This window comes from Diabrotica virgifera, chromosome 3 (assembly GCF_917563875.1).
Source record: "Diabrotica virgifera virgifera chromosome 3, PGI_DIABVI_V3a".
In the NCBI taxonomy this organism is placed as follows: domain Eukaryota; kingdom Metazoa; phylum Arthropoda; class Insecta; order Coleoptera; family Chrysomelidae; genus Diabrotica; species Diabrotica virgifera.
Window position 1 is genome coordinate 232634820 of NC_065445.1, and position 144179 is coordinate 232778998.

The following is a 144179-nucleotide window of genomic DNA, read 5'->3' on the forward strand; positions in this document are numbered from 1 at the left end:
TGATCGTCATATTCGGTTAAGATGTAAACCGTTTCTCCGGTGCAAATATTTTAATATTTGCACTTTTTCTTCGTTTCGTTATGGTCCAATTCAGTCTACTTGCAAAGCCTCTTTGACAAGGAATAGATTCCGAAACATCAGGTGTCAGAGGATGGCAAGAGACTCGAATTGAATCAAAACGAAACGATTATTTTCTTTTTTGATATTTTCTAGTTACATATACAATATGCATTTGGGTTTGTTTAATTTAGAATGAGCCATAAAAAATCAATTACCACCCAACAAATCAAGTCAGCGTGACGTTACTTGTGAACTGACGTATGTTTTTATTGAACTTTATTTTATTACGTTATTGTAAAAGTACAAAAATAACCTGGCTCCGCAAAGACATTCAAAGGGATGTAAGAAAATGTGAAAAAATTGACTACAAATTTGTTGAAATATTTCAGTCTTAAATGGTGATAAAATCAAATTGAAGACATACCCTGTAAAGGTACTTTACTTTTTTATGAAGTTATTGCCGGTTTTTTCTTTTAGAAGTAGGTTTATTGGTTGTCTGGCTTGTCTACGGTGACGTATACGGGTTTGTACAACACCAAGGGATCCCTAAAAAATAGAACAATTTAACAGAAATTAGTTAACAGGTATTATTCTTCTTTAAGGTTATATTATCATAACAGCTACCTTCAACTTTTATAAAGTTGTTCTATTCAGCCCAACACAGTTAAAATAATAATTGTAGTAAACTTATTTAACCACTGTCTCAAATTTAGCCAGGATATACTTCGTCGGCCTATACTCTGCCCAGTGTCTTTCACTGTATAATGGATCTACACTACAGCAACACATACAGGGTGTTTGGTAAAGAATGGGCCATACCTTAACCCTAGATTCCTGAGGTTAAAATAGGTCGATTTAGGCAAACTTACCTTAGTACAAAAGTTGATAATAACCGAAATACAGGGTGTCAAAGCTAAACTTTTAATATATTTATTTTTGAATATTTCCTGACAAGCATGGGACAACAACACGAAATTTGGTAAGTGGTGCTGGCATTGTACAATCTACTAAATTATGTTAAACAAACGTTTCTGGCTACTACCAGAGGCGTACGACGTGAATGGTTGACCGTTCCCAAATTAGTGCAATTTTTTTATTCTCCAATACTTACAATACTCTATGAAAATAATATACTCTTTATTTGTAACGATAAAGCCATTAGTTCTCGAGATATCTGAAGCTAAAAACGAAGGAGCATAATACATTAATCAAAATAAGTGTGCCTTTTTATTCTTACCTTCAAATATCTCGAAAACTAATGATTTTATCGTTACGAAAGAAGCCTATATTATTTGCATAGAAAGTATTGGAGAATCTAAAAATTATGCTAAAATAGCAGTTTCATCAGTGGCGTAGAATTTGGGAAGGATCAGCCATTCACTTTCCCCTATCGTACGCCTCTGGTAGTAGCCAGAAACGATTATTTAACATAATTTAGTAGGGTGTACAGTACCTGCACTTTCTGCTAAGTATCACACGGATATCTCAAATTATTTGAAAGTATTATTTTTTTTTAATAATTTATTCTTTATTTAAAACTTTAAGAAATATGTGCGTACGGTACTATAAAACTATTTGACATATCCTTATGGTACTTGGCAGAAAGTGTAGGTACTGTACACCCTACTAAATTATGTTAAATAATCGTTTGTGGTTAATACCAGAGGCGTACGACAGGGGAAAGTGAATGGTTGACCCTTCCCAAATTCTACGCCACTGATGAAACTGCTATTTTAGCATAATTTTTAGATTCTCCAATACTTTCCGTGCAAATAATAGACTCTTTATTTGTAACGATAAAGTCATTAGTTTTCGAGATATTTGAAGTTAAAAATAAAAAGGCACACTTATTTTGATTAATGTATTATGTTCCTTTGTTTTTAGCTTCACATATCTCGAAAACTAATGGCTTTATCGTTACAAATGAAGAGCATGGTTTTTACATAGAAAGTATTGGAGAATCAAAGAAATGCACAAAAATAACAATTGCGCCAGTGGCGTAGAATTTGGGAAGGGTCAACCATTCACGTTCCCCGTCATACGCCTCTGGTAGTAGCTAGAAACGTTTGTTTAACATAATTTAGTAGGATGTACTTACAGTACCAGCACCACATACCAAATTTCGTGTTATTGTCCCATCATCATCATCACGTAGCGCTACAACCCTGGGTGGGTCCTGGCTGACTGAACAACTTTCTTCCAATTTCTTCGGTCTTCCATCAACCTAGGGTCAAATGGAATGTTCATTTTCCGGAGATCTGCTTGGATGTTATCTCTCCATCGCATTCTGGGACGTCCAAGTGATCTTTTGCCTGTAGGAATCTCCTCCCATACCAGTTTTACAAGTCTTTCGTTATGAAGTCTGTGCACGTGGCCTGCCCATCTTAGTCGCTGTGATTTAATTTCTTGGACAACATCGGTGTCATTGTAGAGTGCTTTTAATTCGATGTTGGTTCTGATCCTATACTGGTTTGTGTTAATGTCGTGGTGAGGTCCGAAAATTTTTCTAAGTATTTTTCGATTAAAACGTCTGAGCTTTTCTTCGTTTGATTTGGTCATGGTCCACGTTTCGCATCCATATGTTAGTACTGGTCTGACGATGGATTTATAAATTTTGATTATTGTTGTTGTCCCATGCCTGTCAGGAAATATTTAAAAATAAATAAAATAAAAGTTTAACTTTGACACCCTGTATTTCGGTTATTGTCAACTTTTTTACTAAGGTAAGTTAGCTTAAATCAACATATTTTAACGTCAGAAATCTAAGGTTAAGCTATGGCCCACTCTTTATCAAACACCCTGTATATCTCTCACATCTCATGAAATAACGAAATTTTCTTATTTCAATTGTATTTAACCCTTAAGTACTAACACACCGTCTCTCAGACGGCATTTCTTGTCGAAAGTGGGATATTTCCCTTCCTAGAAAATTTTGAAGGTCACCCGTTTATGACTTTTCAAGTTGGGTTGCTCTTTAGTAGTATTGAAGTCGACAATGTGCGGCAGGTCGTTATTTGAAAGATATTTAGGCTCAAAGTGTGATTTCCGTCTAATAGACGGGGTGTAAGTGTTTGTGCCCAGTTAGTAATTACTAGGGAGCGGATTTATATGCGATTAATTTTGACGAAATATGCGCATATATATGCGGTAAAAAATTACGAAATATGCGCAAGATATGCACAAAAATTGAAAAAATGCGCATTTCGAGAAACCACAAATTTTCTGTTCTATTCTATTCTAGGGGGTTCTTTTATAGGGGGCATCAATCTTATTTATTATCTTTCAAATAAAATTATTTTTATACATTTATATGCAATTTATTCACATTTTTTACAAAAACTGCTACCAATAGTTACCAATTTAAAATAAAACAACAATGTCACTATAAATATATCTTCGATTATAAATTATAATTCACTACATTGTGTTTTTCCAAATTCTTTACGAGGAAACATACATATTCTTTGATCAGATAAAATATTTTTATAACTTGAAAAACTCCTTTCAACATCAATAGAAGTATGTAATTGGGGCGTATTTAAAATAACTTGTTAATTTTCGTTGGAAAATCGTAAATCTATGGTTAAAGATGTAAATTCTCTTAACAATAGAGTATTTAAAAGAATCACCAGAATTATAGGTATGGTTTGTTCAACAGTAAATGGTTGAGTTCAATTAGTGCGGTCGTAAATATTATTAAATTTTTCTGACCTGGCCCATTGTTAAGACCCACCCGGAGCGATAAGCAAACGAGGTAGACAGAGTTGGTCTTTTGACAATTAACACTGACTAGACGGTACTCCCATAATAAAGCCTGAAATAAATTTTACCTGAAACCGGGCCTTTTATACTATTATCGGTTACTCCAGGATGTTTATAGTGGTAACTAATTGAACTCAACCATTTACTGTTAAACATACCATACCTACTAAATAATATATTACAATAAAAGTAAATAAAATTCGGATTTCCGGGTAAACCGTCCTTCATCACTTTAACATCCTACAATCATTTTATAACGGCGTACTATAAGCACTATAAGTACTTTGTGTAAAGATCGGGTATTTTTTAAGAAAAAATGAAAGGCAGTGAATGAGCCGTCTCTCTTCAGGTAGTTCTCGTATTAATAGATACGACAGCCTGTGCGGGGAAATATTTTGTGTCGAATTAAAAAATTAAAAAATTTTTTGGACTTAAATGTTTTTAAATAGGCACAAAATATTCATGTTTCTTTAAAAATATGCAAAATTTAGTAAAGTTCTCAAATATGCGAAATATGCACGCAATATGCATTTAGCATAAAATCCGCTCCCTAGTAATTACACATAATGTATCCCAGCTCGTCAAAAAACATCAAATAAGGGAATACAGACCATGGGGAAACTCTTTTGAAATGGTTTGATGAGGTAGAAGACGACATAAGCGAAGTGGAATCAATTTGTGATGAAAATGTTGCCACTGACTACCATTGCTACACTGTACTAACTATAGTACCTGTCAGTTTTTTTTGTTTTAACATTTTTTAAAAACCTTTCTATTTTCATTTTTCTTACTCTTTGTTTAACTCGATTATAAATTTTTGTTAAGATTCTTTAATTTGTTTAATTTTTATCACACTTTTTCGCAGGAGTAAAAAGGTACACAAACAATCCTTCCATTCTTGTTATAATGTTTTTTATTTTAATAAGTACATAAAAACTAGATTAATTACTGTGTTTTTTAGATAATCAATACTTTCAGTAAGTCATTGAGATATTTTTTTGCATTAAAAGATTTAACAAAAACAAAAATTACCACTAAAATGTTAAACCCGTCTGTCAGGCGGTTAGTTATTGTTTACGTCATTGATTTAAGATATTAGTACTTAAGGGTTAATGTCTATAACCTAACTTTTTTTCTTTAGCTGCCGGGTGCCGTGTCCGTATTCAGACGTTGGCCGTCATCATGTTTACAAGTTCCTAAAACCTTTCCCTATCGGCTGCTGTGCGAAATAATTCTTCTACCTGGAACCACACCATTGTCTAATATTACGCAACCATGAAAGTTTCTTTCGACCAATCGGACCAATCCATCTCTTTCACTCCACTTTTCCTTGTATTATAAGGCGAAGTAGATGGTATTTAAGTCCTCTGATTATATAGTCGAATAATTCTCCTTTTTTCCTTTTTATGTTTATCAGCAGACGTTCTGAATTCATCATTTGGAAAACATCTTTATTGGAAGTGCGCATATCCTACGATATCTGTAGGATTCGTCGATAGCACTACATTTAGAATACTTCTAATTTATTTAGCATTGTGGTTTTTAACGTCCATGTCTCACAAACATACAATAATATAGACCACACATAACATTTCAGGACCTTCTTGCGAATATTCATCGACAGGCTTCAGGCATCGGTTACATAAAACTGGTTTTCAGGTCATAAAAGCCTTACGTGATATTTCGATCCTGTTTATTACCTCTTCATCACAATCTCAATTTACATTTAACCAACTGCCAAGGTATTTAAAATGGTTTATCCGTTCTATCTCCTCTCCGTCAAGAGAAAGCACACCTTGATCTACATTAATCTTTCCAACTGCCATCCACTTTGTCTCTGAAATAACGATTTTTAGGCCTCTACGGTAACTTTCCTCACTGACTAGATTTACTAACGTCTGGAGATCTTGTAAATTTTCTGCAAGAATGGCTATCTCGTCAGCGTATTTGATATTGTTGATTACTTCTCCGCCCAGTCCTACTCCCTCTTGTCTGTCGTTCAAAGCATCCATATAAAGTTCTTCAGAGTTCAGAATAAAAAGACTGGGTGATAAAACACAACCCTGTCGTACTCCACGTTTGATGGGTAGTTTTTCAGTACGACTATCTCTAACTTGAATACAGGCTACTTGATTGTAATGTAAGTATTTTAGCAGTCTTATATCGTAGTGGTTAAGTCCTGCTGCCGGCAGGTAATTGAAAAGTGTATCATGTTGTACTCGGACGAATGCCTTCTCGAAATCGATGAAACAAACATAAACGTTCTTCAGGAACTCACAACTTTTAACTCTAGTTCCTAGACCATCTCTAAATCCAAATTGTTTGTTACCCATTCTAGTTTCACACAGAAGGAATACTAGGTTTTGTATAATTCGTAAAAGTAACTTAAGTGCGTGACTCATCAAACTTATTAGTCTAAAATCGCTGCATTAGGGGGGCCTGCTTTTCTTTGGTAATGTTATACACAAATACTTCAACCAATTATCTGGTAGTTTTCCTTGGTTGTAAATTTTGTTAAACAAAGTGGTTAAGTAGGTATTGTTTCCTCATCCAAAAGTTTAAGGAGCTCAGCAGGGATTTGATCTGGTTTACGTGCTTTATAATTAAATATTTTTAACCTAACAGGTATTAGTAAATTATTATTAGAAAAGAACACCAATTTCAGATAGCCCGTCCAAAAACAAGTTCATAGTTTATTTGTTCACTGCATCTTTATTATTTCCTTTTCTCTTGCCCATATTTTTGCCTGCCAATTTCTTTTCTTTCTCCTTTATGCTTTTTTTTCTATTTTTTTTATAAAAATGTATTGTTCTTATGTATTTAAATTTATATTTATATATTTTAGTGCCATTTAATTGAAACATTTGTGTAATTTAATTCAGCATCAAATTAGTGAGTTAAGTGTAAAAGGGGTGATACACACGCGAGTAAGTACGCGAAGTTATGGCTCGACGACCTTTTTCGCGAGTGTATCACAGCAAGTACGCGTACTTTAAGTCCGCCGATTAAGTACGCCGTCGATCCAACAAGTTTGAAATCTTACTCGTAACCCGTACGTGTATCACTGCCACGAGCCGCGAGCCTCGAGCCGTCATGTTATTGCGTTTAAAGTTACACTTATATTTTCACTAATTAAGCAAATTGCCTAGAAATAATTCAATCTTTTATTGTTGAAAGGAGACAAGTTACATTTTATAAGTTTTGAGAAAACCGTAAAACACTATTTTAAGCTATACTAAATTATTTTTGATTATTTGTTTTTGAGTAAACCTAATTATTTATAGGCTGTTTTATCCTCCTGATGAAAATATTACCCTTTTATCTATGATTTTTTGTTTGTTACCCACACTTTTCGATTTCGTCTTTTTTTATTAGTATATATTAAAAATATATAACACGATAGGATACGATATGAAGTATATAATACGATAAAATTCCTAAATAGCACAAACCACCGACGGCGACCGCGATCTTTAAAACCGCGTACTTTTAGTCTGCGTGTATCACCGACGGCGAGCCGAGTAAGTCCGCGATCTTTAAACCCGCGTACTTAAAGTTTGCGTGTGTATCACGCGCTTAAGAGTAGTCTAGGCTAAACTTCGCTCATTATTTTGTATGTATATTATTATTTTTGTTTCTAATAAAGACCTTTATCCAGATTTAGCCATACGGCTCACACTCCTTCTAAGGGGAAAATTGACTTATCCCAGATACATACGGTATCAAAAGGATTGAACTCTGGTGGGACTCTTTCCGTGTTATCGACCCCTCTAGGTGACTTAGTATGCAGGTGTATCTCCCAAAAATTTTCGTACACATCTGGCCGTTGCCAGACCTTTATCTCCTGTGGGAGTTTTGATATTATCTCCCCCAGACCTTTATTATTATTATTATTATTCTTATTATATACCATTCACACCTACAGATTTTCCATTTTTTAGCCTGTTCATACCATCGTGGGGTTCTTTTAACGTAATTGGAGTTCATACGTGATTTGTCTCCTAATTCAGTCTTTTTCTAGTGTTTGGGTCTTTAAATCGGTTCTTTGTTCTTCCATTTACAAGGAGTTAAGCAGCGACTTGGTTTGCTATAACCTTGAAAGGTGGTTTATGTTCAATCATGATCACGGATTAAGTTTTTTAACAAGGTTCCATGCTATTTTGCTTCTATATTCCATGTTCATTTTTCCAGGGTTCGATTTACTTTTCCTTTCTAGCTTGACTCAGCTATTGAAGTAGGACTGCTCCACAGTCAACGGTTTCTTGGTGAAAAGGGTCAGCTACACAGAGGGTTTCATATGTTCTCATTAGTTCTTTGGACTCGCTGGTCATCCTGGGAACATATTGTTGTATACATCCGCTGAAGATAACTTTTCTGGACACATTTTTTATTAATTCTACAAATTCTTCGTAGTTTTCTGGTTTTTGTTGAAGATGTAGCAGCTTAAAATCTAGCATTTCTGCATAGTTTTCCCAGTTTGCCTTTTGAAGTTAAATCTCGTTCTGAATGGGATAGCTTGTGATCTGACAATTGGAAAGATATTTATACCAATTGGTCTATGCTGTCTTTCTTATGGGGTTATATATATACTACTTTAATACATCGATCTTAGAGGTTAGTACTTAAAAAACAAATATCCAGGTTATACCTTTTTTCCAAACTCTGCTCTGAGGAGAAGGTGGAAGTTTAGGATCATGAATTAATGTGAGACCACTCGATTCAGCTCATGTTTCTATTGCGTCTCTATTTGCGTCAGAATATGCGAAGCCCGAAAGTGAACTTTGACTGTTAAAGCCTCCCAATATAAGCTGATTGGATTGTGATTGAAAATTAGTTGGGAGATAAAAAATGAAGAGCTGATATAGGGGTTTATATACCGAGGTTAAAATTAAAAAGATGTAAATTAAACAGTGATTTTACTCACTTCAGATGATGTTCATTCCCATCATACACTTGCCCCAATAAAAATTCTGGTGCCAAGTACATACCACCTTCCACAACCGGACAAGCATTTTCTGAAAAACAAATATCATTAGCATCTTAAGTATGGTAATAACTAATAAGTAAACTTTTTCTTACCGTATTTAATGACCTGTGTTTTATTTGAGTTAGGAATTCTAAATGGCACTGTACCTATCGTTATTGGGCAGCTAACTTGTAGTATGTTGTAGTCCTTGTCTGTGTCAAGATATACCTGAAAAAAATAGACAATTTAAAACGTTGGTAATGCTGTATGACTGCAGATAGATGATGAAGATCACTTTCTACAATGTGTTACATCTATATGGTATATGTATCTTCATGTGATAGTTAATGTTTTTCATTGTTAGATGATTATCATATCTTTCATATAACAATGAAACACTGAAAACTTTTGCTTTTAATACTTTTACAAAAATTATTAAAATTAATGTCACTAGAGCTGTTTCGACAGAGTGCCTTTCTGAATTGATGAATTCTACTGTGTGTCTTCACTTTATAGTATTTAACTTAATATGTTGAGGAGTGCAGAGGTGTTTGTCTCAATGAAGATAGCTTTATGCCTTTATTTTGAATGCGGAATATTTGAAAGTGGTTATTAAAGAAAGAATATGATCTAGAAGGTGAAGTGAGTACATAGAATCTGTTTGTCTAATATTGAAAACCCCTTGGTGTTCTGCTATGCGTTTGTTAAAGGTTCTACCAGTTTGACCGATGTATAAATATCTTTTATGTAATACTTCAATCTACTTTCATCGACAACCGATTTTTAAATAAATTTTTGTGATTTATGGTATAATATACCGACTAGAGGACAATAATTATAGCCGACTACATAAAATTTCTTTGTGGATTTTATAGATAAAATAATGTTCATAAAAAGTAGGTACGTATACTTACAGTTAGTAAATAGTAGATTTGCACCAATCGACATATGTGTACAAGAGTAGTAGGCAATGGTGGTATAACTAAATAGTTAGAGCTGTCCCATTTACTTTTGGCGTGCGGTTTTACATGACACCCCCTGAAATAATACAATACAATACAATACAGTAAAATACAATAGAATACAATAATAACATAAACAAGATGTGAGCGCTTTATTAAATTTTCATGATTACGTGTTTAATTCAATTAGTTTTTCGTACTTCCGGGCCTAAAGTGACAACTTCACTCCCTTGTGACAGGTACTAAAGTGTCACATTTAATCCCTCCGGGATTAAATATTGACGAAACTCCCGGAACGATTAAATCACAAACAAACGAATTTAAGGGATATTTTATTGAAAAATATAATTAATTAGAATGGTAATTAACGTTAATATTCAAATTAATATTGTGACAGTTCGTCATATTGACCAGTCTTTCCTGGGTTAATGCAGCAGGTAACTGACGAGTAACAGATAGGTCCTTTTCATATTGAACTGGTGTTTGTTTCGAAGATCCTGCGGAAACAGGAAGCGAGAATGAGGACTGTGGCATAACTATAGTGGACGAATCGGCGACTTGACCAAATATTTTATCTGAAATTTTTTGTTTATTTTTAATAGACGATTCAATATATCCCTCGGCCACGTTGGAGGATTTCCATCCTCCATGTCTCTTCAGCACGTCTATTGTTGCTCCCGAATCAGCTAACAAAGACGCAGATGTGCGTCTAAAACAATGTCCCGTATAAGACGTCGCATTTTCTAATTTCAAGAAAGCTGCTATTTGCCGTGGAATTGTACCAAACATGTTTTTTCCTACTACTCGCGTAGTACATTCTTTGTTGATGTATTGAACAAAAAATTTTGAATGAGTTGTCCCTGTCTTTCGCAATGCCACATATTTCCGAAATATCGCCACAAAACTGATGGCACTGTTTTCTGAATTTTTGATCACAAAATTTCGGTCAATTTTATTTTTGGTGTTTCTAATCGCAATTAGGAAGGAATCGCCCAAATCTCTCACATCGTCGATTTCTAAATCAACCAACTCTTTTCCACGACAAGCTCCCGCAACGCCCAAAATAAGTGCAACCTACAAAAAAATTGATTTCTTAAAATTTCTGAATATAAACAAATTTCCAAATTTACCTTAAGCATTAAATATTTATCATCCGGAGCCTCCCGTAAGAACTGATCTACCTGCTCAGACGTGAGAATTCTTGACTTCTTTGGCTTAAATCCCTCATTTCTTCTCTTCAAAAAAGCTAATAATTTTGGAAATTTACTTATATCAATATCTTCTCTAATGTTAATAACCGATTTCAGCATTGAGTAATGTGCCCAGAGAGTTGAGGCACAAACCGCTTTTGATTTATCATCGAAGTAGACTAACAGCGCATTTTCAGTAGGTTGTCTCACATTTTTTAAGCGGCACCACTTTTTAAAAGCATCGTACTGCTGCTCGTATAGTTTTCTAGATTTCGGTGGTAACAATTCTTCACCTACTTCGGCTGCTCTTTTATCAATATCAGATACACCTTCTTCACTCATGATACCAATAATTATCAATAACAATGTTTCTTTACAATGACACTAGTAATGACAATGTTTCTAAATTATAACTGTCACAACGCAATGTTACTATGGTAACTTATTTTAAAGACAGTTTATTAAATGAGTTGAAGAGAGAAAAAACTGATTGAAATTATTGAAATAATTAATAAAATCATACCGGAAGTACGAAAAGTATCGTATATACCTTGCGACTGAAGTACATTTAATCCTTCAGGTAAATTATGGCCCTCCCTGCGGTCGGGCCATAAACTTTACCTTCAGGATTAAATGTACTACTTCAGTCCCGCGGTATATAATGTACTATTATAGTACTGAACCAAATGTATGTAATATATTATTACCCTTAGTATAATTATTTCCCTTATGATTTTACATCTTACAATTTTACACCTAAATTCTGAATAATTTTATCATTGTTATTAATTGTATATTAATCTTATAAAAAAACACAAAAAATTAGTAAAGACGACATTGAACTGTACATGTTGTTGATATAGTTTCTTGTGTATAAATACAGACTTAGGTGCAAAGACATTATTATTCGTATTTATTATTATTAGTAGACGCAAATATTTCGAAATAGTGTATTAGCCGTGTTATGAGGAATGAACAGAGTTATTTGTTCTGGGTAAGGTATTTGAAAAGAGAGGACCCGGGAGAATAAGAATATTTTGGCTTCAAAACCTGAGAAAGTGGTTCAATACATCGACAACCGGATTATTCCGAATAGCAGCAAACAAAGTTAGGATAGCCATGCTGATCGCCAACATCCGGAACGATAGGGACCGTAAGAAAAAGAAGAAATGTTAGATTAGTATTGTCATTGTTGACAGTTGTGGCTCGCCATCCTATGTAATGTGTAAATATAATGTTATTAGAACTGAAATAATTAGTCCAGGAACCAAAGCTTTTTACCTCGCAATTTTTACAGAATTGATCGATTTGCCTGAAAATTTGAGAATAAGTAGTGGATAGTCCACGAATCAAAATCTATATGGTGCCGACAGGCGCTTTTACTATGGGGGTGGTTGCCATCCCATCTCGGAGGTGGAAATTTTTTATTATATTTTGAGCGCAAAAGTTAATAAAAAGATTCATTCTAAGCCAGAAATATTCTATACATTTTTTGATAAAATTAATAGTTTTTGATTTATCCGCTATCGAAAGTGTTAGTTTTATATCTAAAAAATCAATGTTTTTCGATAGTATACTCATTTACAATTCACTCAATTTTTACCGTAGAACAAATTGTATCAAACCAAATTCTTGGGAATTAAATTACCTACAATTTCATATTTAAACATTTTTTCGTATCTCTGATGTTAATCTTTCTATTCTGAAGAAAATGGCAATTTTTACCAAATTGCAAACATTCGTTATTCGTTTTAAACTTCAGTTTTTTAAAAACTAATCATTCTAAGCCAGTCAAATTTCTAGAATCTATTAATAATACCTAAATAAAGAAGAATAAATAAAGCCAATGACTAAAAACACCGCTAACTTACATTATTATGCTTCCAATTATATTTCTCCTTTTTTTTTTCAAAACAATATATTGATTTTTTTACCGTAACTTTTTATTTTTTATCTTCGTTCGTTAAAAAAGAATTCTGTAGGTTTTTACAAGATCTATAAGGCTAGTAATATTAAATCTTTTTAAAATTCTCAGTCATAAAAGGAGGGGGCATTGAAAGAGTTGGTAAAGGTGGTTTTTGCAAGATATTACAAGTTTTAATTGTCAATATAGCTCACTCAATTTTTGCCGTAAAACAATTATTTGCAAACCAAGTTCTTGGGAATTAAATAAGCTACAATTTCATATTTAAATATTTTTTCGAATCTCTGATTCTAATCTTTTTATTCTGAAGAAAAGGCATTTTTTACCAAACTACAAAAACTCGTTATTCGCTTTTATCTCCATTTTTTTAAAAACTAATCATTCTAAGCCGATCAAACTTCTAGAACCTATTAACAATACACAAAAATACACAAATCAAGAAAACCAAATCAGGCCAATGACAAATTTTAATTAGGGTGGTGATTAGGGGGTTGTTTATGATCACACTTTTGCTGAAAAAAATGGGGACTGACAATTTTTTCATTATATGTCACTTAATTTTTTTAGCTAGAGATTTTTTTTATTCCTGGATATATATATTTTTAAATACTTTAAATTAGTTTCAACAAGTTATCCTCGAAAAATGCAAAGTTTTCCCGTCCTTTGACTTTGAAACTACAATATTTAACATTTGACGAAGAATAGCCAACATATAATAAAGTATAGCTCGATTACTATTGGTCTTAAAGAAAATAAAAAAAAAGGTTTTGTTTATTTTTTCAAAAGGTACATTTTTGTTAAGTAAAGTTGTTTTATAAAACGAAATTTTTTTAAAGTTATTAGCAGAAAACTGATTAAAAACATTGATTTTTTTTCGATATAAAACTAACATTTTCGATAGCGAATAAATCGAAAATTATTAATTTTATCAAAAAAATGTATAGAACGTTTTTTGCTTATAATGAATGTTTTTACCAACTCTTGCGGTCAAAATATAATAAAAATTTCTACACGCGAGATGGGGTGGCAACCACCCTCATGGTAAAAGCGCCTTTTGGCATGATATAGATTTTGATCCTTGGACTATCCACTACTTATTCTCAAATTTACAAGCAAATCAATCTATTCTGTAAAAATTGCGAGGTTTTGTCCTATTTTAAGCTTCATTACTTGGACTAAAAGTTTTACTTAATACGGACCAAAGAAGCAGATTAAATACCTACCCTCGTCTTTCATCAGCTCACGTATACTGGGTGGAAAAATCCATGCAATTTTATACTTTCTTTCTTTTCTTTCTACCCTATAAGGGTGTCGGATTTGGGATCGCTATTTTAATTTACATTCACCCATCTCTTCCATTCTTTTCTGTTTTCCACCATTATTTTTAATTCCTCGAGTGATTTTTCTTTAACTTTTCCCGCCTCTACTATTTGCTGTATCCATTTTTTTCTTGGTCTGCCTCTTTTCTCTTTGCAATGTTCCTTGCTTCGTTGATTCTTCTCGTAATTCTGTTGGGTTGCATCCTCATCAAATGCCCATACCAATTCATTTGTCTCTTTTTTAATTTATTCATTATTGGTTCTTGGTTGGCCATTCTCCTAATAGTCTCGTTGCTTAATCTATCCCATTTTGTCTTTCCAACTATCCTTCTTAAATGTCTCATCTCCATTGCATTTATTCTGCTCTTATGTTTTTCCAGAATTGTGCAGTTTTCACTTGCGTAGAGCACAGTCGGTATCACTATTGTGTTATATATGTTTATTTTTGTCTCTCTTGCAAGTTCTCTTTTCCCCAGTATTGGGGCTAAGGCATAGTATAACTTGCTTGATTTCTTGTTGCTCTATTTGTTATTTCCCAGTCTATTTTTCCGTCTTTAGTAATGATACTTCCCAGGTATTCGTAAGTTGTAACTATTCCAGTTCTGAGTTTTTGCATTTTATCTTTATTTCATTATCTTCTTTGCCGTTGATTATCATTATCTTACTTTTTCCCTCATTTATTTCCATTTTTAGCTCTTCTATTTTCTCTACCTATATGTCCATTAGTTTCTGCATTTTGTTCTCGGAATCTGCTATTAGTACTATGTCGTCCGCATACATTAAGTTATTGTTACCGGTTGTAATCTATGGTATCCTATTATTGTCTGTAGTTGGTTGGTTCTTGCTCTAGTTTCTCTTATTAATTCATTCATTACGATTATGAATAGCAAAGGGCTGAGACTATCTCCTTGTTTAATACCTCTATTTCAATTAAATTCTCCTGATCGTTCCCCTGCTATTTGTACTCTTCCTTTTACCTCTTTGTAAGTACTTTCTATAATTTTTATCAATCTGTTTGGTACATTTATTTTCCTCAAGCATTCCCCTATAATTTGTCTTTCTATCGTGTCAAATGCTGCTCTTAGGTCTATGAATGCTAATACCAGTTCCCCCCCGTGTCTAAGCATCTTTCGATTAGGTTCCTGATGGTAAATATGTTGTTATTTGTTTGTCTTCCTGGTCTAAAGGCCGCTTGTTCATCTCCCAATTTCATTTCTACTTCTTGCCTTGGTCTTTTCTCTATTATTTTCGTATACACTTTAAAGCATACCGATGACAGACATATAGCTCTGTAGTTTTCGCAGTTTATATGTTCTCCTTTTTTGTATATTGGTACAATTATGTTATTCTGGCAGTCTCTAGGGATTGCTTGTTTTTCCCATGCCTCTTTATATATTGTCCATAGCCAGTTTATTCCCTCTTCTCCCATGTATTTTACCATTTTCGGTTCAATTTTATCATCTCCTCCTGCCTTGTCTATTTTTATGTTTGATATTCCTTCTATTACTTCTTCTCTACTTATTTGGTCTATCTCTGTGTTTTCTTGGCCTTCATTTATTACATTGTCAACCTGTGTTACTTCGGTATCAAATTTTTCCTCATAATATTCTTTCCATACCCTAGCTATTTGTTCCGGGTTTATTTGAATTTGCATTGATCTATCTCTTACTGCATTTATCTCCTTTCGTTTTCCCCCCTTCATGTGTCGTATTGTCGTCCAAAAGTTTCTGTTGTTTGTTATATATCCTTCTTGTAGTTTTTCTCCAAATTCTTTCCATGATTTTGCTTTTGCTTGTGTGACTGTCTTTTTTACCAATCGTCTCTGCTTGTAATATTCACCTTTATCTTCTTCTAATCCTGTTTCGATGTATTTTTTCCATGCCATTTTCTTCTTTTTTATTTCTGTTTTCACTTCTTTATTCCACCATCTTGTCCTTTTCAATTGATTATTACATTTTTTGATTCCACATATTTCAGCTGCTGTTTTCTTAAATACTTCCCTGTAAGTTTTCCATCTTTCTTCCATTGTCCATGTTTCTTTTTGATACTCTATCTGCCTCAATATTTTATTGGTTTCCTTCTTGTAAAGTTCTCGCACACGTTCTATCTTTAATTTGTTTACTTTTACTTTCTTGTACTCTTTTCTTTCCACCTCCTCTATTTTTTCATCCTTCAGTTTTGCAGTGACAAGCCTGTGTTATGTGGACAGCTCCGGCTCTTTTTCCGTTAAGATATTTTGTATTTTTTGTTCCAAATTTCTCGTATATACTATATAGTCGATTAAGCTCTTTGCATTTCTCTCTTCGGCCACAAATGTATATTTGTATTCAATGGTTTGTTCACTGAATGTATTTCCTATTATGAGGTCATTCGTTTGGCAGAATTCTAGCATTTTAATTCCATTTCTATTTAATGTTTCTTCCCCATATTGTCCAATACATCCTTATCCCCTATTAACGTCCTTACCTACTCTAGAATTCCAATCTCCTAAAATTATTATTTTTTCTCATGTCTCTCTTAACTTATCTAATGTATATTGGAGTTCGGAGTTCGTTGTAGAATTCTATAATAGCCTCGTCTTCACTACCTTCTGTTGGTCCGTATATTTGAATTATCCCTATCTTATCTTTTAGTTCTATTTGGGCTGTAATTATTCTAGATGATACTGCTTCGTAATTTGTTATCCTTGATTCTATTCTTTTATTCACTATTATACCAACTCCTTCTTTTGTCTTTGTCCCTGCAGTACTCCGGAATAATATAGGCTATATTTCTCGTTGATATTTATAATATATGTCCTCTGCCTATCTTTTTTGTTTCGCTTATTCCCAATATTTGTACATCCATTTTTTCCATTTCTTCTGTAGCTTCTATTCCCTTGCCTGTCAGAGATGTCACATTCCATGTCGCTATTCCTATATGATTTGTCTCGTTATGATGTATTTCCTCATTACCGTTTTCTTACCGTTATAAACTGCTCGTCAAAAGTTAGGGATATAGAAAATTATGCTCATTTTCATATTTGATTTCTTCGTGAACAGTTTTCCTTTAGTATTTAGACAGTTGTGCAAAGGTTTACTCAAACTTGAGTGGTACTCAAACTCACTGAAGAAAAAAAGTGTTCTTCATATGTTAAGTTTGAGACAACCTGTAGAGAGAACGAGGTATAAATGTGAGTATACATCAGAACCATATTGTAGTCTTATGTTTTGTGAATATTTCGGCTTTTAAATGTCCCTGATATCTTTAGAAACAAAGAAGATATGTGGCTTTACTTTTTAACATGTTTTTTAAATAAAACAAAACTAAATCAACAATAAAAAATAACAGTTAACAAAACTTTAAAAACAGAAAGGCACATAAGGTAAACAGTTCTCATCGACACCTATAAGAGTTATTTGTTGACCAGGTAAGCGGTATACACAGCGCAATATAAGAGAGACGAGATTATTTAATGGAGGCTCTGTGATATTTTGGGGTGGAATTTTTTTGAGAATAAGTACGGTTTCTACGTGGAGGCTCTATAAATAACGAGATGTACATTACAAAAATTTATTTTCTTTAAACACTCTGTTCCGGTGGCACTATATTGTAGGAAATAATTTATCTTAGTGGGATGATAAGACATGGTCTCTTCACGTATCATGTCGTAAGTTAAAACACATATTAAAGAATTAAACCGTCTAGTTTCTTTGTTATTAAAGATATCAGAGAAATTAAAAAAATAAAATATTCGCAAAGTATGAGACTATCACATAATATCGATGTATATCCACATTTATGCCTCTTCCTCCCTACAAGGTGTCTCAAACTATTGTTTTGGTTAAAACACGTGTTACACTACGAAACCGTTGACTCTGTGTTTTTAAAGATATAAGGGACATTCAAGAAAACAAAATGTTCACAAAATATAAGACTACAATATGATTCTGATGTATACTTGCATTTATACCTCGTCCTCCCTACAGGGTGTCTCAAACTTAACAGAAGAATAACATATATTTTCTTCCACCCGGTATAAGTAAAAAAAAAGTTTAAGTAAACCTTTGCAAAAAATATGTAAATGCTAAATAAAAATATAAAATATTAAAAAATAGCGAAATCCGTTAATACGCCAGTCAAAATTCTATCCTAACGCCATCCTAATTCAAAGTCTACCATATGCCGATGTGTGCTTTTATCTTGGGGGTGGTTCTCACCCCTTCTCGGGGTTAGAAAATTTCTTGGTTAAAATAACCACGGAAGTGGCTAGAGAACTTAAGTTTAAGCAAAAACTGTTCTATAATTTTTTTTTGAAAACTCAATAGTTTTTGAGTTATTCGTGGTTGAAAATTGGCCATTTTCATTGAAACATAACATCTTTTCGAACGGTTTTTTGCAAATATCATAAAAACTATGCATCTAACTAAAAAAACTACATAAAACATTTTTGTAGCTTATAAAAAACCAAAGAGACTAATAGTTCCTTCATAAATCTTCTAGTTATAATATAAAAAGAGATATGGTAGGTGAAAATAGTTTGTTTTTTGGTGCATACTCAAATCGTTGTATTCAACTTGAAATAACAGACAAACGGTCAATTTTAGGTGTATATTGTTACCAACACCTTTTGTAGTGCTTAAACAGATATTTAAAATGAGCAATATTAAGGGTACCTATCTTGCATTCAAACTAAGGCAGATATGCTGCAAAAAATTGATGATTAATGTATTTTAAGACAAAATGAGAAGTATATTTAACCTCTCATCCACCAGAATTTTAATGCTTCATTTTACTTCTACAATACCTTTTATTACGGTATTATGGACGGCTTCAAAAAGTTGGACGGGTATAATATGAATGGTTTTTGAAAAAAACAATAAGATCAATTTATAGAGCGCATTTTTAGATTTCCTTAAAAATCTTCTTTTTCTACATGTAACTTGAAAATGATAAGAAATACAATAATGAAACATAAAACAAAATTTTTACTTAACAAAATCCTACATTTTTGTGTGCTACCTTTTTTACGCATATCTTATCATTTTCGAGTTACATGGAGAAAAAGGAAGATCCTTAAGAAAATTTAAAAATGCGCTCTATAATTTGATCTTATTTTTTTTTCAAAAATTATCCATTTTAAACCCGTCCAACTTTTTGAACATAGAAATAACTTATAATAAAAAGTATTGCAGAAGGAAAACGATGCATTTAAATTCTGATGGATGAGGGATTAAATGTACTTCACATTTTTTTTTTAATTCCATTAGTCGTCAATTTTTTTGCAGCATATCTCGCTTACTTTGAATGTAATCGACATTTAAGGTGGCTCATTCTAAAGGTCTTTTCAATCACTACAAAAGGTATTGGTAGCATAATACAACCAAAAACGACCGTTTCTCTTTTATTTCAAGTTGAATACACAGATTTCAGGATGCACAAAAAAAAAAAACAAACTCTTCTCACCTACCATATCTCTTTTTGTAATATAACTAGAAGATATATGAAGCAACGAATCTCTTTGTTTTTTTATAAGCTACAAAATGTTTTGTATAGTTTTTTTCGTAAGATGCATAGATTGTAAGGTATTCGCAAAAAACCGCCCGAAAATGGTAGTAGGATGGAATTCGGAGCCAAATAACCTCATTGACTGCCCTATAATCTGTTCACGAAAAAATCAACTATGAAAATGAGCATAATTTTCTATATCCCTAACTTTTCAGGAGAAGTTTATATAAATGCTTCAAGTAAACGTTTAACCATTGATTGCTAAATATAGGGGAGATCAGTATAATTATCAATCAACGGTTTAACTATACTTTAGCAAATCTTTCAAGAATTTTGAAGAATACTGACAAAAAACACACTAAATTATTGTCTTATCGCTAACACTATTTTTTTGATGTTGTTTAAAGCACATAGAAGCCTGGTACAAACTGATACACTTACCCATATTCAAATATTAAGTGTTTCAAATCCTTGCTGGCCCCCAAAACGCCCTTATTTATAAAAAATTCACAGACTTGTTCTAATTTCACTCTAAGTTTAACTTCGTCATCACTTTGATTGTCAATTGACACTTTGAGCTTAACACTTTCTTTACAAACGTAGGCAGTTCGTGCTATGACGCACCTCAAGCTGATGGTGCCCTTTTTACAGCACCAACAACATGTGGATTTTCTGTTTTCTAATGCGACTGGTTTCTAAAACACAAAAAATAAAATACGACATTAAAATTTTATCTAATAAAACCCTTTAAGGGTGATTTTTGCAAGACACTGGAAGCTTTTCAACTACACATAATATCAACCCCTGCATAGAATAACGTTGTAACTGACATTTCTTGCGTTTTTGAGTTACAATGTTCTTCTTGTTCAATTTTTGATTCTCTACCTGCCAAAATGATCGGCTGTAACTGTATTTATAAGAAAGATTCCGAATGGAATAATACCGTAAATACAAAAATATGTGAACTATTTGTAGAATAACAGCGTATCTACAGTAGTTACAATTTTATTCGCCGCACTGACTCAGTGGCGTGCTCCCATACTCATTTTACCTTTTATTATCAGGATATTTTATTCGGTATTTAAAAAAACAAAAAAAAAACAAAAGTATAAATTATTTTTGAATAACCATAAAACTTTGAATTCAATGATTTCTTTCCTAATTTGCTACATTTTTTCATTTAAGAATAATAAATCTTACAAATAATAATAATTGACATGTATGACAATATTGTATGCAGTAAGGCAGAAACCAGAAGACGATGGAAATTGAATGAACAGTTTAGCAACAATTGAATTGTTAATTAAAAATTTAAGGTCACTATAATTACCACAATAATTATGATACATAAGAATAACTATGATTTTTGTACAAAAAGATACTGTACCTATCTAACGTAGTTTACAGAATTGAAATTGGACTATTTAAGCGGCCTCAGGAACATTTTAAAATTATAAACAATTTTTTGGCTTAAAAACAAATAGAATATCTCGAGAAATATTAAATTAAAAATAAATCATGAAAACGGTATTAGAAAAAAAGCGGCAGTACGCATTTTGTAAAAGAAAAAACGTTTAATTGTAATAAGTGGTTCCTGAGATACAACCGGTCAAATTTGACCGGCATTTACGGTAAAGATATAAACAATAGGATCACAATTTATGAACCATCACTTTCTATTTTTGTCCCCTTTCTCAAAACCAATTTTCATATCTTTAAAATACTCATAACATATATTATTCTAATAAAAACTATCGATATTACGAGTGAAAATTGCCAAAAATAGCAAAATTCCTACCAAAAATTAGGTTAGAGAAAATGTAATCTTAAAGTTCAAAATCGATATGCGTTAAAAAAATGCATTTTCTCGGCTTCCCACACAGCAATTTTCTTCATTCTTTTTTTGTTCCCAAGTAACTCGAGTAGAGCCATCTAACTAACTCATTATTAAATATCAAACTGGCTTTTGTCTTGTTATAATAACCCTGGTTTGGGTTTTAAACCCAAACCAGAGATTAAAACATTATACAGGGTGTTTCATTAATAATTGTCCATATAGTAACTGGAGAAACCTTAGCACAAAATATGAAGATTTAACCTAAAACACTTAAATAAAATGTGATCCCTTACTGAGTTACAGGGTGTTTTATCTAAAAATTTAAAAATTATTTTTGCTCATATTTTAAAACTATTTGACGTATCCTTTTCATGCTTGACAGAAATTGCGACTACTATTCACTCTACTAAATTATCATAAACAAACGTTTCTAGCTACTACCAGAGGCGTGCGACAGGGGATAGTGAATGGTTGACCCTTCTCAAATTCTACGCCACTGAAGGAATTACTATTTTAGTGCCATTTTTAGATTCTCCAATACCTTCTACGTAAATAATATACTCTTTATTGGTAACGATAAAGTCATTAGTTTTCGAGATATTTGAAGTTAAATATGAAACGGCACAGTTATTTTGATTAATTTATTATATGATTCATATGATTAAAATTTAAAAATTATTTGTACCCAGTACTTTAAAACCATCTGGCGTATCCTTATCATACTCGACAAAAAGTGTAGGTATTGTACACCATACTAAATTAAGATAAATAAACGTCTCTAGCTACTACCAGAGGCGTACGACAGGGGATAGTGGCTGGTTGACCCTTCCCAAATTCTACGCTACTGACAAAATTACTATTTTAGTGTAATTTTTTGATTTTCCAATACTTTTTATGTAAATATTCTCTTCAGTCGTAACGATAAAATGATTAGGTTTCGAGGTATTTGAAATTAAAAATGAAGCGACACAATATATTAATCAAAATAACCGTGTCGTTTCATTTTTAACTTCAAAGATCTAGAAAACTAATGACTTTATCGTTACGAATAAAGAGTATATTATTTTCATGGAAAGTATTGGAGAATCCAAAAATTTAACTAAAATAGCAATTCCGCCAGTGGCGTAGAATTTGGAAAGGGTCAAACATTCACTTTCCCCCGTCGTACGCCTCTGGTACTAGCCAGAAACGTTTGTTTAACATAGTTAAGTAGTTTGTACAGCACCTATACTTCCTGCCAAGTATGAAAAGGATACATCGAATAGTTTTAAAATGCCAAGCAAAAATATTTTTTAAATTTTTATATAAAACACCATGTAACTCAGGAAAGAACCACATTTTATTTAAGTGTTTTAGGTTAAATCTTCATATTTTGTGCTAAGGTTTCTCCAGTTACTATATGGACAATTATTAATGAAACACCCTGTATACAGGATAACTTAAATACCGTTAGACAGACAAATAAAATAAAAGTGGTGGTTTTACATATAGAATCAGTAAGGAATGAGAGATTATTCACACAATCAAAGGGCACATATCTTGACATATTCTTCAGGATATATTATTCAGAGTAAGGTGTTTGAAAAAAGACGACAAGGAAGAAGAAGAATATCTTGACTTTAAAACTTGAGAAAGTGGTTCGATACATCTACAACCAGACTATTCCGAATAGCTGTCAGCAAAATTGCGATAACCATGTTAATTGCTTTTTTTGCAAATAAGTTGTCGAATAATTTAAAAATAACAGGAAGCATAACCACTAATTATGACAGTAACCATAACATAACCGCCAATTCACAAGAAGACGTCTTCAAAACTACAAATTGGTCAACCTAACCTATGTCATTAATCTCATTCTTGGAACTGCAAATTATGATGGAGGAACTCCCAGGCAGTTCCGAATACGTCGACCTAAAAATGAATATGAGAAACCCCAAAATAATGACAAACACAGATGACTCCAAACGTATAACTATAAATGGCAGTGAGATAGAAAAAGTCCAGGAATATATCTACCTAGGCCAAATCCTGAAACTTGACAGAGAGAACCAAAGAGCGGAAATTACTAGGAGGGCAAGACTAACATGGGCAGGATTTGGAAAACTTAGTTGGATACTTAAGAATCGCCAAATACCCCAATACTTGAGAAGCAAAGTGTTCAATCAGTGCATCCTTCGTATCATGACACATGGATGTCAAACCTGGACCCTAACCAAGTCAAATATGAATAAACTAGCCACAACAGAAAGAGCAATGGAAAGAGAAATGTTAGGTATACGACTATCAGCTAAAATGAGGAACGACTGGGTAGGATCAAAAACTAAAGTCAAGGACATAACAATAAAAGTTGCCAAACTTAAGTGGAGCTTCGCAGGTCACACTGCTAGACAAAAAGACCAACGTTGAAACGCAAGAATACAACACTGGAGACCTTACGAAAGTAAACGACCGAGAGGAAGACCACAGATGAGGTGGGTTGATGATATTAAAAAAGTAGCCGAAACAAATTGGAAATATGTTGCTAAGGATAGAGACCGATGGAAGGAGTTGGGAGAGGAGGCCAATGTCCGGATATTGACGATAGAAGGCTATGAAGAAGAAGAAGAACCGCCAATTCGGTAAGCAGGTAGTATAACAGGAAACAGTGAGATTGGTCTGTAGGAGATGACTTCACGAAGTGATTTGAGTGTTATTACTATTTATGTAATTTTTCATAACATAGAAATGAATTTTAAACGAAAAGCAGCTTTTATTATTTATAGTAAATTTACTAGTATTTTAGTAAATTTATTTTTAGCCTGGTTACGCAGTCTCTTTCAAATTTTTCCTGTTATAAAGTCCATAAGAAACATGTAGGAGTTAATTAAAAGCTCTGTAAGAGTCAAATTCCTCGTAACCATTTCGAGTTCATAAATGCTGTTAGTACTTACTTTACTTTATCGTGTCCGGACATGTCATTTATAAAATTTCGGCCCAGTATCGAGCTACGTCGGTTCCATGTTCGTTGGAGAGCCACAAATCTTCGAGGGTACACCGATAAGGACAGTTTCTGCATGTAAGAAGATGTTTCATATTCTGTGTTTCTCCACAGTCACAGTTCACATCATCTTGGTCTATTTTCCCCCATTTTACCATGTTTGATTTCACTGAAGCGACCCCTGTTCTTATCCTATTAATAGTTTTCCAAGTTTTAAAGTCTAAAGACTGGCCGGTCCATTGAACCTGCGGAAGAGGAAAATACTCAGGCGGTTCATCCTGCACTGTTCCAAGGAAGCTTTTCCTGGATTTTAGTCGCTTTCGTGGTGTTCGAGCTTTGTATAGGGCATGCCATTCGTCCGCAATCTGTTTGATTTTCTCTATATGCTCTGCAACGCCTCTGCGTGTGGAGGGTTTTGCAAAACCCGCTGATTTATATAAGCTTGAGAGTGGTGTTGGTTTCATGCACCCCGTTACTATCCTGCATGTTTTATTTAGCGCAGTATTGACTTTTTAGCGTGGGTAGATCTGCCCCAAACTGGGCACACATATTCAGCAGTTGAGAAACACAGTGGCTGTGCCGTTGTTCTTAAGACGCCAGGACATGCACCCCATTTACTTTCTGTTAGCTTTCTGAGTATGCTGTTCCTAGTTGTTACTTTCCCTCTCATTTTTATGCAATGTAATGCTGTTAGTACGAAAGAGGCTCTGTTCTCAGACAAGTGTTATTCCAAAATGCAGATGTCAATTCTATGTCTAACTGATTACAAGATACCATCTGATCAAGTAATCGAGCATGTCAAGATGATGCAAATACTAACAGAATATATTATATTAAAAATAAAGATCTGAGATCTGGAAACATCTACTGTAAATCACAAAATTCAAGGCCATCACACCGATGCGTCGAGTGAGGCAAACCTGTATTTTGTTTCTCTAATCTTCGTTTCCTATCCTGAAAAAATATTAAGCAAAGTTTTGCACGAAATAGAAAAAGGCCACCTACTAAACGGGCATCGGTTGAACAATATCAGATAAGATAACGCCATGTTTTTTGCGAACAATCTAGAAGATCTTTAAGTCTATATGAACAAAATCACGTAGGTACCACAGTCAACCATATATACTCTTCTTCTTCTTCACGTGCCATCTCCGCGACGGAGGTTGGCAATCATCATGGCTATTCTGATCTTAGATGCTGCTGCTCTGAATAGTTCGGTTGATGTGCATCCGTACCATTCCCTCAAGTTACGCAACCACGAGATTCGTCTCCTTCCTATACCTCTCTCATATAGACTCAATAAAATGTAAAACAGATAAACCTCATGATAACTTGCAAGAAATAGATAACAAAAAGTCAACTCTACGCGAGCCAGTATAAAAGGAATTAAGCACTACAACTACATTGGCACAATTCAATTGAGTGTCTTCTTCAAAAGCCACAATCTCTCTCTTGTATAAAAGTAAGAATGCTGGGATGCTACATCTCTGTTCTGGTTGATATTTGAATCGTCGACCTTAAACGAAGAAATGTGCAAGAGATTGCACTGTCCTCTCAAGTGTACTTGAGAGAGTGCAAGGTTTGAGATGTGGCTGTATCGGAGAACACACAAGATACCATGGACTGACTAAATGAGAAATAAAGAGAATATTTTCATCTTTATTTATTTTTATTCAGGTTCTTCTTTATTTAGAAGAATAAATAAGAACTGAGAGTCATGATACCAATATTCGTCACGGATAGGCACATAAAAAAATGAAGTCAATAGGAACTTTCCAAGTTTATCTATATAAGAAATCTAGTTTAGTGCTATCTCTTTCTTAAGTTCCTTTTATCTGTAAGTAATCTCTAATTTCCTCGGGATGATCACTAGTGGAATTTCCAGGGAATCTTGATGAATATTCCTGTAAATATTTATAGCTCTTTTTCTACATTATGAAGAAGAAAGGCCTGGAAAACTTGAGGACCTGGAAAATTCCTGTAAATCGTTTTTCTCTGGAAAATCACTGTAGCGCCCCATGTAGTTTGTTTTGAGGTTATTATGAATGCAAAATCTAGCTCTTTCATGATGATAATATGTAACTTACGAATTAAAACTTCTGTTTTACTTACCAGATATTGTTCTTCCATACAGTCTATATGTGGACCAACAACAGTAAAATATTGGATACATTGCGGAGGACTGGCGTATGGAATATCGACAGTTACTTTGAAAAAATATCGAATGTAGCAAAATCTACTTTCAAAGGAACACGGTAAACTACTTTCTGGTAAGGAAAATCTATAAAAAAAATAGTTTACAACTATTAAAATTATGTTATTGTATATATGTATAGACTGTTGAGTATCTGATTATATATACCCAAATGAAGGAGGCGCTAAAATCGCCAACATTGCTTATGAAAATGAGTTGCATTGCCACCCTAGAATGACGAATGAATGAAAGAATTGGCGCAACATTTGGTGGGTAGCGGGGAAGCAGTGTTGTCATTTATAGTGCCTATATCTAATTGAAAACTAAACAGTCTGTATTTTAAATAAGTTAAGTCTTACTTGAAAGGAAACCGGTGCACGCCTCTGGGAAGAATAGGTACTGTTGTGTCTAAGTTATTTTCACCCCAGATTGTGTGCCGCTCATCAACAAACACTTGATCGTCTTTTACCTGAAACAATGATTAATTTTTTGTATTAAGTCATGTTTAACAATTTAAGGAAAAAGCTTGAGATTTAAGGGAGGAAAATCTTGAGAAAAATTTTTGGTGGTATCAAGGAGACTAACGGAGAATGGCACAGAAGAACAAACCAGGAGCTAATGCAGATGTATAAGAGACCTAGAATACAGAGGCGTAACAGAGGCCCCGCAGCATGAACCTTGCCGGGGGATCCCAATATGTCAGCGTCCACCTTGTCATCTAATTTATGTAAAAATATTTTCCACCTACCTCTACCGAAAGTATACTTTTCCGGACCTGGTTGTAGGGAGCAAAGTTGTACTTTTCCTCCCTAGGGAGGAAAATATTTTTCCTCCCTAGGGAGGAAAAGTAAAAGTGACGTCATTCATGAAATATAACTTATTGACGCCCTGTATAATATCTATTTTCTATTACGTAAGTATCTATACATTTTAACGTTTATTTATAAAGCACCCAGTATTTTGCAGAATGGTAAAAAACAGTAAATTGTTATTTTGATTTAACAATGTTTACATTAATAATTTGACTTATATTTGACAGTTGACAGTTATATTGTACCTACTAGTTAGTTTTAGTTTTAATAAATTTTGGTGGTTAGTTACATAAATAAATTAAGTAAAAATGAAAAATGACTTGTTATTAATTTGAGGAAGGTGGAAAAACCATATGTATAACATGGGAGTAAAGTGCCTTTTCCTCCCTTGAATGATTACTGCCCTCCGCTACGCGTCCGGCAGTAAACTTCATTCTCGGGAGGAAAAGTAGCACTTTCCTCCCTTGTTATACAAATAGCTATTTATTGTGATATTACTTTAGCCATAGTCTAAGAGCTGGGAGCGGATTTTGTGCGTGATAAGTAATATGGAAAAACTATATGGGGATATGTTGAATTAGTTGTGTACATGACTTTCACCAACGGCAGAAAACCAGAGTGGGGGCCGAGGGTAGTTATAAGGGGTCAAAGACGCGGTTTTTATTATTTTTTTTATGACGCTCATAATCGAGATAGTGCACCAAAATTTGGAAATAAGTAGGTCATGACGTACCTAAGTAAAGTCTCTAGGGGCGCAACGCTGCGTGGCCGACAAAGGGGTGGGGGTAGGAGTGAATATAAAAAATATAAAGGGTTTTTTGCGACGTTCGTAATTGAGATAGTGCACCAAAATTTGGGTATAAGTAGACCATGACATAAATAAGTAAAATCCCCAGAGCCGGAAACCAGAGTGGGGGAGGAAGGTAGTTATAAGGGGTCAAAATCGCGGTTTTTATTATTTATTTTTATGACGCTCATTATCGAGATAGTGCACCAAAATTTGGGAATAAATAGGTCATGACGTAACTAAGTAAAATCTCCAGGAGTGGAACGCTGCGTGGCCGACAAAGGGGTGGGGCAGGGGTGAATATAGAAAAACGTAAGGGGTCTTTTGAGACGTTCGTGATTGAGATAGTGCACCAAAATTTAGGAATAAGTAGAGCAAGACATAACTAAGTAATATTCCCAGAGGCGGAAACCAGAGTGGCGGACGAGGGTAGTTATAAGGGGTAAAAGTCGCGGTTTTGATTATTTTTTTTGTGGCGCTCATGATGGAGATAGTTCACCAAAATTTGGGAGTAAGTAGGTCATGAGGTAACTAAGTAAAATCTCCAGGGGCGGAACGCTGTTTGGTGTACAAAGGGGTGGTAGGCAGGGGTGAGTATAAAAATATATGGGGATTTTTTTGCCGTTTATGATTGAGATAGTGCACCAAAATTTAAGAATAAGTAGATCATGACATTAATAAGTAAAATCTCCAGGCGCGGAATGCTGCGTCGGGGACAAATGTTGTAACGGGTCACAAAAAAATAATACACACTGCGACTTTGACCCCTTAAAACTACCCTCGTCCCCGACCTCGGGTTTCCGGCTCTGAGGATTTTACTTAGCTAAGTCATGGTCTACTTATTCCCAAATTTTGGTGCACTATCTCAATCTAGAACGTCGCAAAAAAAATAATAAAAACGGCGACTTAGACCCTTATAACTACCTTCGTCCCCCACTCTGGTTTCCGGCTCTGGGGATTTTACTTAGTAATGTTATGGTCTACTTATTCCCAAATTTTGGTCCACTATCTCAATCACAAACGTCGCAAAAAACCCTTTATATTTTTTATATTCACCCCTACCCCCACCCCTTTGTTGGCCACGCAGCGTTCCGCCCCTAGAGATTTTACTTAGTTACGTCATGAACTACTTTTTCCCAAATTTTGGTGCACTATCTCAATCATGAGCATTACAAAAAAAAAATAATAAAAACTGCGACTTTGACCCCTTATAACTACCCTCGGCCCCCACTCTGGTTTCCGGCCGTTGGTGAAAGTCATGTACACAACTAATTCAACATATCCCCGTATAGTTTTTCCATATTACTTATGAAGTCTATCGACACACTAAAAGCAAAGTTGTAGCCCATGAAAAATTGTTCTTATTCGTCCAATTCCAAATCGAATATTTCAACATGAAATAACCAAAAAATTTACCACTTTTCGGAGATACTCATTACAGCTTTTTTTAAAATGTTTAAAAAAGCATTACTTTTATTTTTTTTCATAAAAGTTTCTAGCAACAAAACTAAGCGAGTGACGCTCAAAATAAGGTTAGCCGCTTTTTTGGTAAAAAAATCGTGAAAATCTCCACTTATTTAGCACCCCAAATAAAATTAATTGTTAGCGATTTACCATTACTTTATATATGTACAGTATGTCCCTCTAAGTTGGAACCATATTTATGGAAAAATATTGTTTATATGATCCGTAAGTTTGACCGGGTCAAAGTTCTTATTTTTGAAAACAATTGATTTATAGTAAAAAAGTTTTGTATTTTTTAAGAATGCTCTTTTTTGAAAATAATTTAAAAAGCATTAGGGGAGCGTTCAAGTATTACGTAACGCGATTTTTGAAGATTTTTACCCCCCCCCCCACGCAACGCACTGTAATGGGCGTTTAACTATTACGTAACGCAATTTTTGAAGATTTTTGACCCCCCCCCCACCTGCGTTACGTAATACTTGAACGTTGCCTAGGTAGTGATACGAAAAATCTCAAAGAGTAAAGAAATGTACGTTTTGCTTCTATAAATATTTTGATTTTATTTTGTTTTTTTGTCAGACAAAAATTGGTTAAGATATAGCTGTTCAAAATTTGCAAACACTCGTGATTATTGACTCGCTCAAGTCCTTTCGATTATAACCCTTTCAAAAATAAACACTGAAGAAGTAAAACTTACTGGTCATATAGACAAATTATGGGGAGATTTTCAGAATTTTTTTAGCAAGAAAGGGGTTAAATTTATTATGAGCGTAACTCGCTTAGTTTTGATGTTAGAAACTTTTGTAAAAAATAAAAAAAAGCTTTCCCTGAAAAGTGCTTCAATTTTTGGTTCTTTCACGTTGAAATATTCGATTTGGAATTTGACGAATACGAAAAAATTTTAATGAGCTACAAATTTGCTTTTACTGGGTCGACATATATCTTTTTTTAATTTTTAATATTTCTTTCGATCAAATACTCACTTTTTGAGTTATTTGCGAAAAACCGCATGAAAACGTTTTTTTTTTGTTGGAAAATAAACATTTTCTCTGGCAAATAACTCGAAAATATTGACTTCGGTGGCGACACTAAAAATTACACCGTATCGTCGGATTACACGGTCATTTACTGGGCTATAACATACAAAGTTTTTGTAGCACAAGTCGTATAGTGCAGTCACTGAAGGTTTCACCTCCGATTTCGTTGAACCTCCATCGATTTTCATGAAAATTGGTGAGTAATTAGAGGATACATCAAGGAACAAAGGTGACATGATGCCAACTTGCGCTTTTACCCTGGGGGTGGATGCCACCCCTTCTCGGGGGTGAAAATTATTTTATTAAACATAATACCATAAGTCGATACAGGGACAAATTATAAGCAAAATTTGTTTTATAAAGTTATTAAAATGAATCAACACTTTTTGAGTTATTACAGACCAAAGATTTTATTATTTCGTAAAAAAATGCATGTTTTAAATTGATTTTTCACGTATAAGTCAAAAACTATAAGCTTTTACAAAAAAGTTATTATTACTGAAATTGAAGATAATAAAAAATTGAATACATTCCTCACATAAATAACTAAACTGACGTTAGTTCAAAGTGAGTTATTGGCAATTGAATGTGTATTTTTTCGACGAGAACTCAAAACTAAGTATGCAAGCTTAAATAACGGGAAAACGATGCAATGTATAAAATATTCCTGCTAAACATTTGCCAAAGTACTTCGGAATACCTATCAAATGAGCTTCAGAACAAGGCAATAGCGTCAAAATTAAGCAAGTTATAATGAAAATAAAAGAACTGTTTCGAATTTTTTAGGAAAAAGTGAAAAATAAAACTTTGCCATTTCCACAAAAATTAAAATTTATAGTAATCCTTACAAAACTTCCTTATATTAGCATAAGTAATGTTTTTGATAATTTTGACCGGTTTATAATGCATATTTTTGAAAAAAATATATAATTTTAAAAAATCATAATTTTTAAAATTATTGTAATTCTCATATCCTTTTGATAATAACTCCAAAAATACTTAATATACGTAAAAAACCCAATTTTAGTTTTTTCTGTGCCAAATGTTTTAACTCTTTTACTATTTCTATAGGGTAAAAAAATAACCAAGATAGAAACGTTTAAATCTTATATTTTGCTGTGGGAACCATGCAACCGGGGTCACTTAACCTTTTATTTTTAAAAAAGTAAGGGGTTTAAAATATTAGGTTCAACATGCTTAAATCACTTGGAATTAACTTTCGAACAGTTTTTAGACGAACCTGATATCGTAAACACGAACGGAGTTATTAAAAAAAAACAATAACATTTTTTGAAAATTTTTTAAAAGATTAGTTTTGAAAAAATTTTGGAGCGTAAATTTTAACGCTATCAACATTTTCAAGGGTTCATTCAATAAATATTTTTAAGTACTTTGACAAATGTTTAATAAGTTTATGTTATAAAATGCATCAGTTTCCCGTTATTTCAGCTTGAATACTTAGAGTTTTTTACTCGGCGAAAAAAATATACATTCAGTTACCTGTAACTCACTTTTAGTTAACATTAAAAGGTTTTTCTAGTAAGGGGTTTATTTCATTTTTTATTTGTTTCAATTTTGATAATAATAACTTTTTTGTAAAAACTTACACTTTTTGAGTTATTGATGAAAAATTGGTTCAAAACATGCATTTTTCTCAAGAACAATTAAAATCTTTGATCTTTAATAACTCAAAAAGTTTTGATTTATTTTAATAACTTTATATAACAAATTTTGCTTGAAATTTGTCCCTCTATCGAATTATGGGGTTATTTTTAATAAAATAATTTTCACCCCCGAGAAGGGGTGGCATCCACCCCCCAGGGTAAAAGCGCAAGTTGGCATTATGTCACCTTTGTTCCTTGAGATATCCTCTAACCACTCACCAATTTTCATGCAAATCGTTGGAGGTTCAACGAAATCGGAGTAATAGCTCATATCCACCTTCAGTGACTCCACTAGTATTATTTAGTAATTTTTTAAAGGGGCCCTTATTTCCAATTCTACGGGGGAACCTCGACCAAGTTTGTTAGGCCACTGCTAGAATAACACAGAAATTCAGGATGCAGAGAGTTAGATGGTTGAGATATGTTTTAGGAATGCCAAAAGAAGGAAATGTCCTAAGAGTTTTGCAAGCTATGGAACAAGGAAAGAAAAGAAAAGGGGGGTACATGAAGGAAGTGGTTTGATGCCGTCCGGACTGACAGAAGAAATGGGTGTAAGGTGCGGGAGAGAACAAGTGAAGGCCGAAAAAGTAGAAGAATCTAGTCAAGACCATCGAATCCAAGGTCCTCTAAGGCATGTAGTGAATCGTTAAAAAACATTAGCTGTACGTCTTTACAGAATTGTCTTTAACTATCCAACAAATACATTTTAAAACCTTCAATTAACTGTATAAGATTTTTTCATGTTTTTTACCTATTGATTGCCATAAATGTATGACATTTTAATCTTAAAATAACTTCCTAATTTATGTCGATATTAAAAGTTCGGCACTAGCACAACTACAAGAACATCTAATCGATTTGTCTGATCTTTGTGCAGTCTTTAGTCTTCAAACTGATTGAACCTATTAAGTTTCAAACAGCTCGTAGGTACTTTTCCACCTATTTACCGATAGCAATAGAAATCGTCGCGTATTATGCATAATTGTTGTGGCTGAACGACAATAGCAGCGTGACCCAGAAACTTCAATGAGGCATCGGACGTTATCGACATGTCTTTGTTGTAAACAAGGAATGATGTGTAAAGAAAAGAGAGAACACTGGTTTGATGAGAACTGCACAAAATCCTAGAACAGAGGTAAAACGTAAAATTGAAACATATTAGAAACAACACAGAAAAAAGTAAAGAGCATTATAAAACCAAAATATATACACCGTTCTTAGGCGTCAACGTCCTTCGGTGTATCATCACCGAATCCGGGATCTATGGAGGAGTATCACCAAACCGCAAGCCCTTATCCCTTGCCGTACCGCTCCTCCATAGGCCGATCAGACGCCAGTTATTCCAGACCAAGTCGTAGATTCTATTGAATTTTCTACTACGGTGTTGGCTTTTATTAATTTCATGACCTGGCTAAGGCTCGAACCGTCGATCGCAAATCCACTAAACTTGTCGATCGACTGCGCCTCTGCCATCTGGACTGTCTAGACCAGGGGTGGGCAAACTTTTTGTGGTAAGGGCCACAAAAAGTTTTTGCTCTATTACTGAGGGCCGCAAAATTTGTTACCTACGGTAAAATTTTCAAATGTTATACTTTTTTTACTATTAAAATCTAATTTTGTTTAAATGATGTTCGCAGTGATTTAGGCATGCTATCTCCCCCCCCCCTTCAAGAATATATATTTTTCGTTCACATTGCTATTAGTTACTTATATATTTAAAAGGAAATTCCGTGCTTATATAGATGCAAACGTCATATAGTGTGTCGCATTTAAGATGAAGACACCCCTATATTACAGCTATCATACAGATTTTTAATGTTGATGGTTTACATTTTTTAAGATAGTCAACTGAAATTTAAATTTTAAACGCGGCCTACTGCGAATCCACAGGGTGAATTTTCGATATTTTGCTTCGCGTCAGAGATGTCGGAAAAAGTTATTTGGAAAAGATGTTCCAAATATTATAACCCCACATACCCAATTTCATGACCAAATTCGCACTTTTAGTTTTTTCAGTATTTGTAGTCCAGATCCTAACGCTGGCCCGAGATGTATCTCGGGACAGCCAATTGTAGGTTTTAGGATCCCAACTACAAATACTGACAAAACTAAAAGGGATTTTACCATGAAATTTGTAGGTCTGGATCCCGCGTACCAAAGAAAAATTGATTAATAGCAAGCTGAAAATTTGTTAATAGCTTAAGGGTGTCTAGTCGGACAAACTTTGATATATTGGAACACTGGAACAGGGGAAGTTTTAATTGTGGAACAGGTTAAAAATTTGGAACATCAGACTACGAAAACGTCAGATGTATTTTGTCCGACAGAACTTCCAATTGACTTGTTACCCTTTCATTAAACTCTCATGCAAAAATCAGACTGCTATTACTAACCAACATGATTTCTGTCATTTGACATGTTCTTCGTGTTCCACTCATTAAAATGCCCAGTTGGTAATACACACCAGTCTGATTTTTGCATGAGAGTTTAATGAAAGGGCAACAAATCAATTGGAAGTTCAGTCCCAATTTTTAACCTGTTCCACCATTAAAACTTCCCCTGTTCCAGTGTTCCCATATATCAAAGTTTGTCCGACTAGACACCGTTAAGTTATTAACAAATTTTCAGCCTGTTATCAATCAACTTCTTTTTCTTATGCGGGATCCAGACCTATTGGTATGTGGGGTTACAATAATATTTGGAGCAACTTTTCCAAATAACTTTTTCTGATATCACTAACGCTAAGCAAACTATCGAAAATTTACCCTGTTTGTGGATTCGCAGTAGGCCGCGTTTAAAATTTAAATTTCAGTTGACTATCTTAAAAATTGTGAAACATCAACCTATATGACTGCAAAATTTCAAATCTGTATTTATTTTGATAGCTGAAATATAGGGGTGTCTTCATTTTAAATGCGACACACTGTATACATAAAAATAAACAACGATATAGGCTTGAAAAAGTCTTAGATCCCCTTCGTTGTTTTTGCTCTCTTTGAAAGAATTAGAGAATAAACAAATATTTATGAAACATATTATTTATTATTTACAAACTTTCAATAATAATTATTAAATTTTGCAAATGTTGTTCTACATAAAGATCTGTAAAATGCTAAAATATCTTCTTTTTTACATATGTGTCTTCCTTGTCAACTGGCACGGAATCAATTTGAACTGAAAAATGATTTTTGACAAGTGATAAGTAAAATGATATACCTATTTATCCTAAAATCTTTGAAATGATTTTCAAATTCCTTGAGGACCGTGGCAAATTACAAGTTCTTCTTTGTAAACTTTTAACTTATTTTCTGGTACTTACATTATTTAATGATTGAAAATAAAGTATTTTTTTTTCCACTCTTGATTAATGAATAGTAGTTTGAGTTTCATTTTAAATAGTATATTGTACAACAAGAGAGAAAAAGACATATTTCTTACGAGCGCAGAAGTTTGTTAGCATGAGCCGAGGTAAGAGGCCAGTGCCGCAAATCAAGCGAGGGAGAAATATGTCGTTTTCTCACGTGTTGTACACTGTTCTTTTTCTATGGATGCGTTTTTGTCAAGAGTTCAATCTTAAAAATTAAATAATTTAGGTGCTATTATATAGATTATATGCCAAAATTGAAATAAAATACATATTATACACATATATAGGTATTTAATATTCTTAATATTTATATACTCTTATTTATTTAAAATTATAGTTACCAGTTATATTTGAACAGTTTTGAAAGGTAATTCCTCGTAAGTTTTGATTTGACACATTTTATTTGGCAAAAATATTTGTGTTTGTATTGTGCATATTACCATGGAAACCGCGATTCTACGTATGGAACCCGTGAGAAAAAATATTTCTCACTGCAGTGGCCGACTTTTCTCACACCCTGAGAAATTGTTCCTTTTCAATGTATGTAAGTAATGAGAGAAGTTGCACATTGTATAGCATCCATAGAAAAAGAATTTATCTGTTATCATATTGTGTGCATATCAATTTTTGCCCTGCAATGTAATGCTTAAAATATTTAAATGTCCAGTGTAAACGCAAAATCACATGGATATTCAAAACATAGTAAATTTAGAAAATTAAAAAATATGATTGTGAATATGATTGTGATAGAATACATCAGTAGTTTTGGTTCTAACTCTCCCAAAAATGCTACGAATTCACGATGATTTAATTCTCGTGAACGAATAAAATTGAAAAAAAAAATTAACAATATTAGTTACAATTGAAATGACGTTGTCTACTTGCAAAATATTTGTGCACAATACCCGCTGATGACGCAGTGAAATAGCTATTTGTATAACAAGGGAGGAAAGTGCTACTTTTCCTCCCGAGAATGAAGTTTACTGCCCGACGCGTAGCGGAGGGCAGTAATCATTCAAGGGAGGAAAAGGCACTTTACTCCCATGTTATACATAATATGGTTTTTCCATCTTCCTCAAATAACAAGTAATTTTTTCATTTTTACTTAATCTATTTATGTAACTAACCAACAAAATTTATTAGAACTAAAACTAACAACCATAGAGGTATATATTAACATAGAGGGAGCATACCTTCCGCGCTTCCTGACGACAAGATCTCATGGACTGGTTTGCGGCATCTCTTTCTAACACATTTGTATCGAAAATCTATGATGACATTCAGTGTGAATATAGGCACGGAAGAGGAGGACAACTGTAGCAGCTTTACTATGCGTAAGAGTGAAACAGCACTAATCCAAATAAAAAAGATGGTGTCGTCACTTTGCTCTGAATGATACTCTCTCTATGCTAATATATAACTCTATGCTAACAACAAGTAGGTACAATATAACTGTCAACTGTCAAATATAAGTCAAATTATTAATGTAAACATTGTTAAATCAAAATATCAATTTACTGTTTTTTACCATTCTGCGAAATACAGTATTATAAATAAACGTTAAAATGTATAGATGCTTACGTAATAGAAAATAGATATTGTACAGGGCGTCAATAAGTTATATTTCATGAATGAAATACCATGACGTCAGTTTTACTTTTCCTCCCTAGGGAGGAAAAGTACAACTTTGCTCCCTACAATCAGGTCCGGAAAAGTATACTTTCGGTAGAGGTAGGTGGAAAAATAATAAATCATGTTCTGAAAATTGTTAATGAACATAACATTTAAGTTTTCTCGTACTAGTTGGTTAAAGAGTAATTTATAATTTTCCAAATATTTTCTGACTACTTCAAATATATCCTTTTCAGTTGTTAGAGATTTCATGGATTGATTCCATTGATAATGGATCTTCATAAATAATATTAAAATCGGTATTAGTTGCTCGAATAAAATTAGTAAGTGAGCTGTGTCGGTTCTATCAACACTTTCATCCAATGCAATTGAATACCACATCAATTTACCTTCTAAAATGGATTTAGTTGTTTTTGTACATTATTATTCATCACTTCAAGTCTTCAGAACGATAGTTCTTCGTGATCAAATTCGTGATCTTCTTTTGGACATAGAATTGCTTCAACTTGCTTCCACTTGCTTCAACAAACGATCTTTTATAAATTTGCCATCTGAGAACGGTTTGTTCACTTTAATTAATTTTTGGGTAATTATAAAATTTGCTTTTGCAGTATCTTCGAATTCTTTATTTCGTTTTAAGAAAACATTTTATTCAAGTGACAAATTTTTTAATAATGTTTCAAAACTCTGTATCGGAAACCCAAATAATTGACCGCGATAGGTTGAACATTTGTGGAACAATCATTCTTTAAATGAAAATAATTCACTTTTTTCCAAAGGCCACAAAAAATGTCCAAAGGGCCGCATGCGGCCCGCGGGCCGCACTTTGCCCACCCCTGGTCTAGACCGACAGAAGAAAGAAATTTTTACAAGGAGTAACAAACACACAAAATAAATGCATAATGTTTTGTAGAAATAAAGATGGTATGTTACTGGGAGGCAAAAAATAAAAGTTAAACAGATGGCCAGAGTATTTCGAACAATCATTATGAAACAATAGTGAGGACAACAGTGTTGTAGGCATATGGAACTTGAACAATGAATCGGAAAGAAGAAAAAAGCTTCAGATTTAGGAGAAGAAAATCTTGAGAAATGTTTTTGGTGGTATAAAGGAGACTAATGGGGAATGGAACAGAAGAACAAATCAGGAGCTAATGAAGATAAATAAGAGACCTAAAATAACACAAAAAATCAGGGTGCAGAGAGTTAGTTGGTTATGATAATATGTTTCAGTAATGCCACAAGCAAGAAACGTCGTAAGAGTTTTGCAAGCAGGGGAACAAGGGAAGAAAAGAAGATGGAGTCCATGCAGCAAGTGGTTTGATGCCGTCCGGACTGATAGAAGAAATGAGTATAAAAAGCTGGAGAGAAGACCAGAAAAAGTGGAAGAATCTAGTCAAGACTATTGAAGCCAAGGGCCTCTAAGGCATGTAGTGGATTGTTAAAAAAAAATAGAAAGCAAAATTAGCTGTACGTCTTCACATAATTGTCTTTCTATTTTTTTCATGTTTTTCCCCACTCATTGCCGAAAATGTATATACGTTGAAATAAATCTTAAAATGTATGTATGTATGTATCGGTTTTAGAACGTCTTTCGACGTTGTCCGATGCCTAACTTCCACGTCCTTCTATCATCCCATTGGCCTTCTCTAAGATCCCTTGTACTCATTGCTTTGGTTACCCCTTCTTTCCATGTCTTTTTGGGCCCTCCTCGTTTTTTTGCGGTTTGGTGGTACCCACTGCATGATCTTTTTGGGCAATCTTGTGTCTTCCATTCTTTGAACATGACCATACCAAATCAACTGTTTCCTCTCAATATCTGTTGTTAAGAAACCATTTATTCCAATTCGTCGTCTTACTTCCTCATTTCGAACTCTTTCCCTACGGAATATACCTAACGATCTTCTAAACACATCCATTTCTACAGCTTCTAATTTTTTCCTGTTGTTCTCGGTTATTCTTCAAGTTTCTGCTCTGTAAAGTAGGCTGCTTTTAATAAGTGTTTCATAGATATTGTATTTTCGCTGTATTCCTATTTCGGAGCTCCAAAGTATTCCATTTAGGCAGCCAATTTTTCTTCTAGATTGTGTTACCCTTTTCTTTATTTCCTCATCTTATTTTCCCGTTCTATCGAAGATCACTCCCAGGTAAGTGTATTCACTACAGGATGTGATTTGTTCATTATCCTCTAGTTCGATATTGGATAGCTCAGCTCCTATGAGTAGGTATTTAGTTTTTTCCACATTAATTTCCAAGCCCCACTGTTCATATTCCTCCTTTAGTTTTCTTGCCATATACTGTAGGTGGTCTTTATCATTAGCTATGATGACTTGGTCATCAGCAAATTGTAAGGTATATAAACAAACCTTTCCGAGGTCTATACCCATACCGTGGCATTTACGTTTCCACTGGTTTAGTGCTTTTGCAACATATAGCTTGAACAAAGTTGGTGAAATACAGCAGCCCTGGCGCAGACCCTTGTTAACTATGAACTTTTTAGATAGTGTGTTGCCAATTTTTAATTGTGATGTAGAATTTTCATATAGATTTTTTAAGACTTTGACTAGAGTGTAGCTGATGTTAGTTTCTTGTAGTGATTTCCACAATTTAGTCACAGGAACGCTGTCGTTCAATTAATTGTTTTAGGCAGAATACATTATCTGTGCAAGTCCTTCCAGCGCGGAAACCAGCCTGTTCTTCTTCTTCTTGTTCCCTATACTCCATCTCAATGAGATTTCTAAGAATGCTCCCATACATCCGGCTTAGTGTACTAGTTACCGATATTCCTCTGTAATTTGAGCAATCCAACTTATTTCCTTTTTTATGAATGGAAGAAATATAAGCTACTTTCCATAAACAGGGTGGTGTGACACCGTTTATATATTTGTTCATACACCAAGTAAGTGCTTGAAAGAGTTTATCTGTGCCACATTTTATTAATTCAGCAGGAATATTTTCTGGCCCTGGAGCTCTACCATTTTTTAGTTCATTTACAGCTTTCTTCACCATATCAACTCCCACTACTATCTCCTCGCCTTCAACGAATACTTCTGTTGGTGATTGTGTGGTATATTCGGCTCTACTTTCTGTTAGCAAACTCTCGTAGTATTCTTTCCATTTTTCTGTTGATATTAACTGAATAGAAGTAGTATTTCCTTCTGTGTTCTTTATTTTGTTTAAAAATTTCCATGTCTCTGAACACTTCCTTCCGCCTATGTAACTGTTGATCTCTTGGCATTTCCTATCCCACATTTCTTTTTTTGCTGCTGTTACTGCTCTTCTTGTTGTTCTTCGTAGGTCTAAATATTTGTCTTTGTCTACTTGATGTTTAGTGCTTAGCCACCGTGCGTACGCTTTCTTTTTCTCCATTATTAGGTTTTGTATGTCTTAAATATATAAATCTTCTCATCTTCCCATCTCTATGTCTACAAATCTTAAAATAACTTCACAATTTAAGTCGACTTATTAAAAGTTAGAGAATAGCACAACAAAAAGAACATCTAATCCAATTGTTTATGGAAAAATATTTCAAGCATATCAAAAATTTTATATTTTTCTTTACATCAAGAACTTCCTCCGCCACCTGAATACATATTTAAGTATAACCTGCCAAAGCAAGATATTTCTACTATCGTCAGATTAAAAACTCGACACGGAAAATATGAGGCACATCTGCACAAATTAGGAATAGTTAATTCATCAGTCTGTTTTTGTGATAATGTTTCGATTAGAGATTTGAACCATATTTTCTTTGAATGCAAAATTAACGAGAGATATATAAATCAATTATATTACAATTTACGACAAACAAGTTCATTTTCCAATTAGTATAGAATATCTAATAACTTGTAATAAAATGGAAATATTTAAATTACTCATAAACTACTTGAAAGAAACAAATATAGTCATTTAAGTGAAATAGGTATAAATATAATAAAACTAATAAATTGAGGTAAAAACCAAATAAAAATCTGTGGCTAACGGACCCGCATCCAAGCCGTTTTTCTCTCACACACACATAATCCAATTGTTTCATTTTTGTGCACAGATATGTCTTCAAACTGATTGCAACTTATGTCGAAACAAATCTATTAAGTTTCAAACAATTCGTAGGTACATCTCCACCTATTTACCAATACCAATAGAAACCCTCACATAATATATGCATATTTGTTGTGGCTGAATGACAACAGCAGCATGACCCAGAAACTTCAATGAGGCATCGGATGTTATCGACGTGTCTTTGTAGTAAACAAGGCATGACGTGTAAGAACTGTCGAGAGATAAGTGGAAGAGATACGAGAACCCTTGCAATTATTGAGGAGCATCTCAAAACCTGCTGAAAATGTTCACGGTATTATATTTTTGAATATAATATACAAGGGCTGGATTAAAACAAGCATTTCTTGTCTAGGTAAAAGTACTAAAAAAGCGGGAAATATTGCATCAACAAAAGACATAATTAAATTAAATAACCAAAAATTCTCAGTAGTAATTACACCAGAGCTCTAAAATTATCGCTTTGTATCTCGAGTGACACTTAGACAGTTTTAATTTTATAATAGAAATTATGTCAAAGTGTCACGAGGTCAAAACAAATCGGTAATTTTTAAGAGCTCGAGCGTAATTCGGTAAGATTATTTCATGAATAAAACTGTCTATTTAAATCATTTTAACTAATATTTTATTGATATCTTCGCCTGAATATTTGCTAAACCTGTTCATAGTGTTCTCTTTGACAAGTTGTAAAACATTAATTGTCATTAATGTCACTGAATGTTCATTTTTGCGTAGCAATTAAGGGCATCTGACGTAATACTTGACGACGGGAAATTATCGAAAAAAATTACCAATATTAATATCACTAGAGAATGAGAATAAATTGACAATAATTTGAAAATAAATGCAGTGGAATGGGCATCCAAATCGACGACAACACCTGTCTATACACCCTTCAGTTTGCAGACGATCAGATAATATGTGCAAACGATAAAGAAGATTTGGAATATATGATTCGCAAATTGAAGGAAGAATACGAAAAATGAGGACTCCGGACGAATGTAGAAAAAACACAATATTTATGCCTAGGTGAGGATTCAACTGATATGATATTGGAGAATAATCAGAAAATAACTACATAGCTGTGATAAATATAAGTATTTGGGAATTAATTTCAACAAGGAAGGTACGGACGATGCAGAAATTAAGAGTAGAATTAATAAACTAAGAACGATAATTAAATCATTGACCGGAGTTTTGTGGAGTACCAAGATAGGGAAACAAAGAAAAATGAGAATATACAACACCATGATTAAGTAAGCCACAATTTTACTAAAAAAATGATTTTATTAACGTTTCGACGCCCAAATCGTGTGTCACTGTCAAAGTACAAAAAAAGACTTTAAAAATATTGCCAATATTTAGTTGCGTTCCTGGGACCACTTTATTGAAAGATAGTTTATTCGATTACATGAAATGAACTCCAACTTAAAAATATGGAATATATGGAATATAACCTCAGGAAAAAATCTCGTGATACTATCCCGACATCTTAAGTATTAGGTCTTACTTTAGTTTACTCTCACAACTAATACCAAATTCTGACCTTAATATGTAGATATATTATTTTAAATTATAAATAATATTAATAATACATAGATATATAAACAATACTAAAATATAAAATATGTACTAAATCGATATTTATTTTTGACTTACTAATCCTGGTATTTTTTTTCTTATGACTTCCTCTTTTAGTATGGGTAACCACATCCTACTGCATTCTACCGAGGAATTTGCGACACAATTGGTTTCATTTAGCGTAATTAAAGCCGCTTCTTTGATTTTTCTCTTTTTATAAAAATAAAAGTTACCCATACTAAAAGAGGAAGTCAATCCAAGTCTTCCAAGTTGTCGGCTATTATGACTGTATCGTCGGCATACCTAATGTTATTAATTAAACTTCCATTCACTTTTATGCCGACTGTCTCGTTTACCAAAGCTTCTTGTATGATTTCTTCAGAAGAAGCATTAAACAATAACGGCGACAGTATGCAACCTTGCCTGACCCCTCTCTTTATCTCCATTTCTTCTGAAACTTCTCTTCCAATTTTCACATTTGATCGTTGGCTGTAGTATAAATTTGATATCAATGTTACATCCCTCTTATCCAGGTTCTTGTTTTTGAGTACTTCTATAAGTCGGTCTTGTTTTACCTTATCGAATGCTTTGTTGTAGTCTATAAAGCATACATAAAGATCTCGGTTAACATCCGAGCATCTTTGGGTCAGCACATTAAAAAAAAATAGTGCTCCTCTTGTGCCCACTAGTGGTGTTGAAAAAGTAACTATTCGTTACAAAGTACTCGATACTTACGAATACCGAAAGTAACGATTACTTTACAGAGAGGTAAATTCAGGAGCTTTTAGGAGTAAGGGCGAACTGCAAAAATGATGTTTTGGGAAAACTTAGTTAAAGTTTACAAACATGTTAGAATAGTAAGGGCGAACAAGTGATGCTACTAGATTATGCGGTTTATCGTCGCATTTCTACTATAGCGTGCGGTCTACCGAGGGATACGGTGTATACTCTGTATTATTACAATGCCGACAAAATATCTTTACAAAGTGAATAAAACGTGTAAATCTTAGGAATTATGATTTTAATTTTACGGCTTGTTCCCAACTAAAATAGTAAATTGATATAATAAAGTATTAACTTGTAAAATTACTATAATAATCCTTCTTATTTATGCCTTATATTCAGTTTGTAAAGATGGTTTTGTCGGTGTCACGTTCTATCGGTACATCGGCTCATCACTACAATATTTTCTCAGAAGCGTTGAACAGAATCATGAAAGGCACCTTTGTAAGCAGAAAGTTTATCGTCAAGTACTAATAAAAATTACAATATACAATAAACTTTATGCAAATTTAGCTTCTCTACTATTATGCAAATTACACCCTAATCTTTTCCTACGGTATGGAAATCCTTCAGGTAGATCTTAAGAACTTTTGCAAAATTTTTATGAAATAAAAATAAAGGTTTAATACTTTTTGTTCTATAACAACTTGGTGATGATTACGACATTAAAATTGGAAAATTAGCTAATCCTAAAATTAAAATAATTAATGTATCCTCCGACGATCTAGTTGACTCTAACATTTTTATTAATAAATTTACATCTCAGAATTTACCTAAAGATTTTATTAGTTCTGAAGCTAAAATAATTCATAAATTTAAATCTACAAAAAGTACCAATGATTGTATGAATGTAATTGTTGAATTGTCCTCTACTGAATTTCACTACTTAATTTCGAACAAAGATCGAGTTCATATTGGTTGGAACAGCTACAAATTTTTTGAATTTGTAAGTGTTATGAGATGTTTCCGGTGCTGGAAATTTGGACATTTTCTGGATAAATGTCAAGCTAAACAGGATACATGTCCTTTATGTGCAGGTAAACATAAAAAAAATCAGTGCAACAGTAGTAATTATTCTTGTTCTAACTGTAATTATGCGAAGGATGTAATGAAAATAGATGGTGTTGATCCAGGCCATCATGTATTTGATACAAACTGTCCTAGCTATCTCCGACAAATTAATAAGAGCAAAGATAAGATTAATTATCAAAAATAGCAATCAAAAAGTAGTGTAAGTGGTCTGAATGGTGGTAGAACTATACTAAATGTGTATTTTCAAAATGTGGGTGGTTTAAGAACAAAGCTTAAGGATTTAAGCCAGGCTGTATCATGCTCCGATTACACTGTGATTATTTTAGTCGAAACTTGGTTAAATTTTGAATTCCATGATGCTGAATTGGGGTTAGATGACTTCAATATTTTTAGAAGTGATAGAAATGACAATACTAGTGTTAAACAACGTGGTGGGGGAGTATTACTAGCAATTGCTAAACATTTGGAAGTGTGTGAAGTTTTTGTTCCTCAAAATAGTGTTGAGCAAAAGTTTGTTTCACTTAAGTGCCAAGGCCAAATTGTCGTATTTGGTGGTGTTTATTTACCTCCTGCATCTGGCAGGAATGTATATATGGATCACTGTGACAGCATTGAATATATATATAATAAAATTCCGGGTTGTAAATTAATAATTTGTGGGGATTATAATTTTCCTGATGTAATTTGGGGTAACAGTCTTTATGGTACCACGGTACAGGCTAATCAAAACTCCCCAGCTAACGACTTATGTAATACCATTAATCTTTGTGACTTATACCAGGTTAATACGATATCTAACCGGCGAAATGTTTTTCTTGATTTAATTTTTTCTAGCATTCCTGATATATTTGTTTCTGTACCTCTGGATCCGTTGTTTGAGGAGGGATTTCATCATACACCTGTCAATTTTGACGTAATTGTTGATTTAAATGAATCTGTTCTTAATTATGAAGAATACTTTTTTGACTTTAAAAATGGGGATTATGTTGCTTTAAATTATTATTTAGCAGAAGTTGACTGGAATTTATTATTTCTTAACAGAAGCATTAATAACATGGTTAAAGATTTTTATGATATTTTATTTTATTTAATCAAGTTGTTTATACCACGAAAACAATTTAAAACATCCACTTATCCCAAATGGTTTACATCACAGTTAAAACATTTAATATATGAGAAGAAAAAAGCACATAAAAAATTTAAGCTGACTGGCGATGATGAGAGCTATCTTCTTTTTTCCGGTCTCAGGGAACAGTGTAAAGAGCTTAGCAAGTATTTACAAAGGCGTTATGTAATAGAAATTGAGGCTAACATTTTTCAAAATTCTTGTTCTTTCTGGAAATACATCAATAATAAACGCAACTCTCATGTTCTACCATCGAGTATGTGCTATGGTAATGAAACTAGTGAAAATGGTTTAGATAGTGTTAATTTATTTGCAGGGTTCTTTTCGACTGTCTATAACAAAGAAAAAATAAATCAGGTTCCTGATTTTAAGTACGAAAATAATGTTGATGTTAATACTTATTTAATTAGTGTTAAGGATATTATTGATAAGATACAGAATAATCCGTGGAAACAGACAGCGGGTCCGGATGGCATACCAATGTATTTTATTAAAAAATGTTTATTCACTCTTGCAAAACCTATTCAGTTATTATTCAATATGTCATTAACTTCTTCTACATTTCCTGATTTTTGGAAAGTAAGTTTTTTAAGGCCCATTTTTAAATCTGGTAAAAATAATAATGTTGAAAATTACAGGGCGGTTTGTTTGCAGTCTGAACTACCAAAGTTGCTTGATTTTTTTGTTAATCAGATGTTAACCTACGACTGTAAAAATTTGATTGTCGGTCAACAACATGGTTTCAGTCAGAAAAAGTCTACTTGTACAAATCTTATTTTGTATTCAAACTTTATCGTTGATTCTTTGGAATCGGGTAACCAAGTTGACTCCATATATGCTGATTTTGCCAAAGCATTTGACAGGGTGAATTATGAAATATTAATTGCTAAACTTCGTGGATATGGAATTGGAGATGATTTATTGGGTTGGATCAGGAGTTATTTAACAGATCGTTCACAAATAGTGAAATATGGTGATTTTGTTTCTGAAGCCATTAGTGTTACCTCGGGTGTTCCTCAAGGTTCTCACTTAGGCCCACTTCTATTTAATCTTTTTGTGAATGATGTATCATCAGTAATTAATAATAGTGAATTTCTGTTGTTTGCTGATGATATAAAAATCTTTAAAGCGATTAAAAATACCTCGGATATGGATGCTCTTCAGTCTGACATAAATAATTTTTCTCGTTGGTGTGACATTAATTCCTTGTATTTGAATCTTAAAAAGTGCTACAAAATTACATTTTCTAGAAATACTAAACATCAGTTAGATAGAACATACATACTTAAGGGCGTATCAGTTACGGAAGTTAATCAAATTAGAGACCCCGGAATTACATTTGATCAGAGACTAATGTTTGATAGGCATATTAATGATATTACGTCGCGGGCTTATAGGATGCTCGGCTTTGTTCAGAGGAACTCGCAGGAATTTTCAATATTTACTTTTAAAATTTTGTATTGTTCTCTAGTTCGGTCCATTTTGGAATATTGTAATATTATTTGGTATCCTCATTATAATATGTACATTGATCAGTTAGAACGAGTTCAGAATAAATTCCTAAGAATTTGCAGGTATAAAATGGGTTTTAATAGAACTAACTGTGATTATAATTATATTCTTTGTCAACTTAATATGAAAACTTTGGAAAATAGAGAATCTGAGTGTGAATTGCGTTTTTTGCATAAAATTCTTAATGGTTTTGTTGATTGTCCGGAACTGCTAGAATTAATTGTTTTTAATGTAAATTCTAGAAGAACACGTTCTTCTGACCTATTTAGAATAAAGTTTCATCACACTAATTATGGTAAAAATGAGACAATTACAAGGATGATGAAAACTGCCAATCATTTGCAAGATCGTGTTGATTTGTTTAATCCATCTGTATCCGCATTCAATAATACTTTAAAGAAATTGAGACATTGATGTTAATAATACCTACTTTTGAAATATGTAATGTATGACTACAGTATATTTGTTAATTATATGTATATATTGTAATTTTTTGTAAGGAAAAAGGGTTCGCCCCGTTAAATAAATAAATAAATAAATAAATAAAAATAAACATCCCTAGTGTTTTAAGGTTTCTTTGTCTTCTGTATCTCACTGTATCTCACCAATTAAAGCTACTAAGAAGCTACAGAATTACAGGAACACCGGCGCGTTAACAGAGGAGAAGGGGGCGAACCTTGAACGGAAACGCAATGAAAGCCTGTGGGTTCGCTCTTACTCTTCTAGACGATTGTGCAGTTCAGTTTCTGACATGAATGGATTGGTATATTATTTCTTACGAAATTTTAGGAGTATGAAGGGCGAAGCATGCTGTTATAATATACAGACACATTCTTTAAAAGTATGTGAGGAAGATGAGACTGTTTTTGAAATGACCATTTTTCGGGTTCGCCCTTACTCCTCCAAGCTCCTGAATTGTTACTTTGATTACTTTGATTACTCTGATTACTTAGTTACTTCGTACCAATCGTATCAGAGCGAGTACCTATTTTGAGTACATATTGTGTCTACTCGGTTGATATCGTAGTCGGACCGTTATTCCACGAGTGTTCGGTATCAAGTACAGTTAACTAAAATTTTATCTATGAAGGGCGAATGCTGCTATGTAGAGTTTTACAGGATTACAGGGCGCTGAGAAGTTGCTGAACCAGAGGGAGGTGTAATATCACTTAACAAAGCATGCACCCAGAAACAGATGTCTATACGATTTGTCGAGGTAGATAATTCACAGAATTTCACAGATGCTAGTTCTTTTGAAAATAAAAATGCAACACATTAGATTTTAATAATAAATACATACACACTATTTTTATCAGGCCTAGAAAAAATAGCTTAAATTGACCGGAAAATGTGTAGAAATGATAATATTTCTAGACTATGATCATCAACTTTAATTTTACATGTAGGTATGGCATTGTTTTTACTAGACCAGGGCATTTAACACTAAAAACACATAGTCCGTTCTTTAACGGTAAAATATTGCAAAACCTCTAAATTTTAAAGAACCGCTTGGATTGACATGAAATTTGGCATACACATAGCTAACAAGTCAAAGAAAAAAAGTGATATGTGCCGATATGTGCTTTTGCCCTGGGGGTGGTTTTCACCCCCTCTTGGGGGTGAAAAAATATTCGTCCAAAAAAGTCAGGAAATGGATAAACTGGCTCATTTTAAGTAACTTTTGTTCTATAGAGTTTTTTCACTAAGTCAATACTTTTTGAGTTATTTGGCAGTGAATATGTTCATTTTTTCAACAAAATAACCACGCTTTTAGACGGTTTCTCGCAAATAACTCAAATAGTATATATTTTGTCGAAAAAATATTCTTAGCAAAAATATAGCCTGTAAAAATTTTTAAAAAATTTGTATATATCACGTCTCTACACCTAGTAGAAGCAGAGTTATAGCTAATGAAAAATAGATTCATATTCGTCAAATTCCAAATGGAATATTTTAACGTGAAATAACAAAAAATGAAGCACATTTCGGGGAAAACTTATTACAACTTATTTAAAGTGTTTAAAAAAAGCTTCATTTTTGTTTTATAAAAAAAATTTCTAGCATCAAAATTAAACAAGTTACGCCCAAAATAAAGTTAGTCCCTTTTGGTTTTGGTAAAAAAATCGAGAAAATCACCCCCTAATTAGTATCTTAAATGAACTTAATCGTTACGACTTCACAAGTTTCTTGACTCGTGTATATATTGTTTATATGATCTGTAAGTTTCATCGGTTCAAAGTCCTTATTATTGAAAGGGCTGTAGTTAAAAGGGGTTGAACGAGTCACTGATCACGAATGTATGCAAGTTTAGAAACACTAAATCTTAATCAATTTTTGTCTAACAGAAAAACAAAAAAATACATGATATTCAGAAAAGAAAATCTGACTTTTTTTGTTTTTCGAGATTTTTGGTATCTCTAACAATTTTTAAGTATTTTGAAAAAAAGCATATTTTTCAAAATTTAAATTTTTAAAAATTTTACTTTGAAACCAAATTTTTTCAAAAATAAGCACTTTGAATCGATCAAACTTACAGATCATATAAACACAACATAAGTAAAATAATTTGTGGAGCGATAACGATTAATTTAATATAAGTTGCTAATTAGGGGGTGGTCTTCCCGATTTTTTTTTGCAAAAACAAAATGGACCAATTTTATTTTGAGCGTAACTTGCTTAAATTTAATGCTAGAAACTTTTTGTAAAAACAGAAATAAAGCTTTTTTTAAACACTTTAAAAAAGTTAAAATAGGTTTTCCCAAAAAGTGCTTAATTTTTTGCATATTTCACGTCGAAATATTCTATTTGAAATTTGGTGAATATGAATCTATTTTTCATTGGCTATAACTCTGGTTCTACGAGATCCAGAGACCTAACGCGTACATCATTTTTTTACTTTTTTATACGCTATATTTTTTCTAAGAACGTTTTTTCGACAAAGTACTTACTTTTTGAGTTATTTGCGAATAACCGTCTAAAAATGTGGTTATTTTGTTGAAAAATGAACATATATTCACTTGCAAATAACTCGAAAAGTGTTGTCTTGGCGAAAAAGCTCTATAGAACAAAAGTTACTTAAAATTAGTCAGTTTACCCATTTCCGGACTTAGTTTGGACATATATATTTTCACCCCCAAGAGGGGGTGAAAGTCACCCCCAGGGCAAAAGCACACATAGGCACAATATCACTTTTTTTCTTTGACATGTAAGCTATATGTATGCCAAATTTCATGTCAATCCAAGCAGTTCTTTAAAATCTAGAGCAAAAACCGTGAAAGAATGGACTAACAGGAATAAATCTATTTTTAAATACAGTAGGTACATAGAGACTTTTTGCCTTATATTTAGGATTAGGATGACGTCTGGAAAAAAGTCTGCAATAAAAAAATAGGTGCAAATGCATTATTACATTTTAAAGTGTATAAAACGCATTGAAAAACGCATGAACATGTTAAAATCAGTATATTAAGGGCCAGATTTTCTTATTTCGGGGTCACTGAACATAAATTTGTAATCACAACCGACCTCCGAAGCACCTGAGTGCCCAGGGTTACTGCTAAGGTACGTCATCTAGAGTTTCGAGCAGTGGCGGCTCTTGGCTTTAGGGACAGGGTCGGCAAGGTTTTGCCTCCAAAGGCTTCAATTTCATAGGAGATCTTTGGTTTTTGTTTTTTTTTTTATTTTTTTTGTTTTTTTTTTGTTTTTTTCCTACAAATTTAGAAACTATACCTGTTTATAAATTAACTCTAGTCTATGTGGTTTCGAAGTAGCAAAATGGGTTATAATGTATGTAATTGTAAAATTTATTATTGTTTTGGAGGGATTTTAAAAGTTTTTTTCTATCGACATTTGAGACAAGTTTGACATTCTCTCCTGTTTCATGGTGTTTCGACAATACGTTTTGACTCTTTTGAGACAAGAGAAATCCCGTTCATTTGAGACAGAATTTGCCCACATTTGAGCACAATAATTTATTAATTTCGGGAACAGTTTGTTGTACCTAATGAATTGCAGTATATAAAATTATACATAGTCTGTAACTTATCCCACCTTCCGAAAATATTTGGATCAGAATATAAAACTGTTAATTCATTTTCTTATTTTATTTGATTAAAAAATGATGGATAATTTTTAATGAACTTGTCTAATAGATATTTTGAAAATTCTTTGGCGTAACTTTTAAATTTTAAATAGTCAAAGAGGTCAATGACTTATAACAGTGAGTAAATAATAGTTTTGCCTGGTGCAATTGTTTTAACTTTTGTCCGGAGACCATACAATTCACTGGACATCAAGACAGCCCCGTCATAAATTTGCCTTACCAATTTATTTTTGATATCAACAAATTTAATCTATCCTTTAAATTAAAACAGCAAAAATATATTATGTCTTATGGCCTCTACTCACGTCTGAAAACCTAACAACCTCTCATAAATTTAGACGTAACGCGTATCGCAGAACAATTATTGATACTTGTGAATGACATGTTACCTCTATCAGTAGTTTCGTCTACTTCTACCGAAAAGGATCAAAATGTAACTACTAATTGATTCTTTCATTCTGTGCTGTTTTAGGTACGCCGGTATATTAGTGCATAAATTAGAAAATTCCAGATCGTATTTGTTAAACAATTTAATTTGTTCTCTATAATTAACTTGATTTAACGAATGCTTCGATACATCCTGTCCCCTAAATGGTAATTCCTAACAACTTAAAAGAATTACAATATCAATAAGAATATTAATAATTAAACGACGTAAAACTACTTACCTATTTCATAATTATCCCGGGCGCGCCAGCAAGGCAATACGTGGCTACGTACGTGAGTTTCTGCCGTTTGCAGATCACCGCTCGGCCTCGGCAGAGGTACCCGCTGCCGTACTTTGCATTCAAATAAGTACGGAGAATGTATAATTGGTTGCCTATCGGCTAATATTCCATAGCTTCTTATTATATATCAAATCCTCGATCTGGGGACGGCATGCCGTGCCGGGCTTTATAATAAGAATTCACACAATCGCAATCGGGTGCGGGTGCATGGCTATAGGATCATTAATTTGAAAAGTCTCTTACGCACAGCGCACAGGGATCACTTAGCTAACGTATCGGGATCGAAGTCTTTTAAAAACAATGAATAAAATTTAGTCTGTATTATCTCACAGATATATTTTTTATTTCACAGAAACGAATATCATCAACTGCGATTAAATTAAATATTTAAAAAATCTATAATGTGTCCATAAATGTGTGGGTCGGCACTGCCGACCCTGCCGACCCTGACGAGCCGCCACTGGTTTCGAGGGTTTGGTTTTTGGCACTTAATTGATGCAAACAGATTACTCGAGAATTCTGATATTGTGGAGCAGCAATGACAGAACAATTACATATCATTTAATTTCTATCCATTAAATATATCGGTGAAGGTCGTTATATCGGATATTATACTTATACGAAATACTGAGATACTCGAAATACTCGATAGGATTACCGGTACTCAAAAACAAGAGTAATCATAGTAATCAAAGTATCCTACTAATAGGGCAGTCAATGAGGTTATTTGGCTCCGAGTTCCATCCTACTACATCGATTCACTTGATATTTTCACAATAAATAGAAAATAGCTCAAGAAACAAAGTCTCCCCTATGTCGATGTGCGTTTTTATCTTAGGGGTGGTTCCCACTCCTTCTCGAGGGTTTAAAAGTTTTTGGTTAAAATAAACAGGGAAGTGGCTAAAGAACCTAATTCTAAGCAAAAACTGTTTAATAATTTTTTTTTGAAAACTCAATAATTTTTGAGTTATTCATGGTTGAAAATTGGCCGTTTTCATTGAAAAATGACACCTTTTAGGGCGGTTTTTTTGCGAATACCTGAAAATCTATGCATCTAACTAAAAAACGATAAAAAAATTTTTGTAGCTTATAAAAAACCAAAGAGACTAGTTCCTTCATAAATCTTCTAGTTGTAATATAAAAAGAGATATGGTAGGTGAAAATAGTTTGTTTTTTGGTGCATGCTGAAATCGGTGTATTCAACTTGAAATAAAAGAGAAACGGTCGTTTTTAGTTGTATAATGTTACCAATACATTTTGAGTGATTGAAAAGACCTTTAGAATGAGTCACATTAAATGTCGATTATATTCAAAGTAAGCGAGATATGCCTAAAAAAATTGATGACTAATGGAATTAAAAAAAAATGTGAAGTACATTTAACCCCTCATCCATCAGAATTTAAATGCATCCCTTTCCTTCTACAATACTTTTTATTATAGTGTTATTTCTATGTTCAAAAAGTTTGACGGGTTTAAAATGGATAGTTTTTGAAAAAAATAAGATCAAGTTATAGAGCGCATTTTTAAATTTTCTTAAGAATCTTCCTTTTTCTCCATGTTAGTCGAAAATGATAAGAGATACGAAAAAAAGGTACCACACAAAAATGTAGGTTTTTATTGATTAAAAATTTTGTTTTATGTTTCATTATTGTATCTCTTATCATTTTCAAGTTACATGTAGAAAAATAAGATTTTTAAGGAAATCTAAAAAGTCGCTCTATAAATTGATTTTATTTTTTTTTCAAAAACCATTCATTTTAAACCCGTCCAACTTTTTGAACCCGTCCATAATACTATAATAAAAGGTATTGTAGAAGTAAAGTGAGGCATTAAAATTCTGGTGGATGAGAGATAAATGTACTTCTCATTTTTTCTTAAAATACATTAATCATCAATTTTTTGCAGCATATCTCGCTTAGATTGAATGCAATATACCTTTAATATTGCTCATTTTAAAGATCTCTTTAAGCACTATAAAAGGTGTTGGTAACATTATACACCTAAAATCGACCGTTTGTCTGTTATTTCAAGTTGAATACAATGATTTGAGCATGCACCAAAAAAACAAACTATTTTCACCTACTGTATCTCTTTTTATATTATAACTAGAAAATTTATGAAGGAACTAGTCTGGTTTTTTATAAGCTATAAAAATGTTTTATATAGTTTTTTTAGTTAGATGCATAGTTTTTAAGATATTTGCAAAAAACCGTTCGAAAAAGTGTTATGTTTCAATGAAAATGGCTAATTTTCAACCACGAATAACTCAAAAAATATTGTGGAAAGTGGTATAAGTTACAAAATATGTAGGTATGTATAATTCTATGTAGTAAGTACTGCAATTCATTACAACAAACTGTTCATCAATTTTCTTAGTACCACCAATTTCTGCCTCAAATAAACGGGATTTATCTTGTCTCAAAAGAATCAACATGTATTGTCGAAACACCATGAAACAAGAGAGAATGTCAAGTACATCAAATAAAAAAATAACAAAAAACAACAAAATCTCCTATGATGCTTTAAGCCTTTTAGTTTGATGGTATACCTATATGAGGAGACAAAAAAATCTTGCCGACCCTGTCTCTAAGGCCACGAGCCGCCACTGATTAAAGCAAACTAGATCTACACAGCACAAGATTGGAGACAACTGATGCAGACAAAAATTGCGATATGTGAGAAAAAAAAAAAAAAAACTAACGTAGGTACTTACCGTTCGTCGTTCACCGGATACTAGTACTTTCCATTCTGCATGTGCTTTACCTCTCAGAATCACCCGTACAGCTAAAAAAGGAATACAATTGTTTACTTATTACTTTTGAGATTCTGAATTTAGCTTACTTCTGAGTTTGAAGTTTTCTATTGTATCCAAAACTACATTCCCTTTAATAGTTTCCCCAGCATAATAATAATCCTTTTCCAGCTGAACGTCGAAGTCTCTTATGTAGTCCATTATGATGTTTGTATAGTGGAAGATTAAAGTTGCAAATCTAAAAATTATGCAAACTTTGAGACATTTTATGAAAAAATCGATACCTTATATTATAGAAAAAGGACTATCATCGTCATTCTCTTTGCCTTATCCCTATGCGGGGTCGGCTTCCCTAATTGCATTTCTCCACACAATTCTATCGTGGGTCATATCAATGTTAATCCCCTTTACCAACATGTCCTGCCTTATCGTCTCCTCCAGGTCAACTTTGGTCTTCCTCTCCTACTCCTTTCAGGAATCTGCGCTTCAGCTATTCTTCGTATTGAGTGATTAACGTCTCGACGTTGAACATGACCAAACCATCTTAACCTATGCTCTCTCATTTTGGCATCAATTGGTGCCACACCTAGACTTCCCCTAATATACTCATTTCTAATTTTATCCTTCTTTGTCAGTCCACTCATCCATCTAAGCATTCTCATTTCGGCCACATGCATTCGTTGTTCCTCTTTCTTCTTCACTGCCCAACATTCAGTTCCGTACATCATAGCCGGTTTTATGGCTGTTTTATACAATTTTCCCTTCAGCTTCATTGAAATTTTTCTGTCACACAACACACCACTCGCTTCTTTCCACTTCATCCATCCAGCCCTAATTCTACTGCATGCATCTCCATCTATTTCTCCATTACTCTGTAATACCGATCCCAGGTACTTAAAACTATTGCTTTTTACAATCAGTTCACCATTCAAAGGTACCATTTTATTTGTAGTAACTCCACCTTTAAATGAACATTCCAAATACTGTGTTTTTGTCCTACTAAGTTTTAAACGTTTCTCCTCCAGAGCTTGCCTCCACTGTTTCAGTTTTTGTTCTAAGTCTCTTTCACTATTTCCTACTAACACGACATCATCAGTATACATTAAGCACCATGGAACGTTACCCTGTAGTTTCGCTGTTATCTGGTCCAAAACCAATGAGAATAAATACGGACTAAGCACAGAGTCTTGGTGCAATCCTACTTTCACATGAAATTTATCAGTCTCTCCCACACCTGACCTAACACTAGTCGTTACTCCCTAATACATATCCCTCACAATCTTTACATATTCACCAGGGACTCCTTTCTTATTGAGTGCCCACCACAGAATCTCTCGAGGAACTCTATCATATGCTTTCTCAAGATCAATGAATACCATATGAGCGTTTGTTTCTTTACTCCTGTATTTTTCTATCAACTGCCTTATAATGAAAATTGCATCTGTTGTTGATCTGCCCTGCGTAAAGCCAAATTGATTCTCGGATATTTCGATCTCTTCACGTATCCGTCTATCAATTACTCTTTCCCATATTTTTATGGTGTAGCTAAGTAGTTTTATAGCCCTCTAGTTTGTACATTGTTGTATATCTCCCTTGTTTTTGTAAACAGGTACCAGTATACTGCTTCTCCATTCGTATGGCATTTGTCCAACTTCCATAATTCTATTAAATAGACCTGCTAGCCACCTTGTTCCTGTCTCTCCCAATGCTCTCCATACTTCCCCAGGAATATCATCTGGTCCTACCGCTTTTCCTTTCTTTATTTTGGAAGCGCTTGAGCCACTTCCTCGTTTGTTATTTTTGGTGACCATTGCTGCTACTGTTTCCGTTGACTCTACAGGCTGTCTGTCAAATTCTTTATTTAATAAGCTGTCAAAGTACTTTCTCCATCTCTTTTTGACATCACTTTCGTGAATTAGCATTTTATTATTTTCATCCCGGATACGTCTAATCTGATTAAGATATTTTGCTTTTTTGCTCTCTGTTTGAATACGCTTCTGCTTTGGCTTTTGCTACTGCTACTTTCGCTTCCTTTTTCGCCACCACATAGTTTTGAAGAACTGTGTCGGATCTGGTTTCTTGCCACTTTTTATTTAATTTCCTTTTCTCTTTTATTTTTCCTTGTACATACTTCGTTATAGAAAAAGCACTATAATAATAATAATAATAATAATAATGATCGAATAATCACGGAAACAAAACGAAAAGAATCTAAGTATCTCAACTTCTCAGATCAGCTGACATATCTATGTGACAACACACATAAATTTCAGATTTCGCATCAAAGTAGGTAAATCCTGAGAAATCCTAAATAAGTATTTTTGAAAAATTTAAACCCAGAATGAAAGATTACATTATCACCGAGGCAGCAAGTCCCTGAAAACTTCTATAATGCTTATTTTAATAAGTTACAGAGGTGAAAAAAAAAAAGAGAAAATTTAGTGTAATTTTTAATTTCAAATATTTCATTTATTTCATTCATTTCAAAAAAACCTTTTTGTTTATCCCAGGGACTTTCGGCCCTCGGCAATAATGTAATCTGCTGTAATCATTCTGCGTTTAAATTTTTCAAAAATATTTATTAGTTTTCTCAAGATTAAAAGGAAATTAATGCATTTAAAAAAGCATCGCATCGGTCTGAATTTTGCGCCTACGCTCTTAAATGAAATATTATCCCTTCAACTTTGCAGAAAAAACCGTTAAAATTTTCACCAAAGCAATAATTACCCTAGCAGTTAAAAAAGTAAATTTTGTGCAAAAATAATGTATTTTTCATTATTTCAACAATGATCCCGTTATTTTAAATCTATACTTGTACTATGTACTTTTTGAAAATATTATATTTTGTTTTCATCTGTACTAATGGTCCGAGAGCTGTGAGACATTTTTGAGTAGGTATTTTAGGCAACCTGAAATTTCTTCAGGTGACTCTTCCATAATAGCCTAATACAAAAATGCCGGTCTGGCTGGAGGATAGCGGTTATTTTCCCCAAAAATCCCCCCAAAGTTAAAAATAGGGTAAACATTTTTATTACAAAAAATATCATTGACGTGACTTAACGTGACGAGGTAAATTTAAATATTCAAACATAAAGAAAATAAACAGGCCAGGCGATTCGAGGGCGATTTTAACTCTGCAAGATACTTGCATGGGCGCCCCAGGATTATTTTCAGGGGGTGCATCTGAACTTCAGAAGATTTCATCTGAATCTGTACATACTATTAACGAGTATAAAATATACAAGTATACATGCATAGCTATGTACATTCCTTTCGGACGGGGAGGTGCAATTGCTATTTTGACAGGGTATTTTTTAATATTAAAAATAAATATTCTAATAAAGACAGGTTTTTTGGTGACATTTTTCAACAATTAAACAAATTACGCGTGCATGTAAATGAAAAGGGCTATAGGTAATTTTTCAACACCTAACGGAAATGGATGGATACTAACAGACTTTGCCAAGGAATTAAAAATACTTATTAAATTTAAGCAGAATTTTGTAAAATTTTTAATTGAACATTGGTCTGCAGATGAGATGGTGCTTTTTATTGGTAATTTATTAATAAATTTAAATTATGATTTATGTTATTCGTATGTTGTAAATAACGATGGTATAGAAATGTCGATCGAAGATAACATGACCTGCAAAAATTACGAAGAAGCCGACACGAAGATAGTTCATCACGTATGTAAGCTTAATACATTAGCAAAAACCAATGTTCGTATTAAAACTTCTGATACAGATGTTTTAATATTTATTCTTAGAAACATGGATCATCTCCAAAGTGAAGATCTGGAGATTTTTATGGAGTATGGTACTGGAAATTCTACAAGGTACATAAATATAACGAAGCTACATACGGAAATAGAGCCATCTATTGTACAAGGATGTGACTATAATTCGTTTTTTTCCAAAAAGGCAAGAAAAGACCGTTTAAAATATTAAAAAAAAACTTAATTTATCAGAAAGCATTAACGGATCTTGGAGTTGTCCACGTTACCGGTACGCGCGATGAAATTTTCGAAACTTTGGAAGAATTTGTGTGCGAAATTTATGGTACAAACAATTTATCAAATATCAACACAGCACGATTTCAAACATTCTGCCGAAAGTTTAATAAGAAACAGGAACCTTTTAAGAAAATATTGAAAAAGTGTCATCCATCTACTTTGCTTCCGTGCAAAGCCGAATTGAGACAACATCTGCTAAGAACTCAGTATATCACGAGAATTTGGCGAAACGCATATTTGCCAGTCCCCAGTTCTTTAACACCTAACGGAAATGGATGGATACTAAATATGGATAAATTAGATTTTAATTGATTTTAGGGAGACTGGTTGCCTCAATCAGTTTATGATGCTATAGTTCATCAGCGAACCAAAGAGAATTTCAGATATATTGCTGAAAGGAAGCTTACATACATGTTCTTTTAATAACTGAATTTTTTTTAGTTAACTCAATCTTCTGCTTCTTCGAGTGCCTTATCCTTTCATCACAATGGCGATCATCATGGCTCATTTTATTCTGTCTGCAGCGATTCTGAAGTGTTCTATTGTTATTTTTACACTCCACTACTTTAAATTCTTCAACCAGGATATGCATCGTCTTCCCCGTTCTCTTTTTTCTTGCACTTTTCTTAGTATATGACCAAAGTAGCTCATTTTTCTTTCTTTCATAGTGTTGAGTATTTCTTTTGCCTTTTTCACGTGTTTGTTACGTGTTTTGTCCATGATATTAACACCACATCTCAACAATGGCACAAAGTCTTTTTTCAGATGCGCCCGTGATTGTCCAGGCTTCGACTCCGTATAAAAGGACAGAGAATACGTAGCAACTCAATTAGTTAATCACTAATTAATTTTTAATTAATTCTAAATACATATTACAACTATTTACAGATCATGTAGAAGAGGAATCTGAGTCTCGACTGGAGTCTGACGAAGAAGAAGAGAATGAATATTTAAGCTCAGATGAGGAGTTTGAAGAAGAAGTACAAGATTCGGACACAGAATTAATTTAGTTTATAGTTTTATACTCTTCCACCTATATACTTATTTATAATAATAAATTTGTCTTTTTCTATCATATTTTCAAAATCTATTGTATTGTAGGTATTATTTTCCTTTAATTAATAAAAAGTTACTTAAGAAACTGTAATATATATATAATAATTACTCTAACGTTTGAGGCACAACAACATGAGTATCGCCAGGTCACGTGATTTTTTTCGAGCAAACGGGAACGGACTTGCTTAGCTACAACATAGGACGTAAACAGCTACCGGTATACGCTCTTTCTCACACTGCTGCTTACCCAGTGGCGTAGCGTGAGTGTCGACCGCCCGGGGCGGAAGACAATTTTGCCGCCCTCTTATTTACGTATTTTAATTTATTATATAATGTATACTATACATTACATACATTAATTATAGAGAACTTTTCGGCGAGAACAATCATCATTATTTTGCATTATACAGGTTGGATTTTAAATAAAAAGTTTATCTAAGTTTGACAATCACGTTTATTAATACAAAAATTGTTTTACTTTAACCAACTGGATACATTTATATAACTTAGGTATTATAACAGTACATTGATATAACTTATTAGTGACATAAGGATAGGTACACCTTGACGATCGACAAAATTAAATAAAATCAATTATTAATTAGAACTAGAACGATACTATAATGTTATATGTTTATCTTTATTGAAAAATAATATGAGTATGTGTTGGAGTTAAAAACAAAACTTCCGTCTTCAATTAAAAATTTATACGTTTACTTTTTTTAAGAGCAAAGTTTTTTATTGCACCGTCAATGTCTATCGCATCACACACCACACACCTCTTGCGCAATAGACAAAATAGCCAAATTAGTTAGTCTTAGAGTACTCATTGTCGATCTTAAATAATTTTTAATCAATTTAAATTTTGAAAAACTCCTATCACAGCTGGCATTGCTTATAGCAACTGTGAACAATATTCGGAATATTATTAAAATATTGGGCAGAGTATCTTCCAGCTTGGATTTAACAATAAATTTAAATAATTCAAGTGAATCTGCATTAATCAATTTTGTTGCCTGTAGCAGCAACGAAAGTACGCAGTCGTAAGTTTTTATAGCTTGAAACCCTGCTCGTCAATTTCGTCAGATGCGTAGTCTACATTTCTACATTCAGTGTAGACCTAATAAGACCTCTGGATCTAATAATATAGCCGACGTTAGATAAACAAACTTATCCGTTAAATTCTGGAGCTGTTGAAAACGCCCACGAATTTCTACAATAACTCTATCTGACGAAGAAAACAGCTGTCGTCTCAACTAATTTTCACAAGACAAGTTAGCACCTCTAGTTCCGTCATCAAAAATATGCTTTCTTGTTATGCGCCTCCGAGGTTTTATGGAAATTCCAAGTTCTTCACACATGTTTTTGCATAACCTACAGCGCCATTTGCTCATTTCTATCTTTTCTCTGTCAATATCATCTGCAAAGCATTTACTTTCTGAGCACACAATCTTATGTCAAGTTCCCTTGTTTATAAATATTTTTGTGCATCATTCACTTCATGTAGCACCGGTTGCCACAGGCCCAAAAAACAAAGAAAGGAAAATGACAGCATCGAAACTGGTAAAGCACCTGCATCTGTCCCTAGTGTTTAAGCTTTCACATGCCTCTGTCAGTTTTTCCAAAGTGACGAGAATGTCTCTTTGTAATGATGCCATGTCACATTTACGGCATCGCCTCTTGCACTCCACCGCGTGTCTTGAACTTCCCAACGATGCGTCGATAAGGAAAAAAAAAAGAATAGCAACGTTCTAAAGTGCCGAAAAAAATTGTGCTGATTGTTAGTCATAATCGGGGAATTCCCACAAGTCAGTATAGACGTTGTTGCCAGTCACTACAAAATATTCTAAGAAAAGGAATTCCCGAATTCGTCACAAAATAAGTAATGAAAAATTCCGTGCTCCTTTCAATCGGTCCGAATTTGTAGTTGCGATAAAAATATAAAATGGTTCGAATATTTACAAAATATTTTTATTATTTATTGGTAAATTTAGCCGCCCCCTAAAAAGTGCCGCCCTGGGCGGGCCGCCCCTCCCGCCCCCACTACGCTACGCCACTGGCTGCTTACCATTTACATGCACGCGTAATTTGTTTTTCACCTGTCAGTTTTCCTGGAAAATTTCACCAAAAAACTGTTTTTTTAGAATATTTATTTTTAATATTAAAAAATACCCTGTCAAAATAACAATTTCACCTCCCTGTCCGGAAGAAATGTACATAGCTATGCATGTATAGTTGTATATTTTATACTTACTCGTTAATAGTATGTACATATTCATATGAAATCTTCTGAAGTTCAGATGCACCCCCTGAAAATAATCCTGGGGCGTCCATGCAAGTATCTTGCAGAGTTAAAATCGCCCTCAAATCGCCTGGCCTGTTTATTTTATTTATATTTAGATATTTAAATTTACTTTAAAGTCACGTCAATGATATTTCTTGTAATAACAATATTTAACCTTTTTTAACTTTGGGGGGGATTTTTGGGGAAAATAACCGCTACCCTCCAGCCAGACCGGCATTTTTGTATTAGGCTATCATGGAAGAGTCACCTGAAAAAATTTCAGGTTGCCTAAAATACCTACTCAAAAATGTCTCACAGCTCTTATGCTATAAACTTTGATATAAAATTTGTTCAACCTGTTCCGAATTACATTTTTATTTACGTGTATTAATTGTAATTTTATGAGCATTTTATGAGCAATATTTTATTTTAATGAGAAATCTGAATTATTGACTGTAAATGTGAATTAAATCCACATAATCCAATCGGAGTCTCCTTATGGTTCGTTGCAGTAACTACGAAATTAAAATTTTGTAAAGGTAACTTCGGAATGATGTTTACAACTAGAATTTCAATAAGTTCCAGCTGAAGGAGTTATGGACAATTCATGAAAAATTTAATAACGAGAACTCTATGTAACAGACAATCACTATTTTACAACTTTCTATCCTGAACGTCAAAGATAAAAGTAAATTCCTCCGAACCGTTCAGGTAGAAAAACTTTTGATTCTGTCTAAGAATTTTAAAATTAATGAAAATTTAAATTAAAAATGGAAGCAACTGATATGTAAATTATTTAAGAAATTAAGTGAATGTAGATAGCCATTAAAGTAAACTGTATACTCAGAGCTGGGCTGGATACTGATAAATTGTACTCGGGGTACAGAGTACCGGGTACTTTTAATCTTTGACGAACGAGTACAGAGTACTGAGTACATTGCTCAAGAACCCAGAGTACAGTACTTAAAGTACAAGTACCCGAATATCTCGGGTACTTATTTCTATATTTCTAATACAGGGTGTTTCATTAATAATTGTCCATATAGTAACTGGAGAAACCTTAGCACAAAATACGAAGATTTAACCTAAAACACTTAAATAAAATGTGGTTCCTTACTGAGTTACAGGGTGTTTTATCTAAAAATTTAAAAACTGTTTTTGCTCAGCATTTTAAAACTATTCAACGTATCCTTTTTGTACTTGGCAGTAAGTGCGACCACTATACACTCTACTAAATTATGATAAACAAACGTTTTTGGCTACTACCAGAGGCTTACGACAGGGGATAGTGAATGCTTGACCCTTCCCAAATTCTACGCCACTGGAGGAATTACTATTTTAGTGCCATTTTTAGATTCTCCAATACTTTTTACGTAAATAATATACTCCTCATTGGTAACGATAAAGTCATTAGTTTTCGAGATATTTGAAGTTAAATATGAAACGGCACAGTTATTTTGATTAATTTATGATATGGTTCATATGACTAAAATTTAAAAATTATTTGTACCCAGTACTTTAAAACTATTTGGCGTATCCTTATCATACTTGGCAGAAAGTGTAGGTACTGTACACCCTACTAAATTAAGATAAATGAACGTTTCTAGCTACTACCAGAGGCGTACGACAGGGGGTAGTGGCAGCTTGACCCTTCCCAAATTCTACGCCACTGGCGAAATTGCTATTTTAGTGTATTTTTTTGATTTTTCAACACTTTTTATGTAAATAATATACTCTTCATTCGTTACGATAAAATGATTAGTTTTCGAGATATTTGAAATTAAAAATGAAGCGACACAATACATTAATCAAAATAACCGTGTCGTTTCATTTTTAACTTCAAAGATCTCGAAAACTAATGACTTTATCGTTACTAATGAAGAGTATATTATTTTCATAGAAAGTATTGGAGAATCCAAAAATTGAACTCAAATAGCAATTCCGCCAGTGGCGTAGAATTTGGAAAAGGTCAACCATTCACTATCCCCCGTCGTACGCCTCTGGTAATAGACAGAAACGTTTGTTTAACATAATTTGATAGTTTGTACAATACCTATATTTCCTGCCAAGTATGAAAAGGATACGTCGAACAGATTTAAAATGCTGAGCAAAAATAATTTTTAAATTTTTACATAAAACACCTGTAACTCAGTAAGGACCCACATTTTATTTAAGTGTTTTAGGTTAAATCTTTGTCTTTTATGCTAAGGTTTCTCCAGTTACTATATGGACAATTATTAATGAAACACCCTGTATAGAACCCGAAAAAAGGTAAGAAGGTAACAATTATCTCTGTATCTCGAAACATATTTATGAGGCATCAAAAAATATAAAATAATGTACAATCCCCGAGTGCGGTCCTGAACCTAGTTTAGTCTCGAAGATTTTCATCGCTTTACCATAGTAAATCTTTAAATTAATTATAAGAAACATAACCAGTAGTTTAGTTATTAGTTGTGATTTGATTGCCGTAAGTAGTTTTATCAATATATTTACGGTTTCATCAAAATCTTACAGAATTTCAATCCAGTCATACAGTTTTGTAAAGTCAAAGGTGTTTAACAAAAACTTGTTTTTTGGCTTATCTTCGATAAGTTAAATACTTTGTAATTGGCAGAGTCGTACTGACCCAGTTACAATATAATGAAACGAAATAAGTAAATTAAAATAAAAAGTATTTAACAATTTTATCCGATGGCTGGTACTTCTGACTACAGGGGTCCTCCAATGTTACCCGATCAACAAACACCATCTTACTCTACAATTACCCAACAGAAAGCAGCTACATTCCCTTCGAAACTACAAGCCGTTATTATCCCAGCAGTAGACACACTAAAATTAGAAGACTACGTTACAGCAATAGGATCACTAGTACAACCCAAAAATGTACTTTTTTCATCACGAATTTCTAACGGCAGAATCTGCATCTATCTTTCCAGCAAAGAAGTTGTTGACACTTTTTTAACAGACTACGGAGGTATAAAAATAGGAGATAATGTTATCAGAGCAAGAAGACTAGTCACTCCTGCTAAAAGGTTACTGCTGTCTAGTGTCTGTCCCGTCTATTCCTCATCACATTCTCGAAAAATATCTTGCCGAGAAGGGCTTTCATCTTCTTTCACCGATGTCTTTCTTAAGAGCGGGAATTCAAGATCCTCAATATAGTCACGTATTAAGCTTTCGTAGGCAGGTGTACTATACACCTGCCGACAATCTTGTTATTCCTGAATCAATTCTCATTGACTTCGATAATACATCTTACCGAATCTTTCTTTCTGATGGACTCACTTGCTATCTCTGTCATCAGTCTGGTCATATCGCCTCAACATGTACCGATATGGCCATCCAGTCAAACCCGTCCATACCTACATCCCAAACTGACCAAGACTCTATTTCTTCCTGTAATGCAACAGCTGAAGACAAAAATCACTCTGTCCAGAATCAAACAGAAAACACTGGTGAAGTAATGGACTCCCAAGAACTCCCTACAGAAATTACTATACCGAAACGTTCTCATTCTGAAATATCGTCTCCACTTGATACACCACCGGTAGAAAACACAGAAATAGATTTTACAAAACCTAAAGCAAGATCAACAAAAAAGCCAAGAGTCACTAAATCTGATACAAAAACTGGAGAAACAGTTTCTACTGAATCACTTATCCAACCAGCAAAGGAATTTATTGATAAAGCTTCAACCCTGTTTGAATTAAACTATACAGAGATAGTCAGCTTTCTGGATAATGCACACGGTTCCCCCAATCCATTAAGTATCGCACAAGACACGAAAAACATAACAGGACTATTGACAATGCTAACAGAAATCTACCCCAAACTCGAAGACAGACGCATTAAATCTAGAATTACACGAATAAGGAAGAAAATGCGTCGTCAACTAAATCTAGATAAAACTGAAGGTGATAACTCCGAAGCCGAAGATACGGATGTTTCCCAAGAATACCTCAATTAAAAAAAATCAATAAATGTGCTACGCCTGTGACGCCAATATAACTGTAGGTCACATTGTTATAGACTGTCCATTATATCATCTGCAAAGACAAGCTGGACTGGACTACCATGTGATATAAAGTGTGCGTTAAACAGTGCGGATTGTGATAAAATCATTAGGTTTTTAAAGGAAACTAAATTATATAACCAAATATGAGTACTACGTTTCAGAACAACCATAAATTAAATCAACTTTGTAAAAACTCTGTAAAAAAAAACTTTGTAAAATAGTTTATATTTTGTATCAAATTAATATGTACCATTGTACCACCGCTAATAACCTTTTATGGTTGATGCGGGTTATTTCTAATAAAAAAAAAATTTACAATCCCAACTGAAATAAAAAATAAGAATTTTAAAAATTAATCATCTATTAATAATTAGTATAACACCACTCACACTCACTAATTAATTTTATTGGCTTTTATGATAACAAATTTTTCAAAGTTTTGAACGAGTTTCCTTTATTAAACTTTTTTCCAACTTTAACCGTTCCCACGACATGATGTTTTTGGAAATTTTTAGAGGCATCCCCCCCTTGATATTGCCTTATCGGGGGTGGCAAACGCCTCCTCTATATTGCAATATTTATTAAGGTTATGGTGTAACTTTAGACTGTCGTTTTGATGATATAAGTATTTATATTTTTAAATTTAAACTGAATTTTTTGGGACACCCTGTATGATATGTCAAAAGTAAGAAGTGAGTCCATGCCAAAAAAAATCTAAACAACTTTGCTTTATAATACTTTTTTTCTAACTTTGACTGTTCTCGAAATACCTATGATAAAGCAAAATAAAAACTCCACGTGATTCGCGTCTGCTCGACTTAACGAATGGACTGATACTGAAAACGACAAAACCTTACTTTACTATACTTGCAAAAAGTACTCGGAACATGTACTTGTATAATAAACGCTTGTACCGGGTATTTTAGCCCATATGATACGGGTACGAGTACCTAGTACTTGAAATACTGAAAATGTACTCGGATACTGGATACTGGGTACCCAAAATGTATTTAGAGTACAAAATTCGGGTACTTGTACTCGGGTATTGCCCAGCTCTGTAAGTACACTTAAACTAATAACATGAAACTCAGACTTACAACTTAAGCCTAAGCCTGAGAAAGCAAATCAATCCGAGGAGCAACTTGCAAGAGTTTCACCCTAATCTTGAGAAATAACATCAAGGACGAAAGATTGCGTAGATCCTCCTTGTCAACTATCATTTCCGAGAAGTTTTTTCGCTCATAGTGGTACGAGATATTCTTAAACAGCTGAATCCTCATAAAGTCCCAGGAAATGATTTAATAGATGCTGCTAACATATTTTCCTCGAAAAAGACTCGCCCTATTCACATCAATATTTAACAGTTTATTTTGCCATTGTTACTTTCCAATCTAATGGAAATACGTGCAGATCATTAAAAGGAATTGATTGCCAAACGAGGAAAACCGACAACAGATCGATAAGTCTACTACCAAGAATCTAAAAAATAATAATGGCAGGACTTGTATCAAACGGATTAACAGAAACACTTTGGTGCAATCATCCCAATTATGATTTCAAAGAAGCTACAAAGCTATTGTACTTTATATGACTTTATATGAAAAGCTACTTTATATGAAAAAAACAGAAAAGCTTTCTACGATCAATTAGGAGACATAAAATTAGAGATATTATATAGAATAGAGAGTTAATCATAGGAGGTGGGTCAATAATGTGGGTCAATCTAAGAGAACACAATGAATCAATACATGGAAAACAAAGCTTTAGAACTAGAAAGTATGCTGGCTACGATATGCTGTAATTAACACCAAAATAGTGATTTTTAGTAATTTCTTTAGAAAGAGCAAAAATCATTTTATCACATATACAACTGGACAAATTTTTCTTAAATAGATTATTTTATGACAAGAAAAGAAGATGAATACGTGAACACCAAAGATAATAGTTAGTAAAACTGTGGACCAACAACATAATTTGCTTGTGCTCGACATTAACGTAAGAAGCAATACGAAACCACAATATTGTAGGCGATCACAAAAAATCAAAAATAAAAAATATTAGAAAAAAGTGAGGTGAAATATGTAAGAATGTCCACAATCTAAAGCTTCATTTACACTTAACAAGTTTACTGGCTGAAAGTACTTGCCTCCAATAAACTTGCTTGTGGTTTTTCGTCTACATATTTTCAAGTTTATTTGCTAGTAGTTAGAAAAACAAAATGGACCCATGTCCCGCAGTGCGTGCTGTTATCAGTATTTTGGCAGGTGAAATTGCCAATAGTGTAATAATCATGTTAGAACGCAAGAGAAACAGGAAAAACGAGTTTGGATTAATGATTGAACGACAAGGCGTAAAAATGCACTCTGAGTGGGTCAGAACGACTGTTAAAGGAGATAGTAGGTGAAGATTTCCATTCTTATAGGAATTGTATGCTTTTTCCTGTTCATTTGTTTTCCTGCTCGTAACCATGCTCCGTACCTAAAAAACGTGGTTCGTTGGTAAGCAGGTTCTTGCAGATTTTGATACAGTTGAGGAATTGTTCAGTGTGTTCTATCTTGGCATCTTTCTTCAAACATGAGGTGCGAGGCTTTGTTATTTTTGCGAAATCCTTGATGAACTTCCTGTAATAGCCAAGTAGTCCGAGAAATCCTCTAATCTCTTTTGCTGTCCTTGGTATGGGGTAGTCTATGATGGCTCTAATTTTGCTTGGATTGGGTTTTATTCCTTCAGGAGTTATGACATGACCCAAAAATTCGGCTTCCTTTTTCAGAAATTCGCATTTATCTATCTGTATTTTGAACTTTGTTTCTCGTAGTCTCTCGAAGATTTTCTTAAGGTTGACCATGTGTTCCTGGAGTGAGGTTGAGTATACGATAATGTCATCCATGTATACTAAGCAGATGTCTCCTACGTATCCTTTAAGCACGTTGTCCATTATTCTCTGGAATGTAGCTGGTGCATTCTTCAATCCAAAAGGCATTCTGAGATATTCGTAGTGGCAATTTTCTACGTTAAATGCTGTTTTCTGTATATCTTCTTCTGCCATTTCTATCTGGTGAAATCCGCTGGCTAGATCGAGGGTAGAAAAATATTGACAGCATCCTAGTTTGTTGAGGATGTCCGTGATATTCGGGATCGGGTATCTATCACCTATAGTCTTCTCATTCAACTTCCTGTAATCGACTACGATTCTTCATTTGATTTTTCCTGAGGCGTCTGGTTTTTTCGCCACGACCCAGATCGGCGACGACCAGGGCGACTAACTTGGTCTGATGATGCCTTGGTCCAGCATTGATGTTATCTGCTTAACTTCTTCTCGATGAACATGTGGATATTGATATGATTTTGTGAAAACTGGGACTTCATCTGTTGTTCTTATATGGTGTTTTATTTGATTTGTAAATGTTAAAGTCTCATCAGGGGCGTTCGAGTTTGGCAAGCGAGGCGAGAGGTCGTGTGGCAGGTGTATTGGCGATAAGGTAATTTCGAATTCGAAACCTATCACAATAAAAACACCGGTTTTTTAAAAGACCTATCGTTATCGATAATCGTTAAACTTAAAAAGCGTTCTTGTGCGAAATAAAAATAAACTTCTAAGTGTATAATAATAATATTTATATTAGTGCTGAGGTTAACATTTAATTTAAAATGGCCAGTGGCGGAACAGGAACAATCCGAAAGGAAACCTATAGAAAGAATGAAGAACTATCTGATAGTGGCGACGAAGAATCTAAGAAGAAAAAATATAAAGAAGATAAATTATATTTTGAAAAGAGTAACCTGACGAGACGAACACCGAATAAAAGCAACGACACAAATGAAGAGATGATAAAAATGATGCGGGAAGTTATGTGGAAAAATGATGAAATGATGGCAGAAATAAGAACCATACGGAAAGACCAAAAAGAAACGATGGAATATATTAAGGAGCTGAAAGAAAAAAACGAAAAATTGGAAGAAGGTTTAAAAATGGCAAACAATAGAATAGAACAATTGGAAAAAGATAGACGGAGAAATAATATAGTATTAAAAGGCCTAACACTAGATGCTACCGACGGAAAGCCTGTAAAGGAGTCAGTAGAACACTTCATAGGAAGAAATCTGAAATTAGAGGTCAGACTGAGAGGAGCGGTGAAGATCGGCGACCAAATCTTTGTAGCAGAAATGGAAAACGTAACGGATAAGATGAGTGTACTAAAAAACAAAGGAAAACTGAAAAATCTACAGGGACAAAAGGTGTATATAGAATCAGATTTAACAAGAAAGGAAAGGGAAATACAAGCAAAAATTAGGAAAATGGCAAAAGAAGAAAAAGACAAAGGTAATACTACGAAGATAGGATATATGAAACTGGAGATTAATGGAAAGGAGTGGAAATGGGACCATAATAAAGAGAAACTTATACTAACTCACAGAAATATCGGGGAAGGGACTTCAAAAAACTAAAAGAAAATAATGAGACCGGACCCACAACAATGACAACCAAGGCAATGAATGGGAAAAGCGATAGGGAAAAAGATGATGCAAAGGTAAACAAGGATGAAAATAGGAAAAAGGGGAAAGCTAGATTGCAGAAAAAAGGAGAGATAAAAATGGGAACATGGAATGTGAGAAGCATCAATGGAAAAGAGGAAGAACTGGTAGAAGATATGATAAGACAAAAAATAGAAATACTAGGAATAACAGAAACGAAGATGAAAGGAAAAGGTCTTAAGAAAATACACAAAGGATATTGGTTACTTTGGGTAGGAGCGGATACAAAAGAGAGAGCAAAAGAAGGAGTCGGGATAATAATTGCACCGAATAGACTACAACACGTTATAGAAGAAACATATGTTAACCAGAGAATATTATCGGTGAAAATTAAACTGATGGACGAAGAAATATGGACAATAATAACAGCCTACGGAGTAAATGAAGATGCAAGAAAGGAAGAGAAAGATAAATTTTTCGAGGAGCTCCAAATGCAAATTGATAATGGGGAAGAAAACATAATTGTAATGGGAGATCTAAACGGTAGAGTCGGAAACAACAACAGCGGAATAGAGGAGTGCATGGGAAAAGAAGGAGAAGAAATGCTAAACAGAAATGGTGAAAGAATAATAGAAATATGTATGGAGAATAAACTAGTTATAACAAATACAAAATTTAAACATAAAGAAGTACACAAATACACGAGAGTACAAGACAGCAGAAACGAAAAATCAATCATAGATTACTTTTTGGTAAGCAGCAACAAATGGAAAAGAGTACAGGATACGAAAGTGAAAAGAGGCTCGGAGATTGGCAGTGACCACCATCTAGTAATAATGAGAATGAGAACAACAGAGGAAAAAGAAGAAAAGAGAAGAAAGGTAGTAAATGAAAAAATAAAAAGTTACAAATTAAAAGAGGAAATATATAAGAAGAAATTCCAAGAAAAATTAGATAATACTTTGAAAGGTAGGGCAAAAAATACAAATATAGAAAAAAAATGGGAATATCTAAAAACCAGCATAATCAAAGCAGCTGAGGAAACTTGCGGGAAAGCAAAAATAGCAAACACTAACATGAGGAGAACAGAATGGTGGACGGAAGAAATACGAGAGAAAATAAAGAACAAAAAAGACAAATGGAAAAGATACCTAAGCACAAAACACCCGGAAGATTACGAAGCATATAAAGAAAAAAGGAAAGAGGTTAAAATAGCGGTGAAAGCAGGAAAGGAAAGGTCATGGGAGATATTTGGACAAAAAATGACAAAAAATTATAGGGAAAACCAAAAACTCTTCTACGGCGCATTAAAACAACTCAGACAAAAGAAAGAGCACACGATGCCGAATATAAAAGACAAGAATGGAAACGTACTAACAGAAGAAAAACAAATAATGGAAAGATGGAGAGAACATTTCAAAGAGCTAACTCATGTAGACAAGGACAACATAGGGGAGATACAAGAAAGGAATGAAGAACAACAAGTGGAATCCATAACAAGAGAGGAATTAGAGAAAGCAATAGAAAGAGTAAAACTGGGCAAAGCACCAGGCAAGGATCATATCACCCCGAAAATGATAAAATTCATGGGGACAGAGGGAATTGATAGCATGAAAGAACTAATGAATGATATCATAAATAGAGCAGAATTACCAAAGGACTGGAAGAAAGACATTATATTACCAATACATAAAAAGGGAGACAAGAGAAACTGTAATAATTACCGAGGTATCACCATATCAAGTATCCCTGGGAAGGTATTAGCAAGAATACTAGAGACAAGAATAAAAACACAAATAGAAACAACTATGGAAGACACACAGTGTGGATTCAGGAAGGACAGAAGCACGCAAGACCTAATATTCACATTAAGACAAGTAAGTGAGAAGGTAATCAAGAAAAATAGAGAGATACATATGTGCTTCATTGACCTGGAAAAGGCGTTTGACAGAATCCGAAGAAAGGACGTTTGGAAGACACTAACAGAAAGGGGAGTCGACAGACACATAATAGAAGTAATAAAGGATATGTACAAAAATAATACAAATACAGTAAGAACCAATAACGAGGAATCCAGAGAATTTTCTACAAGTCAAGGCGTCAAACAGGGATGCGTGCTGAGTCCACTGCTATTCTCAGTGGTACTGGATGAAGCGATAAAGAAAGCCAAGAGAAGAATGAGAAAACTAACATTAGGATACTGGCAAATGAAACAGACTCAACTATCGGAGCTACTATTTGCAGACGACATGGTATTGATAGCAGAAAACAGAGAAGACTTACAGAACAATCTTGAAATCCTAGAAGAAGAACTATCAAACATAAATATGAAAATTAATACAGAGAAAACAAAAACAATGATAATTTCAAATACGAGGAAGACACACGCAATAGAATTAGACGGGAAACAACTAGAGCAAGTGGAATATTTTAAATACCTAGGAGTAATAATCGAATCAAATGGTAAACAAGACATGGAAATAAACGAGAGAATGGGACGAACAGGAAGCTTATTTAACACTATGAAAACAACATTTTTTGGGAAAAAAGGGATACCGGAAAAAGTAAAAACGGCAGTCGTTAAATCAGTAGTTAGACCAACAATCATGTATAGCAGCGAGACATGGACATTGACGGGGAGACAAAAATCCAGAGTCAATGCTATGGAAATGAGGTTCCTGAGGAAAATAGCAAACAGAAAAAGGACAGACAAAATACGAAACGAAACAATTAGACAAAACCTAAAACTAGAACCAATCAATGAAAAAATAGTAGAAGGACAACTTAGATGGTTCGGGCACGTGTGTAGAATGTCGAACGAGAGGCTAACAAAACGAGTGTTCGAAACGAGAGTGCAGGGGAAAAACAAAAGAGGGAGACCAAGAGTTATGTGGGTAGATGAAATCAGGAAAGAAGTCGAGAAGAAGGGATTGACATTGGAAAGTGCAAGAAACCTAGCGCAAGATCGGAAAGCATGGAGACTACAATGCCAAACTCAACTCCACCAGCCTTACACCTAAAGGTAGAAAGGCTTAGGACTAAGTAAGTAAGTAAAGTCTCATCAGGATTATGAAATATGTCTGCAAATTTTCTGCATAAACGTCTGATATGCATCTCCTCTTCTGGATTTAGATGATCTGTTCTGATGAGGGGATCAATGTCTATTAGTGTTACTGTTTCCATAGGAATGATGCCCGAAGTGTACAGATGATATTCATGAAGATCTATTGGATTGCTTTTAACAGGATCGGTGAGTGCTACTTGAATAGGTTCATCGGTGTTGTTGATTATTTCGGTCCAGGCTAGTTGATTGCAGGCTTCGCTGAGAGTTTCTCTTAAAATCGTCCCCTGTATTTCTTGTTTCGGTATAAGTATGGTGCCTTTTGTTTGTTTTACTGGAAGTCGTACTTGTATGATTGTTCTGGGTTCTAATTGAATTGTATAAAACTGTGTCTTATTGGTTTCATAATAAAAGATAGGGAGAACTGAATGTGCCGTAGTTAGTGTGGATGCTGGGAAATTAAGATGTTCTGGTAAAAGTTTTAAGTTATCAAGGCCTATAAGACCATCAAATGTTTTATGAAATTTAAAAAGGTAAAATTTTAGATTAATATTAGAATTAAATTCAGGGAAGATGGGAATTTCGGCACAATATTCTTGTGAATGGTTTTGAAATATTGAGCTGACTACAAACGGTTCGTGCTTGATAAAATTTTTATAACATTTGGAAGCAATTTCGGGGTTAAGAAACGATTTGGTTGCCCCTGTATCAAGAAGAAGTTTGAGTGGAAGATTTTGATATACGGAAGTTCTTTTTTGTCTGAATAATAATTGAGTTCGACTACGTTTCTTCGTTTTCCTCTTGGAGTTTTGGAAAATTTACATCTTCTTCTTCCTCGTATTGGGTATTCTGGTAGTCTTCTACGTGGTAGTCATCCGAATATGTGTCCTGATTTGGGTAGTAATATGCCTGTTCTCCATAGTAGGCATTGGTGTCGTTTTCGTCTTGCTGTTCAATATTAAACAGCTCTTCTACGATGATATTTGGAGCGTATTGTTGCTGTGGCTGTGGTATAAAATTTCTAAAGCTTTGTCCTCTGTTAAATCTCGTTTGACGTGTGCTTACAGACATCGGTGTTGGCTTGTATTGTTGCGGTGGTTTGCTTGCCCATGGGTTAGGTCTTGGAGGTTGTGTATTTGTTATGGCTTGTTGTTTCTGTGGTTGGAATCGAGCGGGTTGTATTGGTCATCTTGGAATAAATGTGGACTGTTGTGGTCGTGACGGTCCTGGATTATTTCCAAAAAATGGTTGATGTAACTGGGGCCTGGACATGGGTTGTTGCCATTGTGGTGCTGTTACAAACTGCGGCTATCTCTGGGGATGTATGTGAGTAGTTTTATTTGCCAATGAGAAATTGGTTTTTCGTAAGTATCTGATATTGTTCTCTTCTTGGATAAATCGGAGAGCGACAGCGAGGCTTGCAGGTCTCATTGATCGTATGGTTGATCCTATTGGTTCCCTTAATCCTGCTAGGAACGTAGTTAGGGCTTGTTGTTGAAAGAATGTCTTTTTGCTTGCTTTTACAGCTTCATTATCGTTATGGAGTTCGATATGATTTGAAATTGTGTTTAAAAGTGTCATTACTTTTTCATGAAATTGTTGGGGAGATTAATTGGGCCCTTACTTCAAGTTTACCATATCTCGTGTGAGCGAATTTTCATTGCGTTGATCGGCAAAAGTTTGAATTAGCGTGGTCTTTATTGTGTTTCAGTCTTTACATTCATATACAGAAATGACTTCTCGAGCACGTCCTTTAATTTTATTCATTACGCCTCGAGTCAACATGTGATTTTGAAAGCTTTCGGGATTAGTACGATCCCAGAAATGATCAAGAACCATTGTAGTAAGTTCAATGAAGTTATGCAGTTCATTAGGGTTTCCATTGTAATCAGGTACGACAGATAGATGTTTATTGACATCAAAAACAAGAGCGGGAGCGGGTGCCACGGCCATAGTATCTAATTGACTAGTGGGAGCAGGAGTAATAATTATAGACGGTATATCTAAGCTTATTGGAGTATTATTTGAAGAATTATCGTTAGCTTTTAAACTAAATTGAGCAACTCAGTTATTTTGCGAAATAGAAGCAGCACCAGGTTCGACAATCGATTCACTGATAGTTGCAAGAGAATTACTAATAATTTTAAGCGATGAAATTTGTGAAGCAATTAAATTGGGATTAGGAAAAATATTAAATTTGCTTACAGATAGAAGACTATGCTTTGGTGCATTTCTTTTCGAAGGAACTGGCTTCTTTTCTGCTTTCTTCTTATCGTCCTTTGGCATACAAATGGATTTTTACACTTTGACAGTGGCCTTCCGTAGACTTATGGGGCTGAACTGCTATGGTTTTCCCTGGAAGTTGGTTCGTAGCGGGTAAACGTTTAAAAACGACGAGGATCTGCTAAAGGACACTCCCACTTTTCCTACTGCACTGTGCCACTTAAAGGTTTAAACTCACGAAGGTACTTTTTAAAAAGACCCTTTATTAAATTTTACAAATATACTTCACTTTTAATTGATCGAAAATAACTGAAATTAATTACAATGATATTACTTTTATATAAAATCAAAATGCTGGATATAAAAGGTAAAACTGCTGATTGCGATCGCTGACCTCAGGGATTATTGCACCATAATTCGCAGTTTACAAAAAAAAAACAAAGAAGAAGAATTCTTTAAAGTATGGCAATAATATGTCGGGCCCAGAAGTTGACAAAAACGAGTAGAAACTAGCAGTAGTAAAAGCGAAAGCAGACGCTTATACAAACTTTTACAATCAACTTACTGTCAGTGATGGTGAAGCAAAGATGTATAAAATAGACAAACATAGGGTAAAGAAACCAAAAGATTTTAATTAACCTATGTAGATATATCTGAGATGAAAATAAAAAAATACTAGTTCACGAAGGATGTAAAAAAGCAACGAAGAAACTACTTTGATAGTATCATAAATGAAGGATTTGACAGAAAAGTTGTTGAAATAACGAAGCCTTCTTGCAATTCTTCTTAAGGATGCATCCAGTTATATATCTCTCTCGATTAAACTAGATATGGCCAGCGGCACATAAAGCAGATTTTCCCAAGTCAGTTGAAAGTTCGATCTCAAAAATATAACGAAAATCTGCAAGAATTTGAAGCCGATATTAAAAGATGCTCTCATACACCTAGAGACTTTCTGAAACAAATTGGTATAGGTACAGACATTCACAGATGAACAGTAGGATGCTGAAATACAACAAGCTCTCCAATTACACCAACAGAAAACTTTAAACGCAGCAGTAATCTCATCCCAGGAGTATGAAGCGGCAAAAAAGTATTGTTAGATCTCGTCCGAAATTAAAAGAAAAAAGATTTCGAGAAAATGAGGCAATAACTACCGTAGATATTCAACAACCTACTTTATTTCAAATGTTAAGCTTATTCTAAACCCTTCAAAACAAAAACCTTAAAATGGAAACACAAGATGTTTAAATTGTGGAAGAATAGGACATTTGCAAAATAATTGCAGAAGCCTAACTCAGGCAAGGAAAGAAGAATTAAATAATGAGGCCAGAAAGTCTCCAAGATCGACGACCAGAGATCTGTCACAAAGATCCCCTAGAAATAATGCTAGATATAGGTTTCAAAGAAATAGATTTTGCACAACTGACCACAGAGAGGAAAAAGATAGTCTGGAATCTTAAGTGCTCATTTGACTGAACAACTGATGATTAGTAAAAATGAAATAGAAAACTTAAATTGTTAATTTGCAATAGGAGTGTAAGGTAACTCGAAATAATTCAAAAGCTACACATTTCGATTTGGAATACAAATTCGAGAAACTGGCGAAGAAGAAAAATGCGTTAAATTAATAACTACAAGAATTCCAAGATGCCTTGAATGAACGACCGCAGTTAAACAGAAAGAAGATAATGATCAAACTTCCCTAGAAAACCTTAAAAGAGCCAAAAAAATAAAAGATAATAATTACTTAAAACTCATTCGAAAATTGCTTAAAAATGGAATAAGACAGGAAATAACCAAATATAGTGGAACTATAAAGACATATTGAGCTCAATAGGACTCTCTGTACCTTTTCAATGGTCTATTATACCGAAAGTGGTAACTTCATAGCAGCCATTTTGGAGGATATTTTGGAGTCAAAAGAATACTTCGAGTTCAAGACAGATTTTATTGGATCAATTTTAGCCGAGATGTGAAAGATTGGTGTAAGAAATGAAGTTTATGTAACGGTGGAAAAGGTCCTAGAACAAGAATTCTCGGCAAAATGTCACAATATCTTTCTATAAAGTCTTTTGAACGACTTGCAGTGGATAATCTCGGTCCACTTCCGATGACAGAGATAGAAAACAAGTACTTAATGGTCGCAATAAAATATGTATTTTTCAAAACGGCCTTAAGTTACCACCTTCTTAACATCAAGAAACGACTATGTAGCAGAAACATTCAAACACATTTCGTATAAAGACATGGAGTTCCTTTAGAGTTACATTCCGATCAAGGATGAAATTTTGGATTAGTATTATGGCAAGAAATAATGAAAATCTTGGATATTAAGAAAATTTGCAATACGTCTCTCTGTCGGCAATCAGACGGTATGGTCGGAACACATAATAGAACTGTTTTTCAATGTCTCTCAATGTTCGTCGCTGATAATCAAAAATATTGGGATTCATTAATCCTTCTATTCCTCATAGCCTATAGAAGTTTCGAACATGAAGCGACCGGTTATTCTCCATATATATCCTCCATACCACAGAACTGATGTTGGTTTCAGATGGTCACTGATAGACCAGTTTTTCGAGTCGAATAACGATAAAAGAAGGAAAAACGAATACATCTGGCGGAAACAGGAATACTTGATGGATGAGTTGGTGACAATAAAAAAAGGAGAACATTACGAATGAGCATATTAGGGGAAGACTAGGGGTAGCAACAATTGACGCCAAAATAAGAGAGCATAGATTAAGAGGGACACGTCCAACGTCGAGATGCTAATCACCCAATACAATGAACAGATGATTTGAAATTTCTTGAATTTCCTGGAATGAGTAGGAAAAGAATATCAAATCAAACAAGGGAGACGATTAGGACACGTCGAAAAAGATTAATATGAATGTGACCCAAGGTAGACAATTAATAATTAAAAAAATGTACATAAGAAAACCGACCCGCATAGAGAATAAACATGACTCTCTTATTTCGTTTTTCAAATTTATATTATTTCATAGCTCTTTTACAGTTTTATTCGGAAACTCAGTTTATTTTCTTAAATTTTATTTCTTCTTTAGAATCCGATTTTATCTAATAAATGTGAAAATACACCCTATGCCTTTGTATTACAAATATTTTTCAGACGATTTACATACCTACCACAATGTTTTTAACAATGAGAGTACCTATACTTAGAAACTGCTGCCCTTTAAGTTATCCTCGTACATTACTAATATGTATATACATATATATATATATATATATATATATATATATATATATATATATATATATATATATATATATATATATATATATATATATATTGATTGTGGAAATAAATAAATTGTCAAGTTAATGCTTTGAATTGATAACATAGACCTGTTATTAGGATAAGTGGTCCAAATGTTAGTAATTTGAACCACTTATCATATAAATATTGGAAATATTTGTTATACATACATATTACATATTTCATATATTTTGTCGTCATCATGAGTAGGATGATGACATGCGTTAGAAAAAGGAAGTTGTGATGTAGGGGAGCCCAAGCGGGGATTTTTGCAGTTACTCGAGCGCATCAGATTATCACATGGGGATAATCTGATAATGTAAATGTACCCCTAATATATATTAGATGTTAACACAGGGGAGTTCGTTAAGAGGAGCCCGAAATAGCTATTTGTATAACAAGGGAGGAAAGTGCTAGTTTTCCTCCCGAGAATGAAGTTTACTGCCCGACGCGTAGCGGAGGGCAGTAATCATTCAAGGGAGGAAAAGGCACTTTACTCCCATGTTATACATATGGTTTTTCCACCTTCCTCAAATAACAAGTCATTTTTTGCATTTTTACTTAATTTATTTATGTAACTAACCAACAAAATTTATTAGAACTAAAACAAACAAGTAGGTACAATATAACTGTCAACTGTCAAATATAAGTCAAATTATTAATGTAAACATTGTTAAATCAGAATAAAAATTTACTGTTTTTTACCATTCTGCAAAATACAGAGTGTTTTTAAATAAACGTTAAAATGTATAGATACTTACGTAATAAAAAATAGATATTGTACAGGGCGTCAATAAGTTATATTTCATGAATGAAATACCATGACGTCACTTTTACTTTTCCTCCCTAGGGAGGAAAAATATTTTCCTCCCTAGGGAGGAAAAGTACAACTTTGCTCCCTACAATCAGGTCCGGAAAAGTATACTTTCGGTAGAGGTAGGTGGAAAAAAATTTATCATTAGAAAAATTCGAAATCGTCAGATTAAGATTTCAAAAATCTGAAGGTTTGAGCTGGGCGTAAGAATATGGGTGAGATACAAAGTTTCACAAGGAAAAAGCGAATATTTCGAGAAATACACGTCCGATCGAAAAACTAAAAATACGTGTTCAATATTTTTCAAAAATCTACCGAATGATATCAAACACGACCCCACAACGAAGTAGGGTGGCGAGTGAATTAAAAATTTTAAATACGAATCCCGCGATATTTCAGGAAAATAACATCAGATCGAAAAAATGCAAAATACACGTATTTAATATTTTTGAAAAATCTATCAAATGACACCAAACACGACACCCCACGGAGGTGGGGTGGGAGGTACTTTAAAATCTTAAATAGGAGCCCCCATGTTTTATTGCAGATTTGGATTCTTTATGTAAAAATAAGAAACTTTTATTTGAAAATTTTTTTCGAATTATGGATATATGGGGTTATAATCGGAAAAAACGAATGTTGGAAATGGAAAATTAATTTAAAAAATGGAAAGTCCCCGGAAAATTTTACTTAACTTTTTCTGGTTTTAGGACCTAATCTTCACAAAATAGGTTCCCATAACGCTCGAGTAACTGCAAATTTATCATAATTTCCTCCCCTTCTATAACAAAGATATCTTATTAGGATAAGTGGTCCAAATGTTAGTAATTTGAACCACTTATCATATAAATATTAGAAATATTTTTATTTATTACATGTTCAGAATAAATAAAAATTTTCTTTTGAATAAGATGAAAAATCGTTGAAATTTTCTCTTTTTTTCACCCCTGCAACTTATTAAAATAAACATTATAGAAGTTTTCAGTGACTTTCGGGCCTCGCTAATAACGCAATCTTTATCATTTTGCGTTTAAATTTTTTAAAAATACTTATTAGTTTTCTCAGGATTCAAAAAAAAAATGAATGCATTTAAGTAGCATTGGAGCCGAAAGTTTACGCCTCTCCCCTTAAAATCTCCTGCTTAAGGTAAACACGTGTACGAAGGACAATAAAAAAATTCTAGTTTACAGCACGTTGCATTATAATTTCTAATTTTTAGTTGATTTGGTGGCATATTTTTTGCTACTTGCACACTGTTGATTTTGAATTAAAAGAGTCTAAGCTGATTAAACATAATTTAAGAGACCATTTTTTATGAGATAATTAAAAAAAACGGTATAATATGGTAGACAGAGAACCAGCATAAAATTTTAATAAAACACAACAGAACATAATTTGTATATATACTTATATATAAAAGAAAAAAAAAGTTGTTTTTGTGTTTTGTTTGGTCCCTAAAGACGAATAAATTCGAAAGAAACTTAAAATTATAGCAGCCAGCCAAAAACCCGCCCTCATTAGTCGGGACGTCATATCATTATAATTTGTAATTCATTACATCTGATTTTTTTTACTTGCAAAATAATCATTTTATGGTATATCTCAGTTTTATGAATATTTAGATAGTTGCTGTGAACTATATGTTTCAATAGCTATTTGTATAACAAGGGAGGAAAGTACTACTTTTCCTCCCGAGAATGAAGTTTACTGCCCGACGCGTAGCGGAGGGCAGTAAACATTCGAGGGAGGAAAAGGCACTTTACTCCCATGTTATACATATGGTTTTTCCACCTTCCTCAAATAACAAGTCATTTTTTCATTTTTACTTAATTTGTTTATGTAACTAACCAACAAAATTTAAAACTAAAACTAACAAGTAGGTACAATATAACTGTCAACTGTCAAATATAAGTCAAATTATTAATGTAAACATTGTTAAATCAAAATAACAATTTAATGTTTTTTATCATTCTGCAAAATACAGGGTGTTTTATACATAAACGTTAAAATGTATAGATACTTGCGTAATAGAAAATAGATATTGTACAGGGCGTCAATAAGTTATATTTCATGAATGAAATACCATGACGTCACTTTTACTTTTCCTCCCTAGGGAGGAAAAGTACAACTTTGCTCCCTACAATCAGATCCGGAAAAGTATACTTTCGGTAGAGGTAGGTGGAAAAATATTTGAGTGTTTTTGTTAAGAAAACTTTTTTAAAATGACCGAATATTTTTTTCCTAAAGGGCAGTATAATACCTTACCCATTATGAACATAAATTTTTATTATTATGATTAGTTTATTTTAATTTTATAGTAAAAGCAGGAAAGAAGCAAGCAACAGACATTAAATACTTACACTAAACTTATTTTCACATACTTGAAGACCTTGAGAGTGAACTAAAATATCTTTAACACGTTGACGGACAGAACGTCTATAGACGTCTAATTTCCATTGATGTAATGTGACAGAACGTCTATAGACGACATTTTTAAAATGCCGATTTTTGGCAAAAAAGTGTCACTGCCAAAAAATGTCACATTACATCTACAAATGCACATGACGTCCGTGCTCGTCGTCCACATGTGTACAAAAATTGTTAAAAAACTCATTGTTTCCATAAATTATAAGGGCTAACAGATATTCAGAATTTCCCTATTCTCTTTGCAAAATACATACTTATTGAAGGGTGAAGGAAAAAAACAGGTAATGTCACACTTTATAAGAAATTGAGATAGCGACACTATCTAACAGATATTTTATGTATTACTATTTACATTAGACTGGTAGATAATGACTTGGACCGTCCGATAAATATGCTTATTTAAAATAGTACTGCGAAGGATAAAAACTTATCCTCTAGAACAAAAACAAAAATTAACGTTTTTATTTCAAGTTAGTCGTTTAGTTTCCTTTGTTTATGTTTGTTAGAAACTTTCTTCTTCTTCTTAGGGTGCCTGTCCGTTCCGTCCGAACGTTGACGATAATTCTGGCGATGATGACTTTGTTGCTATACGCTATACGGAATAGTTGTATTGAGATCTTTCTATACCACGCTCTCAGATTAGCAAAGCAGGATATTTTTCTTCGTCCTGGGGCCCTTTTTTTCTTCAATTTTACCTTGTAAACTGCATTGGAGTAGCTCATATCTGCCTTGATTTTTCATTATATGTCCCAAGTACTGCAGCTTACTGTTCTTCACGATGTTGACCAAATCTGCGGTTATGTTCATCCTCCGTAGCCGTAGTATTTCTTCATTGGTGACTTTGTTTGTGCATGGTATCTTCAGGATCCTTCTGTACAACCACAGCTCCAAAGACTGAAGTGTTAGAACACGGCCAATGAAGTTAGAGTTAAGCGTAATGGAGTTTTCGCAACAAATTAATGTGTGTTTTAAAGCATTCATGTCAATACATGGTGTAACTAAGGGCAAAGTTGAACACCTACAAAAAAATTTAAAAGCTACAGGAACTTCTGGACAAGACAAACGTGGTAAGCATAGTTCCAAGCAGAGAAAGTTGCATCCAGAATCGCGTGAAGCAATATAAAACCACAAAATCTTTTAAAACTAGATTATCCCATTACAGTTTACAAGAATCTAAGAAATAGCTATTTGTATAACAAGGGAGGAAAGTGCTACTTTTCCTCCCGAGAATGAAGTTTACTGCCCGACGCGTAGCGGAGGGCAGTAATCATTCAAGGGAGGAAAAGGCACTTTACTCCCATGTTATACATATGGTTTTTCCACCTTCCTCAAATTAATAACAAGTCATTTTTCATTTTTACTTAATTTATTTATGTAACTAACCAACAAAATTTATTAAAACTAAAACAAACAAGTAGGTACAATATAACTGTCAACTGTCAAATATGTCAAATTATTAATGTAAACATTGTTAAATCAAAATAACAATTTACTGTTTTTTACCATTCTGCAAAATACAGGGTGTTTTATAAATACACGTTAAAATGTATAGATACTTACGTAATAGAAAATAGATATTGTACAGGGCGTCAATAAGTTATATTTCATGAATGAAACACCATGACGTCACTTTTACTTTTCCTCCCTAGGGAGGAAAAATATTTTCCTCCCTAGGGAGGAAAAGTACAACTTTGCTCCCTACAATCAGGTCCGGAAAAGTATACTTTCGGTAGAGGTAGGTGGAAATAGCTATTTGTATAACAAGGGAGGAAAGTGCTACTTTTCCTCCCGAGAATGAAGTTTACTGCCCGACGCGTAGCGGAGGGCAGTAATCATTCAAGGGAGGAAAAGGCACTTTACTCCCATGTTATACATATGGTTTTTCCACCTTCCTCAAATAACAAGTAATTTTTTCATTTTTACTTAATTTATTTATGTAACTAACCAACAAAATTTATTAGAACTAAAAGTAACAAGTAGGTACAATATAACTGTCAACTGTCAAATATAAGTCAAATTATTAATGTAAACATTGTTAAATCAGAATAACAATTTACTGTTTTTTACCATTCTGCAAAATACAGAGTGTTTTTAAATAAACGTTAAAATATATAGATACTTACGTAATAGAAAATATATATTGTACAGGGCGTCAATAAGTTATATTTCATGAATGAAATACAATGACGTCACTTTTACTTTTCCTCCCTAGGGAGGAAAAATATTTTCCTCCCTAGGGAGGAAAAGTACAACTTTGCTCCCTACAATCAGGTCCGGAAAAGTATACTTTCGGTAGAGGTAGGTGGAAAAAGTATTTACCAGAGAGTTTGAATATTACAAAAATGTTCAACTTGTTTAAAGAAAAACATCCGACTATTAAAGTTTCTTACGTTACATATCGGCAAATTTTTAACACGAAATTTAATTTGTCATTTGGTTACCCAAGATCAGACACACGTTCAGCATGTGATGAATTCCATGCGAAATTAAAATCATTAAATTATGACAAGGTTGCTGCAGAGATTCGTAAATTAACAATTCAAAATGAGTTACACAAACGTAAGGTACAGACATTCTATAATTTTAAAAAGGCTGCTGGCAAAAATCAAAAAATTCCGGCGGCCATTGCATTAGATTACCAAAAAAATATTGCATTGCCTTTTGTTATAATTTTTATTGTCATTTTTGTTGCCATAATTTTGTTTTCAGTCTTTCTATCAGCTGTGCAACGAATGTTTGTAACGAAAAGTAATATTGTAATGTAAAATACAACGTGACGTTTGGACAGTCCTTGTTTTTTTTTCAGTTTTTATTTGTAGTTAGATACTTTTTAATTTTTTTATCTCTGTTCTTTAAAAATTTGGTGAAAGTTTGTTTGTGTATTAAATACAATGTACTTTAAGTTTACTAAATAAAAATAAATACTATTTCTTCAGTGCAATGGTTTAAAGATATGTAGTCACAAACATTAAATTTCCTATTTTCTCAAAACAAAGATAACGTTATTTTCCTTGTTTTTTTCCTTAACCCTTCATTTATAGTAGTCTAAGAGCTAGTGAACCCTACGACTAACGGTCGTCCTGTAAGGCTAGAAATTTGTCTAGTGATAATTCATAACACACCAATGCTAAAAACCATGACCTGGCAGGCATCAGCGGTGCACGTGTATCTACCAGGTGAATCGAAAAGTGCAAATTTAGGGGGTAAAATAAACTTTCTCCTGTAAGGTTTAAATTTAAGTATGTGTTTGAGTAGGCCATTTAGAGCAAATGTGTACAATGACAGGCGATTCTGAAGAGCATAAGACCTTGCCAGGCGAGGGGAAAGATTAGGGGTTTTTCCTAAAATTATTTTTTTTACATCTAACACATTTTTCTTAGGTTTTTTGAATCATACCAAACAGAAAAGGTCTTTAGTGATTTTTCTCTTAAGTTAATAGTTTTTGTTATATAAGCGATTAAAAATTTTGAAAATTGCGAAATCGGCCATTTTTAACCCTAAATCGGACATTTATCTAAAAATTTCAAAGTTGCCAAGGTAGGTAGATATTGTTTAAACATTGATTGATGAAATCTCAAAAAGTTTTTTGCAATACAATATCGGAAACCCCTTTGTTTTTTAATTGCTGATCAAGCGTGCGCGACACTGTAGTATAAGTGAGGACGTTTGAGTTGGCATAAATTCATTATCTCGAGAAAAGGCAAATTTCAAGAGAAATCCTCGGACGGGTCGATTTTTATTTTTAAATTAGGACTTTTTGGCATATATATAATACTAGTGAGGTCATCCATCTGAGCGTGATGACGTAATCGATGATTTTTTTAAATGGGAGTAGGGGTTGTGTGATAGCTCATTTGAAAGGTTATTTAATTCTCTATTCAGTAATATAAACACTAACATAATTATTTTTACAGGGTGTACAAAAAAAATTTTTTTCTCTTTGTCAAATTTAATCAAAGTTAATTTAATAAAAAAATTTTTTTTGTACACCCTGTATAAATAATTATATTAATTTTTATACTACTGAATAGAGAATTAAATAATCTTTCAAATGAGCTATCACACAACCCCTACTCTCATTTAAAAAAATCATCGATTACGTCATCACGCTCAGATGGATGACGTCACTAGTATTATATATATGCCAAAAAGTCCTAATTTAAAAATAAAAATCGACTCGTCTGAGAATTTCTCTTGAAATTTGCCCATTCTCGAGATAATGAATTTATGCCAACTCAAACGTCCTCACTTTACTACAGTGTCGCGTACGCTTTATCAGCAATTAAAAAACAAAGGGGTTTCCGATATTGTATTGCAAAAAACTCTTTGAGATTTCATCAATCAATATTTAAAGAATATCTCCCTACCTTGGCAACTTTAAAATTTTTAGATAAATGTCCGATTTAGGGTTAAAAATGGCCGATTTCGCAATTTTCAAAATTTTCAAGCGCTTATATAACAAAAACTATTAATTTAAGAGAAAAATCACTAAAGGGCTTTTCTGTTTGGAATGATTAAAAAAACCTAAAAAAAATTTGTTAGATGCAAAAAAATAATTTTAGGAAAAACCCCTAATCTTTCCCCTCGCCTGGCAAGGTCTTATGCTCTTCAGAATCGCCTGTCATTGTACACATTTCTTCTAAATGACTTACTCAAACACATACTTAAATTTAAACCTTACAGGAGAAAGTTTATTTTACCCCCTAAATTTGCACTTTTCGATTCACCTGGTAGATACACGTGCACCGCTGATGCCTGCCAGGTTATGGTTTTTAGCCTTGGTGTGCTATGAATTATCACTAGAAAAATTTCTAGCCTTACAGGACGACCGTTAGTCGGAGGGTTCACTAGCTCTTAGACTATAGTGTCACAACACTTGCTTATACATTTGACGTACTGTCCGTCAACGTGTTAATGTCCTTTCGAAATGAATGTAACCACTTACGCCGTTTCTTATCGACTGGTAATCTAATAAAGATTTTATTGGGGGTTTTTATGGTTGTACTTTTAAACAATGATACTAAACAACACTTATAGTGTTTACTTTTATTTTCCATAGTAAATATACATCAAACTCAAATCTAAACAAACTGGTATATATTTTTATATTTTTATAATGAGAATTGCAGTTCTAAAATATGATATGACGACACAATTACTCACGCGCTTTTTCGATCGTTTGAAATGACTTAAATACACAGAAGATTTAAAATTTATGCTTCTAAGTTATTATGTATGAGGTTTTCAGGCGAATTTTGGAAATCCTATTTTTACATGAGACTGAACCATATTGTGTAATAAAACAAAAATGTGCAAGTTCCCTATAAAAAATATTATCACTAATATGCCAAAGTATATACATGCGAAAATTGAAAGTGTATATGAATAAATCTCTAAATATTTCGAGTTTTAAAATAAATTAATGATCATACATTTTCAATCAGTTTGTTGTTTCGATGCTTCAATCCTTTGTATTTAACATTAACTTTATTTAACATATAAATCTGTCTCTTTTTTATCTTCTAACACTGACTTACGATCTTCATACCTGTTAAGTATATAGAGTGAATTTTATGTATGGAAACACTCAATTATCTCGAAAACTGCTTCCACGATTTTTATAGATTTTGGTAGGTAGGGGTTTTCTAATGCGGCCTATATTATAGTGCTAATTACATTGTTGTCATATTTTCCGTTTTTCTGGAAATCTAATGAACTTTCTTATTTCAAATAGAACACCCTGTATATTTTTTGCCTTTTGAAGTGCTATTATTTGAAGAAATACCTATTATTTTTTATGTTATATTCCCTATATCTAAATGCCATAGGTTCGAAGTTATTGCTACATTTATTAAAAAGAAAAAAATTTAAACAAATTATAAAAATCAATTTTTTTGGCCCGGATAAACACTATTTTAGGTTGTTTGGATCATTGGGAACAAAAAAATATTGTATAATTTTTCTTTAAAATGAATCGTTTCCGAGTTATAAATAATTTAAAACTAAAAAAAAAATCGAATAATGACGATTTTCAAGGTTCAAGAACACAAATTAACAATGCTATTATTGAAACTGCGAAGTACCCAAATTTAAGCTCAAGGCTTATTTTATCACTTGCCGATAAGTAATTTCAGATTGTTTCATTTTAAAACATTGTTTTTTAGTTGTTAATGCAGCCCGATCGCCCGTCCTTTCATATGTACTTCATTAAAAATTAAAAAGCAATGTTATACAATAAAAGGAGGCAAAAAATCTTATGACAAGCTATTAGCAGAAGAGTTGGGCTTAAATTTAGGTACTTTAAAATTTTAAAAATTATTTTTTTATTTGTGTTCTTGAACCACGAAATTGTCATTATTCGATTTTTTTCAGTTTTAAATTGTTTATAACACGGAAAAAATTAATTTCAGAGAAAAATTACAAAAGATATTTTTTGTTCCCAATGATCCAAATAACCTAAAATAGTGTTTACCCGGGCCAAAAAAATTGATTTCTAAAATTTGCAAATTTTTTTTTAAATAAATGTAGCAATAATTCCGAAATTATGGCATTTAGGTAAAGGGAATATAACTTAAAAAATAATCAGTATTTCTTAAGGACTTCAAAACGTAAAAAATATACAGGGTGTTCCATTTGAATTAAGAAAGATCATTAGATTTCCAGAAAAACGGAAAATATGACAACAACGTAATTAGCACTATAATATCGGCAGTATTAGAAAATCCCTACCTACCAAAATATATAAAAATTGTCCAAGCCGTTTTCGAGATAATTTAGTGTTTCCATACATAAAACTCAGTCTGTATAATACATGGGTTTGTATTGTTATGTCTAAGTGAACAGAGTGGACCATTTGAAAAATAATATCTAAAACTACACTTGAACAGGAGAGGGTATAATTTTGAGTGATTTCAGTTTGATCACTTTACCTGTTATTTACAGATTATTTAACATGTTCTACGTGTTGGACTTACTAAAATGCTATACATATTTGTCGGAAAAACATTTTTTCATATATAATATAAAGTTTGCTAATAAATAAACTTAAAAACAACCTGCTAGTTTTCACATCATAAACTTGTCAGGATGACAAATTCCACAATTAAAATCACGTACCATAATTAAAACTTCCCCTGTTCCAGTGTTCCCATACATTAAAATTTGTCCGACTAGACACCGTTAAGATATTAACAAATTGTCAGCTGGCTATTAATTAACTTTTTTTTGGTACGCGGGATCCAGGCCTATTTGTAATGAGGTGAAAAAGCTTTGATAAAATGAGCTTTGTAATGAAAAAAAATATACATTTGAATATTTTTCATTTCTTTCGTTTATTCATTCATTCATTCAGTAGATTATATTATGTGCATGTGTATGATTCCAATAAAAAATGTTTTTATCTTACCTTAAGAAGCGTGTTAGGAAGAAAATATCTTATAGATGAACAATAGAAGGAGATTCTCAGTCTAAATCATACCGGAAAGTCAAAAAATTCAGGTAGAAAATAAGTTGGCCACTTTCAAGGAAGAGCTAGAATGATACTGATGCGCTCAGCTGTTTTTCGCGATCAATAATCGCTGGGCACGCTCAGATGCAATTTGGTTCCATTCGGAAATGTCAAGTAGCAGTTCCCGTAGGCAGATATACGGGGTGTAATCCCAGGGTTACAACAAAGTTTCCAGGTATTAGTAATAGTAATAGAGGAGTCAATGGAGTTTTTGATTACGGAAAAAATCAAACAAGATAGAACTTTTTCTAATCTCATTAAGAAATGTTTAATAAACAACATGTCAAACAGGTCTACTCCAAAAATGGGTGCTTTACTTTTTATTAACCCGCCATTACACGCGCTATGAGGAAATCCCTCACCATATTTGTTTATAACCAATGAAATTGTGTAAACTAATACGATAACCTTAAGCACCCAGGAATGCCTTTAGCATGGTTTATGAGAGGGTATGAAAAAGTTATAGAATATTTCAGGCTGCCAGTGTGCTGTGTGATAGTTGAAAGAAGAGACATCCCTCGTCAAGTGAGGGAATTCCTCACTGCGCGTGCAATCACAGTGAAATCACGTTTCTATTATCTCAAAGAAACTTTTAGGTTTGTATTTAATATTTAGGTAGGTTTAATTAAAATATTATTGTTTGGATTAGGTTAGGAATAGTGGCACACCGAGGGGGGGTTTGGGGGTTAAAATTCCACCCAGAGCATATAGAAATATATATAAAAGAAAGTAGGAAAATGTAACTTGTCTTTTACAAATAATACAAAAAAACTTTAGGTGCCCAAGCAAACCCCCTCCCCCCAGAGGAAAATTCTAGGTGCGCCACTGGTTAAGAACCCATTTTTAAATTTACCTATTCTAATTGGGAAATAAGCCACAATTTAACTTGAAAACTTGATTTTATTGACGTTTCGAATTCCACCTCGGACGTCGTTATCAAAATACAAAATATTAATAGTTAATTACATAAATGCCACAAAGAAATAGCTTCAGAACAGTTTTTAATTTTAATTTGTATTTTTAGTAAAATGAATTCGCGTAAAGAACGTTAATTTCTTCAGTGGCTTGCTGAAATTGAAAATTAAGAAAACTTGCTTTTGATCTATATTATTTTTACTTTTGTTTTGTTAAATTAATAAAAAAAATTGGTTTACGAGACTTTCTATAATATGTGAGTACAACCCATTTTATATTTATACATGTTGACATTCATTCTTCCTCGAAATAAGTCGAATTTATGTAGGTGAGGGCGACGCTCATACGCGTGCAACCACGTCACAATAGAAGACGCGTGTAACGGCGGGTTAAACAAATCAACTGTGAAATTAGTTGTTTTTTTAAATACCTACGAAAATATAAACTTTAGAAAAAAACTGACTTAACCATTGAAAAATTGAAAATTTTACACAAAAAACCTTATATGGAGATTTTTCTAAATTTCTAATCTAAATTTAAATCTACAGCTTCTATAATTTTTTATTCATAGCGCTTAAGTCACCCCTCTCAGAAACATTGACGCACTGTATATTAGCGTTCGACACAGCGCGCTTTTGAATTAATTCATTATAATTTTTTAACTAATCGATAAAATTAAATTTTACAAATTGGAAATGAAAGAAGAGAATTAAAGCTATCTTATGGTTGTAATAAAAAGAAAAACAAATAATATGGGCATAAGTAAGGTGTGGGCGGAAAATGAAACTTACATGAATTTTGTTTAAAAATGATTTCAAAATGTGTAACTAATACAATTTTACCCATAAAACTCTAAAATTTGTACAACTTACTTCTCAAATACTTTACTACTATACACGATGTTTCATTAAAACAAAAATCTCAAAAATCTCAAAAATTTAATTCAAATAATACGACGTCTCAAAAAATGTAAAGTATCTTTATATTTCACAATATTGAAAAATATTATTAAGAAAATATTTGTCATTAAAACTATGTTTCAATATTCAATTATTATATCCTTATAATTAAAATAAAATATGGTGAACTATAAAGGTGCTAATTTTTAAGCGACATTGATATCTGATGGTTGCATCTTCGATTTTAGACTAGGCGGAGCATTTCATATAGACTAATAGGTCTGGATCCCGCGTATGAAAAAAAAGTTGATTAATAGCAAGCTGAAAATTTGTTAATAGCTTAAGGGTGTCTAGTTGGATAAACTTTGACATATGGGAACACTGGAACAGGGGCAGTTTTAATTGTGGAACAGGTTAAAAATTTGGAACGGTCAGACCACGAAAACGGCACATTTATTTTGTCCGACAGAACAGACTTAAACTCTCCGAACAGAGATTAAACTCTCATGCAAAAATCAGACTGCTATTTATCACCTGTCATAATTCCTGTCATTTGACATATTCTACATGTTCCACTCATTAAAACGCCCATTTGGTGATAAATAGCAGTCTGATTTTTGCATGAGAGTTTAATCTCTATTCGGAGAGTTTAAGTCTGTTCTGTCGGACAAAATACATGTGCCGTTTTCATGGTCTGACCGTTCCAAATTTTTAACCTGTTCCAGAAATAAAACTGCCCTTGTTCCAGTGTTCCCATATATCAAAGTTTATCTGACTAGACACCCTTAAGCTATTAACAAATTTTCAGCTTGCTATTAATCAACTTTTTTTTCATACGCGGGATCCAGACCTATAACTTTTTCCTTAAAACTGATAATAAAATTCAAAACGGCAACAGGTGTATATTTTCAAAAACTGATAGTTGTTACAGTACCAGCGGTTACAGTAAAAACTGTTCGTTACAATGTGGTAGTCATATTGTCTAGGAGCACATCGATGTGATATTTAATAATTTTAGGGATTGTACCCAAAATCAGAGGCCTAGCCTTGCATCAATTTTAAATTTAATATGTTAAATAATAATGTTAAATTAATATGTTTGTCAACAATTGCTCTTCTATGACGGTTTTATACCTATAAGACGAAACTTTGATGATGGCATTTTGCTATGCCGAAAGTACTTAGCTGATTTTAATAAATACTTTACACACTATCAATTTTTGAAACCATACACCTGTTGCCGTTTTGACTTATATAGAAGTTTGTACGAGTCATACAGTATTTTTCTATTGATAATAAAATAGATATAATTGTAATAAAATGATTTTTGATGTCCGTAATTAAAAAAAAATGCTTTTTTTTTCAATTAGAAGGATGTAATTGAATATTAAAACATAGTTTTTATTTCCAAACACCTTTTTGTAATAACAATTTTTGATATTCTGAAATATAAAGGTACTTTACTCTTAAACAAAATTCATATTTTTGACATACCTCGTATAAAATTTGATATCTGATGCTTGAGTTTTAGATTTTAGACCATGCACAGCATTTTATTAAGAATACTTTTTTTTCGTAATATTGATAATAAAAAAGTTTCTCATATGATTCCTAGTTATGCAGACATAGTGTAGGTATAAGAGCTCAAAATTTTTTTTTAGAAACATCAAATTGTAATGTCAGATTGGGATTTAGCATATTTATGTAAAAACAAAAAAGAAACTTTTTGATTAAAGTAAAATGATCCATTCAACATTTTATAATTAGTTTTACAAAAAAATTGTTAATGTTTAAACAATTAATAAACAAGTAGCGGCTAAAACTGCAAGTAGAACTTATTACTTTAACATATAGGATATAAACAACAAAAAAAGTTTTAAAATAATGTAAATTTGTTTGAATTTTTCCGAAACAATGCAAGTTTTTGTTCTATTATACAATATTGACTCCCCTAAAACGAAATTTATATTTGTTAAAAAGCTGATTTAACCATTGATGAATTCAAGCGGTTGATGTAGCTACTCACTTTTTCATCCTGATATCATCCACATAATACTCCTCCGCAAAATATCGCTTTGAGAATAAACAATAAATTATAAAATATACTTTTCATTTGATGTTATGGTTATAAAAAACTTTTCAATATAAAATAAAAAGGAAAAGATTCCTCTCATTGGCTGTATACCATAATAAAAAACTTACTAAGGAAGTAAAACTTCACTTGTAGGTAACTGGTATATAAATTTTTATTAAAATTTTATCTAATATGATCCAAATTGGATAAAAGTGGGTACATCTATAGTACAAAATCACACAAAAGTTTTCGGACCAATCAGTCCATCATCAGGTGGTAGAAACTTTAGATCCAAAGTAGTTGGAACTAGCTACATAAATAGGTCAAAAGACCTTCATTTTACAATAATTATGCCATTTCGGCTACAACAATTTCGACAATAAGTCGATGTTTAAAAAATGCAGCGTTATTATAATGTGGTCTTCATCTTGATGGATGTACCCACTTTTATCCAATTTTGATCATTTTAGATAAAATTTTAATAAAAATAAGTTTTAGGAATAGGAAGTTTTACTTCCTTAGTAAGTTTTTCAATAAAAATTATTTTAATTTCACTTTTAAAAGTTTTAATTTTCGACAAACTAATTATTTTTTAATTACGAAGACTGATATTCTTTTTGTACACACTTATGACATATGGATGGATTGGAAAAGAAAAGTATTTTAAAAGTGTGTGTGTAAAGCATTTAATCCCTATCTGAGTGCTGTCTGCTTATAAAACCACCTACAAGTAAGGGCTTAATATAAGTAAGAAAAACATAACAAAAGGTCAACTCTACACAATCAAGCCCCTTTATAAAGAATTATGCACTACAACTACCTCGGCACCATAATAAATGAAAAATGGACCAACAACCAATAGATAACAGCGCGCATCGGAAAAGCCAGATTTAGATTCAACCGGATTGGGATGGCATAAAAGTAAGAATACCAGTGGCGGCTCGTGGTCTTGGAGACAGGGTCGGCAAGGTTTTTTGTCTCCTCATATAGGTATACCATCAAACTAAAAGGCTTAAATCATCATAGGAGATTTTGTTGTTTTTTGTTTATTTTATTTGATGTACTTGACATTCTCTCTTGTTCCATGGTGTTTCGACCATACGTGTTGATTCTTTTGAGACAAGATAAATCCCGTTTATTTGAGGCAGAAATTGGTGGTAGTGGTGATAAGATAATTGATGAACAGTTTGTTATAATGAATTGCAGTACTTACTACATAGAATTATACATACATATTTTGTAACTAATCCCACTGTCTGAAAATATTTGGATCGGCATAATTTTTAAGTACCTAACTTGTTATAATAAATATCTTGGAAATTCTTTGGAAAAGAGGTCAAAAATTTGCTAATTTTCAAAATTCGAAAAACGAGTATCTATTTGCATATATTAGTAGGTATCCAAAATTTCAAGATATACCTATTCGTTTTTCGAGATATGTATCATGTTGTTGTCTTTTTTGGAATGGTTCGGAAATATCAAGCGAGTCCAAAATGTCACTGCGTATATATTGGAAACTACTATCATTACGAAAATCTCTGAGATTTTGCACCAGCTTTCGTATTCTATTTTCTGAATAAATAATGTCAGTTGACTGATTTTGAACAAAAATGAATATCTTGGGCAAACTTCTTAAAAATATTTAAAAGAATTTAAATTTAAAAGAAAGTTCTCAAATCGATTGCTTCACGGATCGAGGTATCGCCAATTTCAAAATAAAAAAAAAATCAATAATAAAATCAATAATAAAATCAAAAACTTCCAAAAGCTGTTCACAAAAATCTGCTACATATACTAAAACTACCAGAGATAATCGGCTTAGATAAAACTAACCGAGATTTAAAATTTCATCGCGTCTGATAAACTGTTCGCTTTTTTTTTCGAAACAAATTTGTTCTAAAGCAGTAATCCGTTTAGGTGAGCTAAACTGGCAAGAAAAGACCATATTCTTTATTTTTTTACACGTATCATGCAAAACTAAATTCATTATATGCGCATAATAGTGAGTAAATAAAGCTTGTGATGCAATATGCAGTTTTAACTTTTGCCTGGAGACCATGCAATTCACCACACATCACCGCAACGCCGTCATAAGATTGCCCCAGTTTGCCCTATCAATTTATTTTTGATATAAAAAATTTTTAAAAAATTCTTTAAAACATCAAAAATATATTCTGCCTTATTGCTTTTACTCACGTTTCTAAAACCTAAAAACCTCTCATAAATATTACCACGTAACGACGTAACGCGTATCGAACAACAATAATTGATAATTGTGAATGACATGATAATCAGAAGTTTCATCTGCTTCCAGCGAAAAGCAAATGGTTTTCTAAATCTCAGATTCAATAACGTTATTCAAAATGTAACTATTTGATTATATGTATTAGTTCATTCTGTATTACGAATACACTTCGAATCAGAAAGTAAATATTTCTAACACAATTTTATTATTTTCTCTATAATTACTTTGATTTTTAACAAATGCTTCGATCCATCATGTCCACTACATGATAATTCCTGACAACTTAAAAAAATTACAATATCAATTAAACGACGTAAAACGGCGTGATTATTTTTGACAATTTCTGCCGATGCGATCTGGCGATGCACTACCGACCGGCAGATTTAAATATGCCGTACCTGCCTACGGAGAGAATGTATGTTCGCTTGCTCATCGACTTGTTATTTCGTTGAGTTTTACGTGTAAATCATCAGCTGCGGATGCGTTGGGTACGGCTAGCCGAAAAGTCAGATGAATGGCTCGGATCATTCATTTTTTGAGAAGTCTGTTATGCGCAGGGATCACTTAACGCTTGGATTGATCAAATCCTTTTAAAAACCATGAATTAAATTTAGTCTGTATTATCTGACAGATTTTTTTTTACTTCACAGATACAAATATTAAAAAAATCTACCTATATAAATGTGTGGGTCGGCACTGTCGACCCTGCCGACCCTGACCGGCCGCCACTGAAGAATACTACTATAATACTACGTCTTCTATAAAAAGTAAGGATAATACGTCTTCTGTGTCCTTTTTATGGCGTTGAATCACTTACCTTGTATCTGCAGAAAATTTGAAGCATTTGATTATGGAGTGACAGGGTCACAAATGACGAGTTCCTTAGAAGAATTGAAGAAGAACCGAGGAGTACTGACTACCATGAAATCTCGAAAGTTAGAATACCTCCGAATGAATCCAAATATGCCTTCCTATAAGCCAACCTGCAAGAAAAAATATTTGGAAGGAGAGGTCCAGGATGTTCTTTTCTGAGCTGTTGTAGATAAGATAAATATTGCCATGATGATCGCCAACAGTTGTCACGGATAGGCATATCAATAAGAAGAAGAATATAAGTACCTAACTAATTTGAGTATTGCAATGTTTCACCAGATAATACTTAAAAAAAATTGTCAAATCGCTGGTTGTTTGTGAGACGATTAAAGGGTAGGTACTCTGATTTTATGTTTAGTTTTCACATTTTTGTTTTTTTTTAAATATTTAGATTTATAATATAATTAGCATAGGTATTTTTATGATCTGTGAAATGACTTTATATTTTTATTAATTGAAAAAAAAATGTAATGCAATATTCTAATACACTTTAATAATACTAGGCCTGGAACCGCGTACCAAAAAAAGTTTATTAATAGCAAGCTAAAGATTTGTTAAAAGCTTAATGGTGTCTAGTCGGACAAACTTGGATGCACGGCAACACTGGAACAGGGGAAAATTTAATTGTGAAACAGGTTACGGGTTTCGAATGTCAGAAAATGAAAACGTCCCATGTATTTTGTCGGACAGAATTTCCAAGTAATTTGTTACCCTTTCATTAAACTTTCATGCAAAAATCAGACTGCTATTTACCACCAATATAATACCTGTAATTTGACATGTTCTACGTGTCTGACGTGTTAAAATGCCCAACATATTTGTCGGACAAACATTTTTTCATATAATATGATCTAAAGTTTGCTATTGAATAAATTTAAAAACAACCTCCTAGTTTTCACAATCATAAACTTTATAGGATGACACGTTCCACAATTAAAATGACATTCCACAATTAAAACTTCCCCTGTTCCAGTCTTCCCGTACATCAAAGTTTGTCCGACTAGACACCGTTAAGCTATTTACAAATTTTCAGCTTGCTATTAATCGACTTTTTTTTGGTAGGTACCCGGGATCCAGGCCTGTACGTGAAGTATACCTATAACAACATTATTTATTTTCATACTATTATCTCAAAAGCACTATAAATAACAAGTCCAAACTATTTCGGATTTATCAAAGTCCAATAAGAATCGCCATCTTTATCGTATATCTGTAATTTTTAACGATTCCTTCCCATTGTCCTCAAAAACATGTAGTACGAAAATATGGTTCGATACATCTAAAAATAAAAAAAAAATAAATACTTGCAATTAATATAGGCCTTTTGGGTTTTAAGCCAATAAAACGCCACGCTTGGCCATTGGATGTGGAGGAAGGAAAAGGTGGAGATGGGAATGCATTGGGTTTGGACATGGTTTCCCGATCAAGGGATGCTGGGGAAATCCATGAGATCGTTTGGAAAGGTGTGCTATTCCTGAAGTAGATCTATCCCCTGCCGGGATCGCAGAGAAGTATCTATTAAAAGGCAACGGCTAGCGTCAGACTGTCTTAAATACAAACAAATAAAATCTGTATACAGCGAGGAGTACGGCAAGGAAACAGATGACATCGTTCTTATAGCCGATCGTATGGATGATACAATAAAAAGAATGTGTGTGTACTTTGTACGCACGTAAGAAGTTATACTTCTATTATATGATTTAAACGAAATTAATTATATTTTATTTAAATATTAAACTAATTTTTACTTACTACATCTCAAACATTTTTATTAAAACAGTGCCAAACATTAAAATAATAAAAGAATAAAACACACACAAACACATTAAAAATGCCACAAATGATTTCTGAACATTAATTGTCGGAAATTTTTTTAACTAAATACGTATTTTCTGAAAATAAAATTATATAATAAATATAATTACAATCATAAAATGTATAAAAAAATAAAAGTTTTTATTGGGATTCGAACCAGCTATCAGCGCGGTTGGTATATTGGGGTTCATTCGCCTTAAACGCTTCGCCACGGAGGCAATGTGTCATTATGTGCGAAGATGGACTAACTAAACGGATTAAGCTTTTGACATTTTTGAATTAAATTAAATTATTTTGATTTTGAATTGAAATGATTTAGAATTGAAAAAATACAACAAAACATAGAGTAAGAAAACAATATATTAGGTGAACATTTATAGAAATTTTGATGGTAATCAAATTATGTAAATAAAAGTATTACATACTATGTATTTTGGTAGGTTCAAATAGGTAGGTACCTATGATACATTTACAATTATTACGTACCTGTTGCTTTTAAAAACTATTTAAATGTCACTACAATTATAAACATTTTTGTTTCTGTCTTCACAACAATAAAACTAATATATTATACATTTGTTTACCTTCATATTGAACAATTATTTATTATTGACAGATCATTTCAACACCCAATCAGAGCCCGTATAACGACTAATACCATACTGTCGGTGTGCGCATGCGCGCAGATCAATATAAATTCACCCTCAATCTCAATCGCGCCTAAAGAAGTATAACTTCAAAAATTTGAACAAATTATATTACGCTTCTTTACACGTCGGACTAAAGATTAACATTTACAAGACGCAAATAATCGTAATATTGTTTTTAATGGAATGGATATTGAGCAGACTGCATCTAATAAGTACCTGGGACATGAAATTCGGTTGGGAAGAGAATACCAGACGTGTGAGCTCCTACGTCTCATAGGATTAGCCTGGACAGCGTTTGGTAAACTGACCAAGCCTGAAATATTGGTCTATGTATGAAATTTAATAAAACAATGTTTCATCTGGCAAGCAGTTGCGTACATATCGACCTATATTCGGATCTTGGACTAACGTGAATTGTATTATTGAATGTATTAAATAATAAATATACATAAATACTAGAAATCATGCAGCGATTATCAGTAAACTTCGAAATGCAATTCTTACCTTTAAAGTAAATTCGTAATTTATGGTCACAATTTTTCCAGCATTTAAGGCTACTTCTTTTTTAGCTACTGAACTGAGCATCAAAACAAAACTCTTTTTGTCTTTATCAGCAGTGTTGTACCACTTCGTGTCAAAAGCAATATCTTCTGTTATTTGTGCCTAAAATATTTATTAAGCATTATTGTGTGGTCCACAAATTTTTTATACCTATTTGTGGACAACGCTTGAACCATCTAAGGTACGCCGATGACATCGTATTGATAACCGATAAAAAAGAAGAATTGTTTGAAATGATGAAAGAACTGGACATAGAAGCCGGAAAGATAGGCCTTAATATGAATTACAGCAAGACCAAAATCATAACAAATACAGATGAGGACATCACAATGAGGATCGGACAAGATGAAATAGAACAAGTTCATGATTATATATATCTGGGTCAAATTATAAAACTTAACAAGGAAAACCAAACAGCAGAGATCAAAAGACGAGTTAGAGTGGCATGGGCGGCATTTGGAAAACTAAGCTACATCCTTAAAAACAAAAGATATCCACAACATCTTAAGACCAAGGTATACAATCAATGCGTACTCCCTGTTCTCACTTACGGTTCCCAAACGTGGACGTTTACAAAAGCAAACATGGACAAGATCATAAAGACGCAAAGAGCAATGGAAAGGCAAATGTTGCACATAAAACTATTGGATAAAAAGAGAAACGAGTGGATAAGAGAGAAAACCAAAGTTAGGGATGTTAGACAAGAAGTTGCAAAGTTGAAATGGAGATTTGCCGGACACACTATAAGACAAAAGAAAGACCGATGGAACAAAATTCTCATAAATTGGAGACCGTGGCAATATAAACGAAGCAGAGGAAGACCACAAATGAGATGGGCAGATGATGTCAAGAAGCACGTGGGCTCTAGGTGGATAACTGTAGCGACAGACAGAGAAGAATGGAAAAGGATTGGGGAGGCCTATGTCCAAAGATGGACCGAAGAAGGCTAATTAGATTGATAGAGATTGTGTGGTCCCAGTGATATGTTAGTTATACTCGATGCAACGATTACAACATACCACTGGTTCTTGCATTTGTGGCTTACGAGATGGCTTTTGATTCTGTAGAGTTTGAAACTGTTCTGGTAGCTCTGAAGGAAAGCCGAATAGACTACAGGTACACGTCACTAATCAAAAACATCTATGAGGTACATCAAGTATACGACTATACAAAGGCACAGAAAAATTCAGCTTAGGTCGAGGAGTAAGACAAGGAGATAATATTTTACCTAAATTGTCCATCTCAGCTCTAGAGTCAATATTTAGGAACACTCAACTGCAAGATATGGGCATAAATACAGAGTGAGTTTTATGTATGGAAACACTCAATTATTTAGAAAACGGCTTGGAGATTTTTATATATTTTGGCAGGTAGGGGTTTTCTAATCCGGCCGATGTTATAGTGCTAATTACATTGTTGTCATATTTTCCGTTTTTCTGGAAATCCAATGAACTTTCTTATTTCGAATAGAACACCCTGTATATTTTTTAGTATATGAAGTACAAGACATCATTAACAAAATGGAAATACCTTGCAAAGCCAACCAAGAGGTCACAGAAAGTAGAAGAATAGGAGACAAAACTAGAAATTCTGAAAGACCAGTCCGGGTAGAGTTAAGAAGTGGGAATAAAAGAACGGAAATTCTTAAAGCTACATGGAAATTAAAAGGATCGAAATGGTTTGTTAATGAAGATTATCCAAAAACCATAATCGAACAACGCAAAATACTTATAAAACACATGAAAGAGGCAAGGATGAAAGGGTACAACGCAAAGATTAAATATAACAAGTTAATAATTAACGGAGACGAGTACGATATAGACCAGGTTAAAAGATGGAACAGCGATTCCGAAGATTTTAGAGAGGATAATATGGCAGAAACTACAAAGAATAAAACTGGAACAAGAACAGCGAGTGAAAGATCACCAAACGGAGACACATAACTAGGCCCAAGAGAAAAAATAAAGAAAGTAAACGAAACTCAAACATTAAAAAACTAGAATCGGAACGGAAACACATTATGACAACAGAACGAAAAATGGACAAGGCAAGGATACAAAAGGACATGAGAACAAGCAAGATTAGCAAAAAGAAAGACAGTAAGAAGGGTAATACAAAAAAGAAAAGAAAGAGAAGGTGGTGTTATAAGAATAGCTTCATGGAATATAAGAACATTACTTAGAGCAGGAAAACTGGAAGAAATAACATCAGTTCTGATACAGAACAACATAGAAATATCAGCAAATTCGATGGAAAGGGAAAGGACAAATAGATCAAAAGAATGGTACCTTTATATACGCAGGGGAAGAAAAGCAAGGACAGCATGGAGTAGGATTCATAGTAACTGGAAATATGAAAGACAAAATAATGGAAGTCAGACTAATAAACAAAAGAATAGCCTACCTAAGGATTGAAGCTAAACCGACAAACATATCCCTACTAAATGTTTATGCACCGACAGAAAATGCGAAAGAGGAGGAAAAAGATTATTTCTACGACACTATGGAAGAAGAGCTAGAAAAAATACCAAAAGAAGATGTGATATTAATATTGGGCGATTTTAATGCACAAATAGGAAAGGAGGATTATATAAAGCAAATAGCGGGCAAACATAAAATACATGAGAAAACGAATGACAACGGGCACAGAATATGCAACATGGCGACAGGAAACAATATGTCTATCAGCAGTACAATGTTCAAGCATCCAAGAAAACACAAAGTCACATGGGTTTCTCCAGACCAAAAAACAGAGTCACAAATAGACCACATACTAATATCGAAAAGAAGACAATCAAGTATAACGGACGTGAGAAGCTACAGAGGTGCATGCGGAGATTCAGACCATTTCCTGGTGGTAGCAAAGCTGAAACAAAGGATGAAAGTAATGAGAAGGCAGAAAGAGAGGAATAAGAGGCGGAATATCGAAAAATTGAAGGAAGCAAAATAGATACAAAAGTATGGAGATGAAATAGGTAAAAGAATTGCCGCACTGAATAAGGAAAGAGATGATATTGAAGAAATATGGGGGGATATTAAAAAAGCAATTAACCACACCGCGGAGACTACACTAGGGACGAAGCAAATCACAAAAAAGAAGGACTGGTTCAATACAGAATGTAAAGAATCAGTTGAAGAAAAAGTAAAAGCACGAAATCAGTAGATGCGGACACATAAAATTGAACATAGAGACATATACGAACAAAAACGAAAGAAAAGCAACAAAATAATAAGACAACATAAGAGAAAATTCATGGAATGTCAGTTAGAGGAAATTGAGGCGAAAAGTAAGACTCAGAACACCAAGAAATTCTACAAAAAAACCAGAGAACAGAATAGAGGTTTCAAACCAAAAGTAAGTGGAGTTAAAAATAAACAAGGGCAAATAGTAACAGAAGATCAACCATATATGGAAGTCTGGATGGAACACTTCAAGGAGTTATTGGCAGAAAATCAAACAGAAGAGATTACAGAAATGGAGGAAGAGTGGGAAAATAATGGAGCGAATGAGCCAACACTCGAAGAAGTAATCGAAATAATTAAAAATAACAAAAACGGAAGAGCATCCGGGAAAGATAACATAAACAGCGAACTCATAAAATTAGGAGGAGAACCGTTGCATAGGGAAATACACAAACTGATAGTAAACATGATAGGACTGATAGGAAAGAAGAAAAAATGCCAAAAGAATGGCAAACAGGGCAAATAATAACGATATATAAAAAGGGAAACCAACAAGAATGTCAAAATTACAGGGGAATAACATTACTGAGTACAGTATATAGGGTGTTGTCAACTATAATACAAAGAAGATTAGAGGAAGCAACAGACAATAAGATAGGGCAATATCAATGTGGATTCAGGAAAGGAAAATCCACAATAGATGCGATATACGTACTAAAACAAATAATGGAGAAGGCGAACGGATCTAACATAAACTTAGAAATACTTTTCGTAGATTTTAGACAAGCTTTTGATTCCATCAAACGAAAGCAACTATTGGAAATACTAAAAACGCTACAGGTACCTCTTAAATTAAGAAAACTTATAAAAATGACGATGAGTCATACCAGAGTGAGTGTGAAAACGCAAATAGGGGAAACAGAAGAGTTCAAAACAAACAAAGGAGTGAGGCAGGGTGATAGTTTGTCCACAACATTATTCAACATGGCAATAGAATATATTACCAGAAAAATGAACAAAGGAACACTCAGAAATAGAGGAGGTCAAATTGTAGCATATGCCGATGACGTCGTGATAATGGCAAAGAGAAGAGATATATTAACGCATATGGTAGAGGAACTCATTCAAGAAGGAAAAACAGTGGGTTTGAGTATTAACGAAAACAAAACAAAAATGTTAAGATTAGGAAAAAACCTACCAATAGTGTGGTCAAAGTGGGAAGATACAAATTTGAAGAAGTAAGTAAATATAAGTATCTAGGAGTCATGCTGTCAAATGATGGAACAAGAGAAAACGAAATAAAAGAGAAATCATTGGCAATAAATAGAGCATTCTAAGCCAACAAAAAAATGATAAAAAGCAAGATATTAACAAAAACAACTAAATTAAGGCTCTATGAAACATTAATTAGACCGACATTAATGTATGGAGCAGAAGTGATGACAATGACCAAGACAGACGAAGAAAATTTGAGAAGAACTGAGAGAAAAATAATTCGGGCAATATTAGGACCAATAAAAACAGCAGAAGGTGAATACAGGAGTCGAAGAAATAACGAAATAAATGAGGAATTGAAGGGGCAAGATATAGTCAGGAGAATAAAGAGACAAAGATTGAGATGGCTTGGGCATGTATGGAGATCAGGAGAAGAAGCGATAATAAACATAGTAACAAAGTGGTCTCCAACCGGTAGGAGACGAAGAGGAAGACCGAGGTCCAAATGGCTGGAAGAGGTGAAGCGAGATCTAGAGGACATGGGAATTAGAAATGCAGAAGAAAGAGCAAGAGACAGAAGGAGCTGGAACCGGATATGTAATGCAATCTAAGAAAAGAAGAATGGAGGACTGATCCACCTCGAACACATGGATCTAGAGAGTCTGTAAAGGCGGCGCTACCCCCACGGGGGTGTTTTAGCTACTATATATATAATGAACTTTCTTATTTCAAATGGAACACCCTGTATATTTTTTGGGTTTTGAAGTACATAAGAAATACTGATTATTTTTTATGTTATATTCCCTATACCTAAATGCCATAATTTAGGAGTTATTGGTACATTTATTAAAAAAAAAAATTTAACAAATTATAAAAATCATTTTTTTTTTGGCCCGAGTAAACACTATTTTAGGTTGTTTGGATCATTGAGAACAAAAAAGATCTTTTGTAATTTTTCTCTGAAATTAATCGTTTCCGACTTATAAAGAATTTAAAACTGAAAAAATCGAATAATGACGATTTTCAAGGTTCAAGAACACAAGTAAAAAATATAATTTTTAAAATTTTGAAGTACCCAAATTCAAGCCCAACTCTTCTTCTAATAGCTTGCCATAAGATTTTTTGCATATGAGAGGACGGGCGATCGGGCTGCATTAACAACTAAAAAACAATATTTTAAAATGAAACAATCTCAAATTACTTATCGGTAACTGATACCCTTTGAGCTTGAATTTGGGTACTTCGCAGTTTGAACCTTGAACATCGTCATTATTCGATTTTTTTCAGATTTATATTGTTTATAACTCGGAAACGATTAATTTTAGAGAAAATTTACAAACGATCTTTTTTGTTCCCAATGATCCAAACAATCTAAAATAGTGTTTACCCGGGCCAAAAAAATTGATTTTTGTAATTTGTTTAATTTTTTTTTAAATAAATGTAGCAATAACTTCGAACTTATGGCATTTAGGTATAGGGAATATAACATGAAAAATAATCGGTATTTCTTAAGAACTTCAAAACGCAAAAAATATACAGGGTGTTCCATTTGAAATAAGAAAGTTCATTAGATTTCCAGAAAAACGGAAAATATGACAACAATGTAATTAGCACTATAATATCGGCCGCATTAGAAAACCCCTACCTACCAAAATCTATAAAAATCGTGGAAGCCGTTTTCGACATAATTGAGTGTTTCCATACATAAAACTCACACTGTATAGATGAAGAGAGATTAAATCATCTGAGGTTTGCGGATGATGTAGATATTAGAGAGTTATTGCCAACGTCTTTTAAGTCGGCCCGTAATAAAAGATCCTTTATTTTGACATATAAGCATGCGCAGTATTGCGTACTTTATTTTTGTCCTTTAATAAAATACAGTCCGCCTGTATTTAACCCTTTAATTGTCAAGGGTATAAATACTTACAGAAAAATTAAAATTTGTTCAAATACAGTGTGACCCATTTAGATTGGAAACACCTCTATAAAATTTGAAGTTGTTAACCGATTTTAATCCAAATTTTTTTTTTAATGTCGTGTAATAAAAGGTCTATTTCGGGACAAAATATGAAATATTTAGTTAAATTTTCAGGGCATTCTACGATACTTTTTCTTCGTCGAAAATGGAAAATTTGTATTAGCGATTTTTTTATTAAAAAAATTTCTACGCCACTGGATTTAGAGTGGCTTCAAATAGCTATGACAAAATTTTCATTAAAATATATTTATTAATAACGAAGTTATGACAACTTAAAATTTTAAAACTCACTAAGCTACGAGTCAAAAAAGAACACCCTGTATCAACAGATAACCATAAAACTAATTATTTTCAAATAATTTTAATAATAAACCACTACTAGACACGAAAATGTTTAAAATAAATTTAAAATGAAATTTTTGTCATAGCTATTTGAAGCCACTCTAAATCCAGTGGCGTAGAAATTTTTTTAATAAAAAAATCGCTAATACAAATCCTCCATTTTCGACGAAGAAAAAGTATCTTGTTAATTATTAATATTAAAATTATTTGAAAAATAATTAGTTTTATGGTTATCTGTTGATACAGGGTGTTCTTTTTTGACTCGTAGCTTAGTGAGTTTTAAAATTTTAAGTTGTCATAACTTCGTTATTAATAAATATATTTTAATGAAAATTTTGTCATAGCTATTTGAATCTACTCTAAATCCAGTGGCGTAGAAATTTTTTTAATAAAAAAATCGCTAATACAAATTTTCCATTTTCGACGAAGAAAAAGTATCGTAGAATGCCCTGAAAATTTAACTAAATATTTCATATTTTGTCCCGAAATAGACCTTTTATTACACGACATTAAAAAAAAAATTTGGATTAAAATCGGTTAACAACTTCAAATATTATAGAGGTGTTTCCAATCTAAATGGGTCACACTGTATATAGCATAAAACAATCATCTTGAAATAATTTCTAGTTTTTTTTTGTTTTCCATTTCATACTTTTTTTTACAGATTGTATCCCATAGGATACATTGCCAATAAGTCAATGTATAACGTTTAGTTAATTTTGAATGTTTAAAACACTGCTTGAATTATGTAACATCAATAGGATTAAAAAATAAAAGATTAATACTAATAAATGCTTTATTAAAAATAATTACAATTTAGTTTTATGGCAAAGTCATAAAACAGTTCCTTTCAGAGACAATACATAGTCGTGTATTACATTTCTGACACATAAAGGTAGTTTGTCCTTTAGGACACAAACGACACCGACCTTTGTTTCATATGTTAATAGTTGCGGATCTTATATTTATTAAGATAAATTAAAACAACGCCATTTCAAGATACAATGTTGTTCTGAAGCTATTTCCTTGTGGCATTTTTATGATTAATTATTTATATGGGAAATAAGCCACAATTAAAATGAAAAAAATAATTTTATTAACGTTTCGACGCCCAAATCGGGTGCCGTTGTCAAAATACAAAATATTACTAAAATAAACTAAAGTGTTGTTGCTAAGCAAAAAAATTCTTCTAATAATTTATTTAATCTCACTCATTTATATTGGCAATTCAGACATATATTATACATTTTAAAGTAGAAGACTTTAAAATGATATTGCCAATATTTATGAGTTGCGTTCCTGGGACGACTTACTGAAAGATAGTTCATTCGAATACATGAAATTAACCCCAACTCAAGAATATCCGTCATAAAAAATTATAGCATGTGATATGTCTTTAAAAAGACAACCAAATGCAACGACAGTAAAATTCTCGCGTTAGAGACTTCATAGTAAATCACAAGGGAAAACCAGGAAAAACCTGTGATACTATCCCGACATCGTAAGTATTTGGTCTTACATTAATTTACTCTCAAAAAATAATACCAAATTCTGACTTGTAACATGTTTAAATTATAAATAATATTAATAATACTAGATATATAAGTAATACTAAAATATAAAATATGTACTAGCTCGATATTATTGACTTACTAATCTTGGTATTTTCTTTCTATTGACTTCCTCTTTCAGTATGGGTAACCACATCCTACTGCATTCTACCGAGGAATTTGCGACACAATTGGTTTCATTTAGCATAATTAGAGCCGCTTCTTTGATTTTTCTCTTTTTACTATCTGATTCTTTCAGGACTATACTTGAATCTCTCCACTGAACTCTATGTTCATTATCCCATGCGTGTTGACATATTTGAGATCTCTCAAATTCTCTATTTTTAATATAAGATTGATGTTCATTTATTCTAACGTCTAATGGTCTTGATGTCTCACCTAAATAAAATTGTTCGCATTCACAAGGTATTTTATAAATGCAATTCTTTGTTCTTTCTTGATCATTGTTAGGTTTAGTTTTAGATAGAATAGATCTCAATGTGTTTGTTGTTTTGAATGTTGTTGAAATGTTGAATTTATTTCCTATGAAATAAATAAACTTAAAACTTAAAACAATAGGAAATAAATTCAACATTTCAACAACATTCAAAACAACAAACACATTGAGATCTATTCTATCTAAAACTAAACCTAACAATGATCAAGAAAGAACAAAGAATTGCATTTATAAAATACCTTGTGAATGCGAACAATTTTATTTAGGTGAGACATCAAGACCATTAGACGTTAGAATAAATGAACATCAATCTTATATTAAAAATAGAGAATTTGAGAGATCTCAAATATGTCAACACGCATGGGATAATGAACATAGAGTTCAGTGGAGAGATTCAAGTATAGTCCTGAAAGAATCAGATAGTAAAAAGAGAAAAATCAAAGAAGCGGCTCTAATTATGCTAAATGAAACCAATTGTGTCGCAAATTCCTCGGTAGAATGCAGTAGGATGTGGTTACCCATACTGAAAGAGGAAGTCAATAGAAAGAAAATACCAAGATTAGTAAGTCAATAATATCGAGCTAGTACATATTTTATATTTTAGTATTACTTATATATCTAGTATTATTAATATTATTTATAATTTAAACATGTTACAAGTCAGAATTTGGTATTATTTTTTGAGAGTAAATTAATGTAAGACCAAATACTTACGATGTCGGGATAGTATCACAGGTTTTTCCTGGTTTTCCCTTGTGATTTACTATGAAGTCTCTAACGCGAGAATTTTACTGTCGTTGCATTTGGTTGTCTTTTTAAAGACATATCACATGCTATAATTTTTTATGACGGATATTCTTGAGTTGGGGTTAATTTCATGTAATCGAATGAACTATCTTTCAGTAAGTCGTCCCAGGAACGCAACTCATAAATATTGGCAATATCATTTTAAAGTCTTCTACTTTAAAATGTATAATATATGTCTGAATTGCCAATATAAATGAGTGAGATTAAATAAATTATTAGAAGAATTTTTTTGCTTAGCAACAACACTTTAGTTTATTTTAGTAATATTTTGTATTTTGACAACGGCACCCGATTTGGGCGTCGAAACGTTAATAAAATTATTTTTTTCATTTTAATTGTGGCTTATTTCCCATATAAATAATTATTCAAGATACAACTTTTATTAACTGTCATTATTGGTTGACAGTGACTATTACATTGAGAGTGTCTACTGCCACCTATGTACGTAATGATACAAGTATCATATTATGTAACGTCTCCCTCTTTATACAAAGTACTTATAACTAATACGTAACAAAGTCATCAAACCTATTGTGGTCGTTTAATACACATACCAGGCCTTGAACTTTTATTCAGGCTTACACCCACGCCTGGATCATTGATATTACCACTAACATTTTGCTGTTCCTCATATTTGTCATAACTATTATTATTACATTCTGTACTTTCACTATAGTCAAAGTTATCTGTACTACAAGATGGATTGATCAAAGTCTCATTTTTAGTGTGTTTAAGAAAGGAAGAATTTCTTCTATATGTGTGACCACTTTGGTCTTAAACAATATATGACCTTGGTGCTGGGTATTCTTCAACTACTTTTGCCGGTTCCCAAGACGTATCTTCCTTTCTTACTTTCACTAGTACATTGTCGTTTAATTGAAAATTACATCTTTCCTTGGCCGTTTTGTCATGATGATCCTTTGTTATCCCTTGCCTCTGTAACCTTTTATCATACACATTTACAACTTTTGGTTGTAATATATTGTTTGATACTGGCAAACTTGACCTTAAAACTCTACTACTCAAAAGTTCGGCAGGTGATACACTAAGACCACAATGGACTGTTTCTGTACTCTAGCAAATAATAAAAAAGATCATCATGATTTGAACACTTCCTTAACATTTGTTTGCAAATACCTACAGCCTTTTCGGCTAAACCATTACTTCTGGGATATCTTGGACTTAAAAACGAGTATTCAATATTATAGTATTTACAAAAATTTTTGAATTTAATACTGTTATATGGTACATTGTCAGACACAAATTTTCTTGGCAAGCCCTGTGTAGCAAATACGTTTTTTAGCTGTGAAATAACTTCACTGATACTCTTACTTTTTATGCTAATGAGCTCAATCCAATTACTGTAATAATCAACTATGACTAAGTATGACTTTCCACCAAAGTCCAAGATACCTGAAGCAACTATCTCAAAAGGAAGCTTGGGTACTCATGACACATACGTGGTTCCCTTTCATAGTTTCTACTATATGTTTCGCATATTCGACACTTACTAATAAATTCCTGTATATCTGAGGACATACCAGGCCAGTAAAAAAGTTTTCTTGCTTTTGCTTTAGTTTTTTCTATCCCTAAATGAGTTTTATGCAGCTGATTCAACATATGCAATCTAAGAGTTTTAGGAATGCAAACACGATCATTATAAAAAATTATGCCAAGATCTCTTTCAACACAATGTATTTATTACCTCTGAAATATCTATGTCCTCCTTTACTTTATCTTTTATGAATGATCTGCTCAACAAATCAGCAATGTACATTTTATTTCCGGGCAAGTATTCGATCTTAAAATTATATTTCAAAACTTTTAGTCGCATTCTTTATGCTTTTATCTTTTAACTGAATTCTTACTAAAGGTTTATGATCAGACTGTACTAAAATATCCTGGCCATATACAAACTGATGAAATTTTAAGAGACAAAAACACAACGCTAGATACTCTTTCTCAATTTGAGCAAACCTACACTCACTCTCAGTCAGTCTTCTGGAACAAAAGGCTATGGGCTTCCCTTCTTGCATAAGACAACCCCCAATACCATTCTGACTTGCATCAGCTTGTATAACTAATGGCAACTTACTATCAAAAATTTTTAAGGTAGGCAAGTTGCTTGTTACAGCTTTTAAACTTTGAAACGCACTATCATGTTCACTAGTCCAAAGATATTCTACATCTTTTTTGATTAAATTTCTTAATGGTTCAACAATACCAGATAAATTTGGAATATATTTTGTTAAATAATTTGCCATTCCTAACAAACTCAACAACTCTTTTTTATTTTTAGGCACCTCCAAGCTCAAAATGGCTTTAACATAACTGTTGTCAGGTTTAACTCCTTCTTTTGAATATATTTGACCTATGTATTTAACCTCACCCACTTTATACTGCAACTTACTTTCATTAAACCTAACATTATACTTTCTCGCTCTTTCTAACACTTCCATCATTATTTTATCATGCTCCTCTACACAACTTCCTGCTACTATAATGTCATCAAAGTAGATTTGCACTTTTAAATCACCAAAAATTCTTTCATTTATTCGCAGGAATACTTCTGGGCTAGAAGCCAAGCCAAAAGGCGAGCGTTTAAACCTGTATTTACCAAAAGGTGTTATAAAAGTGCAGATCTTACTGCTTTCACTATCGAGTGGAATATGGTAAAAACCCTCTTTCTTGAGTGTCAAAATTACAGGGCTTTGCCATTACTTTTAAGTCTTTTAAAAAGTTGCCAAAACTTTCACTTTCAGCTTGTGAACGGGAAAAAATTTAAACCTGTGATATGTCACATTACTACGTAGTTTACAATACTGGTCAAAAGCTTCCGTTACCTTTTTATAATCCTTCTTATCGGCCTCCGAAAGGTTAAGGGTGTTGTACACATCTAGGGCTTCCTCCCCAGCAGCAGTTAGAAACAGGGCTACTTTTCTTTCATCAGACTTTTCTTCCAGGCCTGCAGCCAACAAATACAAATCAATTTTTTTTTGAACTTTTCATAACTTTTTGCCACGTTTTGGTCAAAACAGATGGGTGACGGCAACTTCAAATCCATTTTTGGTTTGGTTTATCTTTCTTTTTATCGAAACTATTCCCTTATTTAAAGGCTCCACCTAGTGTTAGATACCTGACACCATGTTTCATATGTTAATAGTTGCGGATCTTATATTTATTAAGATAAATTAAAACCATAATTAAAACAACGCCATTTCAAGATACAACTTTTATTAACTGTCATTATTGGTTGACAGTGACTATTACATTGAGAGTGTCTACTGCCACCTATGTACGTAATGATACAAGTATCATATGTAACAACCTTTAGTTGTTGTTAAGGGAAAATGATCAATGTTATCTAGCCTAGTATCGTCGGTCGGCCTAGTAACTACCGGACTTCGGATTTGTTTGTTAGGAAATGACCAAGCAGCTGCGCGACCTATTTTTGCTTTATTTGATTTTAGTAGGCTTTGAATAATGTCGTTGCGGAACGTTTTCAATGGAACGATTTTTTTAATGTTCAGTGCACTGCAGTGTCTTCTATAAAGCAGCCATCCACTATTTACACATATCTAGCATTTGGGCTAGCAACTTCAGGTACCATCGATGTGAGATGTGACTTTAGACCAGTTCGATATAAAGACACAAGCATGTCAGCAAGGTCTACGCTTCCCATATGCTTATTATATTCTAAAACTACATGGAGACATGATACGTTAATTTTTTTCTTTTGTTCCTTACAATATCTTTGAACATGAGATGTTGTTGTAGTATCAGAAAATGATGAAACTAAATTGACACATGTATTATCTGCCCATTTGGTAATATTAATTTTTATTTCGTTGTCGCTAACACTTTGGAAGCTACCTTGTCATCTATTAAGTAATAACTTGTCAGAAACCATAGCACAATTTCTCATTCTATTTTTTTGAACTATCCCTAGGCTGAATATGCCTAGCTCACTTATTAGATATGTAACTAATTCGAGTGAAGTAATAGGCTATTAATTATATTCAAAATAAGATAGCTAAAAGGAACTACAACGTTAACGGGGTTTTATTATTTTATATGGCCAAAGGACATCTATATATGAAAAAACCGCGGAGTGCTACCATTTAAAGGGGTGCGTTTTTGAGAAATGGGTGGATTAGTCCCTGGGCACAGGTTACATTAGGGCGAGTTCTATGCACTTTTGGTACAAACATGTCTACATAAAAATTCTTCCTGGTTAAATTTCCTATCTAAATATCACTTTCTAAAGTCAATGATACTTTTTTTTACAAAAATATATTCAAAAGAAAGCACATATTATATTTAAAAGCACAAAGAAACCCAAAAGAAAGAAATTTTGTTTTTTGCCCCGTAACTTTTGTCCACGAGGATATAGGTATAGACATTGCTTTACAGAAAAAAAACCTACATATTTCTTCTTTAAAATGTTGTTTAGTAGAGGTAATTAGGATTTACAGGTTTCGAAATATGATTTTTCAAAATTCGCCACTCACAGCAATTTTGGGCAATTTTCCTTGTTATTTCGCAAATATTGTCCTGTAACTTTTTTCTACGTAAATTTAGGTATATGCAATGGTACACGTAATAGGAAAAAAATCAAGTACCTTTAAAATGGTCTACTGTATAACGTTGTATGACTTTTTTTTAAAGAGATTATGGTTTTTCAAAGTTTTAAGGTTTTATACTTTTAACGATTTTTTATAATATAATATGAAAATAAAATAATATTATTATATAATATATTATATATTATATAATACGTAATATAAAAAAATATTATTTTTTACATTTTTTACGATTATTTTTGAAATTTCTTATTATAACTTTTTCTTTCTTTTACATGAATATACTATACAGTGCTAGTCAAAAGTCCGTACCCCCCCTCGTATCTTTTGAACGGTTATACATATAATAGTGAAATTTGGAGGGAGGAAATAAACGGACGTACGCTTCTTAACTAGTCATGACAGGTGACGTAATAGTGACAGATGACTTTACAGCGCCACTGTGACACGTAATTTTAAATGGGACCTTATGGCAAGTGACACTTCATTTGAAAGGTATTGAAAACATCTATTCAGTCATACTAATTTTTTTGGCTTTAAATTGATTTTGATTTTTGTGAATAAATGAAATAAATATAACTTTGTAGTTTCGCAATTAATTATTAAAAATTCAAATGTCCGCCCATGGTTATTTTGTCAAAAAAGTTGACATTTTTCAGCTCTCTAGTAGTTTTTACGTCAACGTCAACCTTTTTGACAAGTAACCATAGGCGGAGGTTTGAATTTTTATTAATTAAATGCGAAACTACAATTTTATATTATTTCATTTATTCATCCAAATGGGCTTAAACTCAAACAAAATTAGTATAGCTGAATGGGTATTTTCAATACCTATCAAACGAGGTATCGCTTACCATAGGGTACCATTTAAAATTATCTGTCACAGTGGCGCTGTAAAGTCATCTGTCACTTTTACGTCATCTGTCATGACTAGTTAAGAAGCCTACGTCCGTTCATTTGCTTCCTCCAAATTTCACTATTATAAGTATAACCAGTCAAAAGATACGAGGGGGGGTACGGACTTTTGACTAGCACTGTATATTGCTCAATAAAGAGGGCTTACTTTCTGTTCTTTAAAATGGTGTATCATCTATATTTTTTATGCCATCTTTAAATGCCATTGACAGAGTGGGAAGAGAGTTTGGCCTAAATATAAACTGTTCAAAAACAAAGTACATGGTATTTAGCCGTTTGGCCCATCAAGATTCACGGTTATATGTTGATGGTCATATGATTCAAAGAGTACCCAGTTTTAAATATCTTGGTTGCCATATTACTGAACAACTAGATCCAGATAAAGAGATAAAATGTAGAATCGAGATAGCCCGCAGGACATTTTTAAAAATGAGGTCATTCTTCTGTAATGATACCTTGCAACTTCAACTTCGAAAGCGCATGATTAAATGCTACATTTGGTCAGTCCTCTTGTATGGTGTAGAAGCATGGACATTAAAAATATCCACCATTAACCGTTTGGAGGCCTTGGAAATGTGGCTGCACAGACGTATTCTAAAAATACCATGGACGGCTATGCTGACAAATGTGGCAGTCCTTAAGAGAGCAAATGCTACCCGCGAGCTGCTTGATAACATCAAATATAGAAAGATGGCCTATTTTGGACACGTAGTAAGGGGAGACCGGTATAATATTCTTCAACTTATTATGATGGGTAAAATCGAAGGACGCAGAGGAATTGGTAGAAAGCAGGCCTCTTGGTTGAAGAATATCCGGGAGTGGACAGGAATAAAGAAAGCAGAACACCTATTTAGAATAGCTCGAGACAGAGACAGTTTCGCCATGTTAATCGCCAACGTCAAGGGGACTTGATAGGGCACGTTAAGAAGAAGAATCATCTATATTTAAATAATCGAAACCGAGTGATTCTTTGATATTTTTTTACCTGTATTATTGAAAATTATTTCTTTTATAAAAATTACATAAACATTAGTTTTAGAAAACATCACTTTAGTTAAAATTATTTAAACGTTGACATTTAAAAAATTTTCAAAATCAAAGTCCATCTCTTCGTTAGCATTAGCTTCAATATCATCCTCTGACACCTCAGTTATCTTAGAGTTCCCACAGTTAGTACCCATGCACATGCACCCTTGGCAGAAAATTGAACAACTAATTCCTATCCTCCTACAACCACAGTTTTTTGTACATCCTTTGGTACATTTACATGCTATTTTTTTCAAGCAAAGGTTGTGGTGCAGGAGCTTTGACAGTACCTAAATATTGGTATTAATCCATATTTTGAAGTTTGCCCGGCCGAGTCAAGTGGATCCAAAGTATTACCTATAAAAATAAGATTCAATCATAACACACAATCACATAAAAAAGTTATAATGAGAAATTTAAAAAATAATCCTAAAATCAAAAATCCTTGCAAGTACTTATTACATTTTGAAAAAGTATATCTTATTCAAAAATAATCCTAGAATTTTTTCTAATACACCATTTTAAAGTAAACAGAATAAGATTTCTTTTTTATTATTTATAATATATACCTAAATGTAGAAAAAAAAATTTATAATGGGAATTTTAAAAAATAATCGTAAAAAATATAAAAACTCGTTAAAGGTATAAAATTTTGAAAAAGATAACCTCTTTAAAAGAAGTCGTACAACATTATACAGTAGAACATTTTAAAGGTAATTGATTTCTATTCCTCTTACATGTACCATTGCATATGCCTAAAGTTACGTAGAAAAAAGTTACAGAACAATATTTGCGAAATAACAAGGAAAATTGCCCAAAATTGCTGTGAGTGGCGAACTTTGAAAAATCATATTTCGAAAACGGTAGATCCTAATGACCTCTACCAAACATCATTTTAAAGAAAAAATATGTAAGTTTTTTTTTCTGTGAAGCAAAGTCTATACCTATATCCATGTGGACAAAAGTTACGGGACAAAAAACAAAATTTCTTTCTTTTGGGTTTCTTTGTGCTTTTTCTTTTGAATATATTTTTGTAAAAAAAGTATCTTTGACTTTAAAAAGTTATACATATTTAGATAGGAAATTTAACCAGGAACAATTTTTATGTAGACGCGTTGGTACCAAAAGTGCATAGAACTCACCCTAATGTAACCTGTGCCCAGGGACTAATTCACCCATTTCTCAAAAACGCACCCTTTTAAATGGTAGCACTCCGCGGTTTTTTCATATATAGAGATTCATTGACCATATGAAATAATAAAACCCCGTTAACGTTGTAGTTCCTTTCTATAGTACATAATCAATAGCCTATAAACCAATTATTAAAATATACAATTTTACATGGTTTCTCATGAATACTTCTACATAAGGCTACTACCACTTTCTGCGGTATTCCGAAGTATTTTTCCTCGTAATTTGTAAAAGTGTGATTCAAAAAGGTATTTTCATCACCATAAGGAAAAGTATCATATTATACGATACCGCTCACTCCACATCTAACAAATAATTTAAACCCCCATTTTTTCGGCTTGTTTTTTATAATATATTGTCGTCTAGTTCCTGCTCGTGTTCCCTTATATGGGACCATCATTTCATCTATCGAAAAATGCTGTTCTTCTGGAATCTCTAAGCAGTTTTGACGTACATGTTCCAACAATGGACGGACTTTAAAGTACCTGTCGGTGCGATTATCATCTTCATTGTTTGCGAAATGAATGTTTCTTCTTCAAAACATCCTCTGCATCTGAAACATCGGCATGGTCAGAGTCTATTGGTGGTAACATTGCGATTATATTCATTGTTCGTTTGGAATAAACTCCTAATTCGTGAGTTGCCATCTGAAAACAAAAAATAACAACTTAATTTATCTAATTATTCATACCACATTGTTAGGCAATGTATCTTTTAAGATACCACTAAAATCCGTTGGTTATAACTGAGAACCCGGCAATGTTTCTTTAAAGATACATAGTTTTAAATGAGACTTCATACAAAAATTATAGGATAATAGGGAACAAACAACTTAATATAGAATAATATCAGTAGACTTACCTTTATCAATATATACAGATTTCAGCATAAAATCTCTAAAAACACTGTTTACATGTGATCAGTTAGTTCACTAACCTAAAAATTGCAACATGGTAGATTTACGTCACCTGTAGAAAGTTTATAATAGATCCTGTAGATGGCGACTCCCAACTCGTTATAAAAGAAATTGTGTATTTAAAGATACATTACCAAAGACTGGCATAATTTTGAAGAAGATACGTTGATACAAATTTTTCCTTGATATGTATCTTTAAAGATACATTATCAATTAAAGTGGGGAAAATTAGAGGACACCCTTCTTTTAATAAAAGTTCCTTTATTTTGACATAACATGTCAAAAATATGAAGAAAGGTCTAACTTCACCTGTATTTTGAATTTATCTTGTCGCTTCTTTGGATTAATAATTTATGTATTGTGGGATTGATATTTGATTAAACTTTCATCATTAAAGTTGTATGTTGGGTTTTATTTATTAAAAAGGACTCTAAGTAATATTCTGAGATATAGATTATTGGTGTTTTGACCCAAACGAATATAGAAAAGAACATTTTATTGAAGCTTGAGTTATTACAAGAAGTTGTAAAAAGAAATATTATGTAAATAATTTTAAAGTGTTACTAACTACAATGATCAGACATAGAATATCATTAACTCATTTACTAATCTCAATATATTTTACATTTTTGTATAGAAATAAATATTTATTATAGATATAAGAGATAATTTCAATAAATTTTAATAAGGGTTAGGATTTGTTAAAATTCTAGATTCAAAATAGAGTTCAATTCAACAGATATATAATAACAGGTTAACAAACTAAAACAAAGGTACAAGTATTTATTTTTGAAAATTTAATCTTTTATGGATTAGAATCTAAAAAGGTTTAATCAAAAGTATTAATACACTTTCATTTTCATGCCATCTTCTTCTTTTGGTTCCTATCCGTTTCGAGCGTTGGAAATCATATTAGCAATCATAACCTTGCTAGCTGCGACTTGAAACAGTTCCATTGATATTCTCTCTCTACCAGGTCTTCGCTTACCTTTGACTGTACCTTGCAATATGTACTACAGCAGGGAGTAACGGTGCTGATTTCTCATATGTGTCCCAGATACTGCAGTTTTATGCGTTTAATGGTAAACACAATCTCCAATTCCTTCTTCATTCCTCCTAGAACCTCCTTGTTCTTGATCCATTTCATGCCAACAGTATTTGTTTATTTAAACACTGCCAAAAAAATTAATAAAAAACCACCATAAAGCTTAATTTTTCTATTATATTTTTGTGTATCGGGAATTCTATCTGACAGATTAGATATTAGAGGTCTTTTCATTTCCAGATAACCAATTATTTTTAAGTTTATATAACAGTATCCTTAGTATCTGTCTTTTCAGCTCCGGATAACTAGTTAACGGGAAGTTTTTCTCTGTCAGATACCTATTAGTATCTAATCTGTCAGATAAACTTCCTGATAACTAGTTATCCAGAGGTGAAAAAAGAGGGCCATAATGGATCATAATGGATAAAAGATCAAACACCAATAGCATGTATATATTTATAAATTTACTAGCTGACCCGGCAGACTTCGTACTGCCTCAATAGATAAAAACAAACTGTTGTATACAATAAACTTAAAATTAACAAAAGGAATTCGTAATTAATAAACAAAAATGCTCGATGTGAATGAGGTTTTATTATTATTTTTAATTAATTACACATGATGTTTGAAATAATAAAGTTTAGTTAGAAGTAACAAAATAAAGTTTGTAGTGCAACAGTTACAATCTTAAATTTGTTTATCTTATAATGAATATAACAGCTTTATTATATCTACATTCAAAACAACCATCTATTTATTATTAGGTTCGGGGAGATTCCAAGTCTATAGGTGTTGATTAAATAAAATTAAATTCAATTAAAATTAAATAAAAAGTAAATGAAGTAAATTAAAATTAAATGAAATTGAATAAACGTAAATAAAAATAAAAAAAACTGAATAAAATTAAATACAAATAAATAAAATCATATTAACTTAAATACAATTAAATAAAGTTAAAAAAGAATTAAATAAAAATAATAAATAAATTAAAAAATAATAATAAAATTAAATAAAAGAAAATATAGTCTAATAAAAATAAATAAAATTTAATAAAATGAAATAAAATAAAATAAACAAAAATAAATAAAATACTTAAACTAAATAAAATTAAACAAAATGAATTAAAATTAAATAAAATTTTATAAAATAAACAAAAATAAATAAAATACTTAAACTAAATAAAATTAAACAAAATGAATTAAAATTAAATAAAATTTTATAATTTGCTGCTTGTTCTTTTCGTGTGCTCAGAATTTTTCTCCTGCTTACGGTTCCGTTTAGAGATATTTTTTGAAAATTTCGCAAAATTAAAAAATTCATATTTTGCCCAATTTGAGTCCCAAAGTTAAACTGTGCCACTTCTCTTCTATGAAATTTGTCGCTCGTTCTTCTTCTGTCCTCAGAATATTCCTACGGCTTGAGATATTGTATTTCGGACACCGATTGTGCTAGACAAAAAATTTTAGTACGGTTCTGCTCGGAATTCAGCAAGGAGTCTACCTACTTAATTTCATATTTTTCACGTCATTATTGTGAGAGTTACGGCGTCATGGGCAACCCCCTAATGACATACGGGTATGAAATATAGACAGCAACCTACTCCCAGTACAGTCCAATATACCTGCAAAATTTCATAAAAATCGGTTAAGTCGTTTCGGAGGAGTATGGTAACAAACACTGCGACCGGCGAATTTTTATATAGATGTAAAATATTTAAATGGCTATTAAAAAATAACGGTCTGAGATAAAAAATTGAAAATTTAGGATTGTATGTATCTTTTGCTTCTACATCTCATAAAAATAGTAAAAAACGGTTTTTCCAAAAATTAAAAAAATATATCAAGGGGGGCAACACCCCTTATGACGTACGGGTATGAAACTCCATATTATCCTATTCCCAGACCGCTAGAATATACATGTAAAATTTCATAAAAATCTGTTCAGTCGTTCTCGAGTTATAAATGGTGTAACTAACACAACCTCGACTTTCTTTTATATATATAGATGTAAAATATTTAAATGGCTATTAAAAAATAACGGTCTGAGATAAAAAATTGAAAATTTAGGATTGTATGTATCTTTTGCTTCTACATCTCATAAAAATAGTAAAAAACGGTTTTTCCAAAAATTAAAAAAATATATCAGGGGGGGCAACACCCCTTATGACGTACGGGTATGAAACTCCATATTATCCTATTCCCAGACCGCTAGAATATACATGTAAAATTTCATAAAAATCTGTTCAGTCGTTCTCGAGTTATAAATGGTGTAACTAACACAACCTCGACTTTCTTTTATATATATAGATGTAAAATATTTAAATGGCTATTAAAAAATAACGGTCTGAGATAAAAAATTGAAAATTTAGGATTGTATGTATCTTTTGCTTCTACATCTCATAAAAATAGTAAAAAACGGTTTTTCCAAAAATTAAAAAAATATATCAAGGGGGGCAACACCCCTTATGACGTACGGGTATGAAACTCCATATTATCCTATTCCCAGACCGCTAGAATATACATGTAAAATTTCATAAAAATCTGTTCAGTCGTTCTCGAGTTATAAATGGTGTAACTAACACAACCTCGACTTTCTTTTATATATATAGATGTAAAATATTTAAATGGCTATTAAAAAATAACGGTCTGAGATAAAAAATTGAAAATTTAGGATTGTATGTATCTTTTGCTTCTACATCTCATAAAAATAGTAAAAAACGGTTTTTCCAAAAATTAAAAAAATATATCAGGGGGGGCAACACCCCTTATGACGTACGGGTATGAAACTCCATATTATCCTATTCCCAGACCGCTAGAATATACATGTAAAATTTCATAAAAATCTGTTCAGTCGTTCTCGAGTTATAAATGGTGTAACTAACACAACCTCGACTTTCTTTTATATATATAGATGTAAAATATTTAAATGGCTATTAAAAAATAACGGTCTGAGATAAAAAATTGAAAATTTAGGATTGTATGTATCTTTTGCTTCTACATCTCATAAAAATAGTAAAAAACGGTTTTTCCAAAAATTAAAAAAATATATCAAGGGGGGCAACACCCCTTATGACGTACGGGTATGAAACTCCATATTATCCTATTCCCAGACCGCTAGAATATACATGTAAAATTTCATAAAAATCTGTTCAGTCGTTCTCGAGTTATAAATGGTGTAACTAACACAACCTCGACTTTCTTTTATATATATAGATGTAAAATATTTAAATGGCTATTAAAAAATAACGGTCTGAGATAAAAAATTGAAAATTTAGGATTGTATGTATCTTTTGCTTCTACATCTCATAAAAATAGTAAAAAACGGTTTTTCCAAAAATTAAAAAAATATATCAGGGGGGGCAACACCCCTTATGACGTACGGGTATGAAACTCCATATTATCCTATTCCCAGACCGCTAGAATATACATGTAAAATTTCATAAAAATCTGTTCAGTCGTTCTCGAGTTATAAATGGTGTAACTAACACAACCTCGACTTTCTTTTATATATATATAGATGTAAAATATTTAAATGGCTATTAAAAAATAACGGTCTGAGATAAAAAATTGAAAATTTAGGATTGTATGTATCTTTTGCTTCTACATCTCATAAAAATAGTAAAAAACGGTTTTTCCAAAAATTAAAAAAATATATCAAGGGGGGCAACACCCCTTATGACGTACGGGTATGAAACTCCATATTATCCTATTCCCAGACCGCTAGAATATACATGTAAAATTTCATAAAAATCTGTTCAGTCGTTCTCGAGTTATAAATGGTGTAACTAACACAACCTCGACTTTCTTTTATATATATAGATGTAAAATATTTAAATGGCTATTAAAAAATAACGGTCTGAGATAAAAAATTGAAAATTTAGGATTGTATGTATCTTTTGCTTCTACATCTCATAAAAATAGTAAAAAACGGTTTTTCCAAAAATTAAAAAAATATATCAGGGGGGGCAACACCCCTTATGACGTACGGGTATGAAACTCCATATTATCCTATTCCCAGACCGCTAGAATATACATGTAAAATTTCATAAAAATCTGTTCAGTCGTTCTCGAGTTATAAATGGTGTAACTAACACAACCTCGACTTTCTTTTATATATATAGATGTAAAATATTTAAATGGCTATTAAAAAATAACGGTCTGAGATAAAAAATTGAAAATTTAGGATTGTATGTATCTTTTGCTTCTACATCTCATAAAAATAGTAAAAAACGGTTTTTCCAAAAATTAAAAAAATATATCAAGGGGGGCAACACCCCTTATGACGTACGGGTATGAAACTCCATATTATCCTATTCCCAGACCGCTAGAATATACATGTAAAATTTCATAAAAATCTGTTCAGTCGTTCTCGAGTTATAAATGGTGTAACTAACACAACCTCGACTTTCTTTTATATATATAGATGTAAAATATTTAAATGGCTATTAAAAAATAACGGTCTGAGATAAAAAATTGAAAATTTAGGATTGTATGTATCTTTTGCTTCTACATCTCATAAAAATAGTAAAAAACGGTTTTTCCAAAAATTAAAAAAATATATCAGGGGGGGCAACACCCCTTATGACGTACGGGTATGAAACTCCATATTATCCTATTCCCAGACCGCTAGAATATACATGTAAAATTTCATAAAAATCTGTTCAGTCGTTCTCGAGTTATAAATGGTGTAACTAACACAACCTCGACTTTCTTTTATATATATAGATGTAAAATATTTAAATGGCTATTAAAAAATAACGGTCTGAGATAAAAAATTGAAAATTTAGGATTGTATGTATCTTTTGCTTCTACATCTCATAAAAATAGTAAAAAACGGTTTTTCCAAAAATTAAAAAAATATATCAAGGGGGGCAACACCCCTTATGACGTACGGGTATGAAACTCCATATTATCCTATTCCCAGACCGCTAGAATATACATGTAAAATTTCATAAAAATCTGTTCAGTCGTTCTCGAGTTATAAATGGTGTAACTAACACAACCTCGACTTTCTTTTATATATATAGATGTAAAATATTTAAATGGCTATTAAAAAATAACGGTCTGAGATAAAAAATTGAAAATTTAGGATTGTATGTATCTTTTGCTTCTACATCTCATAAAAATAGTAAAAAACGGTTTTTCCAAAAATTAAAAAAATATATCAGGGGGGGCAACACCCCTTATGACGTACGGGTATGAAACTCCATATTATCCTATTCCCAGACCGCTAGAATATACATGTAAAATTTCATAAAAATCTGTTCAGTCGTTCTCGAGTTATAAATGGTGTAACTAACACAACCTCGACTTTCTTTTATATATATAGATGTAAAATATTTAAATGGCTATTAAAAAATAACGGTCTGAGATAAAAAATTGAAAATTTAGGATTGTATGTATCTTTTGCTTCTACATCTCATAAAAATAGTAAAAAACGGTTTTTCCAAAAATTAAAAAAATATATCAAGGGGGGCAACACCCCTTATGACGTACGGGTATGAAACTCCATATTATCCTATTCCCAGACCGCTAGAATATACATGTAAAATTTCATAAAAATCTGTTCAGTCGTTCTCGAGTTATAAATGGTGTAACTAACACAACCTCGACTTTCTTTTATATATATAGATGTAAAATATTTAAATGGCTATTAAAAAATAACGGTCTGAGATAAAAAATTGAAAATTTAGGATTGTATGTATCTTTTGCTTCTACATCTCATAAAAATAGTAAAAAACGGTTTTTCCAAAAATTAAAAAAATATATCAGGGGGGGCAACACCCCTTATGACGTACGGGTATGAAACTCCATATTATCCTATTCCCAGACCGCTAGAATATACATGTAAAATTTCATAAAAATCTGTTCAGTCGTTCTCGAGTTATAAATGGTGTAACTAACACAACCTCGACTTTCTTTTATATATATATAGATGTAAAATATTTAAATGGCTATTAAAAAATAACGGTCTGAGATAAAAAATTGAAAATTTAGGATTGTATGTATCTTTTGCTTCTACATCTCATAAAAATAGTAAAAAACGGTTTTTCCAAAAATTAAAAAAATATATCAAGGGGGGCAACACCCCTTATGACGTACGGGTATGAAACTCCATATTATCCTATTCCCAGACCGCTAGAATATACATGTAAAATTTCATAAAAATCTGTTCAGTCGTTCTCGAGTTATAAATGGTGTAACTAACACAACCTCGACTTTCTTTTATATATATAGATGTAAAATATTTAAATGGCTATTAAAAAATAACGGTCTGAGATAAAAAATTGAAAATTTAGGATTGTATGTATCTTTTGCTTCTACATCTCATAAAAATAGTAAAAAACGGTTTTTCCAAAAATTAAAAAAATATATCAGGGGGGGCAACACCCCTTATGACGTACGGGTATGAAACTCCATATTATCCTATTCCCAGACCGCTAGAATATACATGTAAAATTTCATAAAAATCTGTTCAGTCGTTCTCGAGTTATAAATGGTGTAACTAACACAACCTCGACTTTCTTTTATATATATAGATGTAAAATATTTAAATGGCTATTAAAAAATAACGGTCTGAGATAAAAAATTGAAAATTTAGGATTGTATGTATCTTTTGCTTCTACATCTCATAAAAATAGTAAAAAACGGTTTTTCCAAAAATTAAAAAAATATATCAAGGGGGGCAACACCCCTTATGACGTACGGGTATGAAACTCCATATTATCCTATTCCCAGACCGCTAGAATATACATGTAAAATTTCATAAAAATCTGTTCAGTCGTTCTCGAGTTATAAATGGTGTAACTAACACAACCTCGACTTTCTTTTATATATATAGATGTAAAATATTTAAATGGCTATTAAAAAATAACGGTCTGAGATAAAAAATTGAAAATTTAGGATTGTATGTATCTTTTGCTTCTACATCTCATAAAAATAGTAAAAAACGGTTTTTCCAAAAATTAAAAAAATATATCAGGGGGGGCAACACCCCTTATGACGTACGGGTATGAAACTCCATATTATCCTATTCCCAGACCGCTAGAATATACATGTAAAATTTCATAAAAATCTGTTCAGTCGTTCTCGAGTTATAAATGGTGTAACTAACACAACCTCGACTTTCTTTTATATATATATATAGATGTAAAATATTTAAATGGCTATTAAAAAATAACGGTCTGAGATAAAAAATTGAAAATTTAGGATTGTATGTATCTTTTGCTTCTACATCTCATAAAAATAGTAAAAAACGGTTTTTCCAAAAATTAAAAAAATATATCAAGGGGGGCAACACCCCTTATGACGTACGGGTATGAAACTCCATATTATCCTATTCCCAGACCGCTAGAATATACATGTAAAATTTCATAAAAATCTGTTCAGTCGTTCTCGAGTTATAAATGGTGTAACTAACACAACCTCGACTTTCTTTTATATATATAGATGTAAAATATTTAAATGGCTATTAAAAAATAACGGTCTGAGATAAAAAATTGAAAATTTAGGATTGTATGTATCTTTTGCTTCTACATCTCATAAAAATAGTAAAAAACGGTTTTTCCAAAAATTAAAAAAATATATCAGGGGGGGCAACACCCCTTATGACGTACGGGTATGAAACTCCATATTATCCTATTCCCAGACCGCTAGAATATACATGTAAAATTTCATAAAAATCTGTTCAGTCGTTCTCGAGTTATAAATGGTGTAACTAACACAACCTCGACTTTCTTTTATATATATAGATGTAAAATATTTAAATGGCTATTAAAAAATAACGGTCTGAGATAAAAAATTGAAAATTTAGGATTGTATGTATCTTTTGCTTCTACATCTCATAAAAATAGTAAAAAACGGTTTTTCCAAAAATTAAAAAAATATATCAAGGGGGGCAACACCCTTTATGACGTACGGGTATGAAACTCCATATTATCCTATTCCCAGACCGCTAGAATATACATGTAAAATTTCATAAAAATCTGTTCAGTCGTTCTCGAGTTATAAATGGTGTAACTAACACAACCTCGACTTTCTTTTATATATATAGATGTAAAATATTTAAATGGCTATTAAAAAATAACCGTCTGAGATAAAAAATTGAAAATTTAGGATTGTATGTATCTTTTGCTTCTACATCTCATAAAAATAGTAAAAAACGGTTTTTCCAAAAATTAAAAAAATATATCAGGGGGGGCAACACCCCTTATGACGTACGGGTATGAAACTCCATATTATCCTATTCCCAGACCGCTAGAATATACATGTAAAATTTTAAAAATCTGTTCAGTCGTTCTCGAGTTATAAATGGTGTAACTAACACAACCTCGACTTTCTTTTATATATATAGATGTAAAATATTTAAATGGCTATTAAAAAATAACGGTCTGAGATAAAAAATTGAAAATTTAGGATTGTATGTATCTTTTGCTTCTACATCTCATAAAAATAGTAAAAAACGGTTTTTCCAAAAATTAAAAAAATATATCAAGGGGGGCAACACCCCTTATGACGTACGGGTATGAAACTCCATATTATCCTATTCCCAGACCGCTAGAATATACATGTAAAATTTCATAAAAATCTGTTCAGTCGTTCTCGAGTTATAAATGGTGTAACTAACACAACCTCGACTTTCTTTTATATATATAGATGTAAAATATTTAAATGGCTATTAAAAAATAACGGTCTGAGATAAAAAATTGAAAATTTAGGATTGTATATATCTTTTGCTTCTACATCTCATAAAAATAGTAAAAAACGGTTTTCCCAAAAATTAAAAAAATATATCAGGGGGGGCAACACCCCTTATGACTTACGGGTATGAAACTCCATATTATCCTATTCCCAGACCGCTAGAATATACATGTAAAATTTCATAAAAATCTGTTCAGTCGTTCTCGAGTTATAAATGGTGTAACTAACACAACCTCGACTTTCTTTTATATATATAGATGTAAAATATTTAAATGGCTATTAAAAAATAACGGTCTGAGATAAAAAATTGAAAATTTAGGATTGTATGTATCTTTTGCTTCTACATCTCATAAAAATAGTAAAAAACGGTTTTTCCAAAAATTAAAAAAATATATCAGGGGGGGCAACACCCCTTATGACGTACGGGTATGAAACTCCATATTATCCTATTCCCAGACCGCTAGAATATACATGTAAAATTTTAAAAATCTGTTCAGTCGTTCTCGAGTTATAAATGGTGTAACTAACACAACCTCGACTTTCTTTTATATATATAGATGTAAAATATTTAAATGGCTATTAAAAAATAACGGTCTGAGATAAAAAATTGAAAATTTAAGATTGTATGTATCTTTTGCTTCTACATCTCATAAAAATAGTAAAAAACGGTTTTTCCAAAAATTAAAAAAATATATCAAGGCGGGCAACACCCCTTATGACGTACGGGTATGAAACTCCATATTATCCTATTCCCAGACCGCTAGAATATACATGTAAAATTTCATAAAAATCTGTTCAGTCGTTCTCGAGTTATAAATGGTGTAACTAACACAACCTCGACTTTCTTTTATATATATAGATGTAAAATATTTAAATGGCTATTAAAAAATAACGGTCTGAGATAAAAAATTGAAAATTTAGGATTGTATGTATCTTTTGCTTCTACATCTCATAAAAATAGTAAAAAACGGTTTTTCCAAAAATTAAAAAAATATATCAGGGGGGGCAACACCCCTTATGACGTACGGGTATGAAACTCCATATTATCCTATTCCCAGACCGCTAGAATATACATGTAAAATTTCATAAAAATCTGTTCAGTCGTTCTCGAGTTATAAATGGTGTAACTAACACAACCTCGACTTTCTTTTATATATATAGATGTAAAATATTTAAATGGCTATTAAAAAATAACGGTCTGAGATAAAAAATTGAAAATTTAGGATTGTATGTATCTTTTGCTTCTACATCTCATAAAAATAGTAAAAAACGGTTTTTCCAAAAATTAAAAAAATATATCAAGGGGGGCAACACCCCTTATGACGTACGGGTATGAAACTCCATATTATCCTATTCCCAGACCGCTAGAATATACATGTAAAATTTCATAAAAATCTGTTCAGTCGTTCTCGAGTTATAAATGGTGTAACTAACACAACCTCGACTTTCTTTTATATATATAGATGTAAAATATTTAAATGGCTATTAAAAAATAACGGTCTGAGATAAAAAATTGAAAATTTAGGATTGTATGTATCTTTTGCTTCTACATCTCATAAAAATAGTAAAAAACGGTTTTTCCAAAAATTAAAAAAATATATCAAGGGGGGCAACACCCCTTATGACGTACGGGTATGAAACTCCATATTATCCTATTCCCAGACCGCTAGAATATACATGTAAAATTTCATAAAAATCTGTTCAGTCGTTCTCGAGTTATAAATGGTGTAACTAACACAACCTCGACTTTCTTTTATATATATAGATGTAAAATATTTAAATGGCTATTAAAAAATAACGGTCTGAGATAAAAAATTGAAAATTTAGGATTGTATGTATCTTTTGCTTCTACATCTCATAAAAATAGTAAAAAACGGTTTTTCCAAAAATTAAAAAAATATATCAGGGGGGGCAACACCCCTTATGACGTACGGGTATGAAACTCCATATTATCCTATTCCCAGACCGCTAGAATATACATGTAAAATTTCATAAAAATCTGTTCAGTCGTTCTCGAGTTATAAATGGTGTAACTAACACAACCTCGACTTTCTTTTATATATATAGATGTAAAATATTTAAATGGCTATTAAAAAATAACGGTCTGAGATAAAAAATTGAAAATTTAGGATTGTATGTATCTTTTGCTTCTACATCTCATAAAAATAGTAAAAAACGGTTTTTCCAAAAATTAAAAAAATATATCAAGGGGGGCAACACCCCTTATGACGTACGGGTATGAAACTCCATATTATCCTATTCCCAGACCGCTAGAATATACATGTAAAATTTCATAAAAATCTGTTCAGTCGTTCTCGAGTTATAAATGGTGTAACTAACACAACCTCGACTTTCTTTTATATATATAGATGTAAAATATTTAAATGGCTATTAAAAAATAACGGTCTGAGATAAAAAATTGAAAATTTAGGATTGTATGTATCTTTTGCTTCTACATCTCATAAAAATAGTAAAAAACGGTTTTTCCAAAAATTAAAAAAATATATCAGGGGGGGCAACACCCCTTATGACGTACGGGTATGAAACTCCATATTATCCTATTCCCAGACCGCTAGAATATACATGTAAAATTTCATAAAAATCTGTTCAGTCGTTCTCGAGTTATAAATGGTGTAACTAACACAACCTCGACTTTCTTTTATATATATAGATGTAAAATATTTAAATGGCTATTAAAAAATAACGGTCTGAGATAAAAAATTGAAAATTTAGGATTGTATGTATCTTTTGCTTCTACATCTCATAAAAATAGTAAAAAACGGTTTTTCCAAAAATTAAAAAAATATATCAAGGGGGGCAACACCCTTTATGACGTACGGGTATGAAACTCCATATTATCCTATTCCCAGACCGCTAGAATATACATGTAAAATTTCATAAAAATCTGTTCAGTCGTTCTCGAGTTATAAATGGTGTAACTAACACAACCTCGACTTTCTTTTATATATATAGATGTAAAATATTTAAATGGCTATTAAAAAATAACCGTCTGAGATAAAAAATTGAAAATTTAGGATTGTATGTATCTTTTGCTTCTACATCTCATAAAAATAGTAAAAAACGGTTTTTCCAAAAATTAAAAAAATATATCAGGGGGGGCAACACCCCTTATGACGTACGGGTATGAAACTCCATATTATCCTATTCCCAGACCGCTAGAATATACATGTAAAATTTTAAAAATCTGTTCAGTCGTTCTCGAGTTATAAATGGTGTAACTAACACAACCTCGACTTTCTTTTATATATATAGATGTAAAATATTTAAATGGCTATTAAAAAATAACGGTCTGAGATAAAAAATTGAAAATTTAGGATTGTATGTATCTTTTGCTTCTACATCTCATAAAAATAGTAAAAAACGGTTTTTCCAAAAATTAAAAAAATATATCAAGGGGGGCAACACCCCTTATGACGTACGGGTATGAAACTCCATATTATCCTATTCCCAGACCGCTAGAATATATATGTAAAATTTCATAAAAATCTGTTCAGTCGTTCTCGAGTTATAAATGGTGTAACTAACACAACCTCGACTTTCTTTTATATATATAGATGTAAAATATTTAAATGGCTATTAAAAAATAACGGTCTGAGATAAAAAATTGAAAATTTAGGATTGTATGTATCTTTTGCTTCTACATCTCATAAAAATAGTAAAAAACGGTTTTCCCAAAAATTAAAAAAATATATCAGGGGGGGCAACACCCCTTATGACGTACGGGTATGAAACTCCATATTATCCTATTCCCAGACCGCTAGAATATACATGTAAAATTTCATAAAAATCTGTTCAGTCGTTCTCGAGTTATAAATGGTGTAACTAACACAACCTCGACTTTCTTTTATATATATAGATGTAAAATATTTAAATGGCTATTAAAAAATAACCGTCTGAGATAAAAAATTGAAAATTTAGGATTGTATGTATCTTTTGCTTCTACATCTCATAAAAATAGTAAAAAACGGTTTTTCCAAAAATTAAAAAAATATATCAGGGGGGGCAACACCCCTTATGACGTACGGGTATGAAACTCCATATTATCCTATTCCCAGACCGCTAGAATATACATGTAAAATTTCATAAAAATCTGTTCAGTCGTTCTCGAGTTATAAATGGTGTAACTAACACAACCTCGACTTTCTTTTATATATATAGATGTAAAATATTTAAATGGCTATTAAAAAATAACCGTCTGAGATAAAAAATTGAAAATTTAGGATTGTATGTATCTTTTGCTTCTACATCTCATAAAAATAGTAAAAAACGGTTTTTCCAAAAATTAAAAAAATATATCAGGGGGGCAACACCCCTTATGACGTACGGGTATGAAACTCCATATTATCCTATTCCCAGACCGCTAGAATATACATGTAAAATTTTAAAAATCTGTTCAGTCGTTCTCGAGTTATAAATGGTGTAACTAACACAACCTCGACTTTCTTTTAATATATAGATGTAAAATATTTAAATGGCTATTAAAAAATAACGGTCTGAGATAAAAAATTGAAAATTTAGGATTGTATGTATCTTTTGCTTCTACATCTCATAAAAATAGTAAAAAACGGTTTTTCCAAAAATTAAAAAAATATATCAGGGGGGGCAACACCCCTTATGACGTACGGGTATGAAACTCCATATTATCCTATTCCCAGACCGCTAGAATATACATGTAAAATTTCATAAAAATCTGTTCAGTCGTTCTCGAGTTATAAATGGTGTAACTAACACAACCTCGACTTTCTTTTATATATATAGATGTAAAATATTTAAATGGCTATTAAAAAATAACCGTCTGAGATAAAAAATTGAAAATTTAGGATTGTATGTATCTTTTGCTTCTACATCTCATAAAAATAGTAAAAAACGGTTTTTCCAAAAATTAAAAAAATATATCAGGGGGGGCAACACCCCTTATGACGTACGGGTATGAAACTCCATATTATCCTATTCCCAGACCGCTAGAATATACATGTAAAATTTTAAAAATCTGTTCAGTCGTTCTCGAGTTATAAATGGTGTAACTAACACAACCTCGACTTTCTTTTATATATATAGATGTAAAATATTTAAATGGCTATTAAAAAATAACGGTCTGAGATAAAAAATTGAAAATTTAGGATTGTATGTATCTTTTGCTTCTACATCTCATAAAAATAGTAAAAAACGGTTTTTCCAAAAATTAAAAAAATATATCAGGGGGGGCAACACCCCTTATGACGTACGGGTATGAAACTCCATATTATCCTATTCCCAGACCGCTAGAATATACATGTAAAATTTCATAAAAATCTGTTCAGTCGTTCTCGAGTTATAAATGGTGTAACTAACACAACCTCGACTTTCTTTTATATATATAGATGTAAAATATTTAAATGGCTATTAAAAAATAACGGTCTGAGATAAAAAATTGAAAATTTAGGATTGTATGTATCTTTTGCTTCTACATCTCATAAAAATAGTAAAAAACGGTTTTTCCAAAAATTAAAAAAATATATCAAGGGGGGCAGCACCCCTTATGACGTACGGGTATGAAACTCCATATTATCCTATTCCCAGACCGCTAGAATATACATGTAAAATTTCATAAAAATCTGTTCAGTCGTTCTCGAGTTATAAATGGTGTAACTAACACAACCTCGACTTTCTTTTATATATATAGATGTAAAATATTTAAATGGCTATTAAAAAATAACGGTCTGAGATAAAAAATTGAAAATTTAGGATTGTATGTATCTTTTGCTTCTACATCTCATAAAAATAGTAAAAAACGGTTTTTCCAAAAATTAAAAAAATATATCAGGGGGGGCAACACCCCTTATGACGTACGGGTATGAAACTCCATATTATCCTATTCCCAGACCGCTAGAATATACATGTAAAATTTCATAAAAATCTGTTCAGTCGTTCTCGAGTTATAAATGGTGTAACTAACACAACCTCGACTTTCTTTTATATATATAGATGTAAAATATTTAAATGGCTATTAAAAAATAACCGTCTGAGATAAAAAATTGAAAATTTAGGATTGTATGTATCTTTTGCTTCTACATCTCATAAAAATAGTAAAAAACGGTTTTTCCAAAAATTAAAAAAATATATCAGGGGGGGCAACACCCCTTATGACGTACGGGTATGAAACTCCATATTATCCTATTCCCAGACCGCTAGAATATACATGTAAAATTTTAAAAATCTGTTCAGTCGTTCTCGAGTTATAAATGGTGTAACTAACACAACCTCGACTTTCTTTTATATATATATAGATGTAAAATATTTAAATGGCTATTAAAAAATAACGGTCTGAGATAAAAAATTGAAAATTTAGGATTGTATGTATCTTTTGCTTCTACATCTCATAAAAATAGTAAAAAACGGTTTTTCCAAAAATTAAAAAAATATATCAAGGGGAGCAACACCCCTTATGACGTACGGGTATGAAACTCCATATTATCCTATTCCCAGACCGCTAGAATATACATGTAAAATTTCATAAAAATCTGTTCAGTCGTTCTCGAGTTATAAATGGTGTAACTAACACAACCTCGACTTTCTTTTATATATATAGATGTAAAATATTTAAATGGCTATTAAAAAATAACGGTCTGAGATAAAAAATTGAAAATTTAGGATTGTATGTATCTTTTGCTTCTACATCTCATAAAAATAGTAAAAAACGGTTTTCCCAAAAATTAAAAAAATATATCAGGGGGGGCAACACCCCTTATGACGTACGGGTATGAAACTCCATATTATCCTATTCCCAGACCGCTAGAATATACATGTAAAATTTCATAAAAATCTGTTCAGTCGTTCTCGAGTTATAAATGGTGTAACTAACACAACCTCGACTTTCTTTTATATATATAGATGTAAAATATTTAAATGGCTATTAAAAAATAACGGTCTGAGATAAAAAATTGAAAATTTAGGATTGTATGTATCTTTTGCTTCTACATCTCATAAAAATAGTAAAAAACGGTTTTTCCAAAAATTAAAAAAATATATCAGGGGGGGCAACACCCCTTATGACGTACGGGTATGAAACTCCATATTATCCTATTCCCAGACCGCTAGAATATACATGTAAAATTTTAAAAATCTGTTCAGTCGTTCTCGAGTTATAAATGGTGTAACTAACACAACCTCGACTTTCTTTTATATATATAGATGTAAAATATTTAAATGGCTATTAAAAAATAACGGTCTGAGATAAAAAATTGAAAATTTAGGATTGTATGTATCTTTTGCTTCTACATCTCATAAAAATAGTAAAAAACGGTTTTTCCAAAAATTAAAAAAATATATCAGGGGGGGCAACACCCCTTATGACGTACGGGTATGAAACTCCATATTATCCTATTCCCAGACCGCTAGAATATACATGTAAAATTTCATAAAAATCTGTTCAGTCGTTCTCGAGTTATAAATGGTGTAACTAACACAACCTCGACTTTCTTTTATATATATAGATGTAAAATATTTAAATGGCTATTAAAAAATAACCGTCTGAGATAAAAAATTGAAAATTTAGGATTGTATGTATCTTTTGCTTCTACATCTCATAAAAATAGTAAAAAACGGTTTTTCCAAAAATTAAAAAAATATATCAGGGGGGCAACACCCCTTATGACGTACGGGTATGAAACTCCATATTATCCTATTCCCAGACCGCTAGAATATACATGTAAAATTTTAAAAATCTGTTCAGTCGTTCTCGAGTTATAAATGGTGTAACTAACACAACCTCGACTTTCTTTTATATATATAGATGTAAAATATTTAAATGGCTATTAAAAAATAACGGTCTGAGATAAAAAATTGAAAATTTAGGATTGTATGTATCTTTTGCTTCTACATCTCATAAAAATAGTAAAAAACGGTTTTTCCAAAAATTAAAAAAATATATCAGGGGGGGCAACACCCCTTATGACGTACGGGTATGAAACTCCATATTATCCTATTCCCAGACCGCTAGAATATACATGTAAAATTTCATAAAAATCTGTTCAGTCGTTCTCGAGTTATAAATGGTGTAACTAACACAACCTCGACTTTCTTTTATATATATAGATGTAAAATATTTAAATGGCTATTAAAAAATAACCGTCTGAGATAAAAAATTGAAAATTTAGGATTGTATGTATCTTTTGCTTCTACATCTCATAAAAATAGTAAAAAACGGTTTTTCCAAAAATTAAAAAAATATATCAGGGGGGGCAACACCCCTTATGACGTACGGGTATGAAACTCCATATTATCCTATTCCCAGACCGCTAGAATATACATGTAAAATTTTAAAAATCTGTTCAGTCGTTCTCGAGTTATAAATGGTGTAACTAACACAACCTCGACTTTCTTTTATATATATAGATGTAAAATATTTAAATGGCTATTAAAAAATAACGGTCTGAGATAAAAAATTGAAAATTTAGGATTGTATGTATCTTTTGCTTCTACATCTCATAAAAATAGTAAAAAACGGTTTTTCCAAAAATTAAAAAAATATATCAGGGGGGGCAACACCCCTTATGACGTACGGGTATGAAACTCCATATTATCCTATTCCCAGACCGCTAGAATATACATGTAAAATTTCATAAAAATCTGTTCAGTCGTTCTCGAGTTATAAATGGTGTAACTAACACAACCTCGACTTTCTTTTATATATATAGATGTAAAATATTTAAATGGCTATTAAAAAATAACCGTCTGAGATAAAAAATTGAAAATTTAGGATTGTATGTATCTTTTGCTTCTACATCTCATAAAAATAGTAAAAAACGGTTTTTCCAAAAATTAAAAAAATATATCAGGGGGGGCAACACCCCTTATGACGTACGGGTATGAAACTCCATATTATCCTATTCCCAGACCGCTAGAATATACATGTAAAATTTTAAAAATCTGTTCAGTCGTTCTCGAGTTATAAATGGTGTAACTAACACAACCTCGACTTTCTTTTATATATATAGATGTAAAATATTTAAATGGCTATTAAAAAATAACGGTCTGAGATAAAAAATTGAAAATTTAGGATTGTATGTATCTTTTGCTTCTACATCTCATAAAAATAGTAAAAAACGGTTTTTCCAAAAATTAAAAAAATATATCAAGGGGGGCAACACCCCTTATGACGTACGGGTATGAAACTCCATATTATCCTATTCCCAGACCGCTAGAATATACATGTAAAATTTCATAAAAATCTGTTCAGTCGTTCTCGAGTTATAAATGGTGTAACTAACACAACCTCGACTTTCTTTTATATATATATAGATGTAAAATATTTAAATGGCTATTAAAAAATAACCGTCTGAGATAAAAAATTGAAAATTTAGGATTGTATGTATCTTTTGCTTCTACATCTCATAAAAATAGTAAAAAACGGTTTTTCCAAAAATTAAAAAAATATATCAGGGGGGGCAACACCCCTTATGACGTACGGGTATGAAACTCCATATTATCCTATTCCCAGACCGCTAGAATATACATGTAAAATTTTAAAAATCTGTTCAGTCGTTCTCGAGTTATAAATGGTGTAACTAACACAACCTCGACTTTCTTTTATATATATAGATGTAAAATATTTAAATGGCTATTAAAAAATAACGGTCTGAGATAAAAAATTGAAAATTTAGGATTGTATGTATCTTTTGCTTCTACATCTCATAAAAATAGTAAAAAACGGTTTTTCCAAAAATTAAAAAAATATATCAGGGGGGGCAACACCCCTTATGACGTACGGGTATGAAACTCCATATTATCCTATTCCCAGACCGCTAGAATATACATGTAAAATTTCATAAAAATCTGTTCAGTCGTTCTCGAGTTATAAATGGTGTAACTAACACAACCTCGACTTTCTTTTATATATATAGATGTAAAATATTTAAATGGCTATTAAAAAATAACCGTCTGAGATAAAAAATTGAAAATTTAGGATTGTATGTATCTTTTGCTTCTACATCTCATAAAAATAGTAATAGTAAAAAACGGTTTTTCCAAAAATTAAAAAAATATATCAGGGGGGGCAACACCCCTTATGACGTACGGGTATGAAACTCCATATTATCCTATTCCCAGACCGCTAGAATATACATGTAAAATTTTAAAAATCTGTTCAGTCGTTCTCGAGTTATAAATGGTGTAACTAACACAACCTCGACTTTCTTTTATATATATAGATGTAAAATATTTAAATGGCTATTAAAAAATAACGGTCTGAGATAAAAAATTGAAAATTTAGGATTGTATGTATCTTTTGCTTCTACATCTCATAAAAATAGTAAAAAACGGTTTTTCCAAAAATTAAAAAAATATATCAAGGGGGGCAACACCCCTTATGACGTACGGGTATGAAACTCCATATTATCCTATTCCCAGACCGCTAGAATATACATGTAAAATTTCATAAAAATCTGTTCAGTCGTTCTCGAGTTATAAATGGTGTAACTAACACAACCTCGACTTTCTTTTATATATATATAGATGTAAAATATTTAAATGGCTATTAAAAAATAACCGTCTGAGATAAAAAATTGAAAATTTAGGATTGTATGTATCTTTTGCTTCTACATCTCATAAAAATAGTAAAAAACGGTTTTTCCAAAAATTAAAAAAATATATCAGGGGGGGCAACACCCCTTATGACGTACGGGTATGAAACTCCATATTATCCTATTCCCAGACCGCTAGAATATACATGTAAAATTTTAAAAATCTGTTCAGTCGTTCTCGAGTTATAAATGGTGTAACTAACACAACCTCGACTTTCTTTTATATATATAGATGTAAAATATTTAAATGGCTATTAAAAAATAACGGTCTGAGATAAAAAATTGAAAATTTAGGATTGTATGTATCTTTTGCTTCTACATCTCATAAAAATAGTAAAAAACGGTTTTTCCAAAAATTAAAAAAATATATCAGGGGGGGCAACACCCCTTATGACGTACGGGTATGAAACTCATTATTATCCTATTCCCAGACCGCTAGAATATACATGTAAAATTTCATAAAAATCTGTTCAGTCGTTCTCGAGTTATAAATGGTGTAACTAACACAACCTCGACTTTCTTTTATATATATAGATGTAAAATATTTAAATGGCTATTAAAAAATAACCGTCTGAGATAAAAAATTGAAAATTTAGGATTGTATGTATCTTTTGCTTCTACATCTCATAAAAATAGTAAAAAACGGTTTTTCCAAAAATTAAAAAAATATATCAGGGGGGGCAACACCCCTTATGACGTACGGGTATGAAACTCCATATTATCCTATTCCCAGACCGCTAGAATATACATGTAAAATTTTAAAAATCTGTTCAGTCGTTCTCGAGTTATAAATGGTGTAACTAACACAACCTCGACTTTCTTTTATATATATAGATGTAAAATATTTAAATGGCTATTAAAAAATAACGGTCTGAGATAAAAAATTGAAAATTTAGGATTGTATGTATCTTTTGCTTCTACATCTCATAAAAATAGTAAAAAACGGTTTTTCCAAAAATTAAAAAAATATATCAGGGGGGGCAACACCCCTTATGACGTACGGGTATGAAACTCCATATTATCCTATTCCCAGACCGCTAGAATATACATGTAAAATTTCATAAAAATCTGTTCAGTCGTTCTCGAGTTATAAATGGTGTAACTAACACAACCTCGACTTTCTTTTATATATATAGATGTAAAATATTTAAATGGCTATTAAAAAATAACCGTCTGAGATAAAAAATTGAAAATTTAGGATTGTATGTATCTTTTGCTTCTACATCTCATAAAAATAGTAAAAAACGGTTTTTCCAAAAATTAAAAAAATATATCAGGGGGGGCAACACCCCTTATGACGTACGGGTATGAAACTCCATATTATCCTATTCCCAGACCGCTAGAATATACATGTAAAATTTTAAAAATCTGTTCAGTCGTTCTCGAGTTATAAATGGTGTAACTAACACAACCTCGACTTTCTTTTATATATATAGATGTAAAATATTTAAATGGCTATTAAAAAATAACGGTCTGAGATAAAAAATTGAAAATTTAGGATTGTATGTATCTTTTGCTTCTACATCTCATAAAAATAGTAAAAAACGGTTTTTCCAAAAATTAAAAAAATATATCAAGGGGGGCAACACCCCTTATGACGTACGGGTATGAAACTCCATATTATCCTATTCCCAGACCGCTAGAATATACATGTAAAATTTCATAAAAATCTGTTCAGTCGTTCTCGAGTTATAAATGGTGTAACTAACACAACCTCGACTTTCTTTTATATATATAGATGTAAAATATTTAAATGGCTATTAAAAAATAACGGTCTGAGATAAAAAATTGAAAATTTAGGATTGTATGTATCTTTTGCTTCTACATCTCATAAAAATAGTAAAAAACGGTTTTCCCAAAAATTAAAAAAATATATCAGGGGGGGCAACACCCCTTATGACGTACGGGTATGAAACTCCATATTATCCTATTCCCAGACCGCTAGAATATACATGTAAAATTTCATAAAAATCTGTTCAGTCGTTCTCGAGTTATAAATGGTGTAACTAACACAACCTCGACTTTCTTTTATATATATAGATGTAAAATATTTAAATGGCTATTAAAAAATAACGGTCTGAGATAAAAAATTGAAAATTTAGGATTGTATGTATCTTTTGCTTCTACATCTCATAAAAATAGTAAAAAACGGTTTTTCCAAAAATTAAAAAAATATATCAGGGGGGGCAACACCCCTTATGACGTACGGGTATGAAACTCCATATTATCCTATTCCCAGACCGCTAGAATATACATGTAAAATTTTAAAAATCTGTTCAGTCGTTCTCGAGTTATAAATGGTGTAACTAACACAACCTCGACTTTCTTTTATATATATAGATGTAAAATATTTAAATGGCTATTAAAAAATAACGGTCTGAGATAAAAAATTGAAAATTTAGGATTGTATGTATCTTTTGCTTCTACATCTCATAAAAATAGTAAAAAACGGTTTTTCCAAAAATTAAAAAAATATATCAAGGGGGGCAACACCCCTTATGACGTACGGGTATGAAACTCCATATTATCCTATTCCCAGACCGCTAGAATATACATGTAAAATTTCATAAAAATCTGTTCAGTCGTTCTCGAGTTATAAATGGTGTAACTAACACAACCTCGACTTTCTTTTATATATATAGATGTAAAATATTTAAATGGCTATTAAAAAATAACCGTCTGAGATAAAAAATTGAAAATTTAGGATTGTATGTATCTTTTGCTTCTACATCTCATAAAAATAGTAAAAAACGGTTTTTCCAAAAATTAAAAAAATATATCAGGGGGGGCAACACCCCTTATGACGTACGGGTATGAAACTCCATATTATCCTATTCCCAGACCGCTAGAATATACATGTAAAATTTTAAAAATCTGTTCAGTCGTTCTCGAGTTATAAATGGTGTAACTAACACAACCTCGACTTTCTTTTATATATATAGATGTAAAATATTTAAATGGCTATTAAAAAATAACGGTCTGAGATAAAAAATTGAAAATTTAGGATTGTATGTATCTTTTGCTTCTACATCTCATAAAAATAGTAAAAAACGGTTTTTCCAAAAATTAAAAAAATATATCAGGGGGGGCAACACCCCTTATGACGTACGGGTATGAAACTCCATATTATCCTATTCCCAGACCGCTAGAATATACATGTAAAATTTCATAAAAATCTGTTCAGTCGTTCTCGAGTTATAAATGGTGTAACTAACACAACCTCGACTTTCTTTTATATATATAGATGTAAAATATTTAAATGGCTATTAAAAAATAACCGTCTGAGATAAAAAATTGAAAATTTAGGATTGTATGTATCTTTTGCTTCTACATCTCATAAAAATAGTAAAAAACGGTTTTTCCAAAAATTAAAAAAATATATCAGGGGGGGCAACACCCCTTATGACGTACGGGTATGAAACTCCATATTATCCTATTCCCAGACCGCTAGAATATACATGTAAAATTTTAAAAATCTGTTCAGTCGTTCTCGAGTTATAAATGGTGTAACTAACACAACCTCGACTTTCTTTTATATATATAGATGTAAAATATTTAAATGGCTATTAAAAAATAACGGTTTGAGATAAAAAATTGAAAATTTAGGATTGTATGTATCTTTTGCTTCTACATCTCATAAAAATAGTAAAAAACGGTTTTTCCAAAAATTAAAAAAATATATCAAGGGGGGCAACACCCCTTATGACGTACGGGTATGAAACTCCATATTATCCTATTCCCAGACCGCTAGAATATACATGTAAAATTTCATAAAAATCTGTTCAGTCGTTCTCGAGTTATAAATGGTGTAACTAACACAACCTCGACTTTCTTTTATATATATAGATGTAAAATATTTAAATGGCTATTAAAAAATAACCGTCTGAGATAAAAAATTGAAAATTTAGGATTGTATGTATCTTTTGCTTCTACATCTCATAAAAATAGTAAAAAACGGTTTTTCCAAAAATTAAAAAAATATATCAGGGGGGGCAACACCCCTTATGACGTACGGGTATGAAACTCCATATTATCCTATTCCCAGACCGCTAGAATATACATGTAAAATTTTAAAAATCTGTTCAGTCGTTCTCGAGTTATAAATGGTGTAACTAACACAACCTCGACTTTCTTTTATATATATAGATGTAAAATATTTAAATGGCTATTAAAAAATAACGGTCTGAGATAAAAAATTGAAAATTTAGGATTGTATGTATCTTTTGCTTCTACATCTCATAAAAATAGTAAAAAACGGTTTTTCCAAAAATTAAAAAAATATATCAGGGGGGGCAACACCCCTTATGACGTACGGGTATGAAACTCCATATTATCCTATTCCCAGACCGCTAGAATATACATGTAAAATTTCATAAAAATCTGTTCAGTCGTTCTCGAGTTATAAATGGTGTAACTAACACAACCTCGACTTTCTTTTATATATATAGATGTAAAATATTTAAATGGCTATTAAAAAATAACCGTCTGAGATAAAAAATTGAAAATTTAGGATTGTATGTATCTTTTGCTTCTACATCTCATAAAAATAGTAAAAAACGGTTTTTCCAAAAATTAAAAAAATATATCAGGGGGGGCAACACCCCTTATGACGTACGGGTATGAAACTCCATATTATCCTATTCCCAGACCGCTAGAATATACATGTAAAATTTTAAAAATCTGTTCAGTCGTTCTCGAGTTATAAATGGTGTAACTAACACAACCTCGACTTTCTTTTATATATATAGATGTAAAATATTTAAATGGCTATTAAAAAATAACGGTCTGAGATAAAAAATTGAAAATTTAGGATTGTATGTATCTTTTGCTTCTACATCTCATAAAAATAGTAAAAAACGGTTTTTCCAAAAATTAAAAAAATATATCAGGGGGGGCAACACCCCTTATGACGTACGGGTATGAAACTCCATATTATCCTATTCCCAGACCGCTAGAATATACATGTAAAATTTCATAAAAATCTGTTCAGTCGTTCTCGAGTTATAAATGGTGTAACTAACACAACCTCGACTTTCTTTTATATATATAGATGTAAAATATTTAAATGGCTATTAAAAAATAACGGTCTGAGATAAAAAATTGAAAATTTAGGATTGTATGTATCTTTTGCTTCTACATCTCATAAAAATAGTAAAAAACGGTTTTCCCAAAAATTAAAAAAATATATCAGGGGGGGCAACACCCCTTATGACGTACGGGTATGAAACTCCATATTATCCTATTCCCAGACCGCTAGAATATACATGTAAAATTTCATAAAAATCTGTTCAGTCGTTCTCGAGTTATAAATGGTGTAACTAACACAACCTCGAATTTCTTTTATATATATAGATGTAAAATATTTAAATGGCTATTAA

The 144179-nt window shown here is 32.4% G+C and overlaps 1 protein-coding gene across 1 annotated transcript; it reads right to left on the bottom strand.

The window, feature by feature from the left end:
- Positions 1–314: 314 nt before the first annotated feature.
- Positions 315–90310, bottom strand: LOC126881596 (arrestin domain-containing protein 3-like). The gene is made up of 10 exons (XM_050645958.1): positions 90179–90310; positions 55206–55354; positions 55078–55148; positions 27038–27147; positions 26597–26765; positions 20112–20365; positions 9703–9826; positions 8902–9016; positions 8747–8837; positions 315–606 (listed from the first exon to the last, which is right to left on the bottom strand). The coding sequence occupies exons 2-10, from the start codon at positions 55315–55317 to the stop codon at positions 546–548; spliced, it is 1107 nt and encodes a 368-aa protein (XP_050501915.1). The 5' UTR covers positions 55318–55354; positions 90179–90310; the 3' UTR covers positions 315–545.
- Between the last annotated feature and the right edge of the window lie 53869 nt (positions 90311–144179).

Excerpts from the sequence above, each read along its gene's own strand:
- LOC126881596 (XM_050645958.1), bottom strand. The coding sequence starts at position 55,317 with ATGGACTACATAAGAGACTTCGACGTTCAGCTGGAAAAGGATTATTAT. Across the intron at positions 26,766-27,037 it reads GTGCACCGGTTTCCTTTCAA|ATTTTCCTTACCAGAAAGTA; the intron begins GTAAGACTTAAC and ends TTTTTTTTATAG. Across the intron at positions 9,017-9,702 it reads AAATCTACTATTTACTAACT|GTATATCTTGACACAGACAA; the intron begins GTAAGTATACGT and ends TATTTTTTTCAG.